The 121,896-nt window shown below is 46.5% G+C and overlaps 1 protein-coding gene across 1 annotated transcript; it reads right to left on the reverse strand.

Moving 5' to 3' along the window:
- Positions 1–20,414: 20,414 nt before the first annotated feature.
- On the reverse strand, positions 20,415–121,140 carry SKI (SKI proto-oncogene). The gene is made up of 8 exons (XM_018920392.3): positions 120,353–121,140; positions 119,322–120,243; positions 32,418–32,543; positions 31,808–31,923; positions 30,098–30,375; positions 29,425–29,726; positions 27,115–27,345; positions 20,415–25,208 (listed from the first exon to the last, which is right to left on the reverse strand). Exons 2-8 carry the CDS (start codon positions 120,231–120,233, stop codon positions 25,020–25,022), a joined length of 2,154 nt encoding a protein of 717 aa, XP_018775937.1. The 5' UTR covers positions 120,234–120,243; positions 120,353–121,140; the 3' UTR covers positions 20,415–25,019.
- Between the last annotated feature and the right edge of the window lie 756 nt (positions 121,141–121,896).

Below are 121,896 nucleotides of genomic sequence, written 5' to 3' on the forward strand. Positions count from 1 at the left end.
AATCTTATATATCACATTTAACCAAGCCAAAAATAAAACCTGCAACAGACCTTCCTGATTGTCTGTGACTGTCTGGAGAAGTGATTTCCTCAGCCCTATGAACTGGTGTGGATTTGTTCTTACCCAGATTTCAGCCTGTTTGCCACGTGCAAATACTTCCTTAGGATTTGCTCCTCCAGAAACATTTTAATGTCAGCTATCATACCTTTCTCTTTGAAAGAAAAAAAAGTCACGATCATTTACTCTAATTTTCTGACAAATTCTGAAAGTAATTTTTGGAATTGTACCATTCCTCTGCCCTAATTGGGTGCCTGGAAAGCATCTTAAGAGCTGTCAAGAATTCTCAAGTGAGTAAAATACAGTGTGAAAGCTTATGAAAGTTATAAGTGAGCTGTACTAGCTGATGTTATTAAATCATTTCATTGGTTAGAACATCCAGAGTAGCTCTCCAGGCTGGCCACTGATTTTTTTTTTTTTTTATGGCATATATTGAAATCTGCTTCCCAAACCATAATTTTCAGGATGATAAAAGTGATAGCAGCCAAAGAAAAAAGACCCTCTTGCCTTTCATGGTGAAACTTGTCCTCTTAAATGCATTTGTTTGCTTTTCTGATTTATTTTCTTTTGATCAGAACCATCTGACCCTCATGTTTAAAGGAATGTTCTTTGCAGTTTTGAAGTCTGCCTGTTATAACATCAATCCTGCAACCTGCGGCGAGAGGAGCTGGCAGAGGCATCCTCAGCTCATACTCAACAAATCCATCCCTCTTGGCATGCCAGGCACCTGCAGCACATCAGCACTGTCCTTGGTCCCTGTGCAGAGGGAAAAATCCAGGCTGCAAAGTTACAGATCCTCCCATTTTGTGAGAATGTTTTCATATGTGCAAAATCCTGCACGTGCTTGGTTTCCTGAGCTTTCCCTCTCAGCTTTTGGAGAGGCAGCTTTCTTCCTCTGTTTGAAATGCATTTTCTTCTCCTCTGCACAAAAAAATATTCCCAGCCTCTCCATCCCCTGTGCTGGTTTTCAAGGCAAAACCAAAAATATTGGATGCTGGGAGAAGTGTAGCATGAGCACAATGTGCTAACAGCTCAGCCAGGATCCAGCCAGGATCCAGCCACTTCCCACCCATTCCCTGCACAGATCCAGATCAGTGCCTGAGCACTGAGGTCATGCAGCTTTGAGAGCTGGGCTGGGGATCCTGTGATCCAGGGGCTCTGTGTTTTGTGTTCTGAAGCTCTCTGCTGTCAGAGCAGGGCAGGGGACAGTCTGTGTTTGGTTTGTCATGGAATGTCAGGGGAGAGACACAAGCAGTTCCTTTCCTGGGGCCCTTTCATGTCCTTTGAGGCTGCTGGCTTCTGTTGTCTTTCCAAGTAGGAAGCTTTTATGAATAACAAGTTCTTGGAGCTGCAGAGAGTCAGAGTGCTGATTCCTGGTTTGTGGCAAACAAGATCCCCTTTTCTGTTGAGTTAAACCTCTGGATTTTGCCAAAATTCCATTTTCTGTGGATCAAAAGAAAGCAAAACACCATTTTAGCCTTGACCTTGTCCTATGTGTTTTTGGAAATTCAGCCATCATTTAAGCACCTAAGCTGGGAGTTGAGCTCATTTGGAAAATCTGTCCTAATGATTGGTAGTGAACTATGAACATGTACCACCTTTTTTTGTGCAGGGGTTGGTAGTCAGAAGGAACAATATTAGCACAAAAATTACTGCTTCAGGTTTGAAAATTCTGCCTCTTAATTCTTTCAGGTGGCCATTCCTCGCTTATTCAACTGCATAAACACACCCCTGGTTTAATTTCTGGTTTAAATTGTTCTCATTGAGGAGTTACTTTTGGCTTACAGGAGTCTGAGATGAGAAAGCGATTCTGATGACATTTGTGTGGTTTGTCTCTGACTGCATGTCCTTTGTAAGGCTCTCGTAAAGGTAAAGTAAACAAATAATGGGTTAAAAGTGAGTGTGGCTGTATTTTTTTTCTCTGAGCAGGTCAGGCAGTACTAGAGAGGGCTGTGCCGACTGTACTGACATTTCACTGCAGTCACTGGCCAGGTACTTCTCTGGAAACGATTCCCAGCAGCTTATTTCATTATCAGACGTAAAATAGGTCACTCTGGGGCTTTGAATTCTGTAGTGAATCTGTTCAGGTGACCTCACAGCAGCATCCTGCAATCTGCCATGGTGGGTTGGAGCAGCAACAATTTCTTCCCAGTGTGAACCTGCCACTGCCCTCCCTGGTCCTCCTTTGAAGTAGGTCAAGGCTGTGAACTGCGAAGACTCCATGGACCCCTCGTTTATTCCACCATTCCTGCCTCGATGCAGAGTAGAGCTCTCCTCCTGCACCCAGTGTGAGCACTGGAGCTCAGGTGCACAGAGCACAGGGAAGGAAGGGTGTGCTGGGTCTGTGCCACAAAGGCTTTCCCTGGCCTCCTTCTGCAGCTTGAAAAGGATAATCTGCAAAAACAAACTCTTAAAGGAGTGGTTTCCACCCAGTTGTTTACCAGTGGTTCTTTTCATCCCTGTTCTCTGGCTTTTCTTTGATTTTTTGTTGTACTGTCTGTTTGAAGGTGCAGCAAGTTACATAACCATGTCCAGCTTTTACTTAGAGCTGTCTCAGTGTGCACAGCTTCACCCTCAGATCCAGGAGAGTCACCTGGGCCTTAAAGGACTGTCTGTCTCTGAATTCTGTGGCTTTTAAATTTCCTTATCAAACAGTATTTTCTTTTCCCATCTTTGAGTTGGATTTAAAGGCTGGTAAAAAAAAAAAAACTACAGAATGTTGCCACTGTTTTGTTTCATTTTTTTTAATCATAGAAAAAAAATATTTCCTGTTAGTACAGGTGTTCTCAAGTTTCACTAGTGACTAGTGGATGAGAAACTTAGAGAAAAACTTGTTTAACTTTGTCACTGATATGGAAGGAAACGTCCCAAGGTACTTGTCAGCTGGTCTTCTTTATTAATGATATTGCACAATTAGATATTGCACAAAGGTTTCTCATTAAAGGCATTTCTAAGAAAAGTAGATTTAATTTTCCCCTTTTACTGACTGAGGAAGTTAAGGTCTAGAGAAAGGAAGTGCTTATTTAGAGACCCTGGAGAGGAACCTGAGCCCAGGGTTCTGTATAATGACCATGTAGACAATGTAACATGCCCTGAAATACCCCCTGCAGTTCAGATCTACCTGTCCTGCTCTGCATTCCTAAGAGATAAAATACCTCTTGCTGCTCTCTTTATCCTTCTTTCTTTCCTGGAGCTGGGATGTGAAAACACAGTTGCCCTGTGCCCAGCAAGGTTTGGTGTGTTTGGTGAGTTTCAGAGCTCCATGGTGCCACCACTCAGGGACAGCAGAGCAGCAAGAGCCCAGCTGCTGCAGGGACCAGCCTGCCTGTGCCAACAGGTGACACTGGGACCTTGAGCACCACTCACAGGTGGCACTGGGACATTCAGCACCACTCACAGGTGGCACTGGGACATTCAGCACCACTCACAGGTGGCATTGGGACATTCAGCACCACTCACAGGTGGCACTGGGACATTCAGCACCACTCACAGGTGGCATTGGGACATTCAGCACCACTCACAGGTGGACACTGGGACATTCAGCACCACTCACAGGTGACATTGGGACATTCAGCACCACTCACAGGTGGCATTGGGACATTCGGCACCACTCACAGGTGACATTGGGACATTCAGCACCACTCACAGGTGACACTGGGACATTCAGCACCACTCACAGGTGGCACTGGGACATTCAGCACCACTCACAGGTGACATTGGGACATTCAGCACCACTCACAGGTGACACTGGACATTCAGCACCACTCACAGGTGACATTGGGACATTCAGCACCACTCACAGGTGACATTGGGACATTCAGCACCACTCACAGGTGACACTGGGACATTCAGCACCACTCAGCAAGGGAAGTGCCCAGGAGGGAACAGTGCTGGGAATGTGGTGTTGGTGGATGCAGAAACCTCTTGATTTGCTCTGTGATTCCAGGTCCCAGCCCAGCTCTTGAAACTGCTCAGCAGAGGAGCAGTGAAGTGTTGCCACAGCAGCATTTACTTCTCCCTGTTGATGTCCTTGTACAAACCACAAATCTTAAAACAACTAAATGGGCTCAGTGTCCTCTGCAAGCTCTTGCCTCCACGGGGCTGTTACCCAGCGAGGCAGACACTGACAGGCTCCTGTTGGGCACAGTTTGTCTCCTTTGTTTATCTCCCAAGAGCAAACTCAGCCATGCTAGTCTCCTTGTCACACTGATCCCATCTGTGGGGGGTGTTCTCCGGGGTCAAGGGGAGTTGCCTGGGCCTAGTGGCCTCCAAAGCTTCTTCCACCCTTTCCTGTTAAGAGCTCTGGAATCAGGAGCTGCAGGCTGGTTTTGTTTACTGCTAGAGTTACATTTGAGAAGGGAATCCCCATCTTCATTCATTCTTTCAATCCACAGATACTAAAGCATCAGCCTCAAAACTCTGGTCAAAAAGCCAACTTCCCATTGGCTGTAAATCAGGATTTTTGTGGTCAGAGTTAGAAAATGGAATAGGGAGAGGAGGAGGACGTGAAGGGTCTTGCAGCTGTTTTCACATCCTCTGTCAAAGAGAATTTCTACAATTAGTAGCAAGGATCTTATGCAGGAAAACTTGGAAGAAATCTGGTTGCACAAATGTTTGGGGTTTTTTTCCCCAGGAGCTGCCATAAGTTGCATTACTGCAGGTTGTTTCATTCCTCTTTTCTCTCTCTCCCTCTCTCTATGGAACTGCAAAAGTGACAGTGCTTTAAATGGAAAGATTTGCAGCGAGCCATCAGTCACCATGCATGGAGGATAGATCTCCTGGTTTAGTCTTGCTTGTGCTTCCATAAATCAGCATAGCTAAAATATTTGTGGTTGTCTGTAGGAGATTTATGCAGGTGGGAGCTTAGAGTCAGTCTGTCATTTTTGTGGGGGAAGTGAGAGATGGAACGGGCTGGGGAATGCTGGCTTGCAGGAAGGAAGGATTTATAATGATATTTTGGATATTTAGGGGTTCCACAGAGACAATTAGCAGAAACTCTGTGAGTGTACGTGTGTCTCTGATTTGGGAACAGCCTTTTGTTTCCCTGCATCCTTCTCTACTCACTCAGGTGGGGATGTTGTATGGAAGATTCCATCTCTTGGATCTGCTTCAGGCTTGGTTTTCTTTTTGGCTCATTCCCTCGGGTCCAAGGTGTTCTGTCCCTGGGTTCTGCCTGACTTTGGCTGGTGTGTGTAATTGTGGGTTAAAAAGCTCTCACAGACTGCCTCTCCTCCCTGACTGCAAGCTCAGGGACCTTGGCTGATGATGGTGACTCTGTGAGTTCTGAGCAAGATGAAGAGGAAGGAAGAACAAGAGAAACATCTTCTAACTGTGGCAACAAAATGCAGGTCCCATTTTCAGTAACGCTGTGTGACCCCAATGTGTCACTGGCTCATGGCAGCTCTGAATGTGGCCCAGACTGAGTGGAGAGACCCTGATTTCCACCAGCTGATATCCCAACACTGCTCCTGTGGGACAGGTACCCCAGGAGCAGGAGGGGTGAGTGCTCCAGGTTCTGCAGTTCCCTTTGCAGGCTCAGGCAGAGGCCAGGGCTGGGCTCTGTGAAGGTCATGGCTGTGGCTTCTCCTTCCCTTTTCACTGGTGGGATCCTGTTCCCGAGGATTTGCTGGCTTGGCCAGAGTTCAGCACACAGTGGGGAGGCTGCAGAGCCCCAAACCCCTGTAAACACATTTTGGAAAGCTTTAAAAAAGTTCTGCTTATCACACAATACTCAGAAGTTCTCTGGGCTTCTATCTCCTCTATAGCAGTGGGTTTCTGATTTTCCAAATACCTGTTTTGCACCCTCTGAATCCCTGTTTTCCCCCCCCAGTTTTAATTCAGACTGGGCTGTAATGTGAGACAGCCAGGGAGCAGCAGCCAGCCTGGGAGCCCTGCGTAATTCCAGCAGGGAATTCTGCACAGTCCACAAATCCCAAAGGACAGGAAGGGGCAGCTCCACCTACAGAACCCTGAAATCAACACTCTGATCAGAGGTACCAGGGCCTGCCTAGGGGAAAAGTGCCCCTGGAGTTTGTTCAGCCAAAAAGGAATTATCCAGAGCTAATAGAGGAAAGATCCTTTGCCCATAAATTTTAGGGGGGAACAAAAATCAGAAAAATATTAATAGTTTTGAAGTTTTGCTGTGCTGTGTCACTGTCCTGTATTTTATTAAATTTCTGGAAAATAATTTGCAGGGATGAGTGTAATATAGAAGGACGGAGATGAGTCTTAACTCAGATTTTTTTGGTGTGTTTTCCATCTTTGCCAAGTTCCTATAAATCTTTGCAGTTGTAGAGACAGCCTAAAAACTGCTAACATTTCCAACTACAGAGCATAACACTGAATAAGGATAGTTGAAAAATTTCTGTCAAAACTGTGTTTAATGGAAAATAGAGTTTTGATAAAATAGCATTTTCACTGAAAATAGCTCCTTTCCATGGAGAATGTTGGTTTTTCACTGCAATATTTTGACAGAAGTTTTAAAATCTTGGGCTGAAATCTGTACAGCTGTTCAAGTCCATCTAGTGCCACTCATATTTCTTCACCTCCTCAAATCTGAGGTATTTTGCCAACTCTTTGGTTTTTAACATTGTCATACTTTGGAGTTTTTGTCAAGCCCACCTCAGAATTCCTGCCACAGGACTCTTGGTTTGTGTTTAAAAAGCTGGGTTTCTGTCACTTTTGAAGTTAGAGGGGGGAAAACCTCAAGAAAATGTGATCCAATAACATCAGGAATTAGAAATCAAAGTCAGCTAATGAAATTAATTTTGTTTCAAGTAATTCTTGAAATTTTTAAACCATTTAAAAATATTTCTATAGAAAATATGTTGCCCAGTCTGATTAATTATTATAATCCTTCCCTCCATTTTCTGTGCCTTTCAATTTTCATTTTATGCAATGGGGAAAGGGTCAGTACTGGACCCAAATATGAGCACACTCATGGATTTACCTGGGGACAAAGAAATGCTCTCTGTTTTCCTTTTCCAGTGATTCTTCCCACTGTTTGCCTTTCTGAACATCCTGGAGTATTTTTCTGTTTTCCTGGAACATTTTGTCCCAGCCTGAAGGTGCCAGCAGCTGGCACTGGTGTCCCTGGGCTAAGGTGACCCCGTTTTTGTACTGAGCAGATGGGGGTGAAGGAGGGGACAAGGGAAACCTCAGCCCTTGAGGAACCTGTGTTTTGTGGGGGCTTTCACCCCTGGGATTTCACTTCACAGCTGGGCTGGATTTCTGCTTGGAGATCCCTTTTTCATTCCAAGGTGAAGATCAGCCAGTGGGGCTGGGGTGGCCTCTGCCAGCCCTGCTGTGGCTCTTCCAGAGCAGAGTGAGGGTCTGGTGAGCACACAGCTCTCTGGCAAGAGCCCCACTGGACCTGGAGTCCCTCCTAGGAAATGTTAACTCTAATACTCAGTCTAAAGCCTTCTCTTTTTTAATTTTTTTCTCTTTTTATTCTTTTTTTTTCTTTTTTTTTCTTCTTTTTTTTCCTTTTTTTTTTTTGTTTGCCTGGTTTCTCTGTTCAGATGACAGTGTCCAAGTACAAAACTTTATTCTAGTGAGCATCTGGAAATCTTAGGCTGTGTCCATGCTAGTAAAATCAAGGATGCCTGGGAATGTTCCCAGGAATGTTCCTCAAGTGTGGAACATGATACTGTACTAGTGAAGTGCTGGAATGTTGCTTGGCAGAATTTTGGCCAGTGCAGGCTGGTATTTGTCTCAACTGCTCCCAGGTAGGGTTTGAAGCTGGAGACCATTCCCAAGAAGTGGTTTTGATGCAGTCACCCGGATTCAGAGAGCTGAGAGGTTTCCAGTCCCAGCATGGGCTGTTCTGTGTCAGCTGCCCTCAATGTTTGGGCACATTCCTGTGCATATTTCAGGTACTGCTACCAATATCTGCTATTGAAGTGAAAATCTGCCTAAACCCCTCCCCCTGCTGCCTTTCATGTCACCTTTGCTTCTCAGAGAACGTGAATGTGTCTCAGGAGGTTGTTTACATGGTGTTTATTTAAATTATGCTCCAGCAAGTGTCATTGTAGCTGACTCTGTGTCAGTGATTTCCTTTGATCAGTCACAAGTACTGATTTCAAATGGGGTTCACGGGCATGAACTTTATGCAGGAGCATATTTTGAATATGTAAGACACTACTGAACAATATTAATTGTTTTGTGATGTGCTGGCTAAAAGGAAAGATCAAAGATTTACTGTCTAGAGCTATGCTTGTACATTATAGGAAGTTCCTGTCCCCATAACACCACGGTTTCATGAGCTAATCCACAGAAGTGTCCCAGGTTCACCTCTTTTTTTATTTAAAGGTCTAGGAAAAGCAGGATAGTGGCCAGTGTAAAATCTAGTCACATATAAATTGTAAAAATTAAATAGATATGGGCTCAATGTATCAAATGGAGACATCTTTTTTTTTTTTTTTTTTTTTTGTATGGGCCCATTAGAAACTAACCCATACTATGGATATTCCTTTTACAGCTCTCTGTTTGATTATTACCTTGATTTTGAGTAGCTAAATTATAGGTAAGATACATTTATATATGGAATGTATAATAAGATGATGACCATCAATGTTTTGCAAACCCATTCTGAAGAATTTGAAATTTGTTTGATTTGTCAGTATGAATTAAAACTAAGAGCTTCTGTTGGGGCTCTGGGGTGTCAGTCTGGGGACTGACTCTGTTAGGCTGTGGCAGAATCTTACCCCAGGACCAAAGCAGTGGCAGTGCCCCAGGGAGCCTGGGCACCTGGTGTGTTTGGGATGTGCCAGGAACGGGGCTGGGAGTGGGGGTGTGACTGAGCCATGAAGGAAATCAGTGCTGGGAGCTGCTCTCTGCCAGGAGACCTTCCTGGGCAGGACATGCAGCTCTCCAGCTCTTTAAAACACCAAGCAGATGTTTCCAGTGGTTTCCATGGTGACTGTCACCCTGATGTGTGAACTGTGACCTCAGTGATCACTGACTGAAACTGGTGAAGAGTTGGATATGACCTGTCCCCCGATCCTTGCACACCCTGATCCTCGCACATCCTGAATCTTGCACACCCTGATTCTGCACGCCCCAATCCTTGCACACCTTTATTCTGCACATTCCAATCCTTGCACACTCCAATCCTTGCACACTCCAATCCTTGCACATTCCAATCCTTGCACACCCTTATTCTGCACACCTTGATCCTTGCACACCCTTATTCTGCACACTCCAACCCTTGCACACTCCAATCCTCGCACACCCTGATCCTTGCACACTCCAATCCTTGCACACCCTTATTCTGCACACCCTGATCCTTGCACACCCTTATTCTGCACACTCCAATCCTTGCACACTCCAATCCTTGCACAGTCCAATCCTTCCACACCCTGATTCTTGCACACTCCAATCCTTGCACACTCCAATCCTTGCACACTCCAACCCTCGCACAGCCCAATCCTCGCACACCCTGTTGTTGTCTGCTGGAAGTGAGAAGCTCCAGCCCCCGGGCAGCGGCTCCTGTGCCACTTCCCACCAAGTGCCCCAGGCTCCACGTCAGCCCTGCTCAGCACAGGGAGGGCTGTCCCCAACCGCAGCTCTGGTACTTCCCTCCTGAGTCACAGCCCAAGTGACAGACAGCAGCGCTTTGAACGCTCCCATTAATGAGAGTCCTCCCAGCCGCCTCCGAGGGCTCCAGAGCGGGATCACAGAGCTCTGAAAGGCCAAACCTCCACAGCACAATCACCGAGCCTGCAAAAGAACATTTCCCAGACTCACTTGATACCAAGGTTTTGCCTTCTTTGAGATGAAACGCTTATCAGGGTTTGCAAGCCTTCCTGGTAAATTTTAGCCCTGTGCCGGGGGAATTCCCTGCAGGGGGTGGTGTAAATGTTGAGGAAAGCTATACTGTAATTGTGAAAGCATGAGAAACCATAGAGGGGTTTTCAAATGAATTTTCAGGTTCATTCACAGCTTGGCTGAAGAGCAGCTGTGGGAAACAAACCTCCTGAGAACTGAAACAGTGCACGGAGTGGAGCTCAGAGCTGCAATTCTTCAGTAAAGCAGGGAATTTAAGCATTTCAGTGCTGGGGAAATGAAACTGGCCAGTGCTCTGTTTCACTGGGTGAGAAAACAGCCCATGCCCTAGGGTTTGGCCTTCTTCCAGTGGTTTTCAAGATATAGGAAGAAAAAAGAAGTTATTTAAATTTCCTTTAGCCCTGGCCTGTCTTGAGAGGGGAAATACTTTTGTTTGAAATTTCAGTGCAAATCATCAGTGGCTTAATTTAGGGAGTTATTGGGCACTATTTTTGAAGGTGTTGTGTTCCTGTAGCTGTCACTGAGTCAACTGGAGAGGTACACAGGTGTTCATCATACAAAAATGTCTAATTGTTGTCCTGCCCCAAATCTGAAGGGCACATTTTAGTGCTGGGATCCTCCTTGGAGCTGGTATTCCATCACAGGGGACAATATGAAATATGGAATATGCTTCCCTTTTTAACTTAAATTCACAGATTCATTTGTTCCAATGACTCGTGAAGCATGAATGGGGACACAGATCTTTTTAAAAAGTGTAAGATAAATTTGATTGCCCTTTAAAATCAGTGCCAATACGATCCAAATTTTCAAAGCTCGTAAGTGCTTCACATCCAGTGATTTCAATTGGAATGAGACACCTCTACAGCTTTTGAAGGTCTGTGACTTTTATCTTTTAATTGCCACTGTAATGAAGAGGTGGGGCTTTTCAGGCCTGTCTGTCTCTGTGATAACCTCATCTCCTCATGCCCGCCCTACAAGGCCTCCCCAGCTTTATCTCCAAGGCACTGAGCTCTTTGAATGAGTTTCCATTTGCTCTCAGCCAGATAAGCAGCACCCTTGCAATATCCACTCGCTCCAGCGTGGCTCTGACGCAGCTGGGGTGGTGAAGTCTTTATCAGATTAGAGCTTATCAGGCTCACAGAGGCAGCCTGGACACTTGTTGTATCTCCAGGGTTACTCTGGGGCTGCCCTTGCCTTCACACGGGCTCCATTCAGGAAAGTGCTTGAGCAGGCAAACAGTCCCACTCAGTGGCTGTGCATTCCCTTTGGCTTTGGCAGGGATCTGCTGAAGCATTTCCTCAGATTTGAGCTTGGAGGTGGCTGATTTATCATCTAAGTCAGCCTCTGAGCAGGAGCAGTGGTCAGGGAAATGGGTTCTGCTGCATAATTCCATGTGGAAAGCACACACCTGTTTCAGGAGGAGGTGTGGAAGAGAAACTCTCAGTTCTGCTGGTTCACAAGTAGTTTTGGAGCATGAAAAATCCTGCCAGAGGAAGCTGGTCTGCTGAAGGGAGTGCTGTTGTGCAGATGCCCTGTATTGTGAACTCATCCTAAATCAGATTTAATGCAAAAGATCACTTATGTAATGGAGAATTGAAATATGGCAGAAGTGCACAGGATTTGAACTCATGCTGAGGAAAAAGAAATCCACAGAAACCCCAATCAGCAGGCAGGTTGTTGGCAGGACAAGGCAATGTTGGTTTGACAGTAAAGAAATGTTTTATATTTCATAATGTTCTTGTGTCATAGAAGCATTTGAGGTGTCTGAAAATACCAGTATGTTCAGCAGTTTGAGCTCACGACTCTCTGACTCATCCCACTAAAAATGCCAAAGAAATAAAACTGTTCCTTTGTATCCTTCCAGAGTGGACAGGAAACCTTCCCAGGTGGTCAAGAAAAGCACCCATCATATCAGGACACCCAAAATTCAGGGGGTTTAAAAGATTGCAGCACCATATCCAGGAACTTTAGCACAATCCTTTCTATCCCTACAAACAGGTGATGAAACCACAGATAAGAAAAAATCAGGGCTGAGAAATTTGGGTCATATGATAAGGAGGTTTAGTGAACTTTCCTGTATTTATTGTACTTCTGTTACTCCAACCTGTGGTAGGTGTGAGCCTGTCACAGCTCCCTGTTGGGAAGCTTGGCTGCTCCTACCCTGAGGTGTTTGGTTAATCTTTGAACTCTGGGGATCCTTGGCCGGTCCCAGTGGGGCAGCCAAGATAAGAGGCACTGCACAGAGCAGGGGATTACACCCAAGCTCAGTTCATACCCTTTTTGTAAATGATTAGTGGCTGCTTTAGTAAATAATTGTTCACCCCAGCGTGTGCAGTGCCCCAGCCTGTAAAATGTTTATAACACCTGAGTATAGTTTATTGCCTCCATATAAACTGCTTATAAATGGAAAATTAGCGTGGTGTGGGACCAAGGGCAGGGGCAGAGAGGGCAGTGTTGGGCCTCTGTTGCTGAGCTCCAGGATCCTCCTGCCACTGGAGGGATGTGAAACCCTGCAGAGAAGGAAAAAGTCCCCCTTTGAGTGTAGCTTAGCTGGAATTGTCAGAGCCCTTTGGGCTCTAATGCATGCAGGATTTATGATGAGGATACAGATAAGAAGGTTTTATGATGACTGGCAGCTGGAAGAAGAGGGAAATGTGCCTGATTCAGTGCTAGAAGGGACTGGATGGCTCTGGGAGTCAGACCCTTCCTTATCTGTGGTGTCACAAATCACCTGGGGCTGGGGCTGAATCTCCTGCTCACCTCCATCCTCTAAATGTAAATAATCCACAGGAGAGTGATAAAAATCACAAGTATCTTTCAGTAGAACTGTGATGAACATGTTTTCCTTTATTTTCTACCTTCCCTTTAAGGATGCTGTTGGCCCTGTTGATTCACCCCGTTCCCTCTATTTGGATTGGCTTCTGGTGGGAAGTTTAGCAGCTGTACCTTTGTTTTCTGCCTTCTCTCACTGCTGCAGAAGATGAAATTGCAGATTTTTGTGTGTCAGAGTTTCCTACATGACTCAGTAGCCAGAGAATGCTGCAGTGTCCAAGAGATGGAATCTGCCCTGTTGTCACTGAAGAGCCTGTGCCCCCCTGCCCCACTCCCCAAACCCCAAAGGGAGCTCTGAGGGTACTTTAATGTTCAGTTAAATCTGAATTAACCCAATGTCCTGGGATTTGTGTGTTTTTCATGAGCCCTTCCCCTTCCCCAGGCCCATTAATGAGGCTAAAATAACATAAATGTAACAGAAGCATAGAAATAACACAGGATCTCTCCTCTTAATCCTGGCATCAAAACCAAGAGGAACATGTGATGGGATCATGTGAATCCACATTACTTTGGCCCCACAAATGGTTCCCTGAGCTCTGTTAAAAAAACCTATGGAAAAACATAAACACAAATACCACAAGTGTCATAGAATCACAGAATGGTTTGTGTTGGAAAGGAGATTTAAAGATCATCTAGTCCAAACCCTAAATGTGTTTTCCCCGTGTTTTCTGCTCTAATCCAAGAGCTGCAGTGTGGGTTTGAGAGGAAGGAAGGTGAAGGCTCTTTTCTTGATGAGGATCCCGTTAGAAAAGTGTGGAAATCTCTGATGTGAGAGGTTGTTCCAGCTGTGACAGTGGAGAGCAAAGCAGAGACTCCTTCCCTGATGCAAAAGTAAAATCTGATTAAACTGAGAGTGTGTTTTAGAAAAGGGGAACCAGTGGGAAATACTGGGTAGATTCTGTAGGCTTTACCCAGTTCTGACTCACAGGTGATGCTCCAGTTTCTCTTCCATGATGCTGAAAGTGCTCATTGATAACTTGAGCTAGTGAGAGCTGCACATCTCTGTTACATATATTTTACATAGATATATTCTGGTTAATAGATATATGTAAAATACATAATACTATGGCTAAGACAATGGGATCTGCAATCAGCCTGAAATAAAAGGGCAGCCTCTCTGGAAAACCTGTAAGGTGGGCCCTGAATTATGGCAGAGGGTACAAATTCTCAATTTCTCAGGATTTTCTGGGTTATGAGCAAGACTGTGCTGTTTTGTTTTTGTTTGCTTGTTTTTTCTTTGTTTGTTTTTGTTTTTATTTTTGGGTGGGTTTTTTGAGTGCAGTTTATTTAGCACCTCTGCAAGATTTAATGTGCTAACTCTTGAGATCTCAGCACACTGAGGTAGAATGTCATAAAGGTGTCTGGTAAACAGATGTTCCAGTCTCTGGGAGCTGCTGGGAAACTCTGCATCACTGAATTCATGTGGAAGCAGCTGCAGCTTTGGAAGCTTTAGTTTCCTGAATAAATTCTTTGGACATCTATTCCACTTTGGCAACTGTGGCTGTGGGGAGATAAAGACACAAGTAAAGCCCAGTTGCTGCAGTAGGCTGGACCTTTTATCAAACCAGCTGATAACAGAAAGGTGGATTCACTTTCAGGGACTTGAGTCTTGAAGTTTTGAAAGGGAACCATTAATGCCCAGCAGACATTAATGGATCAGGAGAGGATTTTGTCCAGATTTGCTTGTGTAAGTAGTGAAAAGATGTTCTGTGCTGGTGATGTGCATGCCACTGCTGCAAGATCACCACAAGACCCTGAGAAATAACAAGGTTTAATAACAGAATAATTCAGCAGGATTATGAGAAGAAGATGTTTTGTTGTGACTATTCACTTTCTGGCCTTTAGGTTTTCAGAAAATTTGAGTGGCTGGAGCTCTAATAATGATATTGGATTGCCAAAATTAGCACCAGTCTTCAGATAATACTTTTTAAAAATGAAACCTGAAATGGGAGTTGTGGCCAAAGTCATCCTGGAGGATTTCAAAATCCAGACCAGGATCTGAGACTTTTGCCTGAACTCCCCAAACTGTTTTGAAGCTGAAATGAAAAGTGTGCAGGGAGGAAAGAAAAGCCTCCCTGGATGTTCTGTGCTGCAACAGGGCTCAGCAGGGGAAGCTCAGCAGGGATTTCCACCCAGGGCACCAACTCCTGCTCCTTGGAGGTGGAACTCAGCCTTTTCCATGCTCTGATCTCAGGGTGGGTTCATTCCTTCCCCGTGGAGCTGGCCATCCATCTTACTTGATGGAGAAATTGCTCTGACAAAATGCTAAAAGCTCTTGCTCCAGGCTAGTTTTAATCTACTGTAGGTGAAAGATCAGAAGACATTTTTGGAAGATTTATGTGTGGTACCCTTGTGCTGTGCTGGATGGGATAAATGGGAGTTGACAAAATACAGGACACGAGATTTAAACCCTTGACCTGTGACATTACGAGTCATCACAACTGTATGTTATCACTTTTATGTTCTGGAGGGAAAGGCTTTGCTCTGAGGGAATCTCAGAAATGCTCAGCAGAGGTGCAGGGATGTGGTTCTCACTCAGGCTCTCTGCAGTTTTTGTAGGTGATCAGGAGTGAAATCTCCTCTCAGGCCTGGGTGGGTTTCAGTGCCGAATATTTCCCAGCAGTTTTCGTGTTCTCTGTGCACAGTAAGACAAAACCATGTCTGTGCACAGGAACACGTCTGTGTTTTGTGGAAAGGGTGAAGCTACTTAATGACAGCTCAGCTTGTGCAGCCTCAGCAGTTTTGCTGATCCTTTAATAGCCCAGGCTTTCCAACTGCTTCCAACTCTCTCTTCACTGTGTCCATTTCAGAAACAAGAGCCCTGATCAAGCCAGGAGACTTTAGAAATTCTATGAAACACTGTTTTCACCTCAAGTTCAGGGCTCTGCTGAACCCTGCAGTGGCTGTTGGTGATGTTCACCTGCAACATGTGTGCTTCCAAAATTCCACCTCCTTGTGAGGGGCACGTCTCCAATTACTCTGGGGATTTGTTCTGCATCTGCAAATCTTTTCTTGGGCAAGGAAGTGTCACAGGGAGACTTGGCTGAAGAAAGCAAGCTGTTTAATCTTAACTGGTAATTGTCATCCTCTGGCTAATGATAAGCAATATTATGGCCTGTGTATCAGCTGTAATTAAGCAGTAAGACACAACAAGGTGTATGTTACCCAGAGATAACAGCGCTCAAGAGCCAGTGACCTGCACAGCCCATTATCTGCCAGCTGCACGAGCCAGGGTGTGCACGTGTGCTCCCAAAGCCACTGTCCCCTCTGCCCCTGCCTTCTGGCTGCTTCTGGGGGGCAAAAAAGGGAAAGGGCTTTGTGTTCTGTGATTTTTTTTAAACAAAGCTTTTTTATAACAAAGCTTTTTTCCCAAGTTGATTTCTGCATGTTCAATAAACCTTCTAAGGTGTCACACTCTGGAGTTCTGGGAAATGGGCCCCACTTCAGGCCAAGCCCTGCAGGGCTGGAACTTGGGGTTAGGTGGACTTTGTTTCAGAGTAGGATTGGTTTTAGGTTAGAGTTAAAGGTTGGAGGAGTGAAGTTTGTGCTGTTCATACCGAACACAAAACCTTCCCTGTGCAGCTGCCATTGCCCATGTCCTGCACAGGGTGACCAAACTGATGCTGCAGGAGCAGAGAATGAAAACCAGGGTGGCACAAACACCAAACCAAAGGGGATGAGAGCACCTGAGTCCTGCTTCCTCCAGCACAATCCTTGATCTGTTTAATGTAGGGATCCTGGGGAAAAGCCAGTGTTGGAGGAGGAAACCCCAGTGTGAGAGAGCTTCCAGTAACCGGGAATGTAGAACAGGATCAGCTTTTCCTTGCTGGGTGCTGTTCTGGTGCTTTCCTTCATTCATTGTGACCTCAGTGAAAGTTTGCAGGCCAAAACACTTTGATGTTGATCAGATTTTCAGCCTAAAGCATCCTGGTCATGGATCTGCTGCCCCTTGATGCTGGGCTGCTGTGGTTGATTGCACAAAATTAAAATAGAGTGGCTCAAATTGCTGTGGTTTGTTCCTATGTAACAGGCTGTCTCACACTTAGTTATTCATGGGTTTTCTCCCCCCAGACATACAAATTAGAAAGTCACTGGGATCTTGATAAACAAACTGCTGACAATTTAGTCTGGGCAGAGGGAGCAGCAATAAACTGAGGTGAGAACTGTCTCATCTAATGTCTTTAGCCAGTAATTGCCAGGACAGAGTATGTCTGCATGGATTGCCTAGGTTTGAGGTGATGTTACCCTTTCAAGTGGGTGGATTCTGATTTAGCCAAATAATAAATGGCAAGATCTTTGGAAAGATGTGGGCAGGGTGGACAGTCTCAGGCTGCCTTTGTAGCCTGAGAAGCAGAGATCAGTTCTGAGGGTCAGGATGGCACCGATCCCATCTGAACCCTGATTTCAGTGGGTGTCCTGGATATTACTGTATTAAAAATACAAATACATAAAGTTAGGCTAATGTAAGAGCAGAGAGACAAGGCAGAGGCCAGAGGCAGCTGTCTGCTCCTCAGAGCCCCTCTCCCGGGTGCGAGTGTTTCTGATTACAGCTGTGCACTGTAAATGCCTGCTCCATGTCTGGGGATAATCCATTCAGAGCAATTACAAGGCATCCGTCACCAGCAGGACCCGAGCCACAGGCTGCTTATCTGGGAAAATTGATGGAAGGGAAGGAGGGAGCGAGGGGAGGAAATCAATGCCTTCCCCAGTGTTATCTGCCAAATTGAATTAAGCAGCACGGGATCCCTGCACGGGAGCTGCGTGTGGTGTGCTCAGAGCTGGGCAGGGATGGTGGCAGCTGCCCTGGGCTGCTGCTCCCTGGCAGCTTCCCAGGCATCCCCCAACACCAGCAGGGCTTGGGTGGGCACAGGGAGTTTAGAACTTTCTATGAAGGATCTCCAAGCCCACAGCAGCAGGTCCAGCTGGGAGCCTCGTGTCTGTTCACAGTCCTGATGTACAATCCCATCTTGTGTTCTTTTTTTGGTGTAGCCAAAGTCCCATCCCAGATTTTCCATGCAGAGCGTTGGAGGGAAAGCAGCAGGGCTGACATCAGCAAAGATGCAGTAATTGCAGGCTGCAGAGCCAGGCCTAGGAAACCTCTATTGCTGAAAAATGCTGCGTGTGTTGAATCCCTTGGCACTGCAGTGTAATCCTGAGCTGGGAGCTGCTGCCAGGCAGAGGGGCTGGAATTTGGGGCAGAGGGTTTGTGGGGGAGTTTAACATGCCAGGAAATGGAACATGGAAGGTTTGGTGCCGTGCCTTCCTCTGCTGCTCCACTCACCTTGTGGGTTGGAAAGGTAACTGAAGGAAATTTGACTTCTCTGTGTCTGAGTGGTCACTTACTCTGCAAAGCAGTGCTGGACATCCAGGAGCTGGATTCAGGAATGCTGAGCAGCCCAGGAAGGGACACTGTGCCCTGCTGGGCCTGCAGTTGGCACTGCCAAGGTGGGGTTTGGTGGGTGCTTCCTGCTGGGACTGTGAGCAGCAGGAGTGTGGCTGCAGGGAGGCACAGCAGGGCACTGGCACTTGGGATGCTGCACAGGGAATCCATCTGGGCTGCCTGAAGTGGTTTGGGGCCAAGAGCTCTGTTCATGCACCTGTTTGATCCTTGGCCACATAAAGGGAAGGGTTCAATGACCTCTTCTGACAACCAGACAATAAAGGAATTTCTTGCTCCAGGGCTGGAACTGAGCACATGGAGCCACCCAAAACATTGTATTATAAACAGGGTTTATAAAAGGCTCTTTGTAAACTTTCTTCCCAGGATCATGGCCACTCAAGTTTATGGCCCTTATGGTGTTTACAGAAATGAGATTTTGGAGCAAATCTGACCTTTGAAGCAGTGAAACCTCATTTTCTTTTGACCTGTGCAGGTATCCTCTTGTTCCTTGGAATCTTCCTCAACTGAAGGAAGGCTCCAAGGAACCCACTCCATAGGTGTGGGAGGTGGAAGAGCAGTGGTGGAAGGGCCAGAGGACTGGGATGGCTGGGCCAGGGTGGCTCTGGGGCAGTTTTATAAGGGTGAAATTCTCAAGGTTCCAGGCTGAGGAACTGACTCAATAGAAACAAATAGGAAGGTAAATCCAAAACGATGAGCCAGAAAGCCCACAGATGCTGTGCAGAACAACTGGGCTCAACCAGTCCAGCCCAGAGAGCTGTGGAAACTTTTTTCCCTCCCAAATAAAAGTGTGTGGGAATTTGCATTGCAGTCAGGTAATACTTAAAGTGCACATAAGCCATCTCATAAAAATTCCAGCGGCGTGTACGTCACACAGCTGGGTTTTATTAGAGCTGTGCTCTTCCTCCTGACAGTGCCTTGGAGCTCAGATCTCCATTAACTCTGCCATTCCTGGGCTTCTGCTGCTTCCCAGATTCCTGTCGTTTTCCCCACCTTGGATCCCTTCCCTGCAGGATGTGTTTCTTTAATGTCTTTTCAGCAAATGAAGGTGGGAGCACCTAAAAGGTCTGGTTTGGATCCCTTGAGCAGTAACAAGGAATTTCCTCCTTTCTCCCCAAAATCCCTCAGGCCTCTCCCTGCTCTGTGTGTGTTGAACTTCCCTGTGCTCCATCTGCCAGGCTGGGATCAGGGGGCTGCTCCCAGGACGTTGGGAAGCACTGAGGAGCTCTGTTTATCCCCATTTTTGTGGTTGTTTCTTTCAGCTGTGCCCCACAGGGTTGGATTTGCCACGTGCACTCCGTGTTTGGGTTTTTAGTGGTGTTTTCTGATGGCTGGGTAACACAAGCTCTTGAGTAAATCAAGAAAAGTTTTTACTCCAGGCCTCAGGAAATTGGATTTTTATTTCTATTTCTATTTATTTCAGCTACTTTGAGTTTGGGTCAGTTCAGCTCACTTGGTTATTGAGCAGGTTCAGGTCTCATTCCTAATGTGTCTCATTCCTAGTAAACTGAAGTTATTTTGTCAGCAGAATCAGAATTTTCAAACCCAGTTAGTTACCACTTACCCAGGAACACAAGACAGCTTGACTGGGCTTTACCAATCTGTCTTGTTGCACTCACAGGTCCTTGGAGACAGAAGATTTAATTTTTTCAGCCTCTGGTACCAAGCCTTATCAAACCAGATCTAGTTTGCTATTTAGTTTGGAACAGGAATACCCTGACAAGTCTGAGAAGGAGCAGCAGGAGGAATGTTATTTGAACTTTTAATTCCAGGACCCCGAGTCACAGTGAGGCTGTGCAGGTGGAAGGACAGGGATGTGGATATGGGGCTCAAGATCCCTCCCCAAGGATGTGGAGCTGCACTTAGGACACAAACCCACCCCTTGGAAAGCTGGGTGAGGCTCAAATGAGAAAAGATTTATTTTTTTAAGCTCTTTGCTCATTCTCCAGCTTTTCCACTGCTTTACAAAGGCATTTCAGAAATGTCCCAGAGCTGTGGAAATTCTGCAGCCACTTCTCAGAAAACCATGAGAGAATTATTCTGACATATGTTTCCATCTCCTGCTTTTTGCATTTTCCCCTCTTGTGTTTCTTTTTCTTTGACCTAGAACAAACTTCTCTATGCTTACAATTCTCACTATTCCAAAGAAATTTCCCTGGAGTGTTTGATTTTCCCCATGCAGGGGAATGATCCCAGGTAAGTTCCAGTCTCCTTCAGCAGTGTCCATGCTCAGGTTTGTGCTCAGTGATGCCTCCTTCTCCTGGGCTCTCAGGAAATCAGGGACCAGGTGCTGTGGGATCATCATGAAGGGGGAGCAGCACCTCAGCAAAGCACAGAGAACTCCAAAAACATCCCAGAGCTCTTTATTTTTTTCTGGACAAACAATTTTATTTTCGGTAATGCGTCTATACACTGTACATTCAGTCACTGTGGTATATAAGCATAGCTATTTTCATACATAATCTCATAAAGTCCTTTATTTTACAATATTATCTGCATCAGGGGGAGGGGATGTGGAAAAGGGGGTGGAAAAGGACTATCAAGGTACACAGCGAAATAGATAAATATGCCAAGCTTTTTTCTTATTTTTTTTTAAATCAGGCATTTATAAACAAGAAAGCATACATTACTTACATAAAAATAGTTCTAGAATAGTAGAGTAAGTCATAATATTGTCATTAGCAGCAGCATAGGAGAGACCAGGATAACAAAAATGTGCTGAAATGCTATTGGCTATTATAAATGTAAAGATTTATTTTTCTTCAATTGAAAAAATGTCATTTCTGTGAGTTCTTTCAATTAAAAAAAAAAAAAAAAACAAAAACAAAACCAAAACAAAACCAAAAAAAACCAAAAAACCAACCAAGCCAACAAAAAAACTTCTCTCTAAAACACATGGACTGCTGAGGGCAGAATGGAACAAAAACCAACCTTTTGGTAATAAAATACTTTACAGTGAAAATAAGGACAAATAAAATGCAAATGATGGAGAAAAGGTTATAACCCACATTGAAAACTTGCAAAAAGATTTTGTTTTGTTTTTTTCCTAACAGACAGCAAAGGTTCTTCTCAGTTAAAAACACAACTCATAAAACAAGACAACTACCAGGTAAGAAAGAGTTTTGAAAAAGTAAACACCATATACACTTATAATACAACAGTGTAAAATGAAAAAAAGTATTTACATGTTGAATTTACTGTTAATGTTTTTTTACATTGGCTAGTTCTGTTTGAAAAGCAGAATATTATGTATAGAGTTAGCTGCTCCATAGATATGAATGTTATTGCTGTTGGTTTTTTTTTTTCCCTTCGTTAAGTCTTCGTTCAGTAATAGAAACAAGGAGTAATTAAACTGAATATACAAGTAGTAATATATTTGTAGGTACAGGGAGAGTCAACAGCCTGTATGAAACACCTCTTCTCCCTTGGAACTTCTTAAAGGAAACTAAAGCACAGAAGATGGAGGGGTGGAGGGGCAGCCCCTCTCCCTGGGAATGCAGCAGGGAGTGGGGGCTGCAGGAAGGAAGGAAGGAAGGAATTCCAGGCTCACACAGCTTTACTGAGGTGTTGCAGCCACAGGAATGACCCCAGAGCTCCCTGGCCTCGAGCACCTTCACAAGGGGGGGCTGCTCTGCAGAGCCCCCCTGGTGAGAATCGGCCCCTGGGGCTGGGCCAGAGACCCTGCTAATGGCTCTGAATTCCAAATCAATCCCACACTCGGCAGAAATCACTCAGCGGCTCTGCAGAGTGAACTCTGATTGTTAACCATGGCCAGGAAATGCCCAGGGGTTAAAGCCAGCCCTGCCAGCCCCTCCTGGGCACTGCCTGCTGCTGGAGAATGTTTGTTCCTGCTCTTCTTGCACCTTATTTCTCTTCATTGCTAGCAATGGCCTTTCACTCCCAGGGAGAAAATCCCAGGGAATCTTGGGGTGAGTTCAGCTGCAGGTATGGCCCTGCATGGAGTGCCTGGGAGTGGGGCAGAGAGGAAAGCTCCAGCTGGAATTCTGCTTTGGAGACTTTGTGCTGTCCCTGGGACCCTTTACCTGTGCAGCACAGCTGAGGCTGCTTGGTGGTGTCTGACTGTTTTACTGTTCTGCTTCTTTCCTTTGAAAATCCTGCAGGTTTCCTTCCTTCACAAGTGTGGGAGCCTCATGCCCAGTGAGTGACTGCATTTCCCTGGACACAAAAAGGGAAATTCATGGTGTGCTCAGGTGAGTGGCTTTCTCCTGAGAGACAACAGCTGGACATGGACATGGTGCTATTTTTGGGGGGTTATAAAGGGAGAGAAACCATCATAGATCAGGGGGAAAAACCCAAACAAGCAAAATTTCCAAAGCCAGGCTTCCATGAGCCGCCACAGGAGCGGGGTCTGTTCTCTGTGTGGTTCCCAACACGGCAGTAAAGCAGAGCACGAGAGACTTGAAATGCACACAAATGATCAGCTACAGCTACAGTTGTTTAGTTTCCCTTGAAGAAATAAGTGGATAATACAGATCTGGAAATCATAAGGCTGAGAACATTTTTCTGCATACTGCATAACAAAAGAACCCCTTTACATAAGACAGTAATAATGCCCATTAATGACTATATGGCAGAGTTTAATCCATGCATATGATTTAATAATCACAGAAAAAAAAACATACAAAGAAAATAAAACCCCACATTAAAAAAAAAAACAAAAACAAAACCTGCTCAAGCATAATCAAAATTCCTTTTGCATTGCACTTTAGAAGGAGAGCTGCACCTAGAGCCAGTCTCCAGTATCCCAAACACACAAGGGCCAACCCCTGTATCCACAGACAGGTTCAGGTCATTGACTTGGTGTGACTGTTTCTTGCTCCCAACAGTTTTACATTGTCCCAGTAATTCCACTCCTTTCATATTTCTTCTTTTTTGTACCTAAAACATATATATGAACTTCTTTGTTAATGCTCACAGTTACTATAATGGTTACTATAATGGTTTCAAGCAAACAGCTCTTGTTTAAAAAAAAAACAAAATCTCTCTAATGTACTGTAAGTAAATACCATAATTTTAGGATTGGAAGCCGCTCTCTGTCTACTGGGAAATAATTTTGAAGCTTACATAGTTTGCATTAATGTCCAAAAGCAAATAAAGATTACTGGAAATATGTTTCTTCTTTTAGAATAACTCTGGGTATGATGATGCATAGGGGGTTCTCTTTTTTTTCTTTTTTTTTTATTATTATTATTATTCTTTAAGGTAAAAAAAGTGTCAGCATTGCCTAGAGAAGATGCTGAGAGGAAAAATGAGCTGGAAGGCACATCTGCAGCCCCAGATCACATTTTCACTTGCTTGAGCGTGTCAGAGGTGAGTGTTTATGGGTGAAAATTAATTTTCTCCTGATCAGTAAAGCACCAGCTTTATTTGTTAAGCACTTTTGGGAGCATCTCTGCTGCTCCCCAGCTTGGGTCATACACAGCCACAAAACCAGGTTCTAACTGAACCAGCAGCACAGGGGGAATTCCTGCTCAGGGGACTCTGGACCTGCTGGATCCTCCTTTGCTCACACGGATGCTGATGGGAGGTGTCAGTGGTGGCAGATTGGGTTCATGGTTTGCACAGCTGTTAGGGCAGAATCTCAAATGCTTGACATGTACATCTTAGAAACAGGGAATAAAATGCAGAGTAAGATTCTGACAAAGTGCAGGTTTTAAAAAAAAATATATCTATAAAAAACCTCAGCACCACCCCCAAGGCAGTGATGGTTTGCTGCATTGTATCCCGGGGCCGCGGCTTGGATCCCAAAATTAAAGTAATTTCTCTTTTTAAAAACAAAAAAGTTTTTTTTTAAAAAAAGATGTAGGCTTATTCACAGCAGCAAAAATGTTGGTTTTCTGTTCTGTAGTATCCGACACTGCAACGTTGGACTCTCCTTGGGCACAGAAATCCTGACTGACAGTTCGGAATGGAAGCAGGGAAATACTGAATTCATGGGAAGATGGTGCAACAAGATGAGTTTTCCAGAAAACTGAAAGCTGAAGATTTCAGAATGACTTCAACACACAGATGTCTCTGCTTTGTTCCTCTACCAACTGATCATCCATTTCCTTCCTTTCTTCCTTTCTCTCTTTCTTTTCCCAAGGCTGACGTGCTCCTGGGTGAAGTCTCTGAACACAGGGGGGGTCTGTGGGGTTGGCTGGGGCTCTCAACCCAAACCCTTCTGCCCCCCTCACCCCCTGCACACTCCTGCAGCTTCCCTTCTTCCTGTGTCCAGGGCAGGAAATGGACATAATTCATTCTAAGGAAAAAAATCAACTTGGAAAAGCACTCTGAACTTCTCCTACACCCACGTGACGGGATGGAACCGTGATGGCTTCTGAGATGGCTGGAAAACTGCTCCTGACATGGATGGCATCATCACCAAGAGGGGCTTCTGCACAAAGAATCCCAAAGCCTATAAAGTCATTAAAAATTGTGCATCGAAGGTTTTTTATTTTTTGTCTTTTTTTTTTTTTGTTTTGCTTTTAAAGGTTCATTATAAAAATCTTGTTAATTTTTTTTTTTTAATACCAAGTCTGTGTAATGAATTCTTTTAAATAGCTTATAAGAAAAGTCGGTTTGTTTTTAAATTCCAAAATGTTCCAACAGGCAGGAGAACACAAAGCCACTGCCGTGCTCGCCTTGGACTCCGGGTTTAGCTGGACCACACTGCTTTGCTTAGAGTTTGCCAGTAGAAAATTCACTGTGGACTTAAAAGTATTTTGTTTACAAACACTTTGTGTTTTCTAGGCACAGTAAGATGTTGTGCTATATGGATTGGGAAAAAAAAGAGGCGGAATTCAGTGCTTCTGTTCTAGAGAGTAACAACATTTGCCTTCCAACTACTGAGAATCCATATTCCTAAAGTGTGTGCCAGGACACCACTACTCACACGTGCACTCCCAGTCCCACTCTCTCCCTCCCTGTGCTGGGGGATGAGGGGTCAGTTCTCCATGGGGCTCGAGGTGCTCTCACTGCTGGGCTGGCTGCTGGCTTTAGGCCACAGTTGTTCCTGAAGTTCCTTGACCACCTTCTCCAGGTGCTCCCGGGCCTCCCGCTCGTGCAGGAGGTCGGCGCGGAGCTGCTCCCGGTCGGCCTCGGCGTGCTGCAGCTTCACCTGCAGGTCCTCAATCTGCAGGGACAGGACAGACAGAGCTGTGGGACACAGAGCCTGGGCCTCCCCACACACCTTGCACAGCGCCAGGGGAGCAAGACAATGTGTACTCCAGGCACAGGATTATCAAGATTGAGGAAGGAATTCCCTGTTCCTTTTTTCCAAACACTACTGCAGTACAGTGCCTGCTTAGCCTAAACATTCCCAGTGACTCCAGCTCCAGAAAGGAAGGTGAAAACCAGAAGAGTTAAGAAACAGTTCAAGAATTCCTTAGTGCTACAGAACTCTGGTCACTTCTTCAAGCATGGCTGTTATTTCTTTAGGCAGTGACAGCAAAGCAAACCCCAGGTGTTGGCACAGGGGATTCACTTTCAGCTCTTTTACAATGATTGGTAATGGAAGTGACCAGAAAGGGCCTTGGCTGCTGATGGGCCAGGCTTCCCAGCTATGGATTAAAGCCCTGCAGTGTCCCCACTCTGCTCCCAGCAGGACCTGCAGCTGCCCTTGGCCTCCCTGACCTCCCTGTTTGGTACTTTCTGACAGAAAAGGCAGAGAAAACCCCAGGACCAGAAGGTGCAAATACCAGAAACAGCACCCAGCGAGAAAGGAAATGCCAGCAGTCAGCAAAGATTGCCATTTAACCAGGAAGGGAAACCTCCAATGTTTTGGGCTAAAATGCAGGTAAACCTCCCCCATCCATGTTTGGATTTCAGTATCAAGGTAAGAAAAAGGAAGGCATAAACCCCAGCTCCTCAATGGGCATTAAGCATCTAATAACTTTAAACCTACACAGAGGCATTTCCACTCTGGTCTGATGCTGTTTCTGTCAGACTGAGCCTGTCTAGAGAACTGCGGTTTCCTCAAAAATAATTATGTGACCAACTTCCTCTTGCACCCCAAGCTGCAGCTACAAGGGTGTATAAAGCTTTATTTTAAAATTTCTCAAGACTTAAGAACTTAAGTTATAATGCCATCTTATAAAATTCAGCCCTGGGAGTGAGTTACTTGCAGAGTTTTGTTACCAGCTGTGCCAGCCACAAAACAGGAGCTGCCACGTGCCCCTTGCCCAAGGACAGCTCTGGGGGCTCAGGGGTGGCCGTGACAGGGGGCTGCTGCAGGGGACATTGCCAACCTGCCAGGCCTGGCCTCAGAAAAGAGCAATAATTGGCTACTTGAGCTCTTTTTGAGGTGATTTTTAGCCTTTAAGCTTAAAGGAGGGAATGCATTAAGAGACTGAAAATGCTCAGTGTCACAGAGTCACCCCCAGGACACACCTGAGCCCCCAAGGCCAGCCCAGGCTGTGTTCACCTGCCCTGGTGCTGCTCCCCAGGGGAACGCCCAGCTCAGCAGCCCCAGGGAGGCTCTGTTTAGTCTGGACACCCCTTATCAGTGAGACATCCTGTGATGCTGAGAGGAAGCCCCACATCATTTCCTGCTCCTGGCCAGACGTGTCTCAGCGGGAGCAGGCGGCCACTCCCCTTCCCCTTATCAGAGCCCTGGAGATTGTGAGCTTGGCTTCTGCTCTTCCCCTCCTCCCTTAAAGCCACCACGCCAGGGACTGCAGCTCCCACCTCCAGCAGCACCTGTGTCTCACCACAGGCTGCTCCAGCACTCCTGGAACTCCCTCTGCCACGAGCTTTTCAGGGCTGTGTTAAACTATGTAAAGTATTTGAAGTACATATAAATACACACTAATTAAAGTATGTTAAACAGCAGCTTTTGGGGACTCTTTGTGGGGCTCCCTTTAGCAGGGCAGGCCCTGCACACCTCTGTGGCAGGTGCATGGAATGAGTTTAAATCCAGGCCTCATTTTTTGGCCTCCTGGCTGATGCCTGGTGCAGCTCAGGAGCAGGGGTGGGAGCAGAGCCTGGCAGGGGGCAGCAGGAGGGAGCTGAGGAGCTGCTCCAGCCCTGCTGGGCCTCACCTGTGCTGAGTACTTGGCCCGGAGCCTGCCGGCCTCGCAGCCCTTGTCGCACACGCGGATCTGCCGCGCCTGCTCCAGCTCCCGCTTCAGCCGGATCCGCGACTCGTTGGCCTCCTTCATCTTCTTCTCGTTCTCGGCCCGCAGGCGCTCGATCTCCTTCCGCAGGTTGCGCTTGGCCTCCGTTGCTTCCCTCAGCTTCTCCTTCTTGGCCACTCTCAGGAACTCCAGCTCCTGGGACAGAGGCAGGTAAGGAGTGAGCGCGAGGAAGCCGAGCTGCAAGGGAAGCCATCCAAACCACATTCCCACCTCCTGCTGCTTGTGACCGAGGCAGCCCACGGCTAAACCCCACTCTGAACTTTGCAAGAGCCCTTCTCCTTTAAATCCTGTGGAGTTTCTGCACTCCAGCTACCCTGAAGCCCAGGATAACAAAAAGCTCAGCGCTACAGCCCCATTTTGCTTTGTCAAGCAGAATAGCTGCGACCATCTGGGCCTGAATAAAGATGAACTGCAGTTGGAGAGAGCTCCAGCACCAGCTCCACGTTCCAAACCACCCGACTGCAGTGCCTGGGCTGGAGCTGAAGGCTCTGAAGATGCACAACGTGGAAAGTGCAGTTCTGAGTGTCCTTTGTGTAGAGCAAAGCTCAACAGGACATCAGAAATCAGCTCCATTTTATCAAGCCCCCACCCAAAATCCACTCAAGGCAAGGACAGAACACAGGCTGTGTCTTTTCTAGCTCTGGGGCTCTGTAGGTGACTGGGCTGAGCCCCAAGACTCCTGACAACCAGCTCATGGACTGTTCTGTCACAAAAGCTGGAAAAAAGCTAAAACCTGAAGCTGAATGGAAACCACATTTTGCTCTGGGAACTGCCACTCCCCCTGTGCAGGCTGGGAGCTGCTGCCTTGGAATCTCAAATCCATGAGGGAACCATTAACTGAAGTGATAATAAGGAACCTTCAAGGTACAAAGGAAGAAACCCCTAAGTTATTAAAATACTTGTTCATAGCAAGCACAGAGATGTGGCTCACGTTTCCTAAATGGTTAAATTAGAAACTAAAGATCTATTTTTTTTCCCCAGAAGCAGCATTTCCTCCCTGTCCGAGTCAAACCCTCCAGCCCTGGGTGCTGTGAAGCAGCACTGCAGGGTCATGGGAAATTCACTCTTTTGACAATCTCACTTCCCAGCCAGGCTGGAAGTTAGCCTGGCCATGCCTCTAGAAATACACACACAGGCCCTGGAAGTACACATACAACCTCTGGAAGTACACACACAACCTGTGGAAGTACCCACAACCCTTAGAAATACACACACACACAAACACACACACACAGACACACACACACAGACACACACAGACACAAACACACACACAAACACACAAGTCTCCTGTGTGTGTGGAACTGGAAACCCACCCCTTCCCAAATGGAGAACAAAGGCTGGACACCAGAGTCCCCTGACCCTGACCCAGGGCTTGATTTAACACTCAACTGCTTCATCTAACTCCTGCTTTAAGTACACACTATGTAGGTATTACACATAAATGTTTACTTTTAACTACGTAAAATAAACCACAGATTTACTGGAACACAAAGGAATTTGCTCAGGGTAACTAAAAAAGAGAGCATCACTGCTGGTTTTGGGTCTCAAACCAGGCCCTTATTTACTCCATCCCATGGATTCCAGCCCCAGCTTGGGAACAGCTCCACACCAAATATTCCAAGAGGACACACAAATCTTCTATGCTGGCTCCCCCTTCTATTTCTCTGCACTCTTTTTACCCCAGCTCAAATAAAAGCCAGTTCCCCCATCACTGTGCTCAGCCCTGACCTGCAGCCCTGCCTGACCATGGATCCACTGATGGATCCAGGAATTCCAGAAAGAAGGAGCTGCTTCCCTGCCTGGAGCTGGGCAGTGTGGCCAGTGGGATGCCTGACAAAGCCCTTACTTCAGCTGTGGCCGTGTCCCAGGAACACCCTCCCTCACAGAGCCTTTAAAATCCAGCTAAAGCCTCCAGAAATGTTTCCTGTTCAGTGAAATGAAAACAAAATAAACTCTGCTGGACTAGAAGATTTTTTCAGTAATGAAAAGATGTTGATTTTGGTAACCATGGATTTATAACCCAAGGAAAAACAGGTGGCAAGCTTAAAAGCATAAGACTGGTTCCTGTGCTTTGGTTTCCCAGCTGGATTTACAAACAGAGCCCCAGCAAAGGCTGTTGCTATTTGGGAAAAATGAGGCAATTCCTTTTTCAGAGCTCCCTGCTGGGCTGTACCTGGCAGGGCAGGGCAGGGCAGGGCAGGGCAGCCTTACCTGGTGCAGGCTGCGCTTGGCCTGCAGGGCCGCGTTCAGCTTCTCCTCCTGCTTCACCCTCATCTTCACCACCTCGTGCAGGAACTTCTCTTTGGCTTCTTTTGTGTCCAGGCCACTGTCCAGGGCCTGCCTGAGGTGCTCCAGCTCAGCCTCCAGCCCGCTGCTGTGGGGGTCAGGGTGGGCAGCCACCTCGTAGGAGCTGTTGACAGGGGCTGGGGGCTGCATCCCAGGGGAGCTCATGTCCTTGGCAGAGCTGGAGGAGGTGAAGGATGGGGAGGAGAGCGAGGATAAGGAGGAGGTGACTGGAAAAAAGAAACATTGAAAAATGATTTTAAAATGTCAATAATTAAGACATAATTATATACAGCTCATATATATATATTATACAGCTCAAAATGTGCTGAGGCCCTTTTGTACAGAGACACTTGATAATCAATTTTAAATAGGAAAGGAAATTAAAAACCTACTCATTTTATACTTTGATACTTGAGAAATGATGACAATGCAGCCTTGACTTAAGGGACTGAGTTCAATTTGTTTGAACTGTAACTGTGCAACTCATGGCACAAAGGAGTTCTGGGCTTCCAGAATTCCCTTTAAACCCCACAGAAACTGCACAGGAACCCCTGCAAAAAACCCAGCCCAAAAAAAGGCAGCCACCAGTGTCACTTACATTCTTCCCTGGTTTCCACTTCAATCTCTGCTTCCGACTCCTTGTCCTCCTCGGGGGCCGTGGTGGCCGTGGTGGCGGCGGTGGCGGTGGCGGCCTCGGGGACAGCCGAGTGCTCTGGGCCGTGTTTCCTCTTCCTGGGCTGCCCTGAGCCCAGGGCCTCGCTGCCCCGGGACACCACCGTGGCACAGGGGGGGTTGCTCACCATCTTCTGCTGGGCTGGAGGGGCCAGGGCCACGTTGGGGGCCACGGCGCTCTCAAAGCTCTTGTAGGAGTAAAAGCTGGATTGGGGGAGGCAGAAGGAGGAGAAAATGGTCACAACCCTGGGCTTTGGAGAGCTTCCCACTCCAGAGTTGCACTGCAGACACCCACAGTGAATCCCACTGGTTTCCACCAGCTGGGAACCTGCCCATGGTGCTGTTCAGTGTTTGCCCTGACTAAACCCAGGGATCCCATCCCAGGGGCCACGTGTCCTAGGAGCACCAAGGAGATGAGATCTCCCAGAGCCTAAAAGCCTAAAGCTGCTCCTCATGGCACTGCTGTTTTAACCAACTGCACAGCTGGATTCGTGTCTATCCACAGATGTTTTGTAAACTCAAACCAGCACTTCCTTAAGGAAAACCATGGACTGCAAAAGCATCCTCTTGTGCCTCTTTGATTCTGACACACACCTGAGTGTCCGTGTGTAAAACCACAGCTACAACAACCAACAAACCTTTGGTTAAACCTTGCTGTTAAAGAGGAGCATTAACATGACATCAAGTACATGGAATTTTGAAAAAGCAGAGCAAAGACTTTGCAACTTCAATTCAGCACCTATAACATGATGTGGTATCAGTTCAATTTTCTCCTGGAGCTGTTGTAGGTGGGTTTTATCCAATACTGAAATCAGCCAAGTTTCTCACAGGGATACCAAGGACACTTACACCACTTCTCTCCCTACCTAGTTTAAAAATTAGGATATGCTGACAGGCTTTTACCCTTCTATTTTCCTTTTTTTTAAAATCAACCCCCACAGCTTCTAAGAAACTTGTTCATAAAGGCAGCACAATATGTTCTCCACAATATTCCCTAAAAACACCTGGTCACTTAAGTCAGACTTTCCACAGAAGTCATCACCCTCAGGCAGAAATCTGGCTCTGAGCTTTTTCAGGCTGCACAGCTCCAGTCTGGCACAGGGATGTCCAACTGCCCTGACACTTTGGGCTCTCAGTGACACCCAGGTCCCACCTGCTGTGGGTGATTCACTCAGGGCTGCTCCTCCCCAAGAGCAGAGCGTGGCCTCGGTGTCTGGACAGGTCTGACAGGCTGAGGAGCCAGGACCCCCCAGGGCCAGGGCACACAGAGGCTTTGGGGGAATCTCTGCTGTCCTTTGGCCTCCCTGGCACAGTGGGGAGGGGAGAGGATGGAGCTGGGCTGGGACGGGAGCTGGTACCACGGACAGGGGCCTGGCAGTGGCTGCACCTCCCTGACACTGCCCAGGACAGCGACTCCATCGTGCCAAGACCTTGGATGACTGCACCCCCAAGTGACCACCCCTGCCCAGCAGCCTCCACCCGACACTTCCATGGCAGGTGCCACCTTTAACCCCCTTCACACACAAACCAGCAGCACTTTTTGTGTTTCCTTTCTGCAGCTGCAAACGCTCTGACTGGGCACGGGGACAAACCCAGGGGCAGCTGGCAGCCCCTGTCCCTGTCGCTGTGTCCTTACCTGTCCCGGATGAGGGCGGGCAGGTGGCTGGAGAGCTCCTTCTCGCTGGCAGACACCGCGGGGGACCAGGGCCGGAAGGCGGAGAGGCGCTGCCGGGGGTGGACGCAGCCGATGCTCTGGGGACAGGGCAGGACATGAGTGACCCCAGCACCTCTGAAAGCATCAATCCCCCCAGAGGGGACCTGGGGCTGCCCAGGGCACCCTCAGCCATCCCCACAGCTGCTCCCGGCTGGCCACAACCTCCTTGCTCAGGGGTTCTGCTGCCACAGGGGAATTGCACTCGTGTGTTTCGCTGGCCAACGAGCTCTGTGCGGTTTGTAGGGATCACAAAGAGCTACAAACAAATCCTGAGCCTTGCAGGATTCCTGTACCTCGAAGGCACAAGGGAATTCCTTACTTCCCTGTCACAATCCAGGTCAATGAGCACTGGAGGGTGACAAGGAATCTGGGGGGACTGTGTAGCTGAATGCTAACTAGGAAAAGGAGATAGCAATGTTACTAATTTAGAAACCCTGGGCATGTTCTTCCCCTCATTTTCTCCTCTGGTCTCAGCATAGTGATGCTTTGTGCCAATTTGATCTCTCTTGATTACAAAATATTCAACAATCACCTTGTTAGATGAACTGGATAAGGACCGTAACCAACTGGACTGTTTTTCCTTCTCAGAAGAAGCTGGAGATTGGGAAGCAGAGTCATCTATTTTGGGCTTTTTGGAAGCAGGAGGATCTGAAGAGACCTGAAACAAAGGCAGGAAAAAATCGAAGTCAGATTCCTCATTTTGCAATCAGCTTAGAAACAAGTTATAAAGCAAAAGCAAATTTTGTTATTTAAAAGGAAGAAACTGGATGTTTTTCTTCTTTTTTCAAATGTAAGGCCAAACAAAGGAGTGCAAACAAGGGGCAGACACAGACTGTGACATAACACACTTCACTCCTCCATGGGAGACACTCAGGTCAAGTGGGCATGGCACAGGAGAGATGGGCAGTGATCAAAGGGAGACACTCGCTCCAAGCTGAAGAGAACTATCAGCCTTTTTTCATTTCTGCATGCAGAAAGGTAAGTTTAATGTGGTTGCTGAACTGGAAAGATTATTTTAAACGAGAACAGAACAGACTTTGTTATTCTGTTTGCAGTGGTTGTTATGCCGATGACTTCACTACCCCACAGCTGCAGTGGATTCTGGGGGTGCTGCCAAGAGCTGCTTTGCCTTTTCCACAAGTGGCTCAGCTTGGCCCATAAATCATCCTCAAGCATAAGAAAGCCCTTTGGCAAGCAAAATCCCTTTCCTTCAACACTGTGAAGGAATAAAATTCCTATAGTCCCAGCGTGGCTTGCAAAAAAATTGGTAACTACTGGTTTAACTGGTGCACTGGGGATACCAGCTTGAAGGGCTGCCAGTGCAAACACCTCTCACAGCAGGGAGGGAGAAGGTTCTGGACCTTGTGCTGCATCATGACCAGAAACAATAAAAGAAACATCCCACCCCTGTTTCTATTCCTTTTTGTGTCTTTTTGCAGTTCTGCAGCCTCCACCTTTCCCCATTCCCACCCAGCCTGGCTCCAGAGGGGTGGCAGAGCCACACTGCAGTCATTAATAATTGCTCATATTTGCATTCGTTTGTTTCATCCTTTCACTTCACTGGGATTTTTGTGGGCAAACAAGTGTTGATCCAGGTGTGTCTGGAGAACCTGGGGTGGCAATAACCTGGGAGCCTGAAATGCTCCAGCCCAGGTGTCCCTCCCAGTGACAGAAAGGACCTCATTTACCTGAAAATCAGTCCCCTCAAGGCACCTTCAGCTGGGAACTCAGAGGCTCCTTCTCCAGCTGATGCTGAACCCTGAGCATTGTGATTTAAAGGATTTACCTGAAAAGCACCTCCAGAATTGTCCAAGTGCCCTTCTCAGGCCTCTCTACCCAAGAGCTCTCTAACTGCACCCCATTAATGCCCTGATGAGGAGGAAATGACAGCCTCAGTCCATGCAGAGCCTGCTGCTCCCCTGGGAGCAGGGCAGATCATTTCCAGCCCCTGCCAGCCCATCTGCAGCACCCCCTCTGCCCTGCCAGCCCAGAGTGCCCAGCCACGTCACCAAGCCAGGCCTGGAGGGCTCAGCACAACATTCCCTGGCACTGGGGAGCCTGGGGCAGCTTTCCATACCCAGCAGATGAAGGAGGATGACATGGGAGGGGTGTGGGGGTGTGTGTGCAACCCCCAGGACAAAATTAGCCCGTGCCAGTGCCAAATTCCAGCTCATGGGATTTGCAGCAGATTCTCTGGGCACAGCTTCAGGCTTCCCCAGGGCTGCCTCCTGCCCTCAGCCCCAGCTAGGAAAAGGCATTCCTGAGCCCTTCTCTAGAACACACAGGACAATGCACTGGAAAAGATTTGGGTTTGCTCTGGGAGATGCTGCCTGTGCAGAATTAGTGACAGCACGGGAAAGGCATTTGGCAAGCGAGTGCTGATCCCAGCCCCATCCACTGGGGATGGGGAGCTGTGTGGGGAGGGGAGCTCAGCCTGCAGGGTGGGGAAGGAAGGGGGGCTTGGAATGAAACAGGCAACAGGTGGCAAGACTCAGAGTGGAACCCGTCCCTCCCCCCGTCCGTCCGTCCGTCCGTCCTGAACATTCTGTCCAGGCAGGAACAGGACGGGCCCCAGGCTGGGCCCAGAGCAGCACCCCAGGCACCCCCAGCTCGGAAATGGGGAGCAGGGACAGCCCTGGAAGGGCTGGGGGAGATGTTCCAGCAGAATGATCTCGTTTGCAGTTTTAAAGGAGTTCTCTCAGTCTTTCTCCACTGTCCCCCCTCTTCTGCCTTGGGGTCAGGGCTGACCCCAAGGACCAGGAGGGGCTGAGCACACCTGGGAAATGCTGCTCCAGACAAGCAGCAAAGGAGGGGAAAACAGGGCTGTACACAGGGGAAAACAGGGCTGTACACAGGGGAAAACAGGGCTGTCCTCCCCCAGAGGGACGGACAGGGGGCACAGAAGGAGGTGCTGAGCAGAGCCCACAGGTTTTTCTGCCCTGAAATCATCTCCCACCCTGGGCACTCCTGGGAACCCAGGGCTGGAGCAGCACTCCAGGGCACTCAGGGCTGCTGTGAGCATGGCTTGGGAGCTGCCATGCTCACTCCTCCAGTCTCTCCATCCCTGTCCCACCTGGATTCCACGGATCATTACATGTCTAAGGCAAAATTGCCTCTTGGCAGATGCTTTAAAAAACCCACCCTGGATTTAGGCTTCACTTTAACAAAGTAAAAATGCAACAATTCCAGTTGTTTCTACTACAGGAAGAGACTCAGATGTGGAACGAGGCAGACACTGAGCACCAAATCTGCTCTCTGTGTGACTCAGCCATTACATCCCACTGCAGGACAGATTCCAGGCACCAAGACACCCCACTCTGACACTTCCAGCCCAGCCACAGCAGCCAGCAAACCTTGGGACTGCTTCAGATGGGGATGATTTGATTTCATTTTTTCCTCTGTGCCAAACAACGAAACACACACCAAGTTGCAAAAGAAATACTTAAAATCTGATCTAGCTTTTTTGCCTTCTTCATAAACGATTTATGAAACACTCAAACAAAAACTTGGGAAGACTGAAATAAATATTTCCTTATTTCCTATTCATTTTTATTTCCATTGGAGGCAATTTAATAATCTGCTGTCAAATGGGCTTTGTGCTGGACACAGCCACTTGTTAATAAACATTTTCTCCAATCCACAGATGGAAGAAACTTCAGGATACAAAGTGGGCCCAGAAATGCTTACGTGAAACATCTCCTTAAGCTTTGGGACTGTTGGTTTCTGAAGCAAAATTTAGGGGGGAAAAATAGATACAGAAAGATTTATACAATCACTAAAAAAAGCTTTCAGAGGTGCATTCCAAAGGGAAATTTGGGCCTGTGAACTTTGCCAGCCATTTTAAGGCAAACCCAAATGAGGCAGCTCAGCTTGGCCTGCAGCCAGCCAGGGCCACATTTGACATGTCAGATCAAATTTTCTACTTCAATTAAATATTACAGTAACAAACCATGAGACCAGTGGAAAGAATTTTTGACCCTCTCCTTCTCAGGAAGACAAACCTCCCCTGGAGCTCAGTACCAGGAGCAGAACCAGCAGCTGCAGGTCAGGCACCTCAACAACACTTTTTGCTACAAATGCAATGGAAAATGAGCCCAGAAAAAATTCTTATATTTTAAGATGTGGGAGTGCCTGAGTGTCTACCAAAATACATTTCCTGAATAATTCACTTTTTTTTCTCTCCTGTATCCCAGTGTCACATATCTGCTCCCCCCTCATCTTTTACTACTCTGCCCCAAACCCACAACACTGAAAACTGGGCTGCTTTTGCCTTGTTAAGAATGAAAACATCAACAAATGGAAGACACTTAGGAAGCCTCCATACCTGTGAATTTTTAGCTTGGAAACGTACCTTCAAAAGTCAGCCCGTGCTCCAAATCCTTGCCTACCCTCTGCTGATAAAATCTCCCCAACCTGGGCCTGAGTTGGGCAATAAATCCCAAATCCTGGTTAGAGACAGAGATCTGGGAAAGCAGGGCAGTGGCACAGCTTTGTCTGAGCTGGTCACCCTTCCCAGCCAGGTGTGACTGCACTTCTGGGCTGCTTCCACTGGGGAATCCATCCCTTGGCTTGTCCCCTCCTTCACAACAGGGATGGGAAACATGGGCCCATCCTGTGGCATCTTTAGAAATAAAAGATTTCATGACCCAAAGCTACTGAGCTATCCCAACCCAGAGAAATCTGCATTCTTGAAAAAATTAATTGCCAAAATACTGCAAGGCTGCAGAATTCCATTTTGTATCCTTAAGGCAGGTGTAAATCAGAAACAATTCCACTGGAAAACCCAGCTGGAAAAGCAGGGCTAAGCAGAGAAAAGAAAAACTGGGCTGTAAATCTCCAGTGTCCTCTCATTGTGTCAGGCTGCTGCTCACTCTCACCCGGGGAGCTCGGTACCCCCCGAGCTCGGGTGGAGCTTCCTGTCCCCTCCATTCCCCGGCTGGGCACAGAGGCTCAGCCGCTTTCTCAGCAGGGCAGCAACCACCAGGGCTGGGCTGATGAAACCCAGAGAAACCCAGGCAGGCTCTGCTGGGGCCCAGACATGCCAGACAGCACGGGGTGAAACCACAGCAGAGCAGCACTGAGCCAACAGGGAGCAGCACCCTGTGCCCCCCAAGGAGCACAAATCTCTGGATTTCGTGGTGCTCTGACCTCCAGAAAATATCTGGGTAAAGGTTGAGCAAGCAGTGTCTGAGCCTGTTCCTGCTCCACAGAGGGCACAGCGAGAAATGCAAGTGGAACTGAGAAAGAGAATTTCCAGGGTCTGTTCTAGGTGCCTTTCCTGGGTCACTTGTGTGACCACAGAGCAGTCACACCCAGCTGAGCAGCAGACAGAAAATGGGTGACACCACTGACCCGTTTTGAAAGGGTGCCATGACATTTATCTCCTGCTTTTACTTGGAACAGAAGGATGCAGAGTTTTATTTTAAGCCCGGTGAAGTGCTGGCTCTGAGCGGCCACTCCTCCTCCAGCAGCACCCAGGACACGTTTTTCAGGCTCCTGCTGGCACAGGGATTAAGAAGTTCCCCAGTTGTGCAAATGGCATTTCAGAAGGAATGCACCTTGAGCAGTGACAAGGATTCCAATCTGCTTCTGGAGGTTACTGAGACCCCAATTCCCACACCTGAACTTGGAGCTGAACTTGGAATTTTCCACGTGCTGCTTTCACAAATCCCAGGCCTGAGTCTCCCTAAGGACACACTGAACCACATGAGAAGGGAGAGGGCTCTGACAGATTCTTTCAAATTTCCAGTTAAAATCAAATTTTTAAATGCCCAGTGCAGGTTTCTGCCATCTGGGAAAAGGGCCCTTTCTCCACATCCTTTAGGCCTGCAGGAGCACGTTGCCCATGGCCAGAACACTTCTTGCCAAAGCCTCTTTGTGACGTGGTCCAGAAGTGATTAATCAGGTATTAGAGGTCTTTGTAAGGACTGCACTTTCACGTGGATTAGAGGCATAAATATATTCAGGTACAGATTGAAAGCTGGGGAGGGTTGTCTCCATAATAAAAAAAGCTAAAAATAAAGCTGTGCCACAGAGCTGTAAGAAGATTTACTGCTTGTCTACTGTAGATATTTAAAAGAGAAAAAAAAACCTACCACACTGCAGTGTCAGTTCCAGGGAGCGTATGGAGCATTTCTTTTATTTTTCTTTCTTTTTTTTTTTACAATTTTGGTTTCATTGGGCAGGAATCCAGACTTTGCATCTTCCCTTTTTTTTTTTTTTTTTTTTTTTTTTCCCTGCTCTGGTGGAAGCACAAGGACTCCTTTTCCCCCGTCATTTTGGGATGTGTGATTATGGGAAGTATTTGCTTTCTATTCCTGCCTTCACAGCACACCCTGGCTGCCAGTGTGTCCCCCAGGGGTGACCTGGGGGGAATCTCCACCAGCCACAACTGCCAGGCACAGGCAGGGAAGGAGCTGGGGAAAAACCCCTCCTGCACTGCCCTGCTCTCCCTGGGGGCTCTGTGTCCCCCTCAGAGGGGGCTCCTGGCTGTGCCCAGGCTGATTTTCCATGCACACACCTCCCCAGCTGGGCTGGAAGAACTGGATGTAAAAGGAGATGGTTTGGTCATGTTGGCAGCATTGGGAAGTTCACCTAAAAAAACCTGGGAACTGAGTTTTTCTCACACCTGTGCAAAAATCTTTAATTTCTATGGAAACATCTCCAAAATTTACAACAGCAGAAGAAAAGGGACTGGGCTGTTTTGTTTCAGACAGCATCACAGTTTAAAGCAAAGTCCTGCAAGTACCCTTTGATGAATTCATTTTGTAAAGGCAAATATAATTTTTTTCTAGAACACTCTACATAGCCCCTGGCGTAAGTCATCATCCCTTTTCAAAGCTTCTTGGCTAGCATAAAAGAAAAAAAAAACCTCATTTTCTCTCTTGTCTCAACATTTCTTTCCTTTTATTCCTTTAGCCCAAAAATGAGGCCAGATGACATCTGCTGATTGCACTTATCCTTGGGGGCAAACACAAGGCATTCCTAGCAGGCTGTGCCACAGCAAACCCAGCAAGCAGCTCCCAGGCACACCCAGAGCCCCAAAGCTCAGTCTGGGATGCAGGGAGCCAATCTTTCCAAATCTCACCCACTGGTGAAGCTGCTGGGATTCTCTGGGCCACTGCGATTTAGGAACTTTTTCCCAAGTTCCATGAATCTTGGACATGATGAAGATTCTACCTGGAAACCTGCACTGATAAAAAATGCTTAGCCAGCTCACCTGGCTGTTTAATCCCTGATCTCTACAATTATGCTTTTAATTTATTGTTCTCCTGCTACATCCATCACATGGAATTACTCTTTGATATAAATATGGATCTATAAATCCACACAACTCTTCAAATCTCCTACAAATAATGACTTCTTAATAGCTATTCTCTTGGTCCCAAAATTCAATGAACCTTTAGTAGTTGCTCACAAAATCAGTATTTCCCATTCAGAGTGATTTTGATTCCTCCAGAAATCCCTCTGCCATGGGCAGAGCACAACCCCATTGTGGGGTGATACCCTCTGCCAGATGGGAACATTGAAATAAGCCAGAAAAACAGGAAAAGCCATGTGTGAATGTGGCCACCTCAGTGTTAAATCCCTCCAGTGAAGCACCCCTATTTGTGGATTTTTCTGGTAAAAAACCCTCTGCAAAGAGCAGATCATTTGTTACATGATGTGCTTGCCTTTTGCCTCTTGGCTGATGCACCTGGAAGCCTCTTTTCCACTGGCTCTGAGGCTGTTTTGCCATTCCAGTGGAAACTAAAAGTTACAGCTTGAAAAGAATTCCCTGCCCTGTGGTTTGAATCAAAACAAAACAGCTCAAGTCTCCCTTCCCCTGGCTGAGCAGAGCCAGTGCTGGAGCCCAGAGCAGGTCAGAGGGGCTGAGCACAGGGCATGGCCCCTTTTCCTCTGGCTGTTTTTCTTGGCAGCAGCTCCTGGGAACTCTGGGATGCCCTGTCAGGAGCAGGGGAAGGAGAGTGACCAAGGCAGGGGAAGGTGGCCAGGGAGCTGTGCTGCACACACAGGGAGGGCTGTCCCAGGAAAACACTTCTGGCACTGGGAAAGAACCAAGTGATGCCATCAGGTGCAGCAAGGAAAAGCAGAATTTCCTCTGTGTCCTGTTTGTGGGGTCACAGTTCTGGTAATTAAAAAGCCCTTTGTGAATAAAATTCTCTCCTCCCATTTTCTCTGCCATGCAAGCAGGCTCTGCTGCTGTAACTGACTCAAGTTCCAGCTCTCCCAGGCATCTGCTCCTGGGCTGTGGGGACAAGTCCACCCTGCCAGCCAGAACCTCAGTTTGGTCTCCAATGTTATATAAAAGGACAGAGTATTCCCCTTGTGACTTCCACTAATTCCAGCACAGTTTAGGAAGGCAAGAGAGGAGAGAGGGAGCTCTGAAAGTGATAAAACTGATGAGCTTTTGATGCTCTTTTGTCCAACTCCTCTGTGGTACCTGGGGATGGAGCTGCCAAGCTCCAGAGTGCCCGGATTTGGGTGTCCCCCAACTCCCCTGCAGAGGTCCCTGGGGCACAGAATCTGCCCCTGAAGAGCCACCAGCACCAAACCTTTTTAATTCTGGGAGGAAAAGCACACAGCACAGAAAAAGCCAAGTCAGTAACCAGCCTTGACTGAACAGTTCTCCCAGTGCAGCTGAAGGATTCACTGTCAGCCCTCACCCCACTCCCCCTCCCAGCCCCTAACGTGGCATTTGTGCCAGGCTGGCTCTCCTGGGCTGGCACATGGGTGTGAGCGTGTGACACTGCTGGTGAGGGCAGGGGACAGCACCTTGTCAGCCTAAGCTGGGACAAGAGCCTGAGGACATCCCCAGGAATTACCTCAAAGGCTGAAGAGCCAGTGGAGCACAGCAAGCCCAGCCCCCACTGTCTGCCCTGTGCCCACACTCACCTGCATTATTTACAGGATGCTCTGCATCCCACTGCAGGAAAATGCATTCTAGCAGCACATCTGGCTGGCTGCAGGGTCCTTTTTGGGTCACACAGAATCAAAACTGTACAAAACAATTGGCATCCTCAGGCTGCACAAAGGCAGCACTGCCCTACATTTATTTTTCACTGAATTTCATTTACTTGAGATGACCACAGGGAAAGTTCCAGACCATTCTGGGGATGCAGTGTGTGGGGAATATCAGGACACAGAGGCAGGCTCTGCTCTGGAGCCCAAGCACAACGAGGTGTAGGGAAAAACTGCAACTACCTCCAACACCTTCACAAAGTCACTGTAACATCACCACAGAATCTGAATTTTCTGTTCCACCCAGCGCCCAATGCAGTTTTTAAAGCCAAGACTGCTTTACATAAATATCAGTGAAAGTCAATAAATCAGCCTTGGATTAATAGCTACAAATCCTATTAAGGTTACAAGGCAGTGCCATGGAAAACCCCCAGTCCCAGTGGAGAAAAAAAAACACAGCAAGGCCTCAGATATCTAAAAACTCACACCTTGAGTCCTTCTATCAGAAGATGACTGAAGAAGAGGAGTAACCATACAGTTATAGATATTTTAGGTAATTAAGGTAACTATTAGGTAACTAATTTTAAGTTATAGGTATTTTAGCCAATGGCTTTAAGTTCCTGAGCAAATTTAATATCCTTCCAAGAAACTCAGTTTTCAGTCAAGCGCTGCAAGAACACACTGAGCAACTTCTCCACACACAGAAGAGAGGGAAAACCTAAATTCTTTGCTTACAAAATGTTTTGAAAGCTGCAGACAGGCAGATGCCTCCCTAAGCACCAGACAAGCTCGGTGCTCTGCAGTTCTAGGAAGGCACAAGAAGCTCATCCTCTTTAAGTAACAGTTATTACTCCTGAACCTCCCCAGAGCTCCCAGGATAAAGGCAGACAACCAATTACAGTCTTAGACTTTCCAAAGCTTATTTTGCTGCCTTTAGAAATAAGCATCACATGCTCTTTCCACCAGACATGGAGTTAAGGGGGGTCAGGGGTGGTTTAAGAGGGGAGGAAGGAGGAGGAGGAGGAGGAGGATGAATGGAGGAGAGGAGAGAGCCCTTGAGTTTGCTCTTTCTGCCAAAGCAGCTCTGCTCTGTCAGGAAGGGTTTGCTTTGGAGGAACCTTCCATGTTCCAGTGAGTGATTTGTCTAATCAGAATTCATTTTAGCCACAGCGCTGGGGTGATGCACTCAGAAAAGGATTTTTATCCTTCAGAAGGTTTGGTCACCTTGAGAAAAGAGAAAGACTTCCAACAGTTACCAAAAAATTAAAATAACTGAGCAAAATCACCAGGTGGGATTGCTGGGGTGTCCTGTGCAGGGCCAGCAGCTGGACTTGGATGATCTTTTTGGGTCCCTTCCAGCTCAGGATATTCTGTAAAAACATTATCCAGCACTGAAGAGGATGCCTTCAGCACATTGTCTTGTCCAACAAACAAATTTGACAAAAAGCTCACCTGTTTCTCTCCTTTTTTCCAACATCAACTCACCTTTAGACTACAGAGAAGAGGAAATGCCCTATGTGTGAATAAGGAGAGAGAAAGACACAACATTTCAAAAAACCTACTTTGTGTAACATCAGATGAGGCAGCAAAAGATCATTTGAAGGGAAAAATGGAAGGGGAATAGGATGGGCAGGAAGGGGAAATCTGGGACACTCCAAGAAGGCTTTCAGTTCTTGTATAACATGATAGATTTTAAGCCTTTAGGGGAGAAGTGGCTGAGCAATATTGAGAGCAGCGTGACTGCACAGCCACATGGGTTGTGTCTGCTACAACTCTATTAATAGGAGAGCAGAGAGGGAGGTTTGACTGTGCACACTCCACATCCACCACCAGAACTCCTGCTTCCCTCCCCACTGCATCCCCCCTCATGGGCACAGGGACAGTGTGGGGCTCAGAATGCCCAGAGTCCCCAAAAGGGCTCCACTGCCACCCCAAACCAAACCCCTCTACTGAGAGCCCCCCAAGGCACTGCCTGGCCCCAGCTCATCCTCACCAAGCACTCAAAGCTCTGTTTCTCCCTATTCACAATTAACAGGCTTTAAACACAGATTTTTAGTGCTGAACTGCAGAATTTAGGCCTGGCTTGGTGGATGTACAAGTCCTGTTTGTGGTGCCCCAGCAATAAACACGGCCCCTCACCACTTGGCTCCCACTTCTCACTTTGCTGTTACAATGCAAGTTCTATTCCACATCCCCCTTCTGTGTGTGTAACGGGCCTGACCCCTATAAAGATGGTCAAATAAATATCTGGTGACCTCACAAGTATGAAAATAAGCTTATTTGAAAGAAAAAGTATATCTTCAGGGGGTTTGGCAGTAACTTTCAATTATTTTTAATTGCCTGGAAAATTAAAGTAAGAAAATAGTGTGGTATAAATGTTAGGGCACATTATTAAGCAGTTTTCATAATATCTTAGCCATAAGCTTAACAGACAAAAAGGGTTTTTTTAAGCCTAGGTCATCTGTTCAATATGAATGGCCTGTCTGTTCCCAGACTTCCTCAAGGGGTAACTGAACTGAAATATTCCATGATAGAAACCAGATTCAGTTTGACCCGGTGTGCAACGAGAACTCCCCAGAACCTTCAAGTTTGGGTTTAATTACAAACCACCACGGAGCCTGGACTGCAGCCCGTGATCAGGAACACAAAGAAAGGGGTGAGGGAAAGTTTGGAGCTCTAAATGCCAACACCCGCTTCCCCCCCTTTCCTCTGCTTAAACCATGGGGTGAACTTTTTTCTTATTATTGTCAACACAACCAACTTCCAAACTGCACAGTAAGCAGGATTTCCAAGGTATCAGTCCAAGGCTTTTCTTTCTGTCTTTCTGCTCATGGAATTCTGCTGTCACAACACTGACACTGCAGCAAACCCAGCATGGGGACCAACACACAGCTGAACCCCAGGCTTCCAGGTCTCATGTTGGATTTTCTTCTTGTGTCTGATACTTGGAAGCCTCAAACCCACTTGGGTTGAACTTTTCTAAGGCGGTGACTGACACACACCAGGCTTTGAGAAGGTTAAAGCCATGCTGAGCAGCTGAGCCCAGATGAAGCCAGGCCTTACAGACAGCAGAGGTTTGTGCTGCTCCATCCCCTGGGCAGAGTAGAACTGAGATGTGTTTTGGCCACAGGAGTGATAGAAACTGGCAGTAAAAGCCTGACCTGAAAGTCTTAGGTCAAGGAAAAGCCTGACTCAGAGCCTGACTGCACGAGAGCAAACGCTGTCACATCGGGGGAGCTGCACAATGTCACTGCTCTGGGACACAAAGGTTCACAGGCTCTGCACTTCAGGGCTGCTTTCATACATCCAGCACACAAGGAATGGTAAATAAATAACAACTCAGGGAAGGAGGTGGTGTGTATCCATCTAGAACAGGGACAGGAAATCTCTGTCTAATGCCAGGAGCTGAAGGGAGGGTGGATCATGCACAGAAGGGACTCAATAACCACAGGCTGAGTTTGCAGGAAATTGTGGTAACAAGGGTGAAGGGCTCAGATCTGTGGGGTGACAACAGAAATGTCAGACATCTGCAGTCAGACACAAACTGCCTTGGGAGGAAGAAAAGACCTCCCAGCCATTTTCCACAAGGCCCTGTGCTGCTGTTCCCTGCATTGGGTACCCCTGGGCCACTCCATCCGTGTGTGCACCACGTATTTCAGAGCAAGCTACACAGAGGGACAGGGATGAACACCAGCAAGATGTCTGTGTGGAAAAATGCTCTGACATCTTCCCAAAAGGACCAGCAAAACATCCATGCCAGTGTCACTCATCCCGCCAGCACAATCAGTCACATCCCAGTGAAGAATCCAACAACAATGCAGTCCTGGAGATGGGTAATCCCAAGGTTTGCTTTGATCTTTGCAGTTCCCCATAAGGATAATTTAACCATCCTTACACTGCCACAGCTTTACTTGCTTTAAAGGATGGCTAAAGAAGCACAAAACTCCAAGAATAAACTGCTGTAAGGATTTCACCCAGCTGCAAATCACTGTGCACTGAGGGGTCTCCTTCACAGAGACACCCAAGGAAAAAGGTGCACAAGTCAAGCATGAAAGAAAAAGCTGAAATTAGACTGATCCCTGGTTCACTTGTGCAACCCAACAGAAAAGGAGAGCCTGGACAGACAAATGAATGGATCAGATGTTACATCAGGAGTGAGAGGTTCCTGCTAAGCTTTGGATTTCATTCTCTGCCTGCTTTACCATGACACTGTGCCAACAGCCCCATAACCTTTACCCACCTCACATTACAGAGCTCTCTGTCCCATTTTCCTGAGATTGAGTATTAAAAAACCCCAAGCAGGTTAAACTTGAAGGTTTAACAGGATATACCTGTGTCAGGTGAAGCCTGAGGGCTGCACTGGAGAGAGCAGTGAAGGATCTCACAGGTCCCTTTCCCAGTGGGACAAAGAGTCACTGACTCTGAAAATCCCTTCTCTCTCCATGCATGGCAGGAGGAGGCTGGAGGAGGTCAGGAACCCCAGAGACCAAGGAGAAGGGGACAAGATGGGTTTGATGACCCCAGCCAGGGTGGATTTTTGTCTCCCCAAGGAAAAACCCAGCAACCTGCTGGTGCAAACACAGTGGCTGTGAAGAGCATTTAGCCTGAAGCAGAGGGAAGTTGACATTTCACCTAAACACAAGTGAGGCTGAGAAAATCAAAGCTCACCTCAAGGAGAGTTTTGCCAGCCACTAAAGGAAACAAAAACTATCACCTTTAGGTAGATATAAACCTAATTTAAGTGGTGCAACAGCCAAAAGCTTCAAAGGCCTCGAACACATGAAGGCAAAAATCCTTTGCAACCATCAAAGCTGTTCCATACACACAGCTTGAGAATTATTGTCCCAGAAATTCGGGCAGGTTCCTCCAACCAGGAGAAGAAAACTTCTGCTTAGAAGGGAAAAGAACTGAACCAGGCTGCAAACTGAAGTCTCTCTGACAAAAATCACAATTCTGCTCTCAACAAGGCCAAGTTCAGCCAACTTCCCTAAGAAACAGGCAGAGAAACAACTGCAGATGGAACAGGGAATGGGATAAAGCAGCAGATCTCAGGGGAAGGGAGAGAACAAGCATTGAAACACCCAACAGAATCCCAAAGCTTCATTAAGGAGCACAGATTAATTTGGTGGTGATCATTGCCACTGCTGCTCTGCTGGGCTGGGAGGAAGGAGCTGCAGGGAAGCAGGCAGATAATGCTGGGCTCAGCTGTTCAGGGCAGCAGCTGCCCCCAAATCCTCATTGGAGGGAAGGAGCCAGGAGGTCACGGGAGTCACGATTATTTGGAATGAACAGGGGAAACAATAGGTTGGGGCCCCTCTGTCTTCTTGCCTTTCTCGTGGCTTTTGTGAGCTGCTGCCTTCCCAGAATAGCTGGCTGCACTCAGGGCAGCTCAGGGGCTGGGGCTGGACAGGCCTTTTCTCCCCTGCAGCTCCACAATTTAAAAGGAAAAGTGACACCTCCATCCCCCCCATTTGTGTGCCTGGCTCCCCAGCACTGACCAAGGAGGCAGGGGCAGGTCTCAGCTTTAGCAAGGGGTAAAAAAAAGCTCAAAACAGACTCAGTCCCATGAAATTTATTTTGTCTGACTCCTCTCCTCAGCTGAATTTCTCTCCCAGGACAAAGCTGATGCCAGGCTGCAGGACACTGGGACAAACCTGTCAGAATCCCAGCTTTTCCTGGGCCAGGAATGCTGCTCCAGAGGGGAGACACTGCAGTTTGATACGGAGCTTGTAGCACCCAGAGGGCTAAAACAGGCTCTGTTAACAGGTCACAAAGTTTAGTCAACAAAAATGGCCAAAAAATTGGTTTGCCAAGATTTTGGCCACCACAGTAAATGATTCTTGTCCTGCATCTCACTGCAGCCTTGCCTGACCTTGGGCAAGGCATTGAACCCTGATCCACCAGGGCTGCTGTGCCCCAGGAATGCTGCAAACCTGATCCCACTGCAGAAGAGCTTTAAAATGGCAATTCTTACACAGTGGTAGAGTCCAACTGGTCTGGCTTAGTAGAGCTGAAGTGAGAGTGCAAACAAGGACTTCCCTGCTTCCTTGGAATTTCAGATAAAGGCACGGACAGAAGAGACTGACTTTTCTCAGTCTCCCATATCCTGACTCCTACTTCGTGTGGGTTTGGAGAGAAACAGACCTTGATTTTCACTCTAGGATGAAACTGGTGTAGTCCTGCTGGCTCAAAAGATCAGGTGAAACATAAAACATTTAATTTAAGATTAGCAGTCAGTGTTAGCCATTCCTTGCCTGTACCAGGAGGGATGAACACAGAGCTTGATGAAAGCTGCACTGTGAGTAATAACAGGGTAAATCTGAGATCAGAGAAAACACATTTCTTGTTTTAAGTGGTGCTTCCCCCCTTTTTTTCTCCATCCAACTCTAATATTGATCCACAGGCTAAGGATTGTTGTAGGGTGCCACTGGAATTGTTTAATGGGATACTTCTTGTGTTATAATCTTGGTAAAGAGACCCCCACGTGGATTTGAATAACATCTTGAAAGGAGATTGAGTGTAATAAGGTGACAGACAGACTGAAAGAAGATTAAAACTCATTTGATCCCCAACTCCCAAGCAAAGCACAGTAACTCCTCTCTGTCCTCCATCCTACACACACCTGAGCCCAACACAGCCAAGAGCCAGAAGGCACAAGAATAAAAACCCAGCCAATTCCAGGTTTCCTTCTGGGCCAGGTTTGAGGTGTTTGCACAGGGGAGTTTGGACATCCCCAGGAGAAGGCTGGAGCACCCTGCTGGAAGCAGTGCCCCTGATCCACCATGCCACAGACTCCTGGTGACACCCAAAACTTCCTTTTTTTTTTTTTTTTTTCCAATGGTATTTGGCTTGGCTTGGTTTTCTGAACTGCTGCTGCTCTCAGGTTCAACAGGAGACATGTTTCTCTAAGCTGATTTCTCTGTGGCTGAGGATTTAATCAGATCAAAGTAGTGATTAAAACATGGACTATAACCACAAGCTCCAACACTGAGCTCCAACTGGACTCTCTCCCTTTAAAATCCAAGAAGCAGCAATATCTATCTCTGGCAAATGTATGCTTTTAAAAAATCCTGGGTTTTTGCTCCTTCAGGGTCACCTTTCCTCTCGATAGGGTGCAAAGCTCCTGGCAAGTACCAAGAAATGAAGAAATGCAAATGAATTAAGGGCTGCAGTTAATGTGAATGCATTAACACCACCAAGACACCCTGGAAGGTGGGTTTGCTGACACTCCCTTCACTCCAACACATCCATGTAAACTTCCAGCACAGCTCCCTCAGACCCTGTCAGTGCTCCTGACATTCTTTCCTACAGTTTTCCACTTGCTGCTTTGTAGGTCTGTGGTTCCTTTCATCCATCCAAAGACAGCACGATAGCATGTTGGGAGTGGTGAGAAATAGGATTATAAAAAATGTAAATGGAGCAGCATTTCCACAGCTCTACACTGAGTAAACCAGAGCAACCCAAACATTAAGGCCAAAATTGCCTTTTTAGTGACAATTAGTTCAGAAATGAGGCCTAATTTTACATCATGACCTGCATGAGGAGCCAAGGAGCTGTGCCATCAGATCCAGGAGCCCCATCCCAGCTTCCTCCTGCACAACAAAAACAGGCCAAGTGACTCACCCAGCAGCTGAGCATGAAGGCTGCTGGGTTCTGGCTCCTGCTCCCCACCAGGTTGGATGGGAATTGTTCCCAAAGGGGCAGCCAGAACCTGAACTCTGTGGTAGCTCTGCTCCAGGAGTGCCACAGGATATTCTGAATTGATGGAGAAGGGCACGTTCCATTGGGAGTCAATATTTATTTGTTACACCAACTTGGCAGCTCAGCCCTCTCCTCACTTCCATCACTGTGACACCTTTGAGATACCAGCTCCTTGGTATGTGGGATAACATCTTCTTCCAAGCTATTCTTGACACTCTACTCCTACTCCTCTTCTATGTGTTTAACCATTTTAAAGCTGATTTGGGTCATGACTAATAGAATTAGATACTAAAATCATGTGCTGTCAGCAGCAGACATTGTAGAGCCAGCAGGACCCACGTGGAATGCAAGTTGAGGCAGCTTCAGATGGCTGGGAAAGCAGTCACAGTTTGTGCTTCTTTCCCTTTTTTAAATAGAATTAAAGCAGGACAAAAATCCCACCAAAAGCCCCAAAAGTCAACTTCACTCCTTGGAGCCAATTTCTTTAGTTTGCCTATCAGTCTAAACCCAAAACAAGGGGATGAAATTATCCTCAAAAACTGCTGGGAGTGAGGACACAGAACAAATGAATACCAACAGCCCAAAGCAGACACATGTGCTTTAACTCCAAGGTCACAGATTTTTGGTCACTGGTTCTACCTACTTTAATGCCCTTCCCATGGATTTTTCCAATAACTCTTCCTTGTTTTCCCAGAAAAAATATGAAAATCCCCTGGGACATGTGCAGAATGATCTGTCCATCAGCTTTAGGGCAGGACTGAGAGTTACAGAGCCTGAAGGTCAGCAGCACTGGGTTTGATTCCTGGCTCTGCCACTGACATTATTTGAATGGCTTTAGGTAAATAAAAGGTAAACATTAAAAATGTAAACAGCATCCCAGCTTCTAAAGGAGTTTGGTATTTTCTAGCAGAAGGCACTACAGAAACGAGAGCGATGTTTTCATAGCAAGCAAACCCCAAAGAATCCCCTTTTCCTAATTCTTTAACAGGGTTAAACACCATTCATTCCAGCTGGGAAACAATTCAAGGTGCAGCTCATGAGTTTTGCCTGGTACATTTTGAACATTCAGTTTTCAAACCTCTGTCTGCAATTTGCCAATAGCTGCAGAGAACTCTTGCAGGATCCAGTTGTGGAAACTCCCAACAACTCAAAGGGGCTCAGTTCATCTTTAAAGATGAATAAAAGCATGGAATTCAACAGGAAAGATTTAAGTTAGTCTGTGATAAAATCCTCCAAAACTGGACACTCCACAAGAGTTGCTCTTTTTTTTCCTCTTTTTCCTGACACCTCTCACAAATCCCTACAAATTCATCATTATGTTCTCCATCACTGAGTCCACGTGCTGAGTTCAACCCCAAGCACTGATATGTAAAATAATAAATAATTATTTAGAATTGGGTTTACCACAGGTACCCTCTGCTTACAGATGTTTCCATGGGGCTGTCCAGATTCCCCTGCAGGCATCAGAAAGGCACTTTTGGACTGCAGTTCACCCTGAAGGAGATGCTTTAAAACCTGCAGATAATCCATCAGTTAGCACTGACTTAGACACCTAGGCTGGAGCCAACCAGTCCCTTAGTCCTGGCTTTATCCAGGTTCATGGACAACACTCTGCACAGAGAAATCAATGTCTAAATGTCCTCAAAGACCTGCTCAAAACCCCTGTAACAAGACTGGTCCCTCTTTAAAAGGGCAATATTTAAGCATCTTTTCTCCCAGCTCCCTCATGTCAGCTGACTGAGATCTGTTAACATCTTAGACAACACTTTTATGCCTCATGCATAAGTCAGATTTATTTTTGTGGTGTTTTCTCCTCCACATGAAACAACAAGCCTAAAGAATTATTTTAATGAATGGCTCTCTTTTAATGATTACATTTTTCAGTAGAACAAAAGTGATCTGGTCCAGACCCTCAAGGAAACCAAGGTACATTTGTCCCCATATACAGAAAGGCCTGGGGTAGGAAGAAGAGAGTGAAAGGCAACTCCCTTCTTGTGGGCAAAGATGTTTTACTTGCAAATGCCTGAAACTGCACCCAAAAAGCAGATTAGAAATAAAGCAAGTTATCCCTGTGTAAAGGTGGCTGAGCCATCATGCTCAGGTTACATTGTTTGGAAGGTTTTTACCACCCCAACCACACTCCTGAATCACCTGACTGTGATTTTACCCTTCCTGATGGGTTTATTGACAGCATCATTAAGAGGAGGTTACAATTCTGCAGGAATCATCAAGGGTCTGACTAATGTACACACAGCCCTAGTGGGACATTGAGTAACTGAGCTACACACTCCTTGCTTTTCCCTAGAAAGGATCCCACAAACTCATCTCAGGAGAGCAAGGCCACCACTCCATCCCACAGATCTCCTAATGGAGCACTGAGGTTGCAGTTTTCCCTCCGTGTCCTCTGCTTCCACTCTCTCTGATGTCAGCTCACATTAAAGGGAGGATCAATGGTTCTGTCTGGCCCTTCCCCACCCCGTGCCAGGGCCCCCCTGCTCCATCCCCCAGATCTGGGAGAGGCCAGGGAATCCTGGCTCCCAGCCCGTGCTCCATCGATCTGCCAGGACCTGGCAGCTGGGACAGCCCGGCAGCACTCTGCCTTCCCCTTCCTCCTCCTGCCTCCTCCTCAAACCCATGCTCAGGCACAGGGAGCGCTATAAAGATTAAAATTTGCAGAGGTGCAAAACAAAAATAGCAGGAACACGACCTGGGTGAGGCCTTGGCTGTCTCACCTGTCGAGGTCTCACCTGAGGGGCTGAACTACCCCAGCCCCTCCTCAGGATTCCAGATCCCACCTGGTTTGCAATAAAAATGTTTCAAATATCCAAACAGAGCCTGTACAGAACTGTGAGCTCATTCCAGCCCAAGTGCACTGTCAGCTGTATATTACTGAATTGAAATGTTCATCAGGAATTGGAGGAAAATCCAGGTTTTACCTGTCCAAGCACACAGAGGTGAGGCTTTGGTTAAGGAATGCACAAGTGCAATGCTTTCATTGAATACACAGATATTCTGTCATGTTTTGAAGCAGAAATATGTGATCAGTATTTAAACATCCACCTCTCTGACACTGTGCTTGACCTGAATCTTACGGGAAATGTAAAGTTTGGATGCCACCCTAAAATCATAAGAGATTTAAGAATCTGTGGAAGGGAGCTGCATCTAGAAGAAAAATCTCTGAAAGTTATGCCCATAGTAAACAGTGAATGTCCAGTAATACAGCAGCAATAGAAGGGATCACCTGGAATTATGCACAGATTCCTGCAGGTACAGTCCAGGTGACCTCAACAGACAGAACAAAAGGCCCCAAAATTGTGCATAATACACTGCAGCAGGACAGGTGGAATTTTTCCATGCAGAATATCAAATAATTCCAGGAATGCAGTGGCAACCAAAACTCTTCAGTGTCAATTATCACCCCCAAAGCATCTCAGCTTCCCCTGAAAATGGCTTTGAGCAGTTTGGTACTTTGTGTTTATCAAAACAAATTCGTGGAAACACCACACCTTTGCCAATATTTTGTAAATCTGTCATTTCAAACAATTCTAGATTAGCCAGGAACTTCTGTAAAGAAAATAAAAATGCAATAGAATAAATTGCTATTTTCACTGTTCCCACTGCACCGACACAGATGTTGGTGTTTCCTGTGTGCTCAGGGAAAATCAGTAATCCCATTTTCAGGCTGGACTCTTCCCTGAGCATGACACACATTTCCCATGGCCACAGGTTCTGTCCCCATCTCTCAGCCACGTGTCCAGCATGGATCTCTCTGAATTATCCCCTCAGTGCCACAGCCTTGGGCTCCAGCACAGCCCCACTCAGGGGCTCCATGGGATTATTTCCCACTCCCATATGGATTTCAGCTCAGAGGAGAGGCACTGAATTCCTTGCTCCACAAAGGAACAGCCACTCTCCCTATAAAATAAACGCTCCAGGAGCACAAGTGCCATGAAATCCATTTCCTCCTCCCAGAGCAGAGGAGGAAATCCATTCCCAAGGCTCCTGTCCTGGGCTCTCTCCTCACCCAGCCCAGAGGGAAAGGCAGCATCTCCCAGCTCTGCTGCTGGACCAGAGCTGATCATTTCAGCCTCTGCCAGGAGCCCGCAGGAGTTCCAGGGATGAGGGCAGCAGGGCAGGTGTCTGAGGAAACAGAGAGAAACCACCAAGTCTCCAGGGAGGATGGACTGGAGAGGAGGAGGGGAATTATTGTGGTTGAGAAAAGGGAAGGGGTTGGTCGAGAGAAATGCTATAAAAGCACCATGACGACAGAACAGGGTGATGGAAAGGTCAGTCCCTTTCAATAATGCTCTTTTTTTTCTTGTCCAAATGAAATACTTGGCCACGTCCACCGGCAGAGTTCAGCTGGAGGTAAATGACCAGACAGGGGGGCCATAAACTGTCTAGAGATGCTGCTGTTCTGGGGGGGCTGCCCTGCCCTCCCAGCCCTTCCACCGAGACAATTTCCACAGCAAAAAGCTCCAAAACTGCACCAAACAAAAGGTGCTCTTGTGCAATCCCGGCACAGAGCTGGGCTGGAACTCCAGGCTGCCTCCAGGGAGGGAAGGGCTGAGCTGGAGCCCGTCCTGAAGGAGGATTCAGGAGTGAGCAGGAAGGGATTTTCAATAATGAGCCAGTGATTAATCCTGATAGACATGGAATTGCTTTTCAGCTGCTGCTGGTAGGTGGTCAAATTATACCTTTCCATCACATTTCCCACTATACTGCACATCTCCTCAGTACATTTTCTCATGAAGCACTGGAAGGATTCAGAACAATTAAACCTAACTACTGAGTAATTCCCACTCCTCTTCCCCCCCCCCCCAATATGAAATCATTCTTTCTAGTGCTTTAGGAAAATAAATGTAAGCTCTAGAGCTCCAAGTCAGTGTTAATGCACCAAAATGGTGCATTGTAACAGGAGATGCAACACAAAGATTTACTGTTTCCCAGAGCTGGTGCTGGAGCCAGCTGAACGGTCATTTAAAGTTTTCAGCTATGCATGACAGGTGGAAAAGCTTTCAGGGAAAAAAAATAAATTATTGTATAGTGACTGGTTCTGATATTATACAAATGAGAGCATTTCCTGCCTATCACAGCCTTCCTTTAGGCTGGGGATTTTTTTTGCTGTTATTTATTTGCTGACAACTGATTTATTTCCTAATTTATTTCCTAAGAGCACAGGAGTGGTGGCACATAAGCAAATATGTCAGGGAGCAAATATACAGCCCAGACATATATTCCTGTAAGGCCAGGGCAGCTCTGCATTCAGTGATTCAGCTTCCCCTTCACCACTATTTATGTATTTACAGGAGCTAAAAGTCTTTTATCAAAGCAGCTCCTGTAAGGCAAATCCAAACCCCATTTTACCTGCAGTAATAGGTTTGCTTTTAAAAAAGGGGAGGGGGCAGAACCCTGTCACCAGTTCCTACCTCCACTGAGCAAGTTGGTTTCTATTTTATTTATCATTAGTTTTTCTCCTTTGGAATAATAAACTGGAGTTGAATTTTAATATGCATGACCTGAGCAGCTATAAAGAATTTGCAGAAAGTCTTTTTTTTTTTTTTCTCCCCTACATCCTAAAACTTCAGCTCATCCCTGGCAAATTCTGTGTCATTCCTGTCCCCAGTGATATCAGCTCTTCTTTCATGGTCACTGCTGAAAGGGAGGGAACTAAAGGGATGCTTGATCCAGGAATCTGCTGGCATTAAAGATCAGTAATACAGAAATATTTCACTTTTTCACCAAGAATTAGAGGAAACGCTCAACAAAAATGAACCACAGAGCATTGTCATTATTCTGCTTGGGAAATTTATTCACTAGGAATGAGTAAATAATTAAAAAAAAAAGAAATGTTTTATCTGAACATTAGGTTGCATGGCAATGCCTACAGTTTCTAGGTTTACAACCTGTTCTTGTGCTCTTCTAAGTTTTGCCATTAAAAAGGCTTTAGGAAATGGCTGACAGCTCTGCTCCCTTTATTTTTCTATCACGGGGTGCATTTTCATTTATGTATTTTCCATCAATACAATTTTATAATCCAGTTACAACCTGGGCAGGAGGAGCAGTGCAGCTCGACAGGTATTTAAAGAACAGCATTAAAATGGGATGTTTGGATGTGCCAAGCAGGAAAAAAGAGGGGGGGGGAGAGGCAGGGACTGAGCAGAAGAGCACAGGCAGTAATTATAACAATACCTTGTGCCTTGCTGAGTGTTCCATAGCATGACTCATTAGATCCTAACAATGCCTGGGAGATAGGAAGTGTCATTAGCACTGTTTAATAAGGGAAACTGAGGTAGGGAAAAAAGAGAACGTTCTTGTCCAAGGTCACCCAGCAAACAGCTCCAGAACAAGCAGGATCCCATTTTCCAACCCCCAGCCCTGGGTTCCCCCCAGGCAGGGACCTGAAGAATCCCTGATCCCTTCCTGCAGCATCCTCCCCTCTCCAGCTTCATGAAGAGATCACCAGAATGGAAAAGAATTTGAGCTGTTAAATTACATAAGTGTGTAGTCACCACCTAGCAATGGAGAAAAAAGGGCTGGATATTTTCAGTTACAACTAGATTTTCTAACCAGATGGCCAGAAGAACTGACGTCACTCACATTCCAAATTACAGAGCTGCCTGAAAGCTGCTCCAGCCTTAAGGATGCACCAGGCCTGCCTTCTAAGTCAGTTTTCCAAACCCCTTTCTGCACAGACATCAGGAGGGGTTTTGACATCGTTTTTGCTATGCTGTTGAAAATCTGCTCCTTTTGGGACACACCTGTCCCAAGCTCCCTCAGGGATGCTCACATCTCCTTTTCCTGCTATGAGGTCCCAATTCAGGCTCAGCTTTCAACGCTTATCAGGGTTTTCAAAAATCCTGAACTTGGGAAGTTTTTTAAGTTTCACTGAAAACTTCACAGAAGGAACTGTCCTTTATTGCTGACTGCTCATATTTAATTCACCTGATCAGCTGGATTTTGGCTCCAGATGAAAATCTCAGCAAACACAGGAGCCCTGGCAGGGCAACAAGACAGGGGAAAAAAGGAGGCAGGAAGTACAGACCTGTCTGTTCTGAAATTTTAAATTTCATCCTCAACACAGAACCAACTGAAATACTTCAGCCTTGCTCTACTTTTTGCTGCTTTCCTCCTTTCTCTCTTCTTTATAAATTTAAGAGCAAAAAGTCAGTGGGAAGCCAGCAGGAGCCTTGCAGCACAGGGAAGGCTGGATCTGATTCCAGGGTAAGAACCTTCTCCATCCCAGCAAAGTAAAAGGTCTGAACAAGTTCCAAAACCCCATCAATCACTGGCTGGACATTTTCCCACCTTCAATGAAATGAAATACATAAGGGGCCTACACAACATTTTTAACCCAAGCCAGTTCAGAGTTCTGAGAGACCAACAGAGAAAATCAGAAATATCTAAATCCCCAGGATGCTGATTTTCTACTAGAGCATCTCAAGGATCAGAAAAGTAACATTCTGCATGTTAAATCACCATTCCTCCTGAGTGCCTCAGGACAGCTGGCCACGTTTCCATGGAATGCTAACACTGCCAGGCTGCAGGCTCCATACAGAGGTACCAGTTCAACATTTCTGACTTCAGCAGCTACTCACCACAGCAAGAGGGCAAATTCTGGGCTCTGCACAGTGCTGGACTATGAATCACAGAAGGATGGAATCATTTAGGGTGGAAAAGGCCTCCAGGATCAGAGTCCAAGCTGTGCCCAATGCCCACCTTGTCACACAGAGCCACGTCCTGGCTTTCCTTGGACTCCTGCAGGGATGGGCACTCCAAACCTCCCTGGGCAGCCCCTGCCAGGGCCTGAGCACCCTTTCCATGGGGAAATTCCTGATGATGTCCACCCTGAGCCTCCTCTGGCCCAGCCTGAGGCTGTCCCCTCTCCTCCTGTCCCTGCTCCCTGGGGCAGAGCCCAACCTGGGGCTGTCCCCTCCTGTCAGGGACTTGTGCAGAGCCACAAGGTCCCTCCTGAGCCTCCTTTTCTCTAGGCTGAGCCCTCTTCCCTGACACCTGCAGAACCATCACAATATTACCAGGAAAATTCCATCTAAGGGCTGGACAGGACTAAAACACAAACCAATGCATTCACACTGAAAATAACTCTGAAAACTTCAGCCCCTCAATGTCTCCCCTGAACTGAGAGGGCACAGGGGACAGGGTTTAAATCCAGTCATGAATTTCTCAGCTCTCTGAAGCATTGAAAAGCACCCAGGGGGAGCCTGTCATTACCACATCTTTGCCAAGTGTCGCCAGACCCAGGGACAGAATTGCAAAGCACTGTCACTATTTGCAGACAGGAAAGAGCCCTTTCCAGCAGCTATTAGCCTTAAAGGCTTGCGAGAGGAATGTCAGGAAAAGTAATCTGGTGCAAAGCACAGCATTTCCAAGGTGACAAAGCAAGAAGAAAACAAGTTCTAGGATGTCTAGCAAGAGGGGATTTCTTTAAATCACCCCCTGTGCATGGCAGGCCCAGCACTACCTTGTGTTGTGTCTGGGAGCTGGCATCAAACTCTGCCAAGTTTCCGTGCAAAATAAAACCTTTTATTTCCTCTGATTTCTTTCTCCCCTCTCCTCATGCAACAGATTCCTGGTTTGGCATAGAATGATGAATTGAAGGAAGAAAACATCAGGTAAAGCAACAAGAAAAGGGAAGGGAACTCAAGGAACTTTTCAAAAGTGGACGTGCCACTGCTCACAGTTTTAGGGGAAAAAACAAAATGAAGGAGAAGGGGGAATGAAATATTTCAGAGGTACAATACCAACCCACAGTTAAGACATCACAATTCACCCCAAGCCTCGCTCACACTGCGAGTTACTGACAGTGTGACAGGGAGAAATCCCATCCTGGTGGTTTGGGATCCCTTGGGAAGTCCCTGTCGTGACTTCCTGACCAAACCACAATTTGCAAAGCAAAGTTACCCTCAGTGTGACAAAAAACCCCCAATTGTATGCCATCCTCTCCTCTTCCACAGGACCTGCTTGCTGTAACAGGCCCCTGAAACAAAGGAATGTGCCCCAACTATGGGAGTTTTGATCCATCTATGAAAGAAGAGGTAAAGAACCACCCAAAAACGTCACTTTGGTCACTAAGAGGGACTTTGAGAAGGCAGCTCTGACACTCCAGTGAAGAGCTGTCTTGTCCACTTCACCCCCAGGAAAGAATAAAATGCACCAGCGAGGTGGCAAACCCCATTTTTACAGCTTGTCTTCAAAATGGTTTAATGGAGTTTCACCTAAAACCCAGATCAATTCATGGAACAGTTCACAAAGTGGGAAAAGCCAACAGCAGCTGTCAGTTCCAAAATCCACAGCTGGCAGTTCTGGGGGCTGTCACTGGAATGCCACAAAAGCATTGCTAACTCTGGGGTTATTGGCTACTACTGCCCAGAAATATGGACACACACTCCCCTCATCAGTGACCCACAGTCCTGAGCTGCAAATCTTGGAATCTTTGGCTCTAATGTTTAGTCCTGAAAAGACCAGGTCTCATTTCTGGTCACTCTTGATGTTCCCTGCTTACCTTGGCTCTGAGCCCCCAGGTTCCAACAGTAAATATAAAATATAAACTGCCCTTGTACTGCAGCCACCAGACCTGACTGACACCTGCAGAACCAGCAACCACAACCACAATATTACCAGGAAAATTCCATCTAAGTGCTGCTCTGGACTAAAACACAAACCAAGCTAATGGATTCATACTGAAAATAACTCGGAAAACATGCAAGCACTGCCCGGCTGTGGGGTGGAAAGCACACACACACACACACACATTCCCAGTCTTCCCAAAAACTCCCCAGGTCCCACAGCTGGCTGTGGAAAAATGCAGTAAGTGACAAACCAAGCCACCAACTTTATGTATTTCAAATGTTACTTAATAAATGGCCTCCATCAGGTGGTCTGCAGGCTTTCAAATTATTATTCTTGGTAATAAGAAAAACGAACATTTTTCCTGGATAAAGTCACAGTGTCTAAGGGAAAAGTTCAGGACTAAAAAAGAGAAAGTACATTTTGCTCACCTCCCCCAGTGTAACTGAGTGCACATTGCAGACACCAAGAACTCCATGGCAAGAACACCTGATGCCAGACACATCTGAATTTACTGCTTGTGTTAAAAAGCAACACTCGAGTCACTTTATAAATATTTTTCATCAGTGAAAACCAGCAATTAATTGCAAATCTAATGTATTGTAGGCCGGGACACCTCTATAAACTCAAGAACTCTCCAAGGAACATCCTGGTATTAAATAATAGTCTTATAGTCATTAAAGGCTCTTTCTTTCTCCACACATTGGGTTTTCTTGCACTAACTGGTGTTTTATTACACATCAATTGTCCTGGACAATTGATTATCTATCATGATCATGGGAGGTGAAGAAAGGTTGTTTGACTACAGCTATTAAAGATCCATCAGATTTGTTAAAAAGTGAACAATTACTCTATTGCTTTTCTAGTTTCTCTTCATCTCCCTCAGTTACAAGAACATTCATTTTTATCAGGAATCACAGCATCTCCTGCACTTACTCCAGTCACTAAGGTGTGCTGGGATGAATTCTCCAAGAAAAAGCATCCTGCTTTGGGACCTGTCAGAAATGTTTACTTACAATCAATACCTTAATTACAAATAAAACACACTACCAGTAAGGTAAAGTTTGGTATTTTAAAAGACAAACCACCTCTGTTATTTATCAGACAATACAAACTCAACTGAGAGACTGCAGCCACTGCACTGGGCAGGATCTGCCTGCACTGGGCTGGCCGTGGAGCCCAGGCTGACCCAGGCTGGGGGGGCTGGTGCTGGATGCTCTGCCACATCCTCTTTGCCAGTGCTGCTCCAAGGCCACACAGATAATTCTAGATGCTAGAATCAGACACAGCAGTGGAGGGATTGACTACAGGCATCTCCAGAAAAGGGAAATCATTCTGTGGGAGCAGAACAGCCCTTTCCTATCCCTTGATTCCCAAGCCAGGGAATCCTGACCAGCACTGCCCTTTCCCACCTGCACACAGAGAGGAGTCAATGCCATGGAGCAGGGCCAGGACAGAACCGAGCCTGAGCCAGGCTTGGGCACATCATCTCCCAGGTTTTAGCCAACACAACCCATTCCTCTCTAAATCATGGGCGGTCTGGGGAGCAGAGTCCTTGAAAGTGTGACTGTTCCAGACACACAGACAAAATAAACAGCCCCACAACCCAAACAGCCAGCACAATTAGACTAAATTGTTGATCATTCCAACAGCCTGAAAAGAATAGATGATGAAGAAACATCTGTGTAAATTAAAAGGATACTTGGAGCCAGAGGAGCCTCACTTGAGATTCCAGGATGCACTATAAACATCCCAGCAGAGCCCCAGAGAGCTGCTCACCCCACACAGCTGGGACCAGTTAGATTCTGTCAATGGTTTCCCGGCCCCCTTCAGAATTACAGTGAGGTAGCAAATGCCTTTAGTCTAAACAAGCTTTGGGAGAAGCAAATGTTTTTGCCCCAGTTCAGTGTGAGCAGCTGGAAGGAAGGAGTGCACAGCTCACATGGGAACTGAGAGAGGGCAAAGCAGATATTATTATTTTTACTACATAGCTGAGGTGCTTTGGAATTCATCCTTAAAACAACCAGCAGCAAAAAAAAAAAAAAAACCAAAACAACCCAAACTCCAAAACTCAGCTTCTCCCTCACTTCTGTCCCAAACAGGAACAACTTTATGTCACAAAACGCTGTTACAGCAAGCATTTGGGGCACAGTCCCCCAGCTGTGGCAGGCCCTTTGCAGAAGCTGAGGGACTGGCACGTGCCATCTTTGCCTGCAAGAGTTTACCCCTGAAACCCCTACACTCCTCTATTTAGAACATTTCCCTGCTCTCATTCCTATTCTGATTTCAAGCACACTGAAAGGCTGCGCTGGGTGAAGGGAGTTGGTGTGGATTACATTTATATCCATATATTTAGTATTATGATAAAACAATCAGGTTGCACAACAGCCACCTCGACTATGCTACACCTACTCATTACCTCTGTCCTCCTCTCAACACTCTCATTCATTTGCTTCATTTTCTGCTAAATTAGATTTCAAGAAGGAAGTCAGTGCCTCTCGATGCATTTACAGAGCATGAAGTACAGAAGGTCATGACTCTGGTTTCCAGCCTCTACTACAGCAGGAATAATAATGAATCTGGTGTTGGTGTTACAGTGAAATGGAGCCTGTAATCACAGCGTGAGATCAGAGAGGGACGTACTACTATTAGCATAGAGAGAAACAAAAGTCAACAAATGAATGCCAAGATGATGTCAATTGGAATCGGTCCAGATTTACACAACTGTCGTAGAAAATAAAACCTGAAACTTGGTCTGAATAATTCAGACCATCCCCTTGCACAGATAACTGTCCTTAGCCACAAATACTCAGAAGTGGGAGAAGAGTCATTATACATACAATTCTTTCAATTGTCATCCACTTTGACATAAATCTGGAATAATTCCAAATTGTTGTTGGGAAGAAAAACTTTTAAAAACCCTTAATATTACCAGATGAAATCCCTAAATGTACCAAATTAATGCAAGAGGGAGACATTTCTTCTCTGGGGTCTTTACAGAATGAAGCTTCATCTGAATGAGAAACTGCTTTAACTTAAGCTACAATTCCAGATAGTTTTTTGGAGTTTTTTCCCTTTCTGAGGTCAAAACTATCTATTTAACGAGGTCCCTTTGTTCATTATATATGCATATGCAGTTTACAAACTGAGGCAAGAGAGACATTTTGTGCCATTTCTATATCAGCTCTGCAGACTCAAACACCTCTTTAGCACTCGATCTATGAGTCAACACTCCAACAACTGACTCTGAACTGCTGAGTTTTTCCTATGGCAACCACCATACTCACTTAAATGAAAACATTCTGAAAAAAAAAAAAAAAAAAGAAGAGAGGGGATGGGGTTAGATCCTTGCCAGCACAGTTTCTTCTGTGATCAAATTAAAAGCAAACCATAGTAGTTATTAGATGTGAACAGTTGTCTGCAGGTTGTTCTTCAGGTCATGCAGATAAGCATGGAGAGAGAGGAGAAGGAAGACAGCAGGCTGGGAAAGGCCAAAATCTGACTTAATTTATGTTCTCTATAATCTGTTCTTTTTTCCTACCAGCGGTGGCTCAGAATGCTGATGCATGTGCCTTTTGAAAGTTAACATTTAACAGAGATTTCAGGTCTACCGAATTCCAAGAAATAAAAATAAACTCTTGCCCTGCTTCAGCTGCCAGCTGAGGCCAATGTTTGCTGAGGGGAATGCTCAGAACCACAGAGATTTTCAGGTGGAGGAGTTCCAGGAGCCTCCCAGGCTGTGCCCCCCTGCCCCACAAACCATTTCTGAGCAGGCAAATTGAACCCACTGCTGCTTTTCCCTTCCTTATCAAACTTTTCCAGCTACAGCAGAGTTCTTACAAATGTCATATTCACTGGGCTCACACACAAGGGTGCATTGAACACCTTCTGGGCTCTGTTTGGGTCCCACACCTCAGCTCCAAACATCCCACCACACCTTCCCCCATTGGTCCAGGGCCACGCTGCTGCAACCAGGAGGATTTAAACAGAAATGCCTCTTCCTCCAGCCCAGGCTGCAATTAAAGATGTTTGGAACTGCCTTTCCTGTGGTCAGTGTCTGAACTGTCAAAATAAAAGGGGAAATGTGGTTAAGTGTTCCAGGCTTTGTTCTAAAACCAACTATTACATGGAGGAGCTGCTCATTTCCCAGGATCTTCTCAGTGCTGCTCACAGTGACACTGCTCAGAAATGTCAGGACATCCTACAGGCCACCCAAGGGAAACAGCCAGATTCCAAATGAGATGTGTGGACCTCTCAAACAGCACCAACAATAAAATCCCAGGTGAGCTCATCCACTTTTTTTTTAGCACAGAACTCCCTCTCACTGCCAGGCAGGGGAGGGTCCCCTGGCTGTGTCTGGGTCTTGTCCTGGGCTTTCACTCATCTTTTCCCAGGTAAAAATACCAACATTCAACAAGCAGGTGCAACACTGTTTGAAAATAAAATTACCTCTCTGTAGTGAAAAGGAAAAGACACACTGGGCTGCTTGGAGCAAATATACATTTATCAATGTGCAAGATTCTGATTGATTCTTTATATTTTTTTTTTAAATAATCTTCTCTCTGTAAAAGCATTAGAGCACGCTTTTTGAATATTTCTGAGAATATGATCTACCTGAAAAAGCAATTATACTGAGCCCTAAGGTGCAAATAATTATGCCCATAGAGTACAGGAGTTGTTCCTTGATTTGTCTTGATTTTGAATATAAAACAGGAAAGCAAGAAGAACCTCAAATGTGACACATTTTCATGAGCATCTGAAAGTTTACACAAACCAGAGCTGGGGATTTCTTTTAGAGGCAAAGATACCAAAGTTTTGTGAGTCAGCATTTCTGAGAGATGTACCTGAAAGTCTTAAAGGAGGGAATATTCCCTATAATGAAGAGCAACTGAATAGGCTACCGTGAGAAACTGCACTGAGGGTTTTTTCACTTCAGCTATAGATGTCTGTATATGTCCTGTGACTATTTCTGAAGCCAATAAAACCAAAACTCAGGGGGAAAAAAAAACCCACAGAAATTCTGTCTGGTTTGTGCACAAAACCATAAATTGCTCCCAGCTTCCCTGGAAGCCAGCTCCAAGCTTGGTCACAAAACAAGCTTCCAACTCCCAACCACCTCAGTCCAAGTCTGAATTATTATAATGACACCTGAAGACCCCAGGATTTCCTTCTAGTCTGAGGTTTGGGAGCCTGCAGACACCACCAGCTCTCATTTAGGGCTGTTTTGGGTGAGTGAAATGAGGTTGGGGGGTCTCTCCTTTAGGGATACAGCAACACAAAGCTACAAACCCATCCAAAACAATCTCAGGCATCATCCCAGAACACAGCTATGAAGACATTTCAAAGTGGACACGTGTCAGGAGGCTGGAGGCCAGGGAGGAGTGTGGGGCAGGTGATTTCTCATTGCTGTGCTGTGGTTCCCCTGCAGCCCAGCACACGTCAGACCTCGCTGCTTTACAGGAACCTCCAACAACTCCCTGCAGTCAGGATTTTCAGAGGTGTCTCCTGCACCAGGCAGATGGAGAGGAGATGATCAAACTCACTCACTGCCATTAGCAGCAACGGGTGCAGGGGTTTTATCTGATGCCAGAGGTGGCTGCTGAGGCACTTGAAAACACACCTACTGAAAGGTAAGGCATGGTATGGATGGGAAGAGAGCAGCTTGAAACTCCTCCTAAAAAAGCAGTTTGAAACTCCTCCTAAAAAAGCAGAGCTTTGTGGAGACTGAGTGAAAAACCTGAGGAAGGCCAGGGAGGTTTGAAGCACGTGCATGAAATGCTCCATGACCCCCCCCAGTTCTGCAGCTCACCCAGAGGCTCTGCAGAAATCACCTCTGTGCTGGTGAACCCCAAAGTGTTTCCCACCCCAGCTGGGTTCAGCCACTGACTGAATTCACTTTGTGGTCAGGATTCCTCCCTGCTGGAAACACCCCTCAGTTAAAGACACACAGATTTCAGTCTGCCTGGGAAGGCAAAACCCACCTCCCAAAATTCAAATACGGGGAGAGAGGGGTGAAATCAAGATTCTACTTTCAGAGCACAAGAGGATCACATTTCTTCTCCACCCCACACTCCCCTCACCACCCTCCCTCCACTTCCTTCTTCTCCTTTTTTAATACTCTTCCAGGTCTGGCAGCCCGTGTGTTTTTTTTTCCTCCATAGAAACCGACATAACAGCGAGTTTGAGCCAGGCTCCAGCTCCACAAACACAGCCTGGCCCAGGGCAGACTCAAGAGAAACACGGAGACATGGAAAGAAATGTCCAGGATACCCTCAGGCTGCCAAGCACATCTGATCCTTCAAGGTATGGCTCGGGATAAAGGCACAGTCCATCTGTCCAGTGAGGTCTGTCCAGGAAGGCAGCACAGACACAGCTCCACACCAACTCCTCCAGCACATATCAAATAATGACACATAAACAGCAGCCATCACATAATGAATCAAGCACAGCAGAAGGAACGGTGTGCTCAGAATGGCACTGAAGAAGCAGCAGCTTGTCACAAGAGGGTACAAGATCACCCCACACCTCACTGGTGTGTGACTCTGTAGACACCAAAATGCACACAAATCAAACAGGTTTAGAACTGACCTTCTGCAGCTGGAGAAACACACATCGAGGACACAATAATTCGCCACAAAAAGCAAATACAAGAACAAACCCCAGTTCTTCTGCAATTCAGATCTGGGCCCTAACCTGTTGTGCAGGAGCAGAACTGCTCAGCTGTGTGTCCAAGCCCACGTGTGGCCATCAGACAGCTCTCCCTTATCTAAGCCAAAGGAATTTATGCTTGCAAGAGCAGGAGACTGTTCCCAATGTTAAAATGAAGTTTTGAGTGGAAAGGCTGGGAGAAAATACCTTGCTGGACACTGATGTGCTTCTTTAGTGCATTTTCATAAAGATCTTAGTACAAAAAGCTGAAGCAAAAGAGAGTGCAATAAAGTAATAAATGGAAGGAATTATTTATCACAATTTAGGGCTTTCTGCAGTGTTTCTGCTGCCTTTCAACACAAGAAGCTTCAAACCTTTGAACAAAAAGATTTTAAAAACACCAGAGAAAGTGAACTCCCAGCCCTGCTATGTTACAATTATTCTGCTGCAATGTTAGGTAAGAACAGCACGGCTACAGTATGGAAATGCCAAGTGAAAACAATTCCTGCTATCAGCAGGGGCAGGCTCCAAGCTCCCTCGCTGCTCCTTCCCTCCCAATCTGCAGGAAACACCAGCCCAGCCCACCCTGGGCACTCAGTGACCTCTCCTGTGCCTTTGGAAAGCAGAAAGGGACAAGAGGGCCACAGAGCCCTGGGAGCAGGGAGATAAAGGAACCCAGCATTTTCAGAGGGGAGAGGAGCAGAGACTGCTCACAGTGAGGACATCCACCCTCCTCAAGGCTGTGAAAACAGGTAAATTCAGTGACTCTGGCTTTGTGGGCAAATGGGGATTCACCCCTGGAAAGGATGAAGCTCCAACACTCCCTCCCCTCTCCTCTCTCTAAGTACAGAGACAGGAGGCTGCAGAGCATCTCCAGAGAAGCTGGCACTGCACTACACCCATCTGCTCCTCTGAGCTGCCAGGGAAAGAATAAACTTATCAGCAACTGCAGGTTTGGGGGGGGAAAGCCCTGGGACAGCAGCTGGGCTGTGTGGGGTGCTGCACACCATGCCTGTGACCCCACCAGAATCCCACAATCACTGGGCTGGAAAAGACCTTTCAGATCATGGAGTCCAGGCCTGTGGCACACTCTGAACACACAATGTGTGACCCTGGCAGCATCAGAGCCCTCGTGGGCACGAAGATGATGCTCATGCAGGTGACTGATTCACCTTCCCTGCTGGTGGTGACCTGAAACTCTGAGCCAGGGCATTCACCAGGATCCAGAGCAGAGCACACTCCCTCAAACACAGAGAGTTCACAGCCTGGACTTTCTGCTCTCCCCCACTTCCTCCAGACATTCTGCTCCCTCTGTGCTCTCCTGTTAACCTTAACAAATGCAGAGAGAAGAAGAATCAAACAACTCCTGTGTTTCAGTTAAGTCATATTGGAGATTCCCATCAATGTAGAGCCATGTGACTTCCAGAAATCCAGCTCTGATTTACCCCAGCTCAAGAGAGATTGGGATCAATCCAGCTGAGCTCAACTCCAGCTCTGCTGCACCTTCCCCAGAGCATCATCCCAGCTCAGGGGAGAGCTCTGCTCCTGCCCCCCACCATCCTGCTGCCCTTTTCCTCTCTCCTGCTGCAGCTCCTCCTGACCCTGGCACAGTCACGCATTTGGTTCCAGTCCAGGATACACTGCACTGCAATAAACAACTTTTCTTAGAATTCTATTCCCAACCCCCCTTCCCCATCCTGTGTATGTTGTCTGAGGCTGTGGTTCAAAACACCGAGACAGAATTATTGCAACCCATCTTTTTTACACACTGTGCAGACTGTCTCCTCAGCATGATGCATTTTTAATAGGTTTTCTAAATGCAGACAACCAGGCTGCTAATAACAAGCTGCTTTCCCCCCCCCCTTTTCTTTCCTCCTCCTTTTATATATTTTTTTCACAAGGTAAAACTGCTGCAGAGCTTTGATGTTTCACTGCACCTTACTCAAAGAAACAGAGTTTATATGGCAAACAATTGCAAAATCCACAGCACTCGAGCTGTTAAAAGTGTAACAGGCACCACTGGAATGATCCTGGTGCTTGCCTGCCACTTCTGTTAGGTCCACCACAAGTTTTACTCTCACAGGCCACAAAAAGAATATTGTTTGAACATGAGTTGAACAAAAGATTTCAGGATGCTGGGCACCGAACCAAGCAGAGAGATAAACTCCAAATTTAGCCTGCCACAGGCAAAGCCCATCTCCTGCAACACTTCAGACAACTCTGGGAGAACTCCTCCTCCTCCTCGTTGGACTGAGATGAAGAGAAGAAATCCTGTTGTCTGGCTGGAACACCTTTCATCTCCTGTCCTATCTACATCTCCACTTTGCAGCTGCCCCCTCTGTGTCCTTGGCACCTCATAAATTGCGAGGCCACCCTTGCAGGATCCATCCCCAGCTGCTGGAAAAGGGCTGAGCCTGCATTGCAGGGTGTTGCTTCAGCCCATGGCCCAGGTGTGACAGGAGAGTTACTGCACAACAACACCGAGGAGAAGATGAGAGCAGGAGGTTCTGGCTCTGCACGTGGGTGGCTGGATGGATAAAAGATAATAAAAGATGATAGAAGATGGAGAGGCAGGCAGGAACTCCTTGCTATGAAAGAAAAAGGCATCACCCTGCTCAAGCTTTCCTAAACCCCACTGCACTTTCAACCTTTAGAAGTAAAGCTGCAATTTAGCTTCATTTTTGCTGAAAAAAATATGTATATAAATAAAAACCAGGAGCACTGATGTCACTAACTTCTTTTCCCCCTGCTTTTCCAAAAACGGAACTTTAAAAATGGGCCAAAATTCAGGAGAAAAGGCTCTACTGTCTCCAGAGCTAAAATGTACCAGTTTGACTTGGCAGCTGAACAACTTTCCACTGATTTGATGCTTTCCCCCTCCTCGAATTCTCCCATCCAAATGCAGCTGGAAATGTCGTTAGAGAAAAGAAGAGGCATTTCCTGTGCGGTTCCCCCCCTTCCCCCACCACATTCTTGGCACAAAAGGCAAGGGAAAAGCTAGAGAGACAAAGTGTGCATAAGAGGGAGAAGAGAAAGGCAGTGTGCAGGGATTTCTGGCTGCTCCCCAGAAAACATACAGCAGGAATTGCAGGGCTCCAAAGAGACAATTTACCCCCTTTCTGCAAGGCTCTGGAGCCCTTGGCTCAGTATGGAATGGTGGTCAGAGACAGGAGCATGGCACTACAGCCTGGACAGGACACGCTCCAGATCCTGCAGAGTCCCTGGAGGAGAGATCCTGACACTTCCCACAACCAGCCACACACAGCTTAGTTATTTACACCTCAAATCCAGCTGCATTAAAATCCTTCAGTGCTCCAGAAGTGGAAAGAATAATAGGGGAGAGGGACTGAGGACAGAAGATGAGATGGGGAGGACAGAGAAAAGGCTTCTTTTAATGCTTTGTGCCTTTGGCCACATTTGACTGACTTTTTAAACACTACACTGAAAAAGGCACCAAGCAAGGCTTTGCACAGGACAAGTTTCCAGCACTTCTGTTTTTCATGTTGTGTGTATTCAGCACTTTGTGAAAATTAAATCCCTCCAAGGTATCCAAATCCAAGCCGTGGAAGGGGCTGGCATTTCTAAAAGCAGAGCCCCAAAGGTCTGCAGGACCTGGCTGCTGCCCAGTCATTTTGCACTGTGGTGCCCTGCAGAAAGCAGCCATTGTCCCAGCCCAAAAGCCCCGATGCCACTCCCAAAGTGCTGTAACATTCAGGGTTCTTTGTGCAAATGATCCCACAGCAACAGTCGTGAGCTGGGGACTGCAATCTGACTTCCCCTGGTTTCACTTAGTCACTCCGCTCCAGAATGGATCAAAGCCTCCACAAAGGTTGAGTCAATTTAAACATTCAGTTTGCTTCTTGAGCTGTGAATTAAATGCATTCTTTGGTGGCTGGGTAGGGATGAGTGACTCAGTCTGTATAAACATTAACTGACTCTAAAGCTAATGGAAAAAAGAAATATGGAAAGGAGAAAAACAGAATCATACGTAACTTCTTGTTTCAGCTGGCAGCAAACCCAGATTCAGTGGGTGCACAGCAGCTCGTGAGGACTCTGTACCATCCAGTCTGGTTTTTCTAGGGCACAAACACACCCCTACCTTTAGGATTCTTTAAGTCTCAGTCCGAATTCACATCCGTGCAGGGGAAGGGAACACATAAAGGGTGTGGCCTAATGACTTCCTCCTTTGTTCTGCAATCAAACAGCACCAGGCTATCTCTGCCCTCGCTTCCTCCTTGGCAGACGGAAGAATTCTCAGTTCAGTAAGACCTTGCACTCTCTCTAAAAACTTCCAATGGATGCCATTCTTTCAGCAGGGACCCTGCAGAAGTTTTTACAGACCTCTGACAAGAGCACAGTGCTGCGAGCACACGCATTTACAAGCGATTCTTATTCCAAAGAGTTTAAATCCAAAGAAAAGGAAAAGAAAGGCCCCTTTTTGCAGATCTGGATTAACACGATTTAGATCATACTTACAGAGGATTTATGTGGCAAAGGAATTAAATTTACATATCCTTAGTCTCAGCTACCGCTGGAGCTGGCTGCGAGACTCCTCACTACGATATTCCACGGAGCACATGGAACTTTAGATGCTCAGCACTGCTTGGCTGCCTCTGAGCAGTCAGAGATGTTCTACCTGGGGCTGAAAGCTGAAGGAAAGGCAGAGAAGCAGATGCTGTGTTGACTGTGCAGACACCTCTGCAAACACAGCTCCGAGGGCGCTGACCTTCCCTTATCTGCCCCGCCGATAAGGCGCACTTGGCACGGCTCTGCTCGCTGCTGCCTGACTGCCAGATGATTTAGGGGGCAGCTCCTGCTGCTCTGCTACTGCATTTCACTCTCACCTCTGTGCTCTGTGACAGGGGCAGAGGTGGGCCTGGGCAAATCAGCTTCACTGGGAAACAGCTGGGAATGTTCCCATTTGTGTGCCTGGAGGCTGGTGATGGACTGTGCAGCGCATTCTGAACTGCACTAAACTCTCTTTACTGCAGCATAAAGCAGCCTCAGGCTAAACAAAAATGCCCTGTAAGAAGAGATTTTATAGAAATGGTTTCTGTAATGGTGCAAGTTGTTCCAGCCCCAGCACAGGTGTAGCAATGCATTGTGTGTGTGTGTTTGCAGCCTCCCAGGTCACGTCCATAGCAGGAGTGAGGCTGTTCTAAAGTTCTAATTGACCAAGAAAAGACAACTCACCTTGGAATGTCTGCTATGGACACTGCCTGTGGATGTCCACTTCTCCACACGTGCAGACATGTGAGCCCCCACATCCATCACTGTCCAACTACTTAAACTCTTTAAAAATCCATTAAGAACTGAGGAGTGAGAGGCAAAAGCTATAAGCCAGATCACTGAGGGAGAGCTAAACAAGGATCATCCTGGTCTCTTTCTTCCTCTACTAAATCCAGCAGTGTCCCAAACACTGAAAGCTGGGCACAGGACCTGGAGAACAGGGCACATATTCCTCCATGTAAGCAGTGGAAAGCTCATTCAGCTCTGCTTCCTGCACTTTCTGACCTCTCATGTAGGCAGCAGTTAAAGAAAACTCAAAGGCTCCTGGAGAAAAAAAGACAATTTCATATATTGCTCTACATATTAAAGTAACCATTACAGTCCTATACTTAGGAATGTTCCAGAACCAAGGCACAAGCAATTAATTCTCATTCAAGTGAGGTGGTTTTCTTATCTCCTCCCTCCACAGACTCTCCCCAGTGCTGCATAAGGGGCCTACAGGGCAGTAACAGGAGCATTCAGCTACAGTTTGCTGTTTTTCTAGAAAAGGAAGCGAAAGTGCACTAACTCAGAAAGAACCTTAAATTAATGCTGCAGATCAGCAAGAGCCACCTCACAGTGCCTGGGAGTGTCTCATGGCCCCAGATTATCCAGCACACTCTGCAGACAGTCTGGACACCTCCTAAGCCACTTGGTTCCTCCGGATGTCCTTCCCCTCCCTCTTCCTGCATGCTCACAGGGAGGGAGAAGGTGTCCATGCACTGACCCCCAAGCCAGGTGCTGAAATGAAATCCCAAGCTCCACTGCACAGCAAAAGCAAAACCTTGGGATGGAAAAAGGCTTCCCAGAGCTATTTGAGAAGCATCTCCTAACACGTGTCAGTGAAATTCTGGGCTTCAGGAACTCAGAATAGTTCAGACCTGAGTATTTTCAGCAGCAGAAAATGGATGGAGAACACTTCAGAATGTGCTGTAAGACAGTAAGCAACTGCAGGCCTCACTCAGAATGGGAAAGCTCGCTGACTTTACAGCACAACACTGACAGGAATCCTGGCTTTACCAAGAACTGCTTTGATCCATCTCAGCTCAGGGCCCACCTCATATAAAAGTCCTTATTTCAAGTGCTCTGAGCCTCTAACTCCAGCTTGCTGTCCAGGTTATACATGGAATAGACAGACAGAAAGACAAGAAGGGTTTCAAGCAGTGCTCAGCTCTGCAGACAGATCCCCACAGGTTTGTGTGTCACTACCACCTTTTCCTTCCGAAGCTGCTCGTCTTCACCACGGCTACCAGTGTGGTTAGATTGAGTTAAGAATCCGTGGTTAAATATCTGTGGTCATACTAAGTAAGTGAAAAAAGGTGGTTGAACTCCGTAGGGGTGGGGTGAACACGGCCAAGGAGGAATGAAATCTGTTACATATCAGCTTCTCAAAGCTCCTCTCCACGAGCAACCATGCTCACTTTGTTCTGGGAAAAACGAGGCAAAACACCCTCCTTTTTACTGGCAAATCTCAGTGGTGGCAACCAGATGTGTTGGGATTTACCAAGCAGTGACATCCACATGCAAATAAACACTTCAGTTTTGTCAGGATGTTTATCCCTGGTGTGTGGCTCCATCACTGCCAGCTATACTTGGATCCTCCCAGCTGTTATCACCACTATCTTGTGCTCCAAACCTGAGAGGTGGGAACTCCAGAACCACCAGGACCAGTGGATGGTGTAGAAGTGCAGAGGTTACTTGGCCCAGGTTGATGAGAAGCTGTGCTGTGTCCCCAGGGACGATGAGGCTCACACAGAGCAGCCCAGCCTCTCCCTGAGCTGCTCTTTCCAAGTCCCTTTTGTTTCCCCACAACACTTTGCACACTCACTGTCTGTCTCCGCTTCCTCCTGCCTACCCTGCGGTCGGAGTGGGAAGCCAAGGGACTAAGGCCAATTAAATGTGGGAGCAGGTGGCAGCCAGGTGGAATTATGGGAAGGAGAGCAGAAATTTCCTCTATTCTCGAGGATCTGCTCTCTCTGCACTGAGATCATACTTACAAAACAGGTGCTGCTGCACCATATGTCTCAGAGAAAGTCACACTAAGCAAATTCTATCTTGCAACAGAGGAATTTTTTTTTTTTCCTTTTGGATCCCTCAGGTATCAGAACCCTCTGGGGAGACTCTGGGGTGCTCACACAAAAAGTGCCAGGAGCAAAATGTGTACTGGTGAATCTTGCAGTTGAATTTACGTGCACCAAAATTTAGTCTATTCCTCCTTTTTTGTATAAAAGCTAAAAAGAGCTTGGACGCTGTTGAAGCACCTTCTCAACACAGCGTGGAGGCACAGAGGTCTGCTGGTTTTGACCACTTCTTACTCATTCCCTTTAGCAAATGAGTAGAGAAGCGATCCAAAAAACCTCTCAGACATAATGATGTTACCCTTTATTAGGAAGCCATTAAAGAATTATTGGGGTTGTCAGAAAGGCCTGACAGGAACACTTAAGTCATCAGCCTGCTGTCCTCTCTTTCACCCCTATTCTTGGCCCTTCCTTTGGAGATGAGTATCTTGCACAAACAAAATTACCTTTGATTGCAACAGTTGAACTTCTGAGAGCTGGGAAAAGCAGTTTGCTGACTACAGGGAGCGGGGCTGCCCCAGACAAACACGGGAGAAGGAACAAGAAAAACAAGTTTTAATTAAAGCTACTTCTAGATTATCAATTTTCCCTTTTGTACCGTGAAGTTTGAACATACGCCTGAAGAGAGTGATACCAGTGACACGTTACACAAGGCGATTCGGGGACTGAGAACAAGGTGGCAACGTGTGAACAGCAGGATCCTGCAAAGTGCTGAACATCCCCAGATCCAAGAGGCTGCACCAGGCAGCTCCAGCAGGAATATCCCTTCTGACACCTCTGCTGACACAGGTCATACTCGTCCCTCCCAGAAAAGTTCATAATTTGACTTAGTGCTGCTGGCAGGAGGTGGAGGAGCCACAGCCACTGCCCCGGGGATTTCCACAGCCTGCATCCAAGTATCCCACAACACCAGGGATTCTTAACCAGAATTTACCAGCCCAAGTTTTTGCATCAAATGTTCTAAGTTTAATTGATGTAATCTGAGAGAAGAATTTGGGGTTATTTTTAGCCAGTGGTTGCTGCTGCTTTTTATGTATATACACTAAGGAGACAGCCATTACCAGGATCATTTTACATTATGTTCGTGCATAACTGGATGTAGGAACATTTTTATAGGTCCATACACACACACTCTCCCTACATTTTAAGTACATATTTTTTACATACATGTCAAAGGATAATTCTATGTGCAAGGAACACGAGCACACAGTGTATCATCCTACCACTCACAAAACAATTCCTTTTAAACCAATCAGTTACATCAATCTTTAGAGTCTTAAAATTTGTCATACCATCAGAGAGAGAAATTAATCTATAGCATTGTAAAAAAAGAGAAAGCACAATGAATCAAAATTTGCAATTCATGGGCTCAGTGGTTTTTTTTTTTTTTTTGAGGAGGGGAAGGGGGAGGAGGTTGACAAGGGAAGCTGATGGATTTGGCTTTTAAAGCCGAGGGACCAGCACCCCCTCCCCAGCTCCCTGCTGTCACCCCCCCAGCCCTTTTTCCAAGTGCACAGCGCCTGTAAAAATTCCTGCGCGCTATTTGCAGGCAAGGTCACTGCGAAAGGGCATGGCTGGGAGCCAGGGTGTTTTTCAGCTGAGCTGCAGGGAGGGGAGGGGAGGCTCAGGAACTCAATTAGAAGTTTCTCCAGTCTAGCCAGGAGGCTGGAGCCCAGACTGCGGCTGTTCCGCCCCGCGCCCGCCCGCCCCGGCTGCCGCCGCTGACGCATCCCGCAGGCATCCCTGGAGGAGCCGGGGGAGCCCGGGCTCCCTGCCGGCCTCTGCAGCCCTGGAGGAGCCGGGGGAGCCCGGGCTCCCTGCCGGCCTCTGCAGCCCTGGAGGAGCCGGGGGAGCCCGGGCTCCCTGCCGGCCTCTGCAGCCCTGGAGGAGCAGGGGGTGCCTGGGCTCCCTGCCGGCCTCTGCAGCCCTGGAGGAGCCGGGGGAGCCTGGGCTCCCTGCCGGCCTCTGCTGCTTTATCCCTTGCTGCTTTTCCGGCACGATATCCCGCTGGGGGATGTGCCCTGGCCTTTCCCAGCCTCTGTTCCGTGCGGGTACCGCACACGGGCTCCGCAGAGGCGCCTGCCCGGCCCGGCCCGCACCCACCGCTCCTTTGTCACCCTCTGTCACCCTTTGTCACCCTCTGTCACCCCGGGAGGCGCGGGCAGCCCCAGCCAGCAGCTCATTAATTCTCCGTGGCCTGATTTGTCTCGAGGCGGAGGAGGGCCGGGCCGGGGAACGCACACGGGATATTTGAAATACTGTCGAATGTCACCCAAGGGGAACCTTTGCCCTAAAATTGTCACACAATTTCCCTGGCTGGGACTGTGTCCAAGGCAAATCCATTCAGCAGCACCGCATGACTTCCTCTCGTGCCTCCAGGACAGGCAACCCTGAGCAGGGGCTTAAAGGAGCACCTGCATGGGCTGAGCTGCTGCTCTCCACTGCGGGCTGTGCATGCCAGGGGCTCCTCCCCGAACCCACCTGCAGCTCCTTTCGGGTTTCTGACCCAAATTCTCAGCCCATGAACCAGCAGCAAAGGCTGCCAGACCAAGAGTCCAGCACTAAATTCTGCCCCCACAATGCCTGGGAACTGAGTATTAGCAATGCATCCCATAGATGCAGTGCTGGACACTTTTTAAAATGGGAGAAGGTTACTCACACTAAATATATAAAATCCCCCTTCCCCCGTGTTGGTTTTCTAGTTAATTGGAAAGAATTTGGCACATCACCTGGGAAATGAAACTGCATCTTTAATCATCTATGGAGTATTTCATACAGACCCTTTGAATACACATCTAGACACAGACATTTGCATCCTCCCAAGTATTCACTTCCCTTGTTGAGTTTAAAACTTCAGAACAAGAGGGTTAATGAACCAGCAGGACCTTTCTCTCTTGCCTGAAAACTGGGCAGCACTTCCATAATTCCATAATTGCACAAGGAATCCTCTGCTAGCAGGCACACGTGACAGCCCAGGAAATTTGCTCTCCAGTGCAAGGAGTGTTTTTGTGACTCCCTTCTCCAGGAGCCTCGTGTTGCTCCCCTGAAGCCAATGCACACCAGCCTGTCTGAAATTAGAAGCCGTTTTTTAAGGTCATGTCACCTTAGATTTTTTGATAAAGGCTGAGCAGTGCCTGCCTGAGAATAAATCCAGCCAGTCCTCAGAGGCGTTGTTGCATGTCAACTGGAGGAAGTGATTAAAAATTAATGCAAGAGAGGAGATAGAGAAACCTGAAAGGGTGTGCCCATAAAACACACTTTCAATCTGTCTCGTCAGCAAAAGAGGAAAGAAATCAGATTCTTATAATACCAGACTCTAGGGAAGTGGTTGGGGCATGAACTCCGTGTTCTCGTACGGATTCACCCAGAACAATTAAGAAGAAGAAACCCCACGTTACCACAGAACTGTTTCTGTCTCGCTGTCCGGGTGGGGATGCTGGGAGGAGGGGGAAGGGAGCGTGGGGGTGTGGAGGTGCAGCTGTGGGTGGCAATTACACTGCTGGGATGTGCAATCTCACCCTGCTGGAACAGATGGGAGGGAGCTGGCCTTGGACCATTCGCTTCTGGCTGCTCTGGGTATTGGTTTGGGTTTTTTCTTTTACTATCGTTGTTGTTTAAGGTCCTCGTGAAACAACCTTGAAGGGATACAGAACCTGTTTCTCGAGGCTTGTCTGTGTTTGGGCACAAAAACCACACACATGCAGAGCAGGAAAAGGAAAGACAAACTGAACAGCTTTTCAGGAGGTGGAGTTCAGAAGCAATTGTGGTGTTTTACACTGTCTTCATGCACGAGCCTATGTCTGAAATACTTCATTTGGCTGGTAATGAAGACCTGAGGAATCAGCAAAAGAGCAGAACCTTCCATGTCCACTAAAGAAATGTTTTTCCTCCAACTGGAAATGCACTGAGTTCCCCCAGCACAGCAATCCTGTTAGGAACTTGCATGGCTGTTTGGATTGTACTAATTTAATTAGCAGATATAATTTCTACTTAGATGTCTGGCAAACAGCAGGATTCAGTCTTATTGTCCTAAACAGACTGAACAGTTAATTTAGAAAAAAGCTAATTTTTTGTTTGGGAAAAAATGAGGAAGGAGAAAGTATCCAGTTCATGGGATTAGCAGCAATATTCACAATTAAGCTTCATGAGGCTTCCCAAAAGCTGGGGCTGCTGTTCCTTCCCAATCTCCTCCCTTTCCTGACCCAGCTAAAAATCCCAGTCATTTCATTAACAAGTTCAGACTTCTGTGCTCCTCACTGAAGGGTCTTAACCTGTGACCTTTGCCATTTCCAAGCCCTTCTGACTCCCCCATGCACCAGCATCCACCCCTGGGACTTCCAGGTTTTACTGCTCCCTCTCCAGTACTGGCAGGAGAATGAGAGATGGAAATGAAGCTGAAGGAGGGACAATAATAAATGCAGAGCTTTTATATTATGCCACAGCCTGTATGTTGGGAAGAGAATTCCTGGCTGTGGATACCAGCAAGGGCTGGAAGGCCCTGGAAGAAGGCAAACAAGGGGCATTGGAGCAAGAGCTTCATCCCAAAGCTACACCCCAGCTCTGCAGTTATAAATAATATAAATAAATAAATATATTCAGCAGGGGAAAACCTTAGAAAACCCCTCAGGAAATAAACGAGGAGGTTCCTCACAACCCTGCCCTGACCCCTGTGAGAGAATTGCTGGTGCAAAAACCCACCCCAAACAGCAGCACACGTCACATGGAGGGGGAAAAAACCAACAGAGAAATGGTCCCCTCATCAGTTCTTCTCCTGAGCATGGAGCACACACGACTTTTCTTAATTATTCCTGATGTTCATTGTAGGTTGCATCATTTTGGAACACCGACGGTATCATTTTTAAAACTCTGGTTGCCATGGCAGCACAGAATGTGGCTCTTAAATGTACTCTGCTTGCACATTCCTCTGATGAGAGGCTGCTTTTCTTTTTTTTTTTTTTAAGAAAAAAAAGCATCTCCACTGAGAAACATGATATAATGACAAAAAAAAAAAACCCTAGAGAACAAGCATAGGAAGAAAATGGTGGCTTAAAAAAATAAGGGGGAGGGGAGAGGGGACAGAAACTGGGCTGAAAAATACAGCCAAAAGGACACTTTTCTTTCAAAGGCACAATGTAAGCAGAGCATTTTGGGTTCTCTCAGAAGGTTGTAAATTCAGACAAACCCAGTCACTTCCTTGGTGACAGTATTTACAGCTCTGTATTCAGCCTTTGTTTCCCTCTGTAAGGTCCTCCTGGGCCGATTACTCAAAGCCAGAACTTTAAACCTTGAGCAATCTTTGAAGAAGTGGTGGCAGGTGATAAGGGCCAGCCAAGCAGACACTCCCTCACCTCTCCGTGCCCCTCTCCAAGCCCAGGCGGCTGCAGGAGCTCCAAAGGGCACAGGAAGAGCCAAAACAACCTCCTGGAACATGCTGGCCCCACCAGAAACCCCAGGGGGACACGGGAATGGCAACCCCAGGGGGACACGGGAGTGGCAGTGCCAGGGGGTACACGGGAATGGCAACCCCAGGGGGACAGGGGAGTGGCAACCCCAGGGGGACACGGGAGTGGCAGCGCCAGGGGGGACAGGGGAGTGGCAACCCCAGGGGGACAGGGGAGTGGCAACCCCAGGGGGACAGGGGAGTGGCAACCCCAGGGGGACAGGGGAGTGGCAGTCCCCAGGGGGACACGGGAGGCTTTTCTCAAATCTGTAATTAGTACTGGGAATAGTGAATCCTTAACACCACCACCAAGTCTGGCACTCCCAATAATGAGCTCTTAAAAATGAATTTTCCAGCTGACAGCCCAAGGCTTTGCCATCCCTGCCCTACAGACTCTGGAGGTACCATTTAGAGTTCTCTGGGTGTTTTTCTGGTGTTGTCTCTATTTCAAAAGTTCAATCCTTTCCTGAGCAAACTCCTAAGCAAGAGTCTCTGCACACATTAGCAGGGCCCTGGTTGAAAAGGAATGGCAGAACAGGGTAATTTTTGCACCTCACAGGATTGTGTTCTTCAGTACAAGTAGCTGGGTTTGAAACTTAGTTTAAATAAGAACTCAGCCTCATCAGTGATCCCCCAGCCTCAGTCATTAAAAACATGGGTTGCACCTCTTCTGTGGTGCACTCCTATCTTCCAAAAAGAGCCCAAAAAGAAGAAAAAAAAAAAAAAAAAGCCAGTGAGACTTGCTTTTTGAAGTGCTCCTTCCCTTCTGGCTTCCACCAGCAGCGAGAGTGAAAATTTAAATTAAAATCAATTTCTCCAAATGTTCAGTGCAGTCTAGTTTTGGCACAAGCTCTCAAGCCGTTTTATCCTTCCCTAACAAGCAGCCTATCAAAAAAGATAACCCTCTAAGTGCTTCATATAAGTCTATAAGCAGCATTATCTCCATTTCTGCAGGCAGGTTAACAGAGACAAGGATTTCGAGCCCATCACTCAGCAGCAAAAATAGAAACCAAGTGCCCGACCTTCACAGCCATGCCCAGCTCTTAATACCCCCATACACCCTGACTGTAAGAAAATTAATGATGTCCCAGGTCAGAAAATCAGCTGGAATGATGGAAAAAGGGAAGATATTGAGGAAATGAGAGTCAGAATGACACAGCAACCTCCTGGTTTTAGTAAGGTCACAAATTGTTTTTTAGTAAGGTCACAAATTGTTCCTCCAGACAGAATGACCAACTATGAGTTTGTTCTGCCTGTGGGACTGGTTTAAGATTTTGGAAACAAATTATGATTTCACATCCCTTCATTTCTGGAGGAGCAAGAGAGAAGGTCAATGTACATCAGGTGCTAAAATCAAGATAAAGAGATCTAATTGTCACCAGCTGCCCAGTCATTACTTGGGCAGTCAATGCAAATTCAGGATCAGCTTTTGGCAAAGAATGCAATTCCTGGATTTGAAGTTTATCTACTTTCTTTCCCTTGCAGATTTTTCAGCAGCTGCTAAGTCCACATTTCAAATACCCTCAAGCTAACCATTACCATCCAGGTGCAGGTATGATCCAACAATAATAATCTCATCCTTCTTCTGTTTATAATCACAAACTATTTTTGTGTGTTCTAGAATCAACTCAAAAAGGTTTATCCTCACATAAAATACCCAAGATTATACACATGAACAAGACTGATTGCCACAGAATCAAAGGAAGAAAATAAGACTCACCCAAACCTACTCACTCCCATCCTTTCCTACATGGGCAACTTCAGAACTTCACTGAGGGGTGGAATTAGGAGGGAACCACAACAATCCCAAAAAGGAAAGGACATTAAGATGCAAACTAATTAACAGGCCTCTACTGATGAAATATTTGACCTGGAGTCATGTCTATGCCAGATTTTCACCATTTTGAAACTGAAACATTTTGGAATGGCAGCACAGCTGCAGTGGGTGTCTCTCTTCCCTCTGTTCCCTGCTTGCACACCAAGAGGTAACTCTGAACTTGTTGCTTCCAGAGCTGCACAATGCAGTGCCTGAGAGCTCCCAATGACATCCAGGGATGGAAATGGGCTGGGGGGATCATGGGCTGTCAGAGCAATGGGCTTAGGATTAAAAAAAACCAAATGAACCCAACTCCCCTTCGAGAGGACTCCGTTTCCATGAGACTGAACCACCTCAGATCAACACTTCCTCTTCTCCTTCTTTTCCACTCCAGCTCTGTGTGCTTCAAAGTTCAGGAATCACAGAATCCACCTTCCCTGCCCTCCTCCCAGGTGCAGTAGCCTACTTTCTTTATTTGGACAAGGTGAAGAGGAGGAGTGGAGTCCTGGCAGGGTCTGACAGCTGATGCTGCTTTTATGGGGGGAGATTAACTGTAAACTGGATTGTGCCCCGAGTTCAGAGTTCAGCCTTATCTCCAGAATCCTTCCCCTCTTTACACATTCCAAGGGTTCTTACAACTTCAAGTCACTCAAGCATGCAATATTAACCCCTAAACAAGCTCTCACTGAATTGCCTGAAGGAAAAGTGGGTTTAGAAATTTTTTTGACAATGTATTTTTAACTGCTCCAGTTTGCAGAAACAAAACAACTTTCACTTCCCTCAAAACAATCCATATGTCCGTTTTTGTGTCTGTGCCATCGAATGCAAATCATTCTGCTTTCAAGTTGTGTACAAATACAGAGCAGGCTCTTGTCACTGCATACACCAAAAAAAGGCAAATAATCTTGTAACCAGTTCCACAGCCAACAGGGACACCTCCCTGTGACCCTGCCTTTTTCAGATTCCCCCTGGAAGTGCAGCTGGGAATGAGATCTGTTCCACAATTCAAACAGTGACAGGCAGATCTGCTGTGATGCAAGTGCTGCAGGATCATTATTTCCTGGGACACAATGGCATTCCAGCTTTTTGCAGTTCAGAAATTGCTCTGGCCTGATAACCAAGCCAATGGAATCTGGCAAGGCTTTGGGGTTGGTTTTAGGACACATCTACCAATGCACACTGGGGGGTTGGGTTTTCTTCCTCCACTTTTCCACTGCATCCAGGGAGTTTTCTCTGGGATTATGTACTGAACTTCCCAGCAGTGGGAACCTCTATTGTGTTTTTACTACCTCCGATTTCTACCATAACACAAATAAACTGTGACTAAAAATACAGGCAGTGATTGAATAACACTTTGTGGAACACTCTATGACAAACCTGCAAACCAACACAAGCCTCACTGCTTCCCAGAACCTGAACCCTTTTGAGGTGGTTTTGGTTTGGACAACCAAAAACAAATACTCACTTCCTCACTTTCAATATTTTGTGACAAAAAGGGAAAAGTTCAATAGCAGCCAAGGTGCTGAACTTTGATTGGGAACAACTTGTTGCACTGAAACACCACCAAGCTGTAAGTGGGAACTTCCAGGACAGGTCCAGCTTAGGTTTCAGGAGAGAAGTCAAGAGCTGACAAACTTCAGGTTGATCTTATTTTCACTGGGGGGAAAAAGGGGAAAATGCATATTTCAAATACTGCTGAAGTAATGCCTTGAAAAATGAAATTTAAGCCTGCAGCAAACAAAGTCCCACCTGGCAAACCCCAGCAATGCCTGAAGGAAATGGGATCCAAAGACAAACCCAAACACTCCCCAGTGACCCAGCCCTGACACAGCCTGTGCCTCTCCCCTCCTGGCACTGCTTTCCAAGAGCATCTCAGCAAAGCCTCCAATCCCACACCATCTGCACAGCCCAGCTCCACTGGAAAAGAAACCCAATGCTCCCAGTCAAGACAACCCAGGCTTCCCTGGAAGTATGAGAACACAAAAATTAAGACCTTAAGTGCATTATAATCCCTCTCCTTTTCCTATGGAGATCCTTATCTTAATTAAACACATCTTCATTTTTTTTACCTGTTCACAGCCTTCATTTTTGATGAGCAAGTATTTCTTTTTGGGCCTTGTATTGCTTAATTTTAAAGAAAAAAAAAAAAAACAAAAAACAAAAAACCATCACTATCCTGAAACATTAGGCAGTTTGTAAAGCAGCATAGGAAATTTAAAGCCCTGTTTCTCTATTTTGACTGTGCTCTGTTACTTAGGCTACCCCAGCAAAAGCCCAGGTCTCCTGCAGACTTCTCTGGGGCTTTCTCTGAAGGCGCCTGTGATGGATTAGGAAAGATCCCAGTGAATGATGAAAGCTGATCTGCAGCTGGGGAACGTGCACTTCTCTAACAGTCCACCTGGGCAAAGCAATCAGTGCTCGTGGATATTTCTCCAAAGATACATTCAAATTCTGTGATACAGAACAGCAGCTCTGCTGTGCTTTTGCAGAAAAATGCCCCATTATTGCCTGTTATCAGCAAAGCTCTCGAGAAATCCATTTGGAAAATATTTTCCTATACCATTCACAAGGAAATTAAAATGTAATTTAATGACAATGAGTATGAATGGTAAGATAAATGACTTCTAACAAGAAGGAATAATACATTGCTCTGGTGTTCAAATGTTTTAATGATAATTTGTCCACTTTTTGTTTGCTTATTTTAAATAAATAAGGGGAGAGGGAGAACTAAACTACTACTAAATAATAAGATCCCAAAGCACAAGGAATCCTTTGGGAAACAACAGAAGATAGGTAACAGAATTCCAGAACAGATCTGTAGGAACAAAACACATCTTCCAGTCAGAAAAGAAGATATTTATCTGGGAAAATTCTTCCAAACCCATCCCCACAATTTAAATACAAGACACAAAATATGTGTTACTTACCCAACTCCACCATCCAGCACAGTCAGATTAAAAAGGGGGGGAGGGGGAGTGTGATTCTTCCTCCTTCTCCCCAAACCTGTTCACTTCTCTTCAGAATTTAGGTGTATTTTTTTTTTGGGCCTGCTGTCATAGCAAGTCACATTTTCCAGAATTATGTTTCACATTTTCAAGCAAAAAAAAAAAAAAAAAAAAAATCCTAAGGGCCCTTGAAATGGTTTATGAGTGTACTGGGCACCAGTAAACTGCAGTCTACAAGTCCTTCAGTGGGAAAAGGGTTCCTGCTGTTAGGAAAGAGAGGCCAAAATGAGGCACAGCTGTTTCTCCCTTATTTCCAACCCTGCTCGTTTTCCTCCATTCAGGCTCTTATTCCAGACAGCTGGGAAGACTTGCAATTGCTTTGGGTTTTGAAGTTTATGTCTTGCTTTAAAATTAAGGTGAACACTCAGCTTCTCTTAGAGAATAAAAATGTTTCAAACCTTGATAGCCAACGTTTTTTCTAGAACTTTCAGTTGAGCTTGTGAGAAAGAGAAGGAATGACTGCTTCCCCTAAAAAAACATCAAGAGCCATAAAAAAAGAGACAACAGCCCTGACCCGCCTGGTGCCCTGGCCAGGACTGATGATGGTCATGAAATGGGACTCCTGAGAAGCCAAGGGAAGGTAATAAACACTCACACCCTCAAGAGCTCTGACCTTTTGGGCCTTGCATCCACATGGAGGGGCTGGACACGGCTGTTCCAGGGAAGGACACCTGGGAGCTGCAGGGGCAGCTCCTCACCCAGGGCTTGCAAAGCCTTTGGAGGATCCTGGGTCTGCACCCAGAGCAAGGCAGGCAGGAAAAGCAACAGCTCTGGACAACCAGGCTACAGCCTCCTGTTATCTTAATAAATTATACACAATTTAAACGTCAGGTTGGATGCCAAGACAATCCAAGAGGCAGCACACACTGAAATAAACAGATGATTTAACCAGACTCGAGTCAATTATGCCCTAAATGACCCGAGTGGATGCTGGGGATTATTTCAGCACTGCTCCTGCAGCATCACCTGCACTCCTGCTGCCCTGCAGCACCACCCCAGAGCAGCAGCAGCTCTGCCAGCCGGCTGTGAGCAGGCAGATGGTCCCTGATGGTCCCTGCAGCAATCAGGGAGGAATGGTTTCCTCCTGACCACTTTCACACTCGCTCTCAAGTGACAGGCACTAAATCCTGACATAAATCACTCACGCCTGCTCCATCTACCCACCCACCACCCAAGCCGGGGATGTGTCAGCCTGTTTCCTCCAGAACCACCCTCCCAGGCTCCTCTTTGGGGAGGAATCGTGTGTCCTGTGCTTTCTAACGTGCTTTAATAAACGTTCAGACCAGCCTTTCATGCTCGGCAGATGATTGATAGCAATTAGTTGGCACTGACAAGGATATTGCTTGATGTGACAGACCAACAAAACACACCAATTTGTGCCAAGAAAATGTGTTCAAAAAAGGTGGTACATCTATAGCTCTAACAGGGCTCCTGCACTAAAAAATTAAATATAATGAGCATGTTCAGTATAAATAAGGGAAAGTGGCACCTCACTGCATGGCTGTATATGGATTTATTAAGCTGTACAAGTTCTGCTACAGGGCAGGCATGGTGGTTTGGGGTTTTTTTACATCACCCTGTAGTAAGAGTATCAAGGCAAAATTCAGTTTTCTGCTAACAACACTACTTCATCACCTCAGTTTTATCTCTGCACCTACCACCACTTTCAGCTAGGCCAAGTCATTCAACTGAAGTGATTTTATATGCCAATAGTGTTGTTAAATAGCAGGCAAGAAAAGACACAGTTCAATTGTCATGCGTGTCAGGAGTCTGGCACACACTCCCTTGGAGATTTAAACTTCTCTTTAAAGGAGAGCAATTAAACTGTTCATGAGGAAAGGAACACCAACATCATTCCTGCACTGAAAAGCTGCACCCGTTTCTAACTAAACTGGTGTCAACAGCAACAGACTCGTATTTTTTTGTGTGTTGTACTTAAAATTAAGATGTTCCTAACTGACAAATCTAAACAAAAAGACCATTCTTATCAGATGTGTTTGCACACATTCCAAGTACAGCTGCACTGACTTAGCTGCAGGAGTTTAAATTCACCCATTAGGTTAAATATTATGCAGATTTTTCCATGTGGATGCAGCATGTAGTGGATCCCAGATGTGTAAAATCTTGGGGCCTGATTTTATAAACTGCTCACCACTTTGTGGAGGCAAAAACCATCGAGGATTGTCACATTTATCTGAAAGAACACCTTCAATTTCTAGCCAGTCAGGACAGGAAGAGCCATGTCCCTGCTGTGGAAAGTAGGAAAGGGCACTGGAAGGGGATGAGGCACCTGCAGCCCCTCTATCCATCAGCCCTTGCTTGCTCATCAACAGCATTTTAAACCAAATTAAAGCAAGACAGTCTATGCCAGGGCAGGATATAAACTTGCACACACTCTCCCAGCTCTCCTCCTGGACAGGCTGGGGAAGAGAAGAAAGTTCCCAGTTTGAGGACATGCAGAACTGTAGGACAGGAAGGAACCACTTGGCCAACAACGTGTGTTGTGACTGGACATCCCCCAGACTGGGGCAGGTTTCTGTGGTTTCCTGCAGACAGTTGTGACTGACACAACCAAAAAAACCTCCCTCTTCCCCTTCCTGTCTCATGACCTTTAGTGCCACTTGTTCAGGTTTACTGTGTGTAACCATTTCTGAAGCACATTCTGAGTTGGAAAGGCAAAAAAAAAAAAACAAAACCATTCTTAACTCAGAAGAGTCAGATCTTGAAAAATGCTGGGGAAGTTTTCTTAATCTACCACCAGTACCAAGTGTTCTAACTCCTGCAGGATAAGAGGAAAATAATTTTGTAGCATTTATTTCCAGCTTTCTACTACTAGACACCTCCCCAGTATGTCTAGATGAACATGCCTTGAGTGTGAGAAGTTTCACAGATACTTATTTACCCAAATTTCACTCAGCCAAACTTCTGGATTTACAGTTACACTTTTAGACTCAAGTTCTGGGAAGCATTGCTAGTCAGGTCAGATCAGTATTCTAATGTGAAGCATCTTTAAAGCACATGGTAAATCTTAATCATTTTAAGTCCCTAAGAGAATTATCCTAAGCAACTTCTAAAATTATGTCCTGAGAATTGGGATTTCAAAGTAAGCATTTCTAATCTTCCATGCATCATTAGAAACCCTCCGGCCCTCAAAACCAACCCTGCCATGCTCCCCTTGGCTACAATCTGGTTTGGTTTAATTCCCCACTTTTGGAATCCAGGCCCACCTGGAGTACTAGCTTAGCCTAGGTAGTGATATTTTAATTTCCATGTCATTATAGCCAGCCAAAATGGTGGTTGCAATTCCAGCTTCCTTAGCAATCCACTGTGACTGTGACAAGGCAAGGCTGTGGAGATGGCAGCAACAACTGGAGATTCCAAAGGGAAATTGTTGGTTCAGACAAAGCTCAGCCACCAGAGCCATCACCTCCTCCTCTGGTGACGCTCAGCCCCTGGAACTCGAGCACTGGGAGGGAAGCTGGGAGTAGATTTTCATGGCATTCCGAGCTCCTCAGCAGGACACTATATTGAGCATAAACTGGCTGTTTTAATAAAAATTGCTTGGCAACAGAGGTTTGTATAATACAAACATTTCTACATAAAAACCCAAGGTAGCTTTCTCATGTGATTACAGCCGGGTCCGCAGTAATGCAGACCAGATGTGCCTCCTGCATTCCAGCATATTTGTTAATCTGGAGGTTCTGTGCTGTGTGGGAGGAAAAAACAGTTTATAGAATGATTCATATTAACCAGGTATGGCTGCTTTAAAATGCTCTTTACTATTCAGAAACAGAAATTAATCAGGTTCTCTTCTTTAGAAAAAGGAGATCGGTCTTTTATCATCCATCACTTTAAAAGCATTCACAGCTGAACCTTCCTTGTATTTTATTCTTGCTGCTGCTTTCAGACACTGCTCTCTGACTTGTGTTGGAGTTGTCTGAACTCCTTGAGCCCCCTCCTGCCCTGCCCTGCCCAGGATGGAGCTGCCTGCCCAGCAGTGCCTCCTGCTCTGTTTCTGTATGAAACCACGGTGGCATTCGGGTAATGCACAGAGTGCATCTGTCAGATGTTACTCCTGTCACATCTGGGCAGCTGGAACTCTCACCCTGGCAGAGGGATGGCCACGGAGCTCAGTGGGAGGAGCTGTGGCTGTACCCAACGTGCAAGTCAGCAGAGGAGGAAGCCTTATATAGTTATTTCAAGTTTTACTTTTCTTTGGTGTAATTCAGAGAAGTATCAGATCTGCTGAATCATTGACGTGTTTACCCCCTTCATGTCATGTGCTCCTGGGTCAGCACTGCCCAGAACTGCTCCAGAGACAACATCTCATCTCTTTCAATCAGACTTCATGACTTGTTCTGAACAGCAAACCCCAAAATCTTCATGTTCATATTTCCTCCAAGGTCTGCTGCTGCACCAGAACAACTTTTATAAGCTACTAATTGGGTTCAGGGAAAAAAAAAAAAGAAAACCGAAAAAAAAAAAAGGGAGAGTAACCAGCCAGCCTGCCCTTGCCAGCTCATTGTTTGGGAGCTGCCTGCCCGCTCCATCTGAGCACAGCCTGGCAGAGTTGAGGCTGTGTTTGATTCCTGCATTCCCTGACAAAGTTAAAGCCATGTTTGATTCCTGCATTCCCTGACAAAGTTAAATCCATGTTTAATTCCAGTATTCCCTGACACAGTTGAGGCTGAGTTTAACTCCAGTATTCCCTGACACAGTTGAGACTGAGTTTAACTCCAGTATTCCCTGACACAGTTGAGACTGAGTTTAACTCCAGTATTCCCTGACACAGTTGAGACTGAGTTTAACTCCAGTAATCCCTGACACAGTTGAGACTGAGTTTAACTCCAGTATTCCCTGACACAGTTGAGACTGAGTTTAACTCCAGTATTCCCTGACACAGTTGAGACTGAGTTTAACTCCAGTATTCCCTGACACAGTTGAGACTGAGTTTAACTCCAGTAATCCCTGACACAGTTGAAGCTGTGTTTAACTCCAGTATTCCCTGACACAGTTGAGGCTGAGTTTGACTCCTGCCTTCCCCAGCACAGGGAGCCTGCACTGCCCAGCCTCCTCCCAGCACCGAGCCCAAGGAGAAAGGGGTAGGAGGGGCTCGAGGACAAGCCATTTTACAGTCTCTCGGCATTCCAGTCCGCTGCCTAATTCCCATCTTTGGAAGAAAAAAGAAGGGGGAGAGGACAGGCTGAACTTTTGACCTGCAGTGCAGACACCCAACCAGAACAGAGAAGAGCCATAAAGGTGTCTGTGCAGGGCCGGGATCTCACGACAATCGTCTGCAGCTTGTTTCCTCACCATCCTCCTCAGAAAAATGTTGATTACTTGTTTTATGATTGCCAGATGGTGGACTCTACTGAGAGCCTTCTTCATCCCCGTGACTGCCTGACCCCACATAAAACTGAAGGGGCCAAGCCTTTCCCTACCCATCCCACACAGAGGATGCTGAGACCTCCAAACCTTAAAGAAGCCGACCCCATTTGTACCAACGTTGTTTCCAATTCTGTGTAAGGAATTCACACCCGGCTTTAGAGCCAGCAGCAGGTCAGCCATTCGTAAAACATTACACAAAAGTACACAGCAAGCCCGGGAGGGGAACACCAGATGAGCTCCTTGCCCCGAGAAGGGGATTTAAACCTTGAAGGGGATTTAAACCTCGTACACAAGGGGTAGAGATGGTCTCAGGGATGAGCATTTCACAACCATTTCTCTTGACTGCTGTGCAATGAGTGAAAACAATCACACACAAGGAGAGCAAAAATCCTATTTTAATGATACTGGCTTGTGGACACCACACACAAAAATATCCCAACACCTATTCCAGAATGGTCCGTGTGCATACATTGCTCCAAATAAAAGGCATTTTATGCCACAGTTCCCAGGGAGCTTCCACAACAGAGCTGTGGAATACAGTCAACATTTATTACAGACCAGAATCCCAGGCAAGAAGCTGCTGTGGAAGACTGACCTCTTATTTTTTTTCCCACTGCCTTAATTTTCCCCACATGGACAAGATCTGGATTTCCAACATCCCCTGCTTGGGCCAAGACTGAGCAACACCACAGAGTCCAGAGCAGGGAGGGAACACAGTTCCCACTTTTACTTCAACTTCAGGCAACTCTCTCCTGTTTGTCCTGAACTGTCCAGATTCTTTTCCCTGAATCCTTTTTTACTTCTTGTTCTACCCCATCACCATAACCATCCAACTTGTGAATGCACTACAAAGATCCTTGTTGGACACCAAAGAAAGTGGACACCAAAGAAACCAGAAAACCTCCCACCAAAACCCCCAAAAAATCTCATGGATTCATCTTCCAAAGAAGTAGGAATTGCCACTGGGGAGGCAATGGATCCACCCATGACTCCATGGTAGCAAATCTGGTTATTGATACACCCTGACCATGTTCCTCTGGCCATTTCCTCACCTCAGCAGTGTCACATGCTGTTTCTGCTTTAAGGGCTGGTGTAAATCACCTTTTACATTCAGCTGCAAAGATTTTTTTTGCTAAAAAAACCTGGACACCAAAGGTTCTTCCCATGGGATTATGAAGCTAAAGGCACTCCTGTCCCCAGTGAATCTGCACTGCAGCAGTTAATCTGCTGTCCCACTGCAAATGCCACGAGGGCCACACAAGCAAATATGTTTTAGGATCCCATTCTCCCAGGCTGGGAGTGTGCACACCCACCTGCTGACCCTGAGGCAGCTCAAATGCCAGGGACTGCTTGCCTGTAACTTCACTTTTCCAGTGCTCAATCAGAATCAGCTTCTCACTGGAGACAACACTGCTAAAATGGAGAGCTGACAAACTCAGGGGAGGAAAGTCCCTCAAGGCTCTTAAACACCAACTTCCCAAATCAGGAAGTCCTTAAGCCACTGATGACTGGTGGGAATATATATTGGGAAAAGCATCTCTGCCTGCTCAGCCCAGTCTCCTTCCTTCAGCTGTCCACTTTCCAAGTCAGGGCACTGGGCTGGGTGGATGAGCAGAATGGTCACTTTTTTTTCCTTCTAACTCCAGTCTTCAAGCAGTTCACACTCAGAGCTGAGTTGCTTGGCCTTATTCTGTTTTCATTGCCTCCTCCCATCCCTCCCTCTGCCATTTTAACTGATAAAACCCCAAAGTTCACAACCTCACTGTCCTAGGATTCCCCTCAGATATGGCATCCTCCCCCACATCAGTGATAAATAAGATTTACAGGGATGGTGACTGCATCATCCTCTAATCTCCCCCCGACATACCAACAAGCCATAAAGTTTAGTGTGACCCCCTTTCTGGGGTTGTTTACAATACAATCCTACTTCAGCTTCTGTCTTGAATAGCTATCAAGAAGGTCACTTGGACCTAATTGCTCTGGGTGCCTCCTAATGACCACAAATAGCACCTTTTTAATGAGCAGAGAAGGGGGAGAAAGAAAGAAAGTGAAAAAGAAAAGAATTCAGCCTTTCAAACCCAGAGAAAGCCTCAACTCTGCGCTTCTCAATTACAAACTACTTTAACTTCTGCTGAACTTTACTAGAATATGCACAGGCAGGAACTCAGAGAGTATCTTAATTTTTATCACTACATTTAATTAGGGGATTGATTCTCCTCTCACATACTTCAGTTGGATTTTATTGCTCCCTCTTCTCCCTTAGGTGTTGTCTTTAGTGTGGTTCAGAGCAAGATCTCACCACAGCAGCAGAGAATCACCAGGACTGGGAGGAAGCCACAGTCACACATGCAAAATGAGGACTTCAGGTTGTTTCAGGGAGAATTTCTTATTTACAAGTGGAATGTTCAGGTTCAATCACCACTGAAGTATTATTTTTCTTGTATGAATTCATCCTGCTCTGATAAAATTTTCTAAAAAGACACAAACCCAGAAGAATTTGCAATGCTCATTATTTTTCTTTCCCCTGTGATCCTGATGTGACTCCTTCTAAACAACATGCACCAAATGCCTGCAGGGATCCTCAGGTAACCCATCACAGAACAAAACCCAACCCACAGAGGTGCACAGTTTATGTTACATCAGACAACTTCAAGCACATTCTCTACGTTTGATACAACAGAATAAAACTGTAAATAACTCACTAATGAGGCCCCAAAAAGTAATGAATATAATGGTCAGTGTAGTCCAATATTCCATCATGAACAGAACTAAAAAATATGAGCACAGTTTCCCAACTGTCCCACTTGGGGATGAATTTGCTTCATCTCTGAGTTTAGAAGTACACATTGTTCTGGAAGGAAGAATTTCTTCGGGAAATTCAGCTTCATCCTTGTTGGCTCTTCCCCTTTCCCTACTTCCAGATAAATGGAAGGGTTTCTAATTCTGTTCCCATGATGGAGTTTTCCTTACTCACTCCTGTGACAAAGGATACATTATTTTGGCCACACTGAGGTCTCTTGCTATTTGTTGTAAAGCCTACACCAATTTGAGAAGTAAATTCTTTGCACACCTTTTTTTCCTGCCATTTTTGGTTTAGGATTTTGTATTCTGTTTTTCCTTTCATGTAACATCTGGTCAGCAGAAGGGCTGATCCATCCCTCTTCTTTACTGCATGCATGTAACTCACATCCCAACACTAAATACAGCCCACATGAATCCTTCCAACACTGCCAGAGAGGCTGATACTCTTAAAATACTTACAAAAATGCAGGAAGTTATTTACTGAATTTAACATGCACTTCGCCTATAAATGAGTTAACACCAGGGGAAAAAAACAGGGTTTTTTATTAATTAACTCAGGGCTGGGAAACATTTTGAGAAAGGAGAATGTGGAATGTGGATACCTTTTATAGTGGTGCCTGAATACAATTGGAAGTCTTAAAAAATTAGGAATTTATCCACATGACCCTTATTTTTCTTTAGCAAAAGAACAAATCATCCCAAAACCAGCCCAACCCAGAAGGGACATGAGCCAGTCCAACCATGTACAGCAGAACCAGAGGAAAGGGACATGAATTCAAGGCTCACTATAAAGCAAGATATGTAAAGTTTGAGTTTATTTACAGTCAATTCTTGTTACCACTAAGAGGTTTAGGTAAATAGTTCAGTATCTCCTTCAGCATCTTCTCTATACAGTAGCACTCCACCTTTCACTGAATTAAATGCTGGTTTGGACAGCGTGTTTCTGCAGAAAGCTCTCCTGACATGCACTGCCATCCAGATACTTTTCCCACAGAAAACTGGAATACAGTTTAGGGGAAAACCAGAGCTAAACACGATTTCCATTTTACAAGGCAGCATTTTATGGGAAGGACACTGAGATGTGTCAGTCTGGTCCTGTGCAATGCCCCCCCTGTTATTTACACTCGTCAGAAACTCTACTTTGAATTCAGCTCAGGGCGTTTTGACATTCATCCAAACTTTCATCTTTCCAGCACTGAGGTTGGTTTCTGGATTTTCTACTTCTTCAAAGAGGCACCATGTTACCAAACAGGATCCTGCTTAGTTTTTTTCTGTGTACAAAGGGCAACAATAAATGTTTCCAAGAGCTCACCAGGCCAAAGGCAGCGCATGGATTTTCTCCATACGGGCAGCTCTCAGTGTCCCCTCAGTTCATCCCAGGCTACATGGGATCCCTGGGAGCTGGCAGGACATCCTCCTCATGGACCACACGGCTTCCTCCAGGCCCTCACAGCTGGAATTGGGACACCCAGCTTTTATCCAGGTCTGGAGATACAACAGGGAGGTCAGAACATCACACTGGAGGCAAAGGCTGCGTGCCAGGAGGAAAAGCTCATCAGGTCATCGGGACACAGCAGAGCCTGGACCGGAGGGTTCTAACTGCAGGTCCACCAGAAAACTTCTTGTGTGGCCACAGACAAGCCATGGGGTGTTCTCTATCTCAGTTTACTCCTCAAGGAGCGGATAAAATAAAACTCTTTGTGACGGGGTCACACAGTGGCTGTTTAACATATGTAAATGTTCCAACAGTCTCCAGCAAACTAAGCAGGGAAGGAAAGCGCTGCTGGGGGTGTTGCTGTAAGTGGGTCCGGCCAGGCTGGGATGTCACTGGGGCAGCCATCTGAACGCTGAGCACACACAGGTCTCTTTAAATGCAAAAGCAGAGCGCTGTGAAAAGATTGTGTTCCTAATCACGCCTCCTGTCACAGCCCTGGCTTCCATTTGCCCTTAAATCCCAGCGCAGCAGCTCCGTGTGCATGTGCCAAAGAGCACGGCCGGCCTCTCCTGCTGAAAAAAGACTCGAACAAATCCTTCCAGACAGCATTAGAGAGGAGAGGAGAGGAGACACTACCGGATCAAAACAGCCACCTGGAGTGACCTCTCCTGCCTCGGAGACAGTTACATAAGGCCGAGTGGAAGCCGCCAGGAATGCGGCACAGGAGGGAGGAAGCGCTGGGGCCAGCAGGTTCCTGCAGCTGATTCCAGGCAGGTGCTGCCCCAGCAGCCCTGCAAGGCAGGGACTCTGTCCTTAGCAGCAATGCTCGTCACCCACAGGGCACCCTGTCCCCAAGAGCAGGTGGCACCACAAACGTAAGAAGGGACATGCTGGAGGGAGAAGTGAAGAGTGAAGCCTCTCCTGTATGAGAGCTGAGGAGTTACACCTGAAGGAAATGCAGCCTGGTGGGTGCTCAGACATCCCAGGGTTCCTCAGCTGAGGGGTGAGAAGCCCCAGACAGAACACAAATACCTGCAGTGTGTTTGTTCCTGCTCCTTTGTCCAAGGACAGTGTGTAAGAAGTGTTGGAGGGGCTGAGGGACATGCTCCAGTTCTGTGGCTCATTAAGCATATGCTTCTGACTCAGGCATTTGGAAAACTGTGTGCCAGGATCAAAATAAACCCAGGGGAAAAAAAAATTTAAAAAGCAACACCTTTTGAACTCATATATGCAAGTAAAACTGAACAGGCTGAACCAAGATTTACCAAGAGTTTTGGTTTATTCATTTCATTTTCTGAGTATCTCCACAGTCTTAATGGGGAGTGGCAAAGGGCATCCTGAAGATCTTAAACACTCTTTATCCTGTAGAGACCCAAAATAGCATCTTGTGATGTACTTGTGAAATTCTAAAGAAGTCACACAAAAGCCCAGAAGCCACAGGCAGGGGAAAATGGAGCACAGCAACACAACTTATGATTGCAGGACCACAGGAACACACAGGAGAGGAGGAGAGAGAAAAATTCATTCTCTGAGTCGTGAATGGGAGCCTGGGAACAGCAGGTTTGGGACAACTTTAAAAGAGACTTTTAAAGAAGGGGCAAGGGCTTTCCCAGCACTGACCTGCCACCAGTAAATCACTGACTTTGCTGTCTTTTTACACCACTAACACTGCCCTGCTTGAGAGCCTCCACAGCTCTCATCAGGATCTGACTGTAATTGCCAGCTGCTCCCAGAAGATACTCAGGCACAGATCAAAGAGTGCTGAACCCTTCTAAAGGCTTTAGCCAGGGACCTGTGCTGTGGATAATTTAATTAACAGTTCAGCATCCAACACATGACTGCAGCCAACTCTGATACTGCAAGTCTTCAGCCCCTTGGAGAACAATCCAGGAATATTCCAGGAGAGAGAATGCACCTCCTCTTGCCTACTGAAGCCAATGAGTGCAACATCTCTGTGCCTCCTCTCCTTGTTCTTCTTCTCACTCTAGAAGTGTTTCCTTTATTACATGAAGGAGATGTTTTCTCCCCAAAGATGTTCCTCAAAGGACCAAAATCCAGGCTGCCCCACTGCCCATCCAGCTGCAGCCATGCAGGCTCTGTGATGTTAAATTAATGCTTGATGTTACTCAGAGAGGCCCTGAACCATGGTTTAGAGCCCCAGGGCACTTTCAGAGATGTTCTAAGAGTCATTGCTGAACCAAGCCTGCTTACAGGAATGCACCACGGGGTATTTCTCAATCTTTTCAAGTAGAGTTCACTAGAACCTGCTGTCCTCCACCCTTAAAGAGGAAAGAGCAAAATGAACCAACGAAGTGGGAGAGGAGAGGTTCCTTCTTGTAAAGGAGAAATCCTTCCTTCCTTATTCCTATTTCTGTAAAAACAGAACTGGCTCTTTCAGTCTGCATTCAGGTAGCTCTGCTTTTGCTCAGTTCAGGAAATGGAGACAAACCATGTGAAGAACTTCCATGGCTCCAGTGGAAGCCACCTACCAAGCTCCTTTGACCATCCTTAGGTGAACTCCGTGGATTTTGGTTCATTTGAAGCAAGAGATGAAGGACAGTAGGTTGCTGAATTTCACGTTTTCTCTCAGGAGAGCAGCACAAGGCTGTGTGACTGAGGAACAGGGAGTAGCAAAAAGTTACCTTGTCTTCTCCACGAAAACATGAACTCAACACTCCCAGTTTCTCCACAGTCACACAGATTTTCCAGAGGCTCAGTAGAGCTCACAATTTCCAATCTTGTACAGCAAGTGAGAGATGAAACAGAACAGATTTTTCTTCAAAGCAACTACTAATGTGAAATTACTTTCATCATATCAAATTTTGGCATCAAGTGCAAAGAGAGATCTAAAACCTCAACTCCATCGACGTGCACAAATAGGAGATGGGAGCTTCCTTTCACTATCATTTTACCAAACAGATGATGCCTTACCCCATCACAGCCATTGCAAAGAACAAAGCAACGCTGGAAATCGAGGAGGAAAAACTTGATGGACCTTGCTCTGTGCTCCATTAGCACATCCCTTCACATCAGCAGAAATAAAAGGTGTCAGAAAGGACAAATTTAGGCCATCACCGCTTACCAGCTGCGTGGCACATCGGGAAATGAAAGTTTCCAAAGAGGTGCTCGTACCTTTCAATATTGGCAATTTTAGAATGCGTACATCTGGTACTTTTTGAAAAGCAGGTCAACACCAGGCACGTCCAGCTGCACACACAAACTCATTGGGGCTGCTGGAACCCAGAGGCAAAGAGCAGACCGTGCCCTGGTGCTGTGGTGCCCACCCAGCCCTGGTGCAGTGGCACAGGCTCTCCCCGCGCCGTCTCTGCCCTGTTTCCTCAATCCCACACAAAGCACAAGTGACATCTCGCTGGCACGAGCTGACTGCCAGCATGCCCATCAGAGCTCGCATTGAACCCTGCAGATCCATGTGAATATGGATTTCAGAGTCACTATTGTTTTCCCCTCCCTGGAAAGGGAAGGGATTCCCCATCCCCCATCGCTGCACAGCCCTCTCCACCTCATTTCCATCTGGCTGACGCTGCACTAACGCTGAAGCTCCAGCTGGATCCCACAGCATTGTCTTGAACATTGTGTTCCAGCCGAGCTGAACTCGAGGAGCCTCCCGGCTCCAACACAAATCCCAGGGTTTTATGGGCACGCTGGCCCTGCCTGCCAGCCCGTGCCCCTGGTCCTGCCTGGAAGCAGGGCTGGCTCCTGGAGCGGGGACAGCCTGGGAGCAGGGCCGGCTCATGGAACCGGGCCAGTTGTTGTGCTCCGGGGGTTTTGTTTGGGTTTTCAGACACTGCCTCTTTTCACAGCATGCAGACAAATGGGGAGACTCTCCCTCGCTCCCTAATGAGAGGGGCTTTGCTCCTAAAGCCTTCCCACACTCACCAGTGCTTCACTAGCAGTGATTTCAGCGCAGGGTTCTTTGAATAGGTGAGCTCACAGCACTCAGGTCACACACAGCTCCTGTATTTGCATTTTCCCTCTCCCCCAGTGAAACACAGGAGAGCCTCAGGCCACAGCAGAAGCCAAACCCTGGCTCCCAGCTCAGGTACCAAGCCAGGGGTGAAGCAGCAGCTGGCACTTGGAGGGCCCGTGGTTTCTCTCAGTACTTCAGGCACAAAGCTCAACACCTTCTAAGAGTTAACAGGACTGGGCTGCTTAATACTTTACCCTCATCAAACATGGTAAGAGGCCTCCCATGCTGGAAACTCCTGTGACCCAGTTAAATACGGTGACCCAATTCTGTTATGACAGGAATGAAGCCCTTCTAATTTTCTCAAACAAGAACCATTTCAACTAAACAAATCCAATCCAGTCAAATCAGCACTCGCACAGAACAGAAATCTGCAAAATTCCTTTTTTATTGCCATGGACTCACCCTTTCACGGGGCCATTCATGTCAGTACATCTTCAAGCACTTTACAAATTAAGAAAGCACATTTAATATAAAGTAATTGCCCACATTTAAATTCCCCTCTTGCTTTCAAAAGTAAGAATTCCAACCTCAGACCAGGAGACCTTTCCAGTAAGCATCTGCACTGTTCCACTGGTGCTTTCCAGGCAATCCTACTCCTAGTAAATGTTCAAACTATTTCTCACTTACACTCAGCTCCCTTTGTCAGCTGAATAGAAGGGAATGCACAGGTGCCCTGAAATGAGCTAAGCAAATTGGAAAGTATCTCTGGTACATCCCAAAAAGATCATCTGTGAAAGCTGCCTGACCTTTGCACAGCAGAATCAGGTGCAAAGTGTCACAGATCTCCCCGATGTGACAAGGTGAAGTCAGCCACAGACACAGGGAGGAAGTGCCAATCAGTGCACTTGTGTTTCAAACCACGAAACAAAGTATTTCTTTATGGGAACCTTTTTTGCTACTTCGTGGAAAGTTCTGATTTACATCGGTCCTCTACCCGGCACCTACTGATAATGTAATTTTAAAATGAATAAAATAAAAATTTCTAAACGTATTATTTTCAAACTATCAACAAGTCAGGGTGGGAGGAGGGGGAGGACAAAGGAACAGGTCACACCAAATTTTTTAACCTTCCAACAGTCCCCACCAGCCACAATACCTGGCTGTTAAGTACAGGTCACCCCAGTGTGCTCACACAGCCCCTCCAGGATCAGAGTTGTGTCAGGGATAGAAGAGCCATGACAAATAACAAAACCTCCCAAACCTTACAATGGACAGAATCCAGCCAGCAATTCCTGCCTCTAGTGAAAATCAACCAGACTTTGTATACAGCACCTAGCCTGCAATGTGGAAAAGGCATGTTCTGTTCTCTATTAACAAAAACCAACATTTAACAAGTCTGAATTTCATTCCATCTTCCACCACTGAAAGTAACTTTTCTTATTCCAGAGAATAACCTAAATATGGGGTCAAAACTGCACATAATGATTTCAATTTTTTCCACTTCACAAACAGCTGACCCTACATGTTCATTCACTTACCAGGTAAAGAATTTTCATTTTAACCACAACAATACAGATTTTTTTAAGAACACACATACACTTACAAAAGCTGCATCTGCAAGTGTGAACCTCACAAAACTGAGCTGTGTGTGCTCTCAGCCAGCACAGAAATCCACTCATGGAAGGACTGGGGAAAAAGTGGCCACCAAAGGTTTTACTAGTGAATAAACCCCAATTAATTTATCACAGACCTCCCCTAAAATGTGTGACAATCCAGTGCATCTCTTGAACCATTCAGCTTGACAGAACTTATGGAAAAGTGGACTGTAGCACTCCAGAAATTTCTTAGAGACTGCTAAGGACAGCAGCAATGCTTAGCTGACTCTACAGCCTTTCATGTTTCTTGGGCCACACATTCACTTTTTAATTCTTTATATGCACAAGCAGTGAACACCATGGGCTTTCAGGGATGAGTGTTAATGCCCTGGCCAAAAAGCAGAACCCAAAGATGTCAGAAGAGGAGGAAGCCCAGTTCTCTATTCAGATCAGAGCTTTGACAGGTTTCTCTTTGACCTAAACCTGCCTTGCCAACACAGCAGACTAAAGCTAAGATTGCTGGCTCTGAGCAGGGACAGATGTTATCTGAGAGCTGTCATTATACCACTGAGTCACATCACCTGAGAAGACCTCTGGACTGCAGGGCTGGGATGTTATTACAAGCACTTGGTACTCAGGTCTGTCTGCCTTTCAACAGCTGCAACCCAAACACGAAGTCCTATGGCAACACCAGCAAAAATTTTCCTTCCTTTTTTTTTTTTTTTCATAGACAGCACAAGGGAAACGGAACGAAATACTGGCAGAGCTCAAGAATAACATCCATAAAATCTTAGAAATGAATTCACAAGTTCTTCATGTGACATCTGGGAACGCACATTTATGATAAAATGAGCAGGGTTTGGCTCTATGGGCACCAGCACCCCTACACAAGGCCGTGTTCCTGAGTTTCTGCCGAAGAACATTCTCCCCCCACATCCCAGATCTGCCATGGTCTCCCTTACAGAACTCCTGCCCTTTCCCCACTCTGCCTAAAAGATCCAATGAGATGAGGATCACGTCTCTCCTTACAAACTGGAAACCCTCCCAGCTCTGAGCACCCTTTCAGAGCAGCTGCAGAGCAGAACTGATGAAAAGAGGAAGTTTTCCTTGACACCAGAGGAGTGACACCCTGGAGACGGCGTTGTGCAACCTCCTCATGGGGCTGTGCTCTTGATTCCCCTGTCAAAGCTCAGTTGTCAGGAATCAAAAATAAAACTATAGCACAATGTTTCACCATTATTTCTCCTCCCTCAGCAGTATGAGTTGCATTGTAGGATCTCATAAAAAGCTCTACAGAAAAATAGCACAGACTTAGTTTGACAGGAGCCTTCCTAGGCCCCAATCCTAAAATGTCACCAGAAGGACTGCATATTCACAATAAATACATTTTTCTTTTAACACAGTGCTAATTAGAGGAGAAATTGTTTGGCACTTTCTCTTCTGAGTACGTCACCAGCTTCTGAGGACAACACTCCCTGTCTCTGCCACTGCCTAAATTCAGAGCAACCACAAGCCTGTAATGAGTAACGTGTGAAGGCCAAGGTGAGGTAACGTCTTGGCACCTTCCATACATATTCATCAAGAAACAACAACTCTCAGCACTAACACACTCCTGTCTATATGTAAAATGCTTCACAAAATTCCTCTTAAGAGCCCTGTTGGGCAGGGAGGTAAATATTGTTAGTCCTGTTCACAGAGAAGTGAGGTGACTTGCCAGGGAAGTAACTTGCCCAAGGTCACCCAGTGAAGTGGTGTCAGGAGCTGGGACTATAAAAACCTGCTCTTGCCTCAATCTTCTGCCCTACCCACTGAGGCAGCATTACCTCCCTGCACCTATGGTAATAACAATAACACCACCCATGAACAAGTTATACCTAGCAAACACCAAGTAATTCCAGAGGAGGGATGAATGAACTCCTATGTCGTTAATTCCAGGAGCTGATCCAGTTCAGGCCTGCCCGTGAACAGAGGGAAATTCTTTCACATACACAGAAAGAAGAAAGAAAGACAAAGAAAAAAGACAGAAGTGAAGTGCTCCACATCAAATGAAGCGTCATAATCCCCGAGCAGGAGCTAAACCAGACCGACTGCCCCAAGGACAGAGCTGCCTCAACAGGGACACAGTTTTTATAGTGCAGAAATGTCTCTCTAACCTGACTTACCCTGCTCAGCCTCCAAGGTGTGCTTGTGGCTTTAAATATTTTCTTGTTGCTGCTTTGAAGGCAAGAACAGACACGATCTCCCAAGCACCCACTGCTCCGCAGTTGGGGGGAGGAGGAGGAGGTGAATACTGTAGCTAGCTGAGAACTGTCAGATTGTGTTTGCCATCAAGGAATGCCATTTCCCAATGCCTGAGTTTAACTCTGGAATGAGATGCACGCTGCTGCTGACCCCTGTGCTGCCACTCCATAGACTCCCTTATCTCATCAGCCCCTGAGCATCCCATCCTCACTCCTCCACGTTCGTGTTCCCAAACTGTCAATCTCCCCGCAGTGACTCACAAGGTTCTGAACCCACCATTCGCCTCTGAGTCTCACTATTTTTTCATACAAGTCCTTCTGGTTTAGATTGAGAGGCGTCTTATTCTTCTTAAATGTTAAAAACGAAATTAAAAAGAATCACTGAAAGCAATATGCCCTCAGCACAACAGCCTCCCTGAGAGCTCTGCATACTTCAAAGAAAAACACAAGAATCTAATTCTGCTCTCCAGTCAGAGTGCTGCAAATTAGGAATAATTCTCCTGAAGTCAATCAAGCCACAATCATTATAACAACCACTGCGAGCAGAAGTGAAGCAGAGCCTGCCTGTGGGCACATTTCAGGAGTGAAAATGGATTAGAAAATACATGGCAAGGGTGTAATAAAGTTAAGGCCAGCTTAAAAGACTCTGGATGAACTCCCCTTCTAACCCACTGAAACCAAGAATTCTCTTTACCCACATTCTAATCCTCATCATTACACAGTGCCAGCACCACCTGTGCATTACTAACACACCTCTGAGAAGGTGGGGTGGTTGGAGATGGTTGCCAACCAAAATTCCAACACAGGCTTTGTTTGTCATCCCCACGTGGCACGGATATATCACCCACCAAGATGGCTTCAGTTCTTTACCTTTTGTCACCTCCCAATTTGGATTATTCCACATTAAACCCAGGGCTCACTCAAGACAGTGTTTTTAAAACTGGTGGAGTTCAGCCATTGGTAATGGAACTGTTTTAATGCTTTCTCATCCAATCCTACTGCAAAGAGGAGGAGGAGAATGGAATACAGGCAGCTCTCCCCAAAACATTCATTTTGACATTTTGATATTCCTTAAGCTCCTGAGTAACCTGCCCAAAGTGGAAGCAGTTACAGCAAACCCAGCGTGCCTACTTTCCAGGGAGCACAGAACCAAACCCAAACATGCACATCCATACATTATTGGATTTGCTGGTTTAATCAGCAAGTACCAGTGACTCAATTAGCCTCTTAGCAGTGCCTAAATGGCACTAATTCAGCCTGCTGGCTGCTGCAGCACACAGCTCCCAGGCTGTCCCTTTGGATTTAGCACTAACAGCACGGCTATTCTTCTCCTGACAGCACCAGGGGCCCAGACAGTCTCCTGCTCTCTCTCTTTTCCTCTGTTCTGCCAACCACACAGAAAGAAAAGACCCCAGGGCTGACTGTGTGTGAGCGTTGAGTAGGAGGAAAAAGGAAGAGGGAGACACTATTTCTATTCATTTTACAGCTTCATCCATCAAAAGCCTTTCTAAAAAAATTGAAAAATGCATTTCCAGAAGTTCCTGGTTTAGAGCAAGAGCCTAATAAGGTGTTTTAGACATTGACCCAAGCTCTAGCTGCCATATCTACTACACAAAAGTTCAACAAATTACAGACTACTTACAGAAATTCTAACCCACACTCCCACCATTGTTCATCTGTTATTTATGTTTTTTGGGTTTAGGATTAAGGATAAACCATGAACACACCCTATGTTTAGGTGAAACTTTAACATCTTTGGCAATCCCAAACAGCAACACACAACCCCAGTGAACACACCAGCAGCCCCCAAAGTGCTTTTGCTGGGCACTCAACAGCACATTTGTTCAGTTAATTTTTGTGACTCTCCCTTATATAACGACTAATTTTCAGGCAGATTGATTCCCTGGTGAGTTGTTGCACATTGTGCAGCCATAAAAACACCAGTGACAGTCAAAGAAGGTGACAGGAACAGTAGGCTGGTGTTAGGGGAGAAGCCAAAAGGAGTTTTGGCAGCAACTAAGTATATGTCAAATTAAAGTGACCAAGCAACTACAGCTTCAAAAGTATTGAGTCAGTATGAACAAAATGTGCTGTCAAAACACAACATGTCAGAACTGAGCCCATCAGATCTAGTTTACTTGATGACTATACATAAAATTACAGGTCAGGAGAAACATAGGAGATCTCAGAGGAGGAAAAAAAAAACCTTTGCTAATCAACCTTCAGTGTGGAAAGCAGAGTAATCTTACCCAGAAAAAAGGAGCAAATGACACCTGAGCTCTTCTCTCTCTTCTTCATAAGTCTCCTTATAACTTAAAAATGAAGTCTCATTAAAAATGGTCAAAGGTGGACTCGCTCTTGGTTTGAGAGCCACATTTGCAAAAGAGGTAATATTGCTTTAAATCCCTCCCAGCAGCTCCCCAGCTGACAACAACTTGGCATCCAAAGACTAGGTAGGAACTTGGCAAACATACAGCATTTCTACAACAATATTTGCAACATAAAATGAAACAAACAAATAAAAAAGAATATCCCTTTCAAGTACTAGACAGTAAACAGGCCCTGCACTCCCACTCCCCTTTCCTTATTAATATTCAACAGTTTAAAATAAAGATGTACCAAAAAACCACCAGGGAATCCAGGGAATTCATTAAGCCTTCAGTATTTCAGCTCACCAGCCTCTGATTTCCAGTCAGCTGAAACTGGAAAGTCATTACTTCAGCTACAGCCCAGGTCAGAGCAAAGACTAATCTCAGACTGACAAAGCTGCCAGATTCCAGGTTCAGGATGAATGCAGGGTGGTTGGGGAATTAGAAGGGAGAATAAGTAGAATGCAGTATCTTAATTAAGGAAAAACAAACAACCTGTGCCAACAAACAAGGACATGTACTGGGGCAGCATAAATCAGTGTTACTGAGCAGGAGCCACTGGAGCCACTCAGTGAAACCTGCACAGAGCAGGGCACAGAAACCACTGAGCCTCCTATTCCTGCATGTTTAGGTCAGCTTGATATTGGAGAGATGCTCAAAGTGTGAATTCCACACATCCTTCACCCTCTGCCAGCCCAAACCCAGGTGAGTGCCCAGCCACTGCCCCACACAGGCCCTGCCAGGGCTGCTCCAGGGGCCAGCGCAGCTCTCACCACACCACACCATCCCCCCTGCACAAAAATCAGCATCATCTTTCCTGCACTAAGGACAGGAAATTGTTGTCAGCGAGGGGAACTCCATGGGAAGTGTGCAGAGACAATATCCTGCCTGGTGCATCCCCACAGCTTCTCAAAATGGTCCCAGATTTGCTGCCCATATCCCTGCCTGAGAAATCCCCTCCTAGCTCAGCTCCCAGCTGCTCCCAGCACTCCCCATCCAGCAGGAACTGCTGCTCCTCCTGCCACTTTGGCTTTATAAAAACACTGCAACCAGACAAGCAGATCTTTGTAGGGCTTTTCTTTTCTGGGTTTTTTGGTTTTGTATGTAAACTCCAAAGTGGCACAGAGATTATAAACTGCAGCCTGGTATTTGGGGAAAGCCTTTCCCTCAGTGCTGCAGCGAGGAGGGCAGGCAGAGGTTCTTACCAAAATGAAGAGAGATCACAATCAAATAAATGGAACTGTTCAAAAGCATTCTCTTGAGTAGGTGATGTTACTGCAGCTTATGGACATTTTGTCTTCCCTCGTCAGAAAAGCTGGCTTGCTAATTTATGGGCAGAGTGGGAAAAGCAGAGGGATACAGACAGACACAGAATACTTAAAACAGGCCTCAGAATGGAGACAAAGCTCCCCTTTCACCTCCTGCTGCTATTTACCATCTGGGATCCTGAAAAGGGGGTGATGGGTAGTTTTGTGATAGGTTTGGCAAGGGGCAGGACATTTAGGATTTTCTATGTGTAACGGGGTCATGTGTCAGCGCCTTTGCAGCGCATGGGAACACCATCCAAAAGAAGGTTCAACAAAGGGGTTGCCCTGGCTGAACTGGAAAGAAATTCTCTTTAAAAATATCCTGGCACCAATGCAGGGTCTTACTAAGATTAGTAATAATAATAAATTTGCAGAAAATGCCTTCAGAATGTAGCTTGGGAAAGCACAAGAAAAAAATCAAGGAACACATGGAATTAAAAGTGAGTATTTTATATTATTCTATTTTTAGAAGTGGTATGAAATTTCAAAGCAAAATGAAAATTCTGAATCACAGCATTTACACCTCTGGAAACCAAATAGGTTGGGTCAGTCCATGTTTTTTGGTAACTTTTGCTTTCCTGAGCCCCTTACACTGTGCTGAGGAAGTGAGACCTGAACAGGCCAATCTGAAATGCACCGCAAGTCTGTGGAGAGGGAGAAGTGCTTTGTGTTACAGGATTCTTTGACATTTCCACTAATGTTGGGGTGGTGGAAATAACTCAGGATTTCAGTCTCTGCTTGTAAGAAGTGTAGTGGTTTTATTCTTTCTTTTTGATCGCTTTGTTTCATAAAAGCAATTTACAAAGAGCAGTTACATGAAATGAGGACTCCTGTCTTCATAAAGAGAATTATTAATAGGGTGAATTTCCCATCATAGGGTGCTACAGTAAATCTTTAAACAGAATCCTTTAACCCAAGGACCTGAAAGTAACATGAGCACCCCAGCCTTTTGCCCAGACTGGATGTCTGCTGACTGAAGTGGTTCTAACAACCCTGCTACTGCAGACAATTCAATCTGTGCACTGAATTATTTAAAATCTGTTCTCTAAAAGATGCCCAGATGTGAGAATTAGTCACTAGAACTAATGCAGTACTTTCCTACCCATGTGTCTCAAACTCCTGCTTGGTAGAAACCCCATTTTCAAGCCTAAAAGTTCTAAACCCAGGATTCTACACCACCAACAACACAGAGTTAAAAGCAGCTTGTGCGTTATGGAAGACAAAATTTCACAAGGTACTGATGGGGAATCATAAAGTTATGTCAGTCCTAGAGAAGAGACCCTTTAAAACAATCACTGGACCACAGGTGTAATTCTGGTGCAGTGCCCTGGATGCCTCAGTGCTGTTCTTGTTCCTCACCAGCCTCTCCTCCATGCACACACATCACAGACCCAAATCCAGTCAGTCACAGGACCACAGCTGGCACTCTGCCATGAGATACAGATGGACACCTCCAGCCCAGCAAGAAGGGCTCTTCAGGGGAGCAGAGCTCAGGATGGCTCCATCCCACAGCCTGGGCCAGGCTGCAGTCCAACCCTTGGGCCAGAAAGGCACAGAGCCACCCCCTCCACCAAGGATCTCTGGGGAAGCCACAGAGCACCAGATGTGGTCCTGAGGGCTCCTCCAGGCACTCCCTGCCAGCTCCTCACAGCCAACAGCTCTTCCCCTCCTCCTGAGGTTTCCTCCTGTGGCATCTCCAGCTGCAGAAGGAGCCTGGGGCACACAGCCTGGGCCTCCTGGGCACTGGGACTGTCCTGGGACACTCCTGGACTGTCCCAAACACACTGGTCCTGCTCTGGTCTCGGGTCAAACACAAACCAAACAGAGCAGGAACAAAGCATGAAGCTACAGCAGCCCATGGTTTCAGAGTTTTGATGCAGATATGAGTGGTGAGAGAGGAGCAGGTGACACCACATCAATCCATGGCAGTTTCCCACCCTTCCACCAAAGACAAGGCCAGCACCTCCTGACACACAAACCACATCAGCAGGGACCTGCACATCCCCCAGGCAGCCTCACCCACCCAGGAATTCCACAGGAATATCTGTGAAATAAAATATATGGAATATATGTGAAATAAAACCTCTCCAGGTCTGATACCAGCACAAAAATCTTGTTTGTATCAACACTGAGTGACCTGCAGCACTGCAGCCTCCTGACACAGCCACAGCCTGAGCTTCTGCAGGGCTGCAGGAAAGCACCTTGGCCAGGCAGAACATGAAATAAAAGCCACCATTGAACAGAATCATGACAACCACATGAGGCTGCTACTGATACTACTATAATGGTGTCACCTAACTGCAAAAAAACCAACAAATAAATGGCTTTTCACTCCAAAATTCCTGAGGTTTTTCTCTATGTGTTGTTCTGCTCTGAGACAATAACCATAGTTCTGCTTTGTCTCCCCAGTTTTGGAAAGAGCTGCAGAAGGAGGGGGACACATGCACACGGAGGTTAAAGGCACTGGACAATGCTCAGGATTGGGAAATGTTACCAAAAAATAAAATAAATAAATAAATATAATCACAGTTTTGATAGTTCTGTGGGAAAAAAAAAAAACCTTAGCAAATTTGCAACAAAACTGTTAAGTAATTAAGGCAAGACACTTCACACATGAACTTAAACTGCTAATTAAATCCCCCCTGCTTAATTGACTAGATTTGCATATCATTCAGTGAGGAATGGGAATGGCTTGGGCATTACACAAGCACTTCCTTGTACAGGAAGGCAGCTCAGTAACATAAACTAAGTTATAAGACAAAAACAATGCCAGTTTCTGAATGAAATAGAAATTTTCAGGAGAGATTTTCAACATGGTATTGTGAGGAACAGGAGAACAGAACTCTCTGCAATCAGTTACTACTCCAGTAGTAATATTCAGAACTACAGCAAATGTTTTATATCTGTTCCATTTCCCTGCTATTTAATCCACTATCACTGTCTGCTCATCTATACAAAAAATGAGTTTACATCCAAGAGAATCCATTTCTACTTGGAAAACCCCAATTCCTTCATTTCAATAACCACAGGAGGAAAAATACCCATGTCTGTCCCTCTCCACCACTAAACTCAGTGGGAATTTAAGGAAGGTTTGAGCAAACTTCCAGACTGCAGCAGCAAAGAAACACTTTGACTCTTAAGATCAATGACAGGCAAGGAAAATGTGTAATTATCTGCAATTGCCATCATTCCCAAACAACCCAAAGTGTGCAGAAGCCCTGCTCCAAGGAGGTCAGATGATGTTTTTTACAGTGGGTAAAGATTCAGAGTCAGGACCACAACTTCCCCACATGGTAAAAAATGGTTCTAGGAGTTCTTTTCAGTAATTTGCTTTTCAAGTGAGAGCTCTTACACCAATGGACACATGAGCACCTGGAGAATCAGGGTCATTCCAGTCCCCAAAAGAAGAGGGTAGATCATAACATCTCACCATGTTGTGTGGAAGTTGGTGTCACATCAGTTGATTGCACATCCCATTCACAGATATTGATAAGATTTTTTTTTTTTGCCTCAGCTTGTATCTTAAAATAAATAAAATAAATTCTTTATCTCATTTTTAAAGGTTCTGTAAGTCTTTGAAACATTAATATTCTCCCTAACAAAGCCAGCAGCTGCTCTGCCAGCCTGTGACATGGATGGTTTTGTTAAAAGGTTTTCATGTGGGGTTTTTTCAGTTCAGTGTGCTTTGCATATGAAACAGGACATTTCCCCACCCTCCACCCCCATTCCCTCCTAATCCAGAAGGGACCTTACTTCCTCCCTCTCAAACAAGCAGCTCATTCAGCAAAAGGGAAATCCCGAGATGCACTCGGGCACAGAGCCTAGAGAAGGAGCTTGGAGGAAAAAACCCAAACCAACAAACCGAACAACAAAAACACCACCACACTCCCCAAAAAAAGAAGAGCTACCAAGTGTGTCCAAATCAGCAGGAAGAGGAGCAATGGAGCTGGTAATTATGAATTTACTTCTGCAAACTTCTCCTTTGGGACATGGCTCTGCCCTGCTGGTCTTTACCAAATTTTTTCAGGGCTGCAATTCTCCTTTGGCCCTAGAGTGACCCAGCCCAGAGCTGCAGCTCTCCCCTGGCCAAGCAGCAATCACAGACTGGAGAAGCCTTTACACGATGGCTGAGAGTGAATTTGGATCAACTCAATTGTTACTCACTCAATTGCCATGATAATCTGAGGTAAAATTTGTTTCTGGCTTTAAAATGGAAACAAAAACCAAGCAAGCTTTTCTTAGTTAAGAAGTTGGTTTGAGCAGGATCTGTGTGTCTCCATATTTCTCTTCCCTGAGACTTTGTGACATCACAATTGTCTGCAGCAGTTAATTCTGATGTCACAGGGGATTAAGATTTTGGCTGAGGGAGCAAAAAAGTTCAAAAGTGAGGAGGATCTAATTAATAAGAGATTTTTTCAAGGAAAAAAAACCTCCATACAAAAAATACAGCAATTTCAATGTAAGGGTTTCACATCTGCCAAGATGGGATCCAGCTGCTCTTTTACAAGCACATGAATGAGCATCCCTCTTAGAAACAAAGGAATATATGGAGTTGTGTGTGACTCTACTGAAATCAAATCATGTTATAATAAGAGCAAACTGCACCAATAAATTAGTCCAGCTAACAAGGGCAAATTTGATAAAATTTTTTAGAAATCTCAACTATAAATTTGCATGTAAATTTGTAAGAGCAGAATTCAAATAGACATCTGAAAAGGAAACCTCCACTGAAATTTTCACTTGTAACATCTCAGCAGAATGTGGCCCTCAAATCATTGCCAGTGAGGAAAACCTGGGCACATTTGGGAGTGATTTTAAATTTTAAGTCCTGGGACCTCAGTGGAGTCAAACCACAGAGGCTGGAGTGAGGCACTGGGGGCTCCATGGCAGGGTCTGGGGCAGGGTCTGGGGCAGGGAAGCTGCAGTTTCTTCCCTTTCAGACCCTGGCAGGTTCTGATATCACACTGATTATCCTGGCTGCATCCCAGGCCAAAGAATTGAGGAATGGCCCTCAAGGTCTGGACCAGAGGGACATCTAGAACATTCTCTTTTCTCTCACAAAGCTCACCTAGAGCACACCAGTGGGAGTGCATGGACCCAGCAGTGCAGTGGTGGCACAGCAGCCTGGGCTGTCACACAGCTCCCAGGGATGATCCAGGGAAGATGTTCCAGCTGGGAACCTCCCACACACTGTCCCCTTTGTGCCACTGCCACAAAATAACCCAAAGGGGAACAGAGAGAACACTGGGATTCTCTGGTAGCAGCTCTGTCCCATGTTTGTGACTCGGTGATTTAAGAGTGCAGAGCCCTCTGGGTCAAACTGTGCAGCACAGCATGGAAATCCAGGTGGAGCAACAATCCCCACGTGGAGGGAACGTGAGCCCACAGCTCCCAGCTCCTCCCAGTGCCCCTGAGGAGCAACTGGGACAGAGATGTGCAACATTCTCCATCCCCAACCTGCTCAAGCCCAACTAAAGCCAAGCGTGACGATCTCTACAAATGCAAATGGCCCAAATGCCAAGACTAACATTTCTAAAACCCAATTCAACTCTTTCATTTCTTAGCTGCAGGCCCTTTGCTGCCACTCCTTTTTTCCACCCAAACAAAAGACTAAAGGGATGACTCAAAGCAACTTGAATTTCAAGCTAAAGCCACAAAGCACTGAATGCCTCATCTTTAACATTAAACAGGTGTGCAGATGATATTCTTTCAAGGCTCATCACAGCTAGGTTAATTGCTCAAAAACTGCAAAAAGACCAAATTTACTTAAAAGACACATAAGGTTAATGCTACAAATAATGAAGAAAGTCATACAACAAATACAAGCAAATAGTAGTTAAGGCACTGTCAACTCTCTCTACCTCTTCTTCCCCTCAAAATAACTGATTTATCTTCATTTTGTACTCAAACATTTATATAATAAAAGTATAAAACTATACAATAATAAAAATGTATTTTAATTTTTTCTTTCAGAACTCAGTAGTCCTCAACACAATACTTTTGCTCTATGAATCCATTATAAAAAAAAGATTTTCGCAGAAATGTTTTTAGAAATTAAGTTTTTAGAAAAAGAGCACTTAATTTGCAGGCTGGGAGGACCAAGGCCTTTGAGTAGTAGTTGTGAATATTCACTGATAGTAAATAGAGCACTTTACTCCACTTCTATCACTGTTTGCCACTGAAAATGGCCCAAAGGTTATTTGGCTCCACTGGTTTTACAAAAAAACTACACTGTTGTGGCAAAAAAAGGGCAAAAAGCCAAATAAAACGAAATCTTTGGCTATTTAAGGACAAGGACTCATTGCATGCCATGTTTCTTATTAGTGACTGAATGGGAACAAAGAAATGTCAGTGATGGACCTGATGCTGCAGCCTGGGCTGCTGTGGGGTTGGTTTACTTCTCCCAGCAGCTCTGCACCACTCTCAACACAGTTATTTCAAAGGAATATTTCTAAATTATACCAGCACAGGTGAGATAATTCACTGAATAAACTGGAACTGCCAGTGGGGAGTTAAAAATGGCTTTTTTTTTTCTTTGGATGACACTCTGTTATCTTTCAGCTCAGGTAAGTTTTCCAGCTGTGGAATGATGGTGCTTCAGAAAAGCCTGTTTATCATATAATTCTTAATAACAAAAGTGTAAATCTGAAATTCATTACAACAGTGAAGGTTACTGAAATCAAACCATATTTTAGCCCTAATATTGTGCATTTTCTGCCTTTTTTAGCCCATTACTCTGTATAAAAGCTATAAAACTTATTTTACTGCTATGAACAAGTAAACCTGAACAATCTTGAAGATTTTGTAGGGTGAAAAAATACAGAACCTAGAAAAATGTATTACTTAGTTTTTTAATTATTTAAAGTAATTCACTGCTTCTAACTGGTACTACTGCAACCTCTGTGTGGCTAAGCAGCAGGATGCCTGTGCAACTTGTATTTTTTATTACTCAGCAGAATTAATTTTGTGATCCTGGAAACAGCAGCTCCCAGCACCATGAGTGCAGCACTCCAGAATTGCACAGGGAGGGAAAGAAAGTGACTCTCCCAAAGGCACTGGAACTGCAGGAACAGCTCTCCAGACCTGTGCACCCTCTGACAGGGGTACAGGTGCCAGGACACTGTCACACAAAGAACCTCACACAGAAATTCACTGAAACAAGGAGTTGTTTCCCTCTCTTCAAGTTCAATAAAGGCTCTTGACTGCAGTGCTTCCTTCTCCTGGGACACAAACCTTGATTTGGCTCAAGGGCAGCAGGAACTTCCTCACTAAGTGGTCAGAGCATACCCAGAGCAGCATCACACAGCATTCAGGTGTCTGTAGACAGGGTGGTGATCAGGGGCTGCACTCAGGATCTCAGAGGTCTTTTCCAGCCTCAATGATTGTGTGAGTGTGAAATCCAACAAGTGAAAGAAAACACTGCAGCAGATATGCATCAAGAATGCTGCAGAGCCCACAACATCCCACACCACGTGAGTGATCTACCTGGAAATCAGCACCTGCAACACAGGTAATGTGAGAAGTGGAGGGGGTAGAGGAGTTCATAAAAATGCAGGATATGACAGTGAAAAGATATGAAATGGTTTTTCTTCCAACCCCAACAGATGTTGTTCAATTAAGGATGCAAATAAATCACCCTCTGCACTGCGAGTCAGAAAACACACACATAAAAGCTTTCTAAATACATTTCAGTTTAAACTTGCATAATTCTCCCAGTGGAGAAATCATCTTCAACTTATGTAATCCTTAGAAAGAGACATTATTACATACAATTCTGCGCCACTAAGAAACAAGGAAGGCATATCTAGAAAAGAGGTGCACCCACACACGATTAATGATATGGGTGTGGAGGGAACAGAGGGGAAGAGCAGGAGCAGGGATGCAGAGCCCTGCTCTGGTGTTTGCACAGAGACTGAAGTGAGTGAGCTCCAGGGGCTGCTCCCCTTTCGCCAGCCAGAACTGTCTGTTATACTTAACCCAGACTTCCGAACACTTGATATCCTGTCTGCTATTTCAATGCCCTTACTCAATGTTTCAGACAGACATTACACAAACTGGCTGGTGAAAAGGGTTGAGAAACCAAGAAGCAATCCAAGTCAATGACCTTATTCTATAAAATGATACCACTGAGTGAACAGCGGGCAAGGAACAAAGCACAGGGTACCACAGCCCCTGAATCCATCACTGGAATCTTCCCCAGGAAAAGACAAGCACCAGGCTCTACCTGATCTTGTTGATATTGCTGCTGTCTTTTAACCCTTAAAGCCTGAGCAGCCCTTGTGCTTCCAGTGGCAATGATTCTCATACCAAAACAGAAACAGCTTCCATTTTGTTTAAAGAAAAAACTAAAGAAAACCAAACAGACAAGTCCGGTTTTCTACAAAGCATGTGCAAAGGTAACTGTACATAAATCAATAAACAACAAAGCCAGAGCCCAGGTTATTGATTAGCTCCTTTGCTGTTTACCTCCAGCATACAGAATGATGCTGCAATTTTTACACACACACAGAATCTCCAGCCTCGTGTACGTTCTCCCTGGCACTTTAAACAGGACTGCTAGAACAAGGCTGCCTGAGTTAGGATGGCAGGACCTGCCTTATTTCCCAGAACATATGTCTGTGCAGCTTATCAGGGTGTGTTAATATGCATCCACAGCTTGGAGAAGCCTAATTTTACAGGATAGCAACCAAACCATAGATGGAGGCGATGATAACAGCTCCACACATGGGAATTCCCATTGGCTCCCAGAAGAGCTCTGTCCATCACACGCTGACAGGATCAGAGCTCAAATTAGTATCAGTGTTTTCGTCACCTCATCCAACCAAAAGTCAAAGCAAAATCGTTATCTCAGTGCAGAGGGGCCAGCCTCTATCAGCCAGCAGGATTCCCCAAAGCCAAGGAAAGCTGCACACTCAGTCTGCTGCTCCTGATGTAACTCTGAGGCCAAGCTCATGGACTGCATTTGCATCAGCAGAAAAGGCTGCTCCTTATGCTAACCTTAGACATATTTCTTCATTAATAAAAAAAAATAAAATAATAACTGACAAATCCTAAATACAGGAAGAGAAGATCTCTGATAGATCTCTAGCACAACCTTAAAACCAAATCTTGCATGTAGTGACCAACAGACAAGACTCTTTCAGTCTGAAGCCAGCTCCCAGTTGCCCCATTCAGGGAGATCCACCAGGATCAGAGCACCAAGTATCTTCCACACCTCATTAATGAGCAAAATGAAAACACTGCAGTAGCAGAACTACAGGGTCTCAGAGTCAGCACAGTCCTGCAAATCCAGCTAAACTTAGTGAAGCCACTCTGCCTGAGCACTGGGACATTCTGGTTCAGATCTGGCCCTGGTCTCTGCCAGCCAACACACAGGAAGGAGCCTGATACACACGAGTCTGCTGTGGTTTGTGGGTGAACTGGTTCCAATTACTGTGGGCTGATTTCTTGAGTGGGAGCTGTAGAACCGGCCCCAAAGCCCCAAACCTTCAGATTAACCTGCTCTGTTCCAGAAGATCCTGAGCAGGTGATTTCAGTGATGATCTGAGTCTGATTCTCTATGCCAACAATGACATTTAAGGTATACAAGACTGCACAAGGTGTAAAGGAGGAGGGAAGGGACCAGAGAACATTTTTTCAGAGCAAACTTGTTTCTCTGAAATTATTTTACAAGAATATACACTGCCTGTATTAGAGACAGAGTGGAATAGCATTAAAAAGTTGGTGCTGATTTATTAATTCATAATACACATTACCCAGATGCACCAAACATACACAAAGTAGAAATTATCTGATAAAATGTATCATTAACACACATGCTCTAATTGACAGATTTCAAACAAAAACAGGCAATATTCCTACATTATAAAGTAATGCTTCCTGTATGTGAAGATCAATTTGAATTAAGTGCTCAATGGCCACTCAGCTAAAACAGATCAGCCTAGTAATTGATGGGATTCTATCCATAGATTCTCAACAATCCAGCATAAGTCATTTTTGTCTGCTTTTTCCCCAAGATCCCCCTATTGGATTTGGTGTAATTCTTATTTAAGAGGGAACCGTCATGGAAGAATTACAGAGTCAAGTCCAAAGTGTGCTTTAAAATTAAAGCAAAACAACCAAACCAAGCCAAACATAAAAAAAATAATCTGTGTCTTAATACTGCACACATGGAGACACAGCTCCTCATGTGACGGCAAAGCAGTCTGGCCAGCTGAGCCAGCAATGTGAGTTCAATCACCAGGACTCCCCAGTCAGAGCCAGCCCACTCCTTCTGCACTGGGGCCATTCAAACCCTTCGCTGAAATGACTCTGCCAGTAGATGAACATAAGGCCAGTTTTTTGGTCAGACTGGACACTGCAGATACCCAGAGGCCGTGGCTGTGGCCCTGGAGCCCCCTGCCCTGGCTGTGCTGGTGCCTGGGGTGCAGATAAGCAAGGAGAGGCTCCAGCCCTGCTGCGCTGCCCGGACACGCTGGGAGCAGCCTGGCGCAGACGCCTCCAGATGCTTTTACAACACCAATGCAAAGGCGCCTCTCAGCAAGTGCAAACACACCCTCGCGGGTCAGGCAGCCCCAGCCAGCGATAACCGGGCTCGCAGCCTGCCAGGACCAGGTGTCAGGCTCCCAGCACATCCAAAAATGAAGCGGTGTTTACACGCATCTTCAAAGCGTGCTACTGTTTGGGCAGGACACACGCCCAAGCCCGAAACCACAGAAATGGAGAGGCAAGCGAGACAGCCCAGACAATGGAGGGAGAGGCAGAGGTTTAAATATTTTAGGCAGCGATTTTCAAAAGCAGAGATTGCATATAATTCCCACCCTAATTCAAGACTTGAGGAACTTAGGAACTCTTCTGGAGCAAGACAGAGCCGTGGTTGACTCAACACCATGAGATCACTGGCAGCAAACTCTTTGTCCAACACACATGCACGTACCTGCTGCTTTGTTCTCGATCTACAACATCTGTAAAAGTGTTTGCATGCCTGGGAAAATCTGCTGATGTTTGCTTAAACACTGTCCTCTCCCTCGGTACATGGGATTTCAGTCAAGCTGGTGTCACTTTTAAAGTTCAACTATTAAGCTGTAGAAGACTTCTGAAGAAGATGGCAATGTTTTTGTTTTAGATACTTCTAAATTTTTACTGGAGAATCTCTAAACAATTCTTGAACATCAGGTAGAACACACAACTTTGAAATTCCACAGGAAAACAACTGAACTCCCAGTTGTCAGGCAAAAATTTTGCAAGAGTATTTTTCACATCAGTTTCTACCAAGAGGAATAAATCCATCCTGCAGTGTGAACACCACTGCCAGGGAATAAACTCAGAATCGCTCTGCTACACCCACCACAGGACATACCCATTAACAAATAAAGGTTACTACTGCCAGAAGGCAGGACTTTAGGATAAGACACAAATTCCAGCTCTACTCCTGCAGCCTTTCAGGTGGCCATAAAGCACAGCACAGCAAGCCCTGGGCAGCACCTAAAAGCCCACGTCCTCCCTCCACCCGCGCCAGTGCCGCGCTGCTCCGCTCGCAGCAATTTGGGTTCTTTGATTCTGCTGCACACTTGACCTGGCTAAACCTTCCTCCAGCTGAGAGAGCTGCATGTTGTGGCAGCGCTGGGTTGGGAGGCATTGTGAAATAAAGTGGGAGGCCTCATGTGCTCATTTGTGTGTCAGTACCCAGAATGCTGCTTCTGGCTTCCAGCTACTTCATAGAAGTGCTGCTGGGACTTGAACCGTGGGAACACGGCAGCGCTGGGTGTGTGGGTGTGCTCACACGCGTGCAAGGACAGCTCTGGCTCTCCTGGGCCCTGCTCTCAGCCAGTCCTGCTCAGGGTACAGATGTCTGGCACACAGGTGGGGAATCTCAAAGTGCCGTCAAACATTGCTCGGTTCAGTATTGGAGAAAAAGGGTTCAAAATAGACACAGCTGAACCCACCCTCCTCTTCTGGAAATAGCAACCAACAAAGCCTTCAGGGCTGCGTCTGAACTAATTCTGTGTGAGTGGAGCATCCTGATGTGAGGCAAGCAGGGAGCTGTCTGTCACACAGGAGTGAGTGGAGAGCAATGCCACAGACACACCGAGGCCACATCGGTCCCACAGGAGAGCACGCACCAGGCACCAGGAGCTGAACCCAAGAAAAGGCTTTGGCACTGATGCTGGATTTCTAGGACCCTATTTTGCAACCCCGTCAGGTTATTCACATTTTTAATTTCTAGAAATACCCCAGAATTTCTCCTGGTTGTGCTCCACAGCAGTAATGGTAGATGAGATGAGACAGGTAGGGAAACAGGACACCCACCCAAGTTAAAGCCATGTTGGTGCACAGAGAAAGGAAAGCACAACAAACCCTGCATGGGATGGTGGAACACCCAGTGAAGAACACAAAGTAAGTAAAATGGAGAAGTTATACAGCTCAAGAGAAGAAAAACCTTTGGGAAGTGGCATCAAGGTGATAGACCCTATGGGAGGTCAGCTACTTATCCAGGCATGAACAAGGAGGATATAAAAACCAAAATTTTAGAAGAGCGAAAGGAATGTGACTGAGGTCTTTATGGTCTCTGCTCTAGTGAGAGGGCCCAGATGTCACATCTCCCTCCAGCTTTTGGTTAAGACCCTTTGCTGGACTTCACACAGGTCTGGACAAAGGGTTCTTCTGCAAGTGGTAAGATCAGGTAACAGGAGTCTTGTTCAACCAACACAGCTGACAGAGAGAGGAGACCTCTGCATCTACACATCCATCTCCGGGTACAGAAGGATGGATATGCACTACAGATACTTGATCTAGAGAGAAATATGCACTGGGAATGAAATATCTAGGAAAAGCTACGCCTTGTAGCAAAGCTTTAAAACCACGCCAAGGGAAAAAAAAGGAAAAGGGAAAAAAAAAAAAAGAGAGGAAAAAAAGGCAGTTCTGCCACTACGCTGAATCTGCACCAGGGGCTTGTGCCAACCCAGCTCCTCCATTTAAGTCAGACTCTTAAAAGGCAGAGCTGTGCTGGCAGAAATCTCTAGACCTCATCACAGAAACCTCATGGAGACACATGAAAAGGTCAAAACACTCACTGCTGCCTAAACAGCCATAAAATTGGTCATATGCATCCCATGCTACCAACATACTACCAGAGCCCCAAGGAAAACACACCACACAAAGCAATGTGTGTACACACACAGAGAAATAAAGAAATTGAGAAACTGAAAAAAAAGGTCACTCCTGAAAGCAGCAAACCCAATCTCTGCCACAGCAGCTTATGGCACACCAGGCACACGAACACCTCTGTATGAAATAGAACAAAGCAAAGCTGAGATCTACATCAAAAAGGAAGCCCACCACAAAGACACATGTGCTTCACCCTTTCATCCCCGAGACAACCAGAGCCCCACACAGACACACAAAACCCACACAGGATCTAACACACACAGAATGGGAGCATCCTGTCATTTCCTCACTAGGCATCTAAACTTTACTCCAATGTTACTTGCCCCTGGCCACAGCCTACCAATCTTAGAGCCTGATTAAATCTCTCCGTAATTATCCACACACACTGCTACAACACAAATGACCTTAGCATATGATATCCGTTGGCTAAGCCCAATGGAAAAAGACTTCAGGAAAAGGAAGGATAAGAGTACAAAACTCTGCCAGCACCGTCAGGGTCTCCTCAGGACTGCACTGCTTTCATACAAGAGTCCTGAAGGCCTTGAAACTTAATATGAGATAAAATATTCTGGTTTTCCTACCCCATTGTCTGAGGACACACCACTCTATTCTTCCCCACCTCACTCCTTGCCACCTTCCAAATTTATGCAGGAGACTTAGCATTTCATGATAGATTTCTGGGCAATTTTTCAAGAAAATAGATGGCCACCATTTCCTCACACAATTTTTGACATTCACTATTAGGTATATTCAATTCACTCTGCAGTCCAGGCAGATTTTGGAGGGTGAGGGAAGAGCGTCCTCATGTTCTGATCTAGGACCTATGAAAAGGTCCCCAAAAAAACTGAGGCACAGTGAAGGTTTAGTAACCTTTTCTTGTTCTCCTTCTGCAGCCCCGCCTGGGGTGTTGGAGAGATGATGCAGTTGAAGAGAATACTGAAAAAGCCTTGCAAGAAAAGGAAAGCACTTCTCTACTGACACTCATTTTAGATTCTGGAAATGACCAAGCCAGGGGAACAGGACCTTTCTACAACAAGAATATGGAGATTTCTTTATTTTGCTTCCCAAAAGAAGCATGCCCTAGAAAATTCCTTTCCTAGCATAAAAATGTCTCCAGTTTGAGAGCCATATTCTCCTCTCACATCCATGTAGATCTAACCCACCATTCCATCTCGGCACATGACTGACGGAGAATAGACAAGCCATTAAAAACACATCCACCTCCAACCACGGGGATAATGTGCCTCATTACAGCCCAGCTTTGTCACAGCGTCCTGACACTCCGGGGAGGAAAAGGAGGGGTGAGGACAAGGACTGAGCCCGGGGCCAGGAGAGAAACTGGAAGAGTGAGACTCCGCTCCTTAATCCAGAAGTGTGCAGCCCGGTCAGATGGGCTCACCAGGCCTTCTAGACTGGTTGTGGAATTACTGTACTGTTTGCACAGCATATTTTTTAAAAAAATCTGGGGTTTGCTCGGGTATTTTTGTTGCAGTTTTTTATAAATCAAAGCTCCACCTTAGTCAGAGTGTGTGTCTGCCCCTTTAAACAGGTATTTGGTAAGTTAATTCAAAATTTTCACAGTGGGCTTTAAACATCTTCTCTTTTCCAGGCTTTCCTATCGCCCTTCCATTTCAGACACAAAAACCCAAAGTTTGGAAATCTCTGACAGTGAGGCAGAGCCCAACCAACAAACCTGCAGGGGAAAACTCAGGCAGGAGTTTGTTTTCCCCTCGCACCGGGGGGAAGGAGCAGGAAGCAGAATTGCTCATCCCCAGCCAGTGGCACCGTGGCAGGAGCCAGACAGACATCCCGGTGTCTGCGAGTCCCCAAGGCCTTGTGGCATTGCTGCCCATGGAGCAGGAGCGCTGCCAGATGCCAAGGCAGCCTCCCACCCACACACCAGGGATTCTGGGATCTAAAGGCAGCTCAGACTGAAAGAAAAACAAGTGGCACCTAAAAAAAAAAATGTGCTTGAGCTGTCTGGCTCGGCACAGCACGGCATGGAATACCTTAAGGAGCTGCTGCAGCTGGCCCTAGACAGAGTCATTTGCTGGATGTATACATAATCCAATATACAAAAGCCTGTCTGCTGGGGAAATTTAGGTTCCGCAGGGATACTTTTAAAGCAGGAACTTCTCCATTCACGTTCTGAACACTTCATCTATAAACCAGTAACCTGCACTACCGGCACAATTTTTTTTTTCTTAACAGGCACATTTTATTTCCATACAAGCATTGAGAGCATTCAGCCCGCACCTCCATCCCTGGCGACACTCCATCGACCAGAAAAGTGCACGGACTTGTGTCTGGAGCCATCAGTACCTGCTCCCTTTTTCTGCCTTCTTCCCTGCCTTGACCCCTGAGTGAAGAAGCCCTTAAAGACCCGAAATCACGCACTGCCAGATAAAGTCTGGGGCAGTGTGATGGGCTTCAAAGATCAAGGTCCACACATAGTAAAATACACGAATACACACAGGTAATTTAAACAAACTCCAACCACCGTGGTCAGAACACAGCCAGAGAAATAAAGGTGCCATCTCGAGCACTGCTCCTCCACAGTGACACACACGCGGGGAGAATGGAGAACACGATTAAAATTGCTAAATGACTCCAAGGAAAAGCAGCTGGTAACAATTTGGGTATATCGATAAATGTTACCGAAATTCCCCCGCCCCCTTTAAAATTATAGGCACCACTTACCCGGGGGGCTTTCCTCTTGTATTTGTTGTTATAGTCAAATTTTTCTTTCATTTCATCTAAGAGCTGGCCCAGTCTAGCTTTCTCCTCTTTCCCAGTATAATCCTGGCTGAGGAGGATATAGGATCTCCAGTTTGCAGAGTCAAAGCCCCAGTGGCAAGTCCTGTTTTCCAGCGATTTGTGAGAGTGGACCACAAATTTGTGAGGTGGGTACATGAGCCTGCAGTCCAAGCACTGGATGCAGGCTGCGCTGGGGTTACTGTAAAGCTCTGGCACCAGGAGTCCCTTACACTTCCCAAAGCACTCATGATACACCTTGAAGCTCTTCTCCGTGAGCTCCAGCTCAATTGTGCTAGAGAATTCCTTCTTGCAGTGGGGAGGATAGGTGCCACCATAAAGCAAGGCGTTACAAAGCCTCTCAGCATCAGTTTTCGTGATGAGCCCGCAGGAAGGAGCGGAGAAGGGCAGGATGCCCATGACTTTGAGGATTTCCAGCTGGTCAGCAGTGCATCTGGAGCAGTAAATATGTAGCTCATCACACACCGAATTAATCTGCTGCAGGGAGAAGTCCCTGAGCACCGAGTTCAGGATCTGGGGCAAGCAAAGCCGCTTCTCTCCGCCCACCACGAAGCAGGAGATGGTTTCTCCTTCCAGGATGGTCTCGCACCTCTCCGTGGATCTGTCCGAGGGCATGAAGAAGGGACCAGGCATGACCGGAGGAGGCTGGATCGGGGGCAGATGCAGTACAGGTTCCGCTGGGTCTTTGCCATTGTCTTTCTTGTACATCTCCTGTGCCCATCGTGCTGAGAAAGCAGCAGGGCCACCCAGGGAGCTCATAGAGCTCAGATGAAACTGTTCCAAGGTCTTCTGCAGTCCTGGATGAGGCTGGAAGCTGCTTCTACTTACAGTCTCCATTTTTTAGTTTCTATTCCCAAAACAAACAGCAAAAATCCCCAGTTATCTTCCACCCTGGTGCAAATCCTCTTAAGGGATTTTTTTTAAGGAAAAAATATTAACAAAATAAAACAACCCACCCTTGTGTTTTTCCTCCTTCTCACTCAGCAATCCACTAACGGAGAGGAAATAAATCCTTTTGTATGCGTTTCTCTCTCTTCTTTCTTTTCTCTTGCTTCGCGTTACAATTTCAAACCCTCCAAGTCTCCAAGCTGCCCCGATGGAGCACAGAATCACGGCAAAAAGAGGTCTTCATCCGAGCACTCACCCCCTCAGCCAACCCCCAGGCAAACCAATCCCTCCTCCCACACCTCCAACACACACTCACTCACACACACACACACACACCACCCACAGAAACACAAAAAGTCTGTGCCACGCTCCGAGCACCCGGGGCTCAAATATGTTCTGGCGGCTGCTGCTTCTCTGCAGTGATCCCCCTTCTGTCCATATCCACCGAGGGAAGGCGCGGGGGAGGAAAGTAAAAAGCAGGAGGAGGCAGCACGCTCGCTCTGTGGAAGGAACAACGCAGGAGAAAAGGCCCAGATCTCCGGCACTGCCAAAGCGGAGCGGGGGCTCCGCACGGGCGAGGAGCGGCTCCGCTGCCCCTCGTGGTCCCTCTGCTCGGCCTGGGAGGGCTCCTCGGCTCTCGGTTCGCCTTCCTTCCCTTATTTCTGCCGGTGCTCTCGTTGTGCCGTGGGGAGCCGCGGTGAGAGCGCGCACATCCTCCCAGCTCCTCTTTCCAGCAGTGACTGAGAGTGCCTGAGAGCTGAGCTAATGCAGGCGGGCTCAGCCTCCCGCCCTCCGCCTCCCCCCCTCTGTTTGTTGGTGTCTGCCTCAGTCATTGAATCCCGGCCAAGAATGTGACCAACTCCCCGGGCCGGGCTCTTCCAGGAACAGCGCCCGCCTCCCCCTTCGCGCTGCGCCCAGACCGGCCGGGATGTGCCGGGATCAGCCGAGCCGAGCCGAGCCTGGCTGGGCCGGGCCGGGCCGGGCCGAGCCGAGCCGAGCTGAGCCGAGGAGAGCGGTCCAACCGAGCCCGGCCGCACCGAGCACAACCGAGCTGATCCAAGCCCGGCTGCGCCGAGCCGAACCAAGCTGGGATGTGCCGAGTCCAGCCGAGCCGAACCGTGCCGAGCCGAACCGAACTGAACCGAGCCGAGCTGTGCTGAGTGGTGCCGAGCCAAACCGAGCCGTGCCGAGCCAAGCCGAACCGCGCCGAGCTCAGCCGAACCGAGCCGAGCCGCTGCACGGGCGGGCGCGCGGCGCGGCCCCGGCGGCAGCGCCGGCGAGGGAGGGAGGGAGCGGGGGGAGGATAAACTGCAGGGTTCACGGACCGCCGCGCCGCCAAGGAGGGGCGGTAGGGCGAGGGCTTTTTCCCTCTCGCCGCTGGATTTCTGGCAGCGGTGAAATGGAACAGGCGCGGGGAGCGGCGCTGGTCGCGCTCGCACGGGCACGGAGCGTGTGTGAGCACTCACGGCGCCCTGCCCGGCGTCAACTGCGGGCACACGCCCCGCGCCAACAGCAATCACAGGCGTGAGAGCGCAACTGATGGGCGACAACCGCGCGGGACGAGAGCGCATCCTCGGGGCGCCACGGGACACCGGAGCCCCCAACCCACCGA

Source organism: Serinus canaria, chromosome 21 (assembly GCF_022539315.1).
Source record: "Serinus canaria isolate serCan28SL12 chromosome 21, serCan2020, whole genome shotgun sequence".
NCBI lineage: Eukaryota > Metazoa > Chordata > Aves > Passeriformes > Fringillidae > Serinus > Serinus canaria.

What these genes read in the sequence shown, in the direction of transcription:
- SKI (XM_018920392.3), bottom strand. Translation starts at nt 120,233, where the DNA reads ATGGAGACTGTAAGTAGAAGCAGCTTCCAGCCTCATCCAGGACTGCAG. An exon ending in CCCGCCCTCATCCGGGACAG is followed by an intron (nt 30,376 to 31,807) that starts GTAAGGACACAG and finishes CCCCCAATCCAG; the next exon opens with CTTTTACTCCTACAAGAGCT. An exon ending in GGGCCAAGTACTCAGCACAG is followed by an intron (nt 25,209 to 27,114) that starts GTGAGGCCCAGC and finishes CTGTCCCTGCAG; the next exon opens with ATTGAGGACCTGCAGGTGAA.